The sequence below is a fragment of the Sapajus apella genome, unplaced genomic scaffold, assembly GCF_009761245.1.
Source record: "Sapajus apella isolate SASKATOON/1434 unplaced genomic scaffold, GSC_monkey_1.0 scaffold17, whole genome shotgun sequence".
Classification (NCBI taxonomy): domain Eukaryota; kingdom Metazoa; phylum Chordata; class Mammalia; order Primates; family Cebidae; genus Sapajus; species Sapajus apella.
In genome coordinates, this window is record NW_022436957.1 from 10,626,389 (window position 1) to 10,746,092 (window position 119,704).

The following is a 119,704-nucleotide window of genomic DNA, read 5'->3' on the forward strand; positions in this document are numbered from 1 at the left end:
TATATATATTTTATTGCACTTTAGGTTCTGGGGTACATGTGCAAAACATGCAGAATTATTGGACAGGTACAAACATGGCAATGTGGTTTGCTGCCTCCATCCCTCCATCACCTATATCTGGCATTTCTCCCCATGTTATCCCTCCTGAACCTCCCTCCCACCCTCTGTCCCTCCCCTATTCTCCCCCAACGGATGGCACTGTGTGATGCTCCACTCCCTGTGTCCATGTGTTCTCATTGTTGAACACTGGCCTATGAATGAGAACATGCGATGTTTGGTTTTCTGTTCTTCTGTCAGGTTGCTAAGAATGATGGTTTCCAGATTCATCCAGGTCCCTGCAAAGGACACGTACTCCTCGTTTTTTATGGCTGCATAGTATTCCATGGTATATGTGCCACATTTTCCTTGTTCAGTCTATCATTGATGGGCATTCGGGTTGGTTCCAGGACTTTGCTATTATAAACAGTGCTGCAGTGAACATACATGGGCATGTGCCTTTATAATACAATGATTTATAATCCTTTGGATAAACACCCAGTAAAGGGATTGCTGCGTCAAATGGAATTTCTGTTTCTAGGTCCTTGAGGAATCGCCACACTGTCTTCCACAATGGTTGAACTAAGAGTGTTGCTATTTCTCCACATCCTCTCCAGCATCTGTTGTCTCCATATTTTTTAATAATTGCCATTCTAACTGCTGTGAAATGGTAACTCAATGTGGTTTTGATTTGCGTTTCTTTAATGACCAGTGATGATGAGCATTTTTTCATATATTTGTTGGTCTCATAAATGTCTTCCTTTGAAAAGTGTGTGTTCATGTCCTTCGCCCACTTTGGGTTTGTTTTTTTTCTCATGAATCTGTTTCAGTTCTTTGTAGATTCTGGATATTAGCCCTTTGTCAGATGCGTAGATTGCGAAAATGTTTTCCCTTTCTCTTGGTTGCTGGTTCGCTCTAACGATTGGTTCTTTTGCTGTACAGAAGCTCTGGAGTTTAATTAGATCCCATTTGTCTATCTTGGCTTTTGTTGCCAGAGCTTTTGGTGTTTTAGTCATGAAGTCCTTGCCTATGCCTATATCCTGAATGGTTTTGCCTAGGTTTTCTTCTAGGGTTTTTAAGGTACTAGGACTTATGTTTAAGTCTTTAATCCATCTGGAGTTAATTTTACTGTAGGTGTCAGAAAGGGGTCCAGTTTCTGCTTTCTGCACATGGCTAGCCAGTTTTTCCAATGCCACTTGTTAAACAGGGAATCCTTTCCCCATTGCGTGTTTTTGTCAAGTTTGTCAAGGATCAGATGGTTGTAGATGTGTGGCGTTGCTTCCAAGGCATCTGTTCTGTTCCACTAACCTATATCTCTGTTTTGGTACCAGTATCATGCTGTTTTGATTACTGTAGCCTTGTTGTATAGTTTGAAGTCAGGTAGCGTGATGCCTCCAGCTTTGTTCTTTTTGCTTAGAATTATCTTGGCTATGTGGGCTCTCTTTTGGTTCCATGTGAATTTTAAGGTGTTTTTTTCTAGTTTGTGAAGAGGGTCATAGGTAGCTTGATGGGGATAGCATTGAATGTATAAATTACTTTGGGCAGTATGGCCATTTTCACAATACTGATTCTTCTTAACCATGAGCATGGAATGTTCTTCCATCTGTTTGTGTCCTTTCTGATTTCCTTGGGCAGTGGTTTGTAGTTCTCCTTAAAGAGGTCCTTTACATCCTTTGTTAGTTGTATTCCTAGGTATTCTATTCTCTTTGTAGCAATTGTCAATGGCAGTTCGCTCCTGATTTGGCTCTCTTTAAGTCTGTTATTGGTGTATAGGAATGCTTGTGATTTCTGCACATTGATTTTGTATCCTGAGACTTTGCTGAAGTTGCTTATCAGTTTCAGGAGATTTTGGGCAGAGACAATGGGGTCTTGTAAATATACAATCATGTCATTTGCAAACAGAGATAATTTGACTTCCTCCTTTCCTAACTGAATACCCTTTATTTCTTTTTCTTGCCTGATTGCTCTGGCTAGAACTTCCAATACTATACTGAATAGGAGTGGTGAGAGAGGGCATCCTTGTCTAGTACCAGATTTAAAAGGGAATCCTTCCAGTTTTGGCTATTCAGTATGATATTGGCTGTGGGTTTGTCGTATATAGCTTTTATTATTTTGAGATACGTACTGTCAATACCTAGTTTATTGAGAGTTTTTAGCATAAAGGGCTGTTGAATTTTGTTGAAGGTCTTCTCTGCATCTATTGATATAATCATGTGGTTTTTGTCTTTGGTTCTGTTTATGTGGTGAATTACGTTTACAGACTTGTGTATGTTGAACCAGCCTTGCATCCCCAGGATGAAGTCTACTTGATTGTGATGGATAAGCCTTTTGATGTGCTGTTGCAATCGGTTTGCCCACATTTTATTGAAGATTTTCGCATCTATGTTCATCATGGTTATTGGCCTGAAGTTTTCTTTTTTTGTTGAGTATCTGCCATGTTTTGTTATCAGGATAACGTTAGTTTCATAAAATGATTTAGGAAGGGTTCCCTCTTTTTGGGTTGTTTGCAATAGTTTCAGAAGGAGTGGTACCAACTACTCTTTGTATATCTGGCAGAATTCTGCTGTGAACCCATCCGGACCTGGGCTTTTTTTAGTTGGTAGGCTATTCATTGCTGCCTCAACTTCAGCCCTTGTTATTAATCTATTCATGGTTTCAACTTCTTCCTGGTTTAGGCTTGGGAGGGTTCAAGTGTCCAGGAATTTATCCATTTCTCCTAGGTTTAGTGATTTGTGTGCATAGTGTTGTTTGTATTGATCTCTGATGGTAGTTTATATTTGTGTGGAATCAGTGGTGACATCCCCTTTATCATTTTTTATTGCATCTATTTGATTCTTCTCTCTTTTCTTTTTTATTAATCTGGCTAGCAGTCTGTCTGTTTTGTTGATCTTTCCAAAAAACCAGCTCCTGGATTTATTGATTTTTTGAAGGGTTTTTTGTGTCTCTATCTCCTTCAGTTCTGCTCTGATCTTAGTTATTTCTTGTCTTCTGCTAGCTTTTCAGTGTTTTTGTTCTTGCTCCTCTAGCTCTTTTAATTTTGATGATAGAGTGTCGATTTTAGATCTTTCCTTCCCATGTAGGCATTAATTGCTATAAATTTTCCTCTAGACACTGCTTTAAATGTTTCCTAGAGATCCTGGTACATTTTGTCTTTGTTCTTGTTGGTTTCCAAGAACATCTTTATTTCTGCCTTCATTTCATTGTTTATCCAGTCAACATTCAATAGCCAGTTGTTCAGTTTCCATGAAGTTGTGTGGTTCTGAGTTAGTTTCCTAATCCTGAGTTCTAATTTGATTGCACTGTGATCTGACAGACTGTTTGTTATGATTTCCATTCTTTTGCATTTGTTGAGGAGTCATTTACTTCCAATTACGTGGTCAATTTTAGAGTAGGTGTGATGTGGTGCTGAGAATAATTTATATTCTGTGGATTTGGGGTGGAGAGCTCTATAGATGTCTATTAGGTTTGCTTGGTCCAGATCTGAGTTGAAGTCCTGGATATCCTTGTTAATTTTCTGTCCCGTTGATCTGTGTAGTATTGACAGTGGAGTGTTAGTCAAGTCCCCCACTATTATTGTATGGGCATCTAAGTCTCTTTGTAGGTCGTTAAGAACTTGCTTTATGTATCTGGGTGCTCCTGTATTGGGTGTGTATATATTAAGGATCCTTAGCTCTTCTTGTTGCATTGGTCCTTTTACCATTATGTAATGCCCTTCTTTGTCTCTTTTGGTCTTTGTTGGTTTAAATTCTATTTTATTGGAGACTAGGATTGCAATCCCTCCTTTTTTTTTGTTCTCCATTTGCTTGGTAAATCTTCCTTCAGCTCTATTTTGAGTCTATGTGTGTCTTTGCCTGTGAGATGGGTCTCCTGAATATAGCACACCAATGGGTCTTGACTCTTTATCCAATTTGCCAGTCTGTGTCTTTTTATTGGGGGCATTTAGCCCATTTACATTTAAGGTTAATATTATTATGTGTGAATTTGATCCTCCCATTTTGATACTAGCTAGTTATTTTGCCCATTAGTTGATGCAGTTTCTTCATTGTGTCGATGCTCTTTACCATTTGTTATGTTTTTGGAGTGGCTGGTATTGGTTGTTCCTTTCAATGTTTAGTGCTTCTTTCAGGAGCTCTTGTAAGGCAGGCCTGGTGGTGACAAAATCTCAGCAATTGCTTGTCCTTAAAGGATTTTATTTCTCCTTCACTTATGAAGCTTTGTTGGGCTACATATGAAATTCTAGGTTGAAAGTTCTTTTCTTTAAGGATGTTGAATATTGGCCCCCACTCTCTTCTGGCTTGTAGGGTTTCTGCCAAGAGATCCGCTGTGAGTCTGATGGGCTTCCTTTTTGGCTAACCTGATCTTTCTCTCTGGCTGCCCTTAGCATTTTTTCCTTCATTTCAACCCTGAATTTGATGATTATGTGAATCTGATGATTATGTGCCTTGGGGTTACTCTTCTTGAGGAATATCTTTGTGGTGTTCTCTGTATTTCCTGGACTTGAATTTTGGCCTGCCTCGCTAGGTTGGGGAAGTTCTTCTGGATGCTATCCTGAAGAGTGTTTTCCAGCTTGGATTCATTCTGCCTATAACATTCAGGTACACCTATCCAAAGTAGATTAGGTCTTTCTTTTCACATAATCCCATATTTCTTGGAGGCTTTGTTCATTTCTTTTCACTCTTTTCTCTCTAATCTTGCCTTCTCATGTTATTCCATTGACTTGATTTTCAATCTCTGATATCCTTTCTTTTGCTTGGTCAATTTAGCTATTGAAATGTGTGTATGCCTCAAGAAGTTCTCGTGTTGTGTTTTTCAGCTCCATGAAGTCATTTATATCTTCTCTAAACTGTTTATTCTCGTTACATTTCGTCTAACCTTTTTTCATGGTTCTTAGTTTCTTTGCATTGAGTTAGAACATGTTCTTTTAGCTCAGAGAAGTTTGTTATTACCCACCTTCTGAAGCCTGTTTCTCTTAATTCATCAGACTCATTCTCCATCCAGCTTTGTTCCCTTGCTGGTGAGGAATTGTGATCCATTGGAGGAGGAGAGGCATTTTGGTTTTGTGTGTTTTCATCCTTTTTGCACTGGTTTCTTCCCATCTTTGTGGATTTATCTACCTGTAGTCTTTGTAGTTGGTGACTTTTGGATGGGGTCTCTGAGTGGACGTCCTTTTTGTTGATGTCAAAGTTATTTATTTCTGTTTTTTAATTTTCCTTCTAACAGTCAGGCCCCTCTGCTGTAGGACTGCTGGAGGTCCACTCCAGACCCTGCTTGCCTGGTGATCACCTGTGGTGGCTGCAGAACAGTAAGGGTTGCTGCCAGTTTCTTCTTCTGTTATCTTCGTCCCAGAAGGATACCTGCCAGATGTCAGCCTGAGCTCTCCTGTATGAGGTGTGTCTTTGGATATATGGGGGTCAGAGAGTTGCTTGAGGAGACCGTCTATCCCTTCTAAGTGCTGAGCTGGGAGCTCATTGTTCCATTCAGAGCTGCTGGGTAGGTACATTTAAGTCTGCTGCAGCAGAACTTATAACTGCCTTTTTTCCCAGGTGCTGTGTCCTGGGAAGGTGGGGCTTTATTTATAATTTCCTGACGTGCTGCTGCCTTTTTTCAGAGATGCCCTGCCCAGTAAGGAGGTGGCCTAGTCACAGTCTACCATCAGAGGCATTGCCGAACTGCTGTGGGCTCTGCCCAGCTGCTGTGTGAACTTCTTTGTGGTTTTGTTTACAGAAGTATAGTTAGAACTACCTCGGTAATGGCAGTCTGCCTCAGTAATGGCGGATGCCCTTCCCCCCACAGAGCTGGATCATCCCGGGTCCAGCTGCACTTGCTGTGAAACTCTCAATCCAGAGTGTTTCACATTGCTGATCTTTGTGGGGGTGGGAACCACCAAGCCAAATCACCTGGCTCCCTGTTTCAGCCCCCTTTTCTTCAGTTGAATGGGCGGCTCTATCTCCCAGATGTTCCAGGTGCCAGTTGAAACAGCCGCCCAGATTTGTGTCAGTTTTTGTGCGGATACCCAGTGTGCTGGCTCAAACAGCTGTGCTGGAAACTCGTGGCACTTTTCAGCTCGAGAATCTCCTGGTCTGTGGGCCATAATAACTCGTTTGGAATTGCGGTGATCACTCACCCTCTGCGTTCTCGCTGGGAACTGCACTCCACACTCCAGAGCTGTTCCTACTCGGCCATCTTGGATGGGACCCCAGGCCACATCTTCTACCTGGACTATTGCAGTAGCTTCCTAACCCTGCCTGTTTGGTATTGCTCCACTCGAACCCATTCCCCAAATGGTAGGCAGAGTACTCTCTCCAAACACAAATCAGACCACGTCATTTCCTTGTTTAAAACCAGGCTTCCCACTGTCCCTCAAGTAAACCCATTAACATGGTTTTGCAAGACCTTCATGATGTGGCCTTTCCTTTCTTCTCCAGCCTTACATTTCACCCTCCCTGCCTTTCTCACCACTCTAACATACCCATCCCTCTTCCCTAGTCCTATCTTCCTGTTTGGTATTCTCTTCCTGAAAAACACTAATCTAACTCTCTTTCTCTTCTCCATCTCCCTGTCTCTATGTCTCTCTTCTTCCTCCTTCCTCTTCTCTCTACCTGTAACTCTTACTTCCCAACCTTTCCCCTTCTTGTTCCCCTGACTGAAATAATCTATTCTTTACTGGCATGCTTGCTACTTCCTCATGCTACAGTTGAAACGCATGTCATTGCTTTGGTGATCCCCCAAGACTGGGTTAGAGTCATGTCTTATATACTCCTACAACTACTGAACTTTACTTTTGTAATATCCATTGTATTGGTATTATAATTGTCCATGTTATTTGTTCTATTTTTGTTTTACAACTAGAAGATAAGCTCATTAATGATAAGGGCTTTGTAAGAGTTTAGCTGATAGGAGATAGAGAATAAAAATGGGTTACATAGGCCAGGCAAAGTGGCTCATGCCAGTAATCCCAGCACTTTGGGAGGTTGAGGCAGATGAATCAGGAGGTCAGGAGTTCAAGGCCAGCCTGGTCAAGAGACAAGTCTGGCCATTATGGTGAAACCCTGTCTCTACTAAAAATACAAAAATTAGCCGGGCATGGTGGTGTGCACCTATAATCCCAGCTACACAGGAGGCTGAGGCAGGAGAATTGCTTGAACCTGGGAGGGAGAGGTTGCAGTGAGCCGAAGATCATGCCATCACATTCCAGCCTGGGTGACAGAGCAAGACTCTGACTCAAAAAAGAAAAAAAAAAAAAAAAAAAAAAGAATGGGTTACATAAATAAATGTAATACATTTAATATCAAAAGTAACTCTGACTTACTAAATGCAGAGCAATGGCAATAAATAATTTTGTTAGGGTATCAATCCAATTAGACCTAAATTTTACCTTCTTAAAGCTTAAATCTAAAAAAGATAACTGAGAAAGATAGATAGCAAGTATCTCAGCTGTCCAGATCTTTACAAGAAAATGGTATTTTCATTATTAAAATGCATTTTACTATAGTTATAGATGTATTGCAATAACCATTACTTTATTGTATTGTAATATCCAATGTAAGGAGAAGCTGGGGGAACAGTATACAGGAACTCTATACTATTTTTGTAACGTGTTGAAAGCAAATCTAAAATGATCCCAAATTTAAAAGCTTTTTTAAAAATGATTTTGGATGCAGTCTCTACTTCTTAGGTATGTAATCCCCTTCAAAAAAGGAATTTCACAAAAATGTGAGGGCAAAACAATGAAAATCTGAATGTTTTCCAAAACAAATATTGATAATGGATCTCAGATACATATTCAGAATGCCTAAAATATTCTCTTCATTGCATTACTAAACATGTCATGATGAGTCTGGTCTATACAACTTACTTTTTCTTGCTATAAAGATAAAAGTAAATATAGAAAATTAAGATTTTTTTGCCATAAACTGCTTCGGTCCCCAAAAAAATGCTTTGATTCTCAAAATTCCATAAGGCCTACAATGGTTAAAATACTACTCTTAGTTAAGAAACTGCCATATCAATTTATTTGAAACACACTATAATTGTATTGCAGTTCAGTAATAGGTAATGTGTCTCAATTACAGAAAAAACCCTTAAGAGAGAGAAAAATCATATGAAAAGTGAAGCCCCATGCTGAGGGTATAAGATTCATAAAAGTCAGTTAGGCAGGGAATAGAGTCTATCTAGTTTCATGTTTTAATTATATTTTAAAATATTTGTTCAGAAAATGCCATCCTCTAACAAGTTAACCCTTATATAGCCGACAAATAATTATGACATATGACATGACATAGACCTTAACAGAGTAAGGCAAAACATTTAATGTAACTTATGACATATATAACCTAGTTATTTAAACAGACGATTATTCTGGTTCTCTTTTAGTATGCTACAAATTCACACGGGGCTTTTCTTATCATCTGGGGAGTCCTGTTAAGCCCCCAGAACTGAAGACAATGGGCATCAAGTGTGTATTCATTCTATAGGCAGGTGCTAACTTAGTGAGAGGTTGCCAGACTGGTTCAGTAACCACCACCTACCTCCAATTTATTTGGGAGAGACCCAGAGAGACAGAAATACACAGAGAGGTGATTTCTCAAAGTGAGAAGAAATGAGAGCATCTTGGCATTTTGTTTTCTTCCTCATAGGGACATTCTCTCCTCCCTCAAGCCAGGTCAAGGGGACAGCAAGAAAATCCTTTGACAAGATGGGAGAAATCCTTGTCAGAAGGGAAGAGCATCTCACTCTGCAGTTGGTGCTAGCTGAACTGCACATATTCACAGGTTTGCTCTGTCCCACCAGACTAGAGTGCAAGGGATTTCTTAGGAAAACCTGATAGCAATCATAGACCTTTAAAGAAGCACCAAAACTAGTGCCAGACTGTCCCTTGGAGAGATCTGAGAGCTGTACCAACAGCTGGAAGAGAAGGAAGCAGTGCAAGCAACTGTACTTCCAAGATTTGGGGGCACAAGGGTGACAGGTTTCTCTGTATGCCAAATAGATGCTGTGGGAGGTAGCCAACTCTGCTTGATTGCCTGATCCTCAACTGATGCTGTAGGGGAAAATGGAACAGGGTTCAGGGAGCCTTCACATGTATTATCACTGTAAGGGATTAAACACTTTGAATGCTAATTTCATTTTGGCTTGTGGTCTTAATCAGCTGCTCTGACAACTAGCAGCTCAGCTAGCTCTCTATACCTTGGCTGAGCTCCTGACAGAAAATGAGACCAATGGAGGTTAAGTAACCAGCCCAATATTCCTAACTAGTAAGTTGTGGATCCCAGATTTGAACCCTGGCCATTTTCTAAAAAGTAGTTTTTACTTTATAAGAATAATATACATGATTAGCTGAGAGTAATTAAACCCACAAGATGAGCCCTTTCAAGCAGAAGTCACAAAACAGTCAACTTTAGCAGATTTGTTACTCATTGCAAATAATACATACAAAAAGATTCTGGTATTAATTTTCAGTCTGGCCTCTCCTGAAGCCAGGTATGTGGTTGAGAGAAAGAACTTTCTTCTGGTTCTGCAAACCCTAGAAAATTACTATTAACTTTATTTCTAGATATGCTTCCCTCTAATGGTTCTGAAAAATGTTCTTTGCTCTTTTTACCTGAAAAGAATTCTCTCACTAATCTGAACCACGGTAGTTTTTTTGTTTGTTTGTTTTTGTGAACAGGGGTATCACATTATATTTGGTGTTAACTTTGTATCTGGGTATATTCAGTAGCTTCAGACACGTACCCTGAAAAACGATTCTACTCTGCAGATTAACATCGATATGCCAGCTTGCTTTGGGTTAATGTTTGCATGGTATATTTTTGCCTACCCTTTTATTTTTTACCCATCTGTATCTTACTATTTAAAATGTGTCTCTTGAATGCAGCACAGACACATGAAGAAATGCACAAATAAAACAAACAAATTGTTTATTTTACCTGGATGTTCGGTCCCTTTTCATTTAATGTAATTACTGATATAGTTGAACTAATATGGACTATTTGTTTTCTATTTGGCCTACCTTGTTTCCTCTTTACTTGCCTTCTTTTTGACTAATAATATTTTTTCTACTTTTTCCTTACATTGATATTTTGTTAATAATTATGTTAAGGTAAATTTACTGAAACAAAATGCACAGATTTTTAAGATATAGTTTAATAATTTATGACAAATGTACACATTTGGGTAACTACCACCCCAATCAAGATATAGAACATTTCTATCATTCCAGAAAGTTTCCATGACCCTTTCTAGTTAACACCTCCTTAGTCATATATTAATTTTGTTTGTTCTAAAAGTTCATATAAATGGAGGTCGTGTTGGACCCCTACAGACTCCAATAAGGATAGCACCAGGTTTGAGAGGCCAAAGAAGAAACCCAGAGCTAGCAAATGAGCCATAGAGTTTATTGAGGGAAACTTACATACAGAGTGGTTCAGTGGCAGCAGACTGCAGAACTGCCACTGCCTGCAGAAAGCATGCAGTTTACGCATTTTCACTTATCACCCTCCCCCTAACAACCTTTGCCTGACAACCTTCATTTAATTCAAAACAAAGGGTTTCAATCCCTTGTGCACCCATGTTCCACAGGACAGGGGCTGGAGGCTCAGATGTTCCTCATAGATAAGAAATGGATCTTTGGGTTGGCCACACTGGGACCTCCAAACACACATTTAGGTTTACCTGCCATACAGAGCCGTTCTTGGGGTATGCTTAAGTTATTGCTGTCAGGCGCATCTATCATACACAGATATGTCTACCATACAATGGAATCATAAAGTATTTACTCTTTTATGGTTTTTTTTACACATTATATTTATGAGATTAATCCATGTCATTGTTCTGTTTTATTTCTAACTAGTATTCCAAGGTGGAAATATAATACCACAACTTATCTATTCTGCTATTAAAGGACATTTAGGTTTTTCCTTTCAGAGGCTATTATAAATAAAACTATCACAAACATTAGTGTATCAGTGTTTCTGTGGACATACATTTTCATTTATTTTAGGTAACTACTTAGGAGTGCTAAGTCACAGAGGCTTCTGTTAACTTTTGGTGTTTGACTTAAAGATCATAAAACACATTTCTGGCTTATTACGTCATAATACAAATTAATTTTTCATTTTCCTGATAATTCTAGAACTTAGTAACTTAAAATCTATTTGCTGTCCTAAATTCTTTTTGAGTGGTTATGCATTTTAGTTCCACAAATAAAGTCAAGACATGGCAATTATTAGTTTGTACAGAAATTATTTATATTCACATATACATATTTTCATGTGTTGTTCATTGCCTGCTGCATTTCCATGTTCTGTCCAGTAACATTTTGTTCCTACCTGAAGAAACCCTTTTAATATTTCTTATAGAAAAGGACTACTGGAAAGGAATTCCCTTGGCCTTTGTCTGGAAATGTCTTTATCTTTTCCTTATTTCTGAAGCATATTTTTGCTAGACATAAAATTCTAGGCTATTTTTTATAAGTAGTTTTAAAGATATTAATCCCACTGCTTTTGGGGTTTGTTTCTGACAAAACATCAGCTGTCAGTTACACTGTCACATTTTTTAAGGCAATCTGTCTTTCTTCTCTAACCACTTTAAGATCTTCTCAATGACTTCACCTTTGTTTATTAACTGATTTTCCATGGTGTGCATTAAGTGTGGCTTCTTTTTTTTCTTACTTGTGGTTTTGTGAACTGGAGTCTCTAGGTTGGTATCGTTCATCAGTTTTAAACAAATTATCAGTTATTACCTTTTCAAATAATGCTTTAGCCTTATTCTCTTTCTCCTTTTCCTCTGGCACTTCAATAGTGTGTATGTCTCACATGTCTGCTATATGCTAATTTTGTTCCCACTTTGTTTTCTCTATGTTTCTGTTTAAGTATTTTACATTGATCTACATCTCAATTTACTAATTCTGGATTCTGCTATGCACCCTCTCCAGCTGAACTCATTCATTGTTTTTAATTTTAGATATTACATTTTTCAGTTCTAAACTTTGATTATTGTTTAAACATTACGAGTTTTCAATTTTCCATCCTTTCATCTTTTGTCCTTTTCCTCTATTTTGAACATATCATTTAACATATTACACTAAAATTATCCACTAATATTAATATCTGTCATATCTGTGGATCTGCATTTTTCTCTTATCATTGCTTTCCTCTTTACATATATAGATATTATTATATTGTGTGCCAGACACTGTATATAGAAGAACCACAGATGCTCCAGATGATTTTATCTTCCACCATAGAGGATTTCCCTTTTACTCCATTAGGCAATAAAAGTGAGTGGTTAATAACTCAATCCAATCAGAATTCGTGCTTAATCAGAAACATAAGATTCAAGCTATCTCTGGTATGTTCATCTTCCTAAATCCTGAAAGTTATACATCGCCTTATCCCTGGTAGTCAATGGAGACAGTTTTGTCCTTCAAAAGTTTTCAGCCTCTGACTTCATTCAGCCCTCCTATTTCATTCAGCTTCAAAACTTGGCAAATGTATTGAAAGGGAAGCCAGCCATGTGGTTTAAGTAGAGCTCCTCCCTGGCAGCACTGTACAATTTAAACAAATTTCAATCTGCCTTTTAGAAGTTTTGGGGCTAGCTCTCCCATTTCTTAACAGAACTACGAAAATATTCCAAGGTGAAAATTGTGCATTTAAGGCGCTTCAATATACTAATTTGTCACAACACCATACAGCTGCTAAAAGGTTGCTGACTTCTGTCCCCAAGCAGAAGCCCTTTCCTTGGACTAAGGCTGATTCACAGCCTATCCCTAGAGGAACAAAGAGTGTACAGTTATCAAGTTACTTTGGAATAATTCTCCCTTTTCTGTAATTTTAGCTCATCTAGACCTTATTTCTACAGTTCTCCGTTGCCTTTAAGGTGATTTTTGTAATGTATCCAGTTTTATCTAGTAGGAAAGTATACCTGTAGCAACCTATTTTATTTCACTGTTAAGTGAAAGTCATGTTTTTAATGTAATTTTAATTTGCATTTCACTTGAGTGAACTTGCACATGTTAAAGAGTTCACTTGCATTTCTTTTTCTGTTAACTGTTTTTAAGTTTCCTTGACCCTCTTTCTATTGACTCTTTTATCATTTTCAAGACATTTTCTCTGTATTATGGAGATTTGTTCTCTGAGATATGAGTCACAAATGTTTTTCCGGTGTGTATCTTGTCTTTCAACTTATGTTGTTGTTTTTTAACTGAAGATGTTTTGACTTTTTGTATGTGACTGAACTTCATGGCTTCTGAATTTTGTAACATTGATAAGTCTTCCCTACTCCAAGTTAATAAGAAAATTATCCCTTGCTTTCATGTAATGTTTTTCTTTCATTTGAAATTTTATACTATTTCAAATCAATCATGCTGATAGGCACATTCTTGCCATTCTCCCCCAGATGGCTACTTGGATTTCCTAAGATCATCTTTTCCTCACTAAAGCAGAATGTCATCATTATCATATATTAAATGCTCATGTGTATTTGATCCCATTTCTGAACTTTCTATTCTATTGTAGCAGGTGTCTATTTGCACACTAGAAACAAACTTTTATTGATATTTTATTATATATTTTAATATCCAGCACAGTGGATCTCTATTCCCCACATGCTTTTCTTTTTCAGAGTTTTCACAGCTTTTCTGGCTTGCAAATTTTTCCACAGAATTTTAGAATCAGTTTGATTTGTGCCTTAGAAGACTTATTGGTATTTTTATCAGGAGTGGGTTAAATCTATAAACTAATGTAGTGAGAACTGACAGGGACGTTTAGTTTTTCTATCCAAGAATATGGTATATATTACTATTTTTAAAGCCATTTTTTGAAATCTTTTAGTAGTATTTAAATGTTTTTTTTTCATTCAGATCTTACATATTTCTTGTGATGGCTATGTTTTAGTTGTTAATGTAATTATATTTGCTTTCTTATATAGTCTCATTTTGAAGACAATAGACTGGAATGAACTTTTCAATACCTTAAAATGTGATTGCTCTTTAGTACCTAAAAGTACCAAAGAAGCCATAGTGATTAACCTGAATTACTATTTGAGGGTAAAGAAAGAAGACTGCTCTCATTGAGGTCAGCCCATTTAATAAAAATTGTTTTCACAAAGTGGGATATATTTATTGAAGGAGTTCAAACTATTCTTCCAAAATCCTCTATATAATTAATCCAAAATAAAAACCTAGGAGTACTCCTTGACTACTCCTGCTCCTTCCACTGACCATCTCATGGTTTTTAACTAATGATGAGCATCAAAATCACATTTGTAGCTTTAAAAAATATATTTAGCCAGGCCTTACCCTTGATTCTGGTTCAGATATAAAGCAAGTCTAGGAATATATAGGAATACCTCGAAGACATTTTGGGTTCAGTTCCAAACCACCATAAAAAAGCAACCTATTTTAATAAAGTGAACCACACTTTTTTGTTTCCCAGTACATATGAAAGTTATGTTTAAATTATACTTTAATCTACTAAGTGTGTAATATCATTATGTCTAAAAACCATAATGAAAAAAAAACATAATGTATATACATTAATTTTAAAATACTTTATTCCTAAAAAAGGCTAACCATCACCTGGGCCTTCAGTAAGTTATAATTTTTTTGCTAGTCTAGGATCTTGCCTTGATGTTGATGGCTGTTGACTGATCAGGGTGGTGGCTGCTGAATACTGAGGTGGCTGTGGTAATTTCTTAAAATAAGACAATGAAGTTTGCCATGTTGATTGACTCTACCTTTCATAGAAGACTTCTCTGTAGCATATAATGCCATTTCATTGCATTTTACCCACAGTAGAACTTTTTTCAAAATTGGAGTCAATCCTCTCAACTGCTGCTGCTGCTTTATCAAATAAGTTTATGTACTAAGTCCTTTGTTGTCATTTCCATAATGTTTATAGTACCTTCACCAAGAGTAGATTCCATCTCAAGAAACTACTTTCTTTGCTTATCCATAAAAACCCCTCATCCATTCAAGGTTGATCATGACATTGCAGCAATTCAGTCACATCTTCAGGATTCACTTCTAGTGCTAGTTCTCTTGCTATTTCTACCACATCTGCAGTTACTTTTTCCACTCAAATCTGGAACCCCTTAAAGTCATCCATGAGAGAGGGAGTCAACTTTTCCCAGACTCCTGTTAAAGTTGATTTTTTTTTTTCAGATGGTCTCTGTCACCCAAGCTGGAATGCAATGGAGTAATCACAGCTCACTGCAACCTTGTCCTCCCAGGCTGAAGAGATCCTCCCACCTCAGCCTCCCAAGAAGCTGGGACCACAGGTGTACACCATCATACCTGCCTAATTTATTTTTATATTTTGTAGATATGGGGTCTCCCTATGTTGCCCAGGCTAGTCTCAAACTCCTGGACTGAAGGTATTCCTCCTGCCCTGGTATCTCAAACTATTAGGATTACAGGTGTGAACCACCATACCCAGCTGAATTTTGATATTTTGACCTCCTCTCATGAATCACAAATGTTCTTAATGGCATCCAGAATGTTGAATTCTTTCCAGAGGATTTTCAATTTACTTTATCCAGATCCATCAGAGGAATCACTACCTATGGCAGCTATAGCCTTACAAAATGTATTTGGGTATCCAGGAACATTGTCGATGAGCAGTAATATTTTGTCAGAAATCTTTTTGTTCTGAGCAGGTCTCAATAGTGGGCTTACAATATTCAGTAAACAATGTGGTAAGGAGATGTGCTGTCATCCAGGCTTTGTGGTTTCATTTACAGAGCACAGGAAGAATAGATTTAGCATAATTCTTAAGGTCCTAGGATTTTCAGAATGGTAAATAAGCATTGTCTTTAAGTCATCAGCTGCAGTAGCCCCTACCAAGACAGTCAGGCTGTCCTTTGAAGTTTTGAGGCCAGGCACTGACTTCTTTCTAGCTATGAAAGTCCTAGATAACATCTTCCTAGAGAAGACTGTTATGTCTACTTTAAAAATCTAATGTTTAGTATAGCTCCCTTTATTTATGGCCTTAGTTACATCTTCTGGACAACTTGCTGCAGCTTCTATATCAGTACCTGCTGCTCCACCTCACACTTTTCTGTTATGGACAGGATTTCTTTCCTTAAACTTCATGAACCAACCTTTTCTATCTTCCAGCTTTCCTTGCAATTCCTCACCTCTCTCAGCTCTCACAGAATTGAAGAGAGTTAGAGCCTGTTCTGGATTAGGCTTTGACTTAAGTAAATACTGTAATAGAAGAACATTGATCTTCTATCCAAATCACTCAAGCGTTCTCCTTATCAAAGATAAGGCCATTTTGCTTTCTTATCATTTGTGTGTTCACTGAAATAGCACTTTTAATTTCAAGAACTTTTCCCTTGCAATTATGGGTTGGCTAACTGTGGCAAGAAGCCTAGCTTTTAGCTTATCTTGGCTTTCAACATGCCTTCCTCATTAAGTTTAATCGTTTCTGGCTTCTGATTTCAAGTGAGAGACATGCAACTCTTCCTTTCACTTGAATACTCAAGAGGCCACTGTAGGCCTAACTTCAATAAGTGTTGTGTATCAGAGAATAGGGATGTCTGAGGAGTAGAAGAGAAACGGGAACGGCCAGTAGGTAGAGCAGTCAGAACACACACATTGATAAATTAAGCTTGTCATCTTATATGGTTGTGGTTTGTGGCACCCAGAACAGTTACAAAGGTAGTGTCAAAAATCACTGATCACAGATTACCATAACACACATAATAATAAAGAACAAGTTTGAAATATTGCAGGAATTGCCAAAATGTGACACAGAGACACAACATGAGCACCTTATGTCAGAAAAATGGTAGACTTGCTTAATGCAGGGTTGCGGAGCTTTCCATTTGTAAAAAAAAAAATGTAATATACATGAAGCACAACAAAACAAGGCATGCTTGTATATGCATGTCTTTGTGTACATGTAAGTACACATATATTTAACTCCAGTGATTCTGGTTCCCCACCCTTTAAGAATCATTAATAAAAGAAAAACTAGAGCCCACAGAGATGGAGAATGGAATCTTAGATAGACTCAAGAGGTAGGCTAGAGGACACCATACCTTGCATGCCACATAGGGAATTTGATCTTCATTCTAAAAGTAATGGGAAGCCATTGAATGAACACTGAAACAGTGGAAAGATGATGAATAGTTTTTCAGCAGTGGATGATCAGACTTGTGCTTTGAGAAGACAACCATGGCTGCAGTTTGTAGACCAAGACTAGAAGGAAGCAAGAGTAAAAATAAGGAAACAAGTTGGGAAGCTGCTGAAATAGTCCACATAAGAAATAATAGCAGCATGAAGTAGGGAGTAGCAATGAAGATGAGAAAAACTAAAAAAAATTAAAAAGTATTTAGGACAGACTGACCACTAACAATCATGTTTATAGTCCTCTGGAAACATCACACTGTTTTTTTGTTCACTTTAGAATAACCTACCTTCCTTCTTCCAACATACCCTTGGTTTTCTAATTTCTACAAGTAATGAATGTTGTACTAGTTCCCTAGGGATGCTGTAATAAAATACCAAAACTTGGGTGGTTTAAACAACAGAAATTTATTGTTTCTCAGTTCTGGAGGCTAAAAGTCTGAAATCAAGCTGTTGACAGGACCAGGCTCCCTCTGAAAGCTTTCTTACTTCTTCCTACCTTCGGATGATCTACATGATCAAATATTGCCAGCAATATTTGGCTGGCAGCTATATAACTTCAGTCCCTGCCTTGTCATGAGCATTTTCCTTGTGTCTCTGTATTAACATGGCCATCTTAAGAAGACACCAGTCATTGAAATGCAACCCACCCTACTCCAGTATGACCTCATCTCAACCACATCTACAACAACCCTATTTCTAAACAAGGCCACATTCTGAGGTACCAGGAGTTAGAACCTTAGCATCTCTTTTTTGGGGGGACATAGTTCAACCTATAAACAAACGCCTATATAAAAAACTGCAGTAATAGTAGACAGTAAAATGTGAAGTCTCCCTCTCTATCCTCAAGTCTAAGCCAATTAATACAGGGTATTCAACTGGCCACAGATATTAGTTCAGGATTGAATGTGTGAATGAATGTGGGGCAGTAAGACATGAGGGAAGATCTTCCTTTGGAGAAGAAGTTTCCTCACTTTTCTATAATGCTCTCTTCTAGATGGAGTGGTGTGCAGATGTGTATCCTTTAAGTGTTGCAGCCCTTCCATACATGGGGCAGGGCAACTTTAGGAGGAAGCTGACAATCTCCTTAATATCCTGCTAGCTGTTGAATCAAACTGACTCAAGCTTGAATGCTGTCCACTGGTTACAACAAAGCTTATATGTCTCTCATGTGTACATCTGTTTCGAGTTGGGTTTTCTTTCAGTGTAATTCCTAATGAATAAAGGATATTAGGCATTGTACAATCATCATCATCCCATTGCTTCAGTGTTCACAGTAATTTCTCATTTTAGGAATTAAAGAAAACATATCCTTCCACAATGATTATTTACATAAGGCATGAACAATAACCTAAATGGTAAAATGTAAAAGATTAAGTTCATGTATCTTTTCATTTTCCGTTCATCACCAAAGATGCTGGAACACAGATAATGCAGGGAAATACTTTGGTACAAAATTTCTATCAATGAAAGCACAACACAAGTAAACATGGATTACCTTGTATTTATCCATTCAGAGAACACATCAGATGGTGAAGACTTTTTGGAATGACAACAAAACTCTATTTAAATACTTCAATTTCCCCCAAAACAAAAGCCTTGACTTTGATGAGGGTTACTTATTACCTTGAGTCTCAAAGTGGGGCCCATGAACCAGCAGAATCAGCATCAACTGTGAGCTTGTTAGAAATGCAGTCTCAGGTCCCACCCTAGACTATACTGAATCACAAAATAGATTTCAACAAGATCTCCAGGTGATAGTATGTATGTTAAAGTCTGAGAAGCACTATTACATTAAGACAATGATGCTACTAAAAAAGAAAAATCCATGAAGCCCTGCACCCTGAAATGGTCAAGCTGATTGTATGGCAGTGGCTCTTAACTCTGGCTGTACAATCACCAGGGGAGGCTGGGTGTGTGGTTCATGCCTGTGTTCCCAACTAAAATCCCAACACTTTGGGAGGCAGATCGCTTGAGCCCAGGCAGACCAGCCTGGGCAGCATGGTGAAACCCTGTCTCTACAAAACAAAACAAAACAAAACACACACACACACACACACACACACACACACACACACACTAGCCGGGCATGGTGGTGTGTACCCATGGTCCCAGCTACTCAAGGGTGCTGAAGTGGGAGGATTGCTTGAACTCGGGAGGTGGAGGCTGCAGTGAGCCGAGATTGTGCCACTGCACTGCAGCCTGGGAAACAGTGAGACACTGTCTCAAAAAAACACAAACAAAACCTAGGGAGTTTTTAAACTGATGCCAAGGCTCAAGGCAAAACCTCCCTAAACCATATGGATCAAAATCTTTCTTTGAGGTGGGGCTTAAGATCAGAAAAACATTTTAAGAAGCCCTTGGGTGATTCTTATATACAACCATGGCTGAGAATTATTTAGTGTGGAGCAGCAGTTCTCAAACTTGAGTGTGTATCAGAATAACCTAGAGGGCTTGTTAAGATAGATTACCACGCCCAACTCTGTTTCTGATTTAGCAGGTTTGAGATAGGGCCCAACAATTAGCATTTCTAATAAATTCTCAGATGTCACTGATGCTATTCCTTCCAGGACCACATTTTAAGAACTACTGATGTAGAGAAAGAAAAGTGACTGAACTGGAAACTCAAAAGGCTACCCAGGGTCTCTCAAGGGCAAAATAATTCATTACCTCACAACCATTAGGACGGCTAGTATCAAAACAACAGAAAATAATAAGTGTTGGGAAGGACACAGAGAAATTGGAATCCTTGTACACTGTTGGTGGGAATGTAAAATAGTGTAGTTATTATAAAAAATAGTACAGAGGTTTCTCAAAAAATTAATAAAATTAACATATGACCTAGTAATCTCACTTCTGTGTATATATCCAAAAAAGCTGGAAATAGAATCTCAAAAAGTTATTTGCACACCCATGTTTATTGCAGTATTATTCATAATAGCCAAGAAGTGGAAGCAACCTAAATGTCTATCAACAGATGAACAGATAAACAAAATGTGATATATATACACACAATGGAATACTATGCAGCTTTAAATAGAAAGAAATACTGTCACAAGCTATGATACGAATAAACCTCAAGGACACTGTGCTAAGTAAAATAAGCCAAGTCCAAAAATATAAATACTGTATGATTCCACTCATATTAAGTATCTAAAGTAGTTAAAATCATAGAAAGTAGAAAGGTGGTTGCCAAGAGCTGGTGGAAAAGAGAGAGGTAATTAATGCTCTATAGGTATAGAGTTTCAGATTTGCAAGATGAAAAAGCTCTAGAGATCTGCTATACAATAACATGAGCATATTTAACACTATAGAACTATATGCTTAAAAATTGTTAGGACGGTAAATGTAATGTTTTTCAACTACACTAAATAAATAAATAGGGCAAAATAATTCAGGTAATCAATTTTTAAAAGTTATCTGCTTTAATGTACATGCTTATGTTATTTAAATTGTTACAACAAATTTTATTTCTAAAAAGCTTTAAATATAATTATTTTATGGTTCCCCAATATAATAAACCAATTTTTCAATCAAGAAATACTTCAAAATCATGATTTAAATATTTCAGACCCCTTTCTGCTATTCAAAGTGCTTTGATTTGAACTTCTTTCTTTGTGTAGATATTTCTTTCTGAATCATGAGGTAAAACACCATTATATTAAAATACTACTTCAAGAAGAGTCTTAAATTTATCTATCTCTGGCACCTAGATGTGCATGAGAATATATTCAATGAAACCTCTATAGACACATGATTGAATGAAAGAAAGATCTCTATATTCCCTTCTACTTTATACACTATTGATAATTTACAAGAGGTGAAATGTTTTCTTTTCTTTTTCTTTTTTTTTTTTTTGAGACAGAGTCTCGCTCTGTTGCCAGGCACCAGAGGTGAAATGTTTTCTACAGGCATATCACTTGGAATGATTAGAGTAGGCAAAGGGTACAAATAGAAAACTGAATTCTACTTCCTTTTCTTCTCAAGTGCTGTAGTACTCATAGAGAATAAAAATGTAAGTTTTCCTGGCTAGACACCCTGCATCTTTCCCTGGAATCCCAAGCCCTCAACTGCAGTGATCGCTAGCCACTGACAAACACTTCAGCTCAGGACCTAGACATGTCTCAAAGAGAAACTAACAAAAGGCTATTTAGAGAATTGACGCTTTCATTTTAAAAAACCCCAAAACATGAACCAGCAATGGTAATGCAATAATTCTGGAGACTGGTGGTTCTAACAAAGAAAACTGAGAGGAAATAGCAAACAGACACACAGGTATTTAGACATAATTGGAGGGAAGGAGTCAAGAGATAACACTTAGCTGGAGCCATCAACCAATTCTAATAACTTGCTCATTACAGGATTTTGGATGATGTGGCCCACATTTTCCCTAACAATTCAATTATATTAACAGCTTTATACTTTTATAGAATTGTGTATTATGTGCAACTTTCCCTTTTTAACAATAAATAGATTTTGGTAATATAAAACTGTCAAGACATGGCAGTGTTTTACTACAAACTGACACAGAATAGCATGGTGGTGAAAGAGCAAAGGTTCTACACCTAGACTGGATGATTAGAATCCTGGCTCTGTTCCTTAGCAGCTATATGACTTTGGATATATTATTTAACCTATCTTGGTCTCAGTCTCTTTATCAATAAATAGAGATAGTTAATAGTATACATCTTATAACAGCATTGCCTAACATAACTTTCTGTGATTCTGGAAATGTTCTACTCTGCACTGACCAAATGGTAGCCACTAGCCTCATGTGGCTACTGAGCAGCTTAAATGTGACTAGGATCAACTAAGGAACTAAACATATAACCTTATTGTATTTTAATTGATTTAAATATAAATAGTCCTATGTGACTCATAGCTACTATCCTGGGAAACAGTTTTATAAGGTTGTAAGGATCATATGGGCTACACATTCAGATCAATATCTGGCACACAATGATCAATAAATATTCACTATTGACATTACCCAGCATGCCACAGAAAATTGGTAATAAAGTATGGATTATAATTTTCTTTAACACTTTCCCTAAATCTTGTGGATAATTCTTTTTCCTACTATTTATATTTACTGGCTAATTCCCCTTCTAGCTGGCACTGGCTTCAGGAAACACCTGACTAGCCTGCATACCAAGCCCTACCCACCCTTCCTGAGCCTAACACACGTGCTGCATGCTCAGTTTTTCTTAAGATTTTGCAGACTATTAAGAACACATCTGGTCCTGGTCTCCTTCAGATTCTACCACCATCACCACCTACCCCCATCCCACTCCCAGTGTACTTACTACTTTTACCAGAATCTTTCCAGTATTAAAGCATATTGATTTCCTATTGGAATAATTTGTAAGATGATTTTATTATTGCACTTGACATAACCAAATTACTTAGTCATTCTAAATCTTACCCATCTCATCAGGCTCACAAAAAAACCTACTAAAATTATCATCACGTTGTTTTTTAATGGAGGTTAGAATGAAGTTAGAAAGGGTTATCTTTCATTCCCTAGTATATACTAAAAGGCAACCACTCATGTTTTAGCACATATATGTTATCATTGAAAAGGTTATGCTGGGCGCAGTGTCTCACGCCTGTAATCCCAGCACTTTGGGAGGCTGAGGTGGGCGGATCACCTGAGATCAGGACTTTAAGAGCAGCCTGGCCAACAAGGTGAAACCCCATCTCTACTAAAAATACAGCAGTTAGCCAGGCGTGTTGGTGGGCACCTGTAATGCCAGCTACTTGGGAGGCTGAGGCAGGAGAATGGATTGAACTCAAGAGAGTTCAATAAAATATGCTTGTAGATGCAAAAAGACAACTGAATCATGAAAGTGGCCACAATGCCATTTCTTCAACTTTGACTTTTCTAGTTTATAGTCAGTTAAAAAAAATACTGGAGTACAAAATTCACTTGTAAGTTATTTGGCATATCTGCATCTTTTGGTTGCATTGATAATTAAAAAATAAGCAATATGCTAATTTTTAGTATCTTAACTTCCCTACACATAAACTATTACAATTAAATCCTGTTTAGTTTGTTTTTTTCTAAGCAACCCTACTAACATGACTGTTTAGTTTTTTCATCACCTCTACTTTACAATTTACTTCCTATATTTTATATTTGGTTGTTCTTTCAGAACATGTCATGGGCAGTTTCAACAGACAGCACATGACACATTACTCTTTCTAGATTTCCACAATTAATCCTGAACTTATTCCATTTCCATTTGCAGAAAGTCTGAAATATTTTCCATTGACATTTCATAGGGACAGAGCTGTAGAGTTCTATCTCAATTTGCAATGGATTACTAGAAATCCATTGGAGGTCCCCTATTACACGGACAATCATAAAAACCAAGACAAGAAACTAATAGCCTATATTCTCTAAAACCATGTGCATCACAAGATCATTAGGTATAAGCATTTCTAAGGCATGAGAGAATTAGCACTTCACAGCTACAAGCACAAGATGTCACTTTCTATAATCATCTTTATTTCTTTCAACTGAGATGGAAACCTGCATCTCACTTAGGGATTATAGAGCAAAAAGGATCAGGAACATTTATTTTGGCCCATATCCTTTTGTGTCTTTTTCTTTCTTCTGATGCTCTCTTATTATTTCAGAATTCTTATTTTTCAAAGAAAAGACTAGCTTAAATTTTTATCCCTTTGAAATGTATCTCACTGGACCCGTTATAAATCACTTCTTAACTGAAGTGAATTTCCATTTATTTTTAGATTTCTCAGTCCCTAAGGAGTACCATATTCTTTACGTTACTTTAATCAGAATTTCATATTTTAACTTTGCCTAGAGTTGGAATTTCAGATAGCTTAAAAGCATTTTCATTTTTTAATTTAAACAGTAGCCTGTGAGGTATACTTAGCTTTTTGAAAGAGATATGCTTTTCAGAAAAATGTCTTACAATTTTCACATTCTTATAGAAAGCTGCCCAGAAATTGTATAATTTCTGGGCAGCTTTCTAATAACATTCAAATTGACAAGGGTTTTAAAAAACTTTAATTTTAATGGTCTCACCCAGACAATCTGCCATTTAAATTTCTGTAGGAGAAATACTGATATTTCAGAAAATTGTGGATCCTGACCACCTTGCTTAATTCATCTATCTGAAGTATATTTTTACAGGCTAGGTTTTACTAAGCAGACAGCAAGAAAGAAATGAAGTTTTTAAAAGATTTAGACCAAAATACTATTATGCCATTTCAGTCTTCTCTTAAGTAATTCTAAGACAGGATTTCTCAACCTCTGCATTACTGACGTTTTGGGCTGGATAATTCGTTGTTGTAGGGGGGCTGTCTGGTGCATAGCAGGAGGTTTAGTAGCATCTCTGGTTTCCTCTATCTACTAGACGCCCATAGCACCCCTGCCTCACCCCTTCCTGACTCCACAACTTCTGACAACCAAAAAAAAAAATATCTCCAAACATAGCCAAATGCCCCTTAAGGGTAGAGGAGAGGGACCTAAAATGGCCCTAATTGAGAACCGCCTATGTTTATTTTATGCATCATCAAAACTGAAGATTCTACTACAGTAAGCCTCAGTGTTTATTTTTACAAAGGAGGCATGTAGCAAGTAGAACCAACATCTTATGTGATGGTGAAAACATATTTTAAACTATGATCAAATTGAGATTATAATTATAAATTACTCAGTTTCTGTGCAGCAAAGTCTGATTTCAATTGAACATCAACTACTTTGAAAGTTATTTCTCTGTAAAGGGAACCACTCACTTTTAGGTTCGTTTGCAACATTTTCTTCTTTTCTCTCTGAAGTTTTTTTCTGTAGGGATGGATTTCCTCCCTTCTGTCTGATAAAGTAGCCGCGATGACACTACTCTTTCCTTTGCTCACTTCACAGCTTTGTACAAAATAGCTTTCATATTTAGCTATGGCAGAAGAAAGAGAACTAAGGGTGACTAGTTCCTTCTCCAAAGTAAATGCCATATTATCAATTAGGAAATTCTCACTTCCTGATTTTAGATTTTTGAGGGAATAGTTTATAGGAAGAATTCTGATGAGATTATGAAGGCACTGGAACATAACTGTTTGATTCCTAAAATTAAAAAAAAAAACATAATATTACAAAAGTTAGGACAGCACAAAGCAGTCATTACAATATACTGCAGTAATCAATATTCATTTATCAACACCATAATGATAAATAGAACCAATTATGCATGTGAGCATTGATAAAATTTAGACTACAGCAATCAGATATACATATCCCATATCAAGTCAATCAGATTGTTTCCAATTAAAATATTTTTTTGCTGAGTAATAAGGTCAATATATTATTTTTTTAAATTTTATTGTGGAGAAGAGGTAATGGGAAATCCAAAAATAATTACTAGGCACTAAAAAAAGCCAAAAACAAACATAAAATTAAAACAGAGATCTTCAGTTTATAAATGAAGCCAATGTGTCCATTCACACTAGGCCATGGCTCTGACATATTTCTCAATAATACTGAACCCCACATGTGGATCACAGTTGAACCATACATTGATCACACGTATACATACTAACTTCTCTGTACTGATTACAATTTAATGTGCATTACCTGGAACAGACTATTAAAATCCCTTCAAATGGTGTTGTTTGTTTCCAGGTGAAGAGTGTCCCATAGAAACTTCCTGGCCTTTTACAAAAGTATACTTCTGGAAATTCTTTGATTACTTCACATTTCATATGTTCTAAGAGCCAAACTTTCATTGAATTCAGGGCATAGCCAGGTGATGTGATTTGAAAACAAGATTTGTGGAATGCTGCGAGAAGTGCAAAAAGATCTTCCATGTGCTCTACAAAAGGAGTCACAAGCTCTATAATTAAACTCTGTCCATTATCAGATAAACAGAATTCTTAAAATTTTCTAATTCAATTAAATATATAATTTTAAAATGCCAAGAAAATTACCTATAGGTTTCTTCTTTGGAAATGTCAGTAGGTACTTCCCAGCTGAAAGATCTTCTAGACTTAAAACAACTCTGCCACACACAACATAATGATTTTTAAGGCAGTTAGCACTCTCCGTCTCCATAATTTGTAGCAGTACAGTGCAACAAAATTTGCTGAATGCTAAAAGTGGTGAAAGAGATGTTATAGCAGTAATTATCTGTACACACTCTTTCTTAGATGGGTGTTCACAAACAAAGCTTTCCTCTTTCTTGCTATCAGGGGTCAATTTGACCCTTTTTGCTTCCAATCCTATTTCACATGGCATCAAGTATGGTGCTGGGAAAGGTCTTGTACTCAACTTAATCACTCTATTTTGGCACTTAAGAAGCCGAAATCCAGAGCCATGGGCTTGATCCATTAACAGTGACAAAGTCGCATCATTCAGGGACCTGTAAAAAACCCAGATTTTGGTTTAATCTAAAAGCTCATTCTTTAAAATCAAATTGATAATTAAATGTCATATAAACAACAGTAAAAAAAAAATGCTTATTCTTTCCTTTCCTAGAAAACATTATTTCAAATGTAAAATATATCAGAAAGTTAAGATTAAAAGTCAAACACATTTTTAAAGGTCCTGTGATAACAATTCTCTTTAAAAAGGCAAGCAAAAACATTGTAAATATGCTAGGTTTTAGGAAACTAAAATTTTTAAGATAGAAGAATGGCATTAGAAATTATAGTAAGATAAAGTAAGAAAAAACTTTTTTTAAGATAAATGAATGGCAAAATAATGCCAGGATTTTATTTTTGAGGTAGGTCTTTTTTTTCTCTTCTCTCTAAACAAGAAAAAACCTACTTGCTATTTTTTAACAATTTATTTAGGTAATACCTTAGAATGCAAATAGCTCTAAACTAAAAATTGTATTTTATGTTCCTCTAAATGACTTGAATAAAATCTGCTTTTTCATTGAGAATATTGTTTATCCCTCAGGAATTCTTTCCATATCTACATTTATAATAATTTACAAATGTATGCAGGCTTGTTATAGTACATTCCAGCACTGTCAAAGTTTGTCAAGTAAAATGAGGTAAGAATGGTGACATGACCAAAGAAAGGACTTTAATGTAGGCATTTAATACAGAAAACTCCTTTAATACAGGAATTTGACTGTATGTCTAATGGGTTATACTAAAGATTTAAAAAGAACTCAAAAATCTTAATTTGCACTAATTGAACTATTTTTTTGTTTGTAGTGCGGTTTTATGAACATTACATATATACTGTAGAGTAATTATGTAGTAGGTGCGACAGAGAATTGGGATTTTCTGGGTTTTTTTTCTTTTTGAGAATTGGGATTTTCAACAGGGGAGAAAGAAGATACATCATGATGATAAGTAAAAACCTTGAAGTTTTTACATCATGATGATTAAGTAAAATCTTAAAGTCCTTAATCTGAATTGGAAGTATCAGCATGGACTTACACTATATTTTATCTCTAAACAAACCAAACCACAACAAACCAAACTAGCAAAAAACCTATTTTCTACCTCTGCTTACTAAAAAGGCCTAGAAGCAATAACCCACTCAAGATAAATAAGCACCTCTTGCACTCAAATTCTGATTTCTAAATTACAAACTACATTTGAGAGTCTAACTAAATAATTGACATGAAGGAGTTCTTCTTCATAGAAGTATTGTAGCTAATAAATAAAGCAGCAATAATAGACTTAGAATACCACCATGTTGTAAAATCTACTGAAACAATGGAGCTAAGCAATAAGCATCAACAGCTGCTAACATCACAAAATAAAAATGATCACACTTTATATAACTCCCAATGGAAGAAAGCAATACTATTAAGTACTCTGTTAACAAAAATTCAGGCATTATTCTGACCCAGTCTCTAGATCTAACCATTAATTTAGAGAAAATACAGGAGACAGAGAAACATGTTAAGCAATACCACAGGATGTAATCAGAAAAATCCAGTTTATAGAACTTCACTGGGCAAACTGCCTGGCTTCTATAAAATACAGTTTGCAAGAAAAAAGAAAAGACAGAAAAAGGATACCTACAGATAACAAGGGACTTAGAACAGTCAAGTCCAATTTATAGTTGTTATCTGGCTCATGATCTGAAAAAATATTTTAAAATTCAGACAAATGGTATATTTGACCATTTACTGGGGGAATAAATTTTTTAGGGTGTAATTAGATATATATTTTAAGTTCTTACATTTTAGATACATACACTGGAATAGCTACAGATGAAATAACATAATGCCTTTGAGTGCTTCAAAATAATCTGGGGGCTGGACGGTGAGGAATGCATGGACGTATAAATGAAACAAGATTAGCAATTAGTTGATAATTACTGGAGCAGGGTTATGGGCAGAAGGGTTCACCACACTATTCTCTTTGTACATTTGAAATTTTCTATATATAAAAACATTTTTAAGTAATTCTGCTTAGTATATGAAAAAAAGACAAGATGAAAAATATAAGAATAAAAATTACCAGGCAGATCTAAAAGAGAAAGAATAAAACTTATGACAATATAAATAATAATAAAACTTAGAAACTCAATGACTGGATTAAATAGCTGAACAGAAAGAACTGAAGATAAAATTAGTGAAAGGAATACAGATAACTCTGCTCCAAGATGGCTGAACAGAACAACTCCGGCACACAACACCCATTGAGAGAGACGCAGAAATCCAGAGATCTCCTAGCTCCAACCGAGGTACCAGGTGTATTTCAACGGGTCTGGTCCAACAGTGAGCAAAGCCCAGGCAGGGCAGACCAAGGTGGGGAGGGGTGCTGCTTCACCCAGAAAGTGCATCTGACCGGTGAGACAGAGGCTCCCCCTCTGGCACACCGGTCCAGATACAGTGCTTCCCCCAAAGCCTCAGCAATACACAGAACAGGGGATCTTTGCCAGTCAAATGCCAGGAATTACAAGTGTGGACTTGAATAATAATCCAGGATGGTGTCTCAGATTGACACACAGACCTAAAAAGATGCATAAGCCCAAAAGTCAGCCTGGAGAGCCTGTGGACCGAGCTATCACCCCCTCCCCCACCCGGAGAGAGAGGGAGCTGTAAGAGGGAGGATGGATGGATGAACCAGCTGGGCGGGCCCCTACCCCATGACCTGAGAGAGAGGAAGCTAAAAGGGGGAAGACAGCTGAGTGTGGCTGGTTGGGTCCCTACCCTCCCTGACAAACTCCAGAGGGCTGAAGCTCTAACTCTAGTGGGTTGCACAGCCAGTGCCACAGTCTGAGATGAACCCTGAACGACCCAGCCCAGTGGAGGAAAGGCACAACCCACCATTAGAGGGATGGGGCTGGGCTACATGTTTTAACAAAAAACACAGGAAGCCTACATAGCAACGGGACTGCATTCTTGACCACCCAGCAGTGCTGCTAGGTCAGTGGAAGAGGCAGGCCTAAACCCCCAGTGGAAACAAAAAAGAACAGGAAGCTTCCCTAGTAACCTGAAGGAGTCCCTAGAAGCCCAGTAGTGCCTCTACAGGCAGATAATCGACCTCATCAAGCAGCTCCCTGAGGCTGCAGCCAGGTAAATCCACAAAACTGGGAAAAAAACAGTGCAAAAAAGATGAAACCATCAAAGACCAGAACACCTCTTCTCCTTCAAGGGATCACAATTCCTCAACAACACGGAAACACAACACAACTGAGAAAGAGTGCGACGAATTGACAGAAACAGGCTTCGGAAGGTGGATAATAAACTTTTCTGAGCTAAAGGAACACATCCTAACTCAATGCAAAGAAACCAAAAACCTTGAAAAGAGGTTAGATGAAATGCTAACTAGAATAACCAGCTTAGAGAAGAACATAAACGACTTGATGGAGTTGAAAAACACAACAGGAGAACTATGTGAAGCAAACACAAGGTTTAATAGCCGAATTGATCCAGCAGAAGAAAGGATATCAGAGATTGAAGATCAACTCAGTGAAATAAAAAGAGAAGGCAAGACAAGAGAAAAAAGAGTGAAAAGAAATGAACAAAGCCTCCAAGAAATATGGGATTATGTGAAAAGATCTAATCTACACTTGATTGGTGTACCTGAATATGATGGGGAGAATGAATCCAAGCTGGAAAACATGCTCTAGGATATTATCCAAGAGAACTTCCCAAGCCTAGCAAGGCAGTCCAAATTTCAAATTCAAGAAATACAGAGAGCTCCACAGAGATATTTCTCAAGAAGAGCAACCCCAATGCACATAATCGCCAGACTCACCAGGGTTGAAATGAAGGAAAAAATGCCAAGGGCAGCCAGAGAGAAAGGTCAGGTCGCCCGCAGAGGGAAGCAAATCAGACTCACAGCAGATCTCTCTGCAGAAACCCTACAAGCCAGAAGAGAGTAGGTGCCAATATTCAACATCCTTAAAGAAAAGGACTTTCAACCCAGAATCTCATATCTAGCCAAACCAAGCTTCGTAAGTGAAGGAGATATAAAATCTATTATGGACAAGCAATTACTAAGAGATTTCATCACCACCAAACCTGCCCTACAAGAGTTCCTGAAAGAAACACTAAGCATGGAAAGGAACAAGTACCAGTCACTGCAAAAGCAAACCAGCTGGCAAAGACCAAAAACGCAATGAAGAAAATGAGTCAACTAATAGGAAAGAAAAACAGCCAGTAACAAAATGGCGGGATCAAATACCCACATAACAATATTAACCTTGAATGTAAATGGCCTAAATGCCCCAATCAAAAGACACAGACTGGTAAACTGGGTAAAAAGTCAAGACCCATCAGTGTGCTGTACTCAGGAAACCCATCCCACATACAAAGACACACATAGACTCAAAATAAAGGGATGGAAGAAGACTTACCAAACAAATGGAGAACAAAAAGCCCCAGGGGTTGCAATCCTAATCTCTGATAAAATGGACTTCAAACCAACAAAGATCAAAAGAGACAAAGAAGGACACTACATAATGGTAAAAGGATCAATCCAACAGGAAGAGCTAACTATCCTAAACATATACGCCCCCCAAGACAGGAGCACCCAGATACATAAAGCAAGTTCTTAACAACCTAAAATGAGATTTAGCCTCCCACACAATAATAATGAGAGACTTCAACACTCCACTGTCAGTATTAAGCAGATCAATGAGACAGAAAATTAACAAGGACATCCAGGACTTGAATGCAGAGCTGGACCAAGTGGACCTATATAGAACACTCCACCCCAAATCCACAGAATATACGTTTTTCTCAGCAACACATTACACTTACTCTAAAATTGACCTCATCATTGGAAGCAAATTACTCCTCAGCAAATGCAAAAGAACAGAAATCATAACAAACAGTCTATCAGACCACAGTGCAATCAGACTAGAACTCAGGATAAAGAAACACACTCAAACCCGCACAACCACTTGGAAACTGAACAACTTGTTTCTGAGTGTCAGGTGGATAAACAATGAAATGAAGGCAGAAATAAAGATGTTCTTTGAAAACAATCAGAATGAAGACACAACTCACCAGAATCTCTGGGACACCTTTAAAGCAGTGTCAAGGGGGAAATTTATAGCAATAAATGCCCACACAAGGAGCAAGGAAAGATCAAAAACAAAACCCTATCATGAAAATTGAAAGAGCTAGAGGAGGAAGATCAAAAAAACTCAAATGGATAAATTCCTGGACACTTGCCTCCTGCCAAGCCTAAACCAGGAAGAAGCCGAAACCCTGAACAGACCCATAACAAGGTCTGAAGTTGAGGCAGCAATTAAGAGCTTACCACCCCAAAAAAGCCCAGGTCCAGATGGGTTCACAGCTGAATTCTACCAGACATACAAAGAGGAGCTGGTACCATTTCTTCTGAAACTATTCCAAACAATACAAAAAGAGGGAATTCTTCCCAAATCATTTTATGACACTAACATCATCCTGATTCGACAACCCGGCAGAGACTCAACAAGAAAAGAAAACTTCAGGCCAATATCCATGATGAACATAGATGCAAAAATCTTCAATAAAATACTGACAAGCCGATTGCAACAGCACGTCAAAAAGCTTATCCACCATGATCAAGTAGGCTTCATCCCGGGGATGCAAGGATGGTTCAACATACGCAAGTCTATAAATGTAATTCACCACATAAACAGAACCAAAGACAAAAACCACATGATTATCTCAATTGATGCAGAGAAGGCCTTTGACAAAATTCAACAGCCCTTTATGCTAAAAACACTCAATAAGCTAGGTATCGATGGAACGTATCTCAAAATAATAAAAGCTATTTATGACAAACCAACAGCCAATATCATACTGAATGGGCAAAAACTGGAAGCATTTCCCTTGAAATGTGGCACCAGGCAAGGATGCCCGCTCTCACCACTGCTATTCAATATAGTATTAGAAGTTCTAGCCAGAGCAATCAGGCAAGAAAAAGAAATAAAGGGTATTCGAATAGGAAAGGAGGAAGTCAAATTGTCTCTATTTGCAGACGACATGATTGTATATCTAGAAGACCCCATCGTCTCAGCCCCAAACCTCCTGAAACTGATAAGCAAGTTCAGCAAAGTCTCAGGATACAAAATCAATGTGCAAAAATCACATGCATCCCTATACACCAATAACAGACTTAAAGAGAGCCAAATCAAGAACAAACTTCCATTCACAATTGCCACAAAGAGAATAAAATACCTAGGAATACAACTAACAAGGAATGTAAAGGACCTCTTCAAGGAGAACTACAAGCCACTGCTCAACGAAATAAGAGAGGACACAAACAGATGGAGAAACATTCCATGTTCATGGTTAGGAAGAATCAATATCGTGAAAATGGCCATACTGCCCAAAGTAATTTACAGATTCAATGCTATCCCCATCAGGCTACCAATGACCTTCTTCGCAGAACTGGAAAAAACCACCTTAAACTTCATATGGAACCAAAAGAGAGCCCGCATAGCCAAGTCAATTCTAAGCAAGAAGAACAAAGCGGGGGGCATCACACTACCAGACTTCAAACTATACTACAAGGCTACAGTAATCAAAACAGCATGGTACTGGTACCAAAACAGAGATATAGACCAATGGAACAGAACAGAGGTCTCGAAGGCAACACAACATATCTACAACCATCTGATCTTTGACAAACCAGTCAAAAACAAGCAATGGGGAAAGGATTCCCTGTTCAATAAATGGTGTTGGGAAAGCTGGCTAGCCATGTGCAGAAAGCAGAAACTGGACCCCTTCCTGACACCTTACACTAAAATTAACTCCAGATGGATTAAAGACTTAAACATAAGACCTAACACCATAAAAACCCTAGAAGAAAATCTAGGTAAAACCATTCAGGACGTAGGTGTAGGCAAGGACTTCATGACCAAAACACCAAAAGCATTGACAACAAAAGCCAAAATAGACAAATGGGACCTAATCAAACTCCACAGCTTCTGCACAGCAAAAGAAACAATCATTAGAGTGAATCGGCAACCAACAGATTGGGAAAAAATTTTTGCAGTTTACCCATCTGACAAAGGGCTGATATCCAAAATTTACAAAGAACTAAAACAGATTTACAAGAAAAAAACTAACAAGCCCATTCAAAAGTGGGCAAAGGATATGAACAGACACTTTACAAAAGAAGACATACGTGAGGCCAACAAACATATGAAAAAATGCTCATCATCACTGGTCATCAGAGAAATGCAAATCAAAACTACATTGAGATACCATCTCACGCCAGTTAGAATGGCGATCATTAAAAAATCTGGAGACAACAGATGCTGGAGAGGATGTGGAGAAATAGGAACACTTTTGCACTGTTGGTGGGAGTGTAAATTAGTTCAACCATTGTGGAAGACAGTGTGGAGATTCCTCAAGGACATAGAAATAGAAATTCCATTTGACCCAGCAATCCCATTGCTGGGTATATATCCAAAGGATTACAAATCGTTCTACTATAAGGACACGTGCACACGAATGTTCCTTGCAGCACTGTTTACAATAGCAAAGACCTGGAACCAACCCAAATGCCCATCGATGATAGACTGGATAGGGAAAATGTGGCACATATACACCATGGAATATTATGCAGCCATCAAAAACGATGAGTTTGGGTCCTTTGTAGGGACATGGATGAACCTGGAAACCATCATTCTCAGCAAACTGACAGGAGAGCAGAAGATCAAACACCGCATGTTCTCACTCATAGGCGGGTGTTGAACAATGAGAACACATGGACACAGGGAGGGGAGCACTACACACTGGGGTCAGTTGGGGGGAAATAGGGGAGGGACGGTGGGGGGTGGGAAGCTGGGGAGAGATAGCAAGGGGAGAAATGCCAGATGTAGGTGATGGGGAGGAAGGCAGCAAATCACACTGCCATGTGTGTTCCTATACAACAATTTTGCATGTTCTTCACATGTACCCCAAAACCTAAAATGCAATAAAATAAATAAAGGGGAAAAAAAAATAAAAAAAATAAATAAATAAATAAATAAAAAAAAAACTCAAAAGCTAGCAGAACACAAGAAATAACTAAGATCAGAGCAGAACTGAAGGAGATAGAGACACAAAAAAATGCTTCAAAAAAATCAATAAATCCAGGAGCTGGTTTTTTGAAAAGATCAACAAAATAGACTGCTAGCCAGATTAATCAAAAAGAAAAGTGAGAAGAATCAAATAGATGCAATAAAAATCTACTAGACGTACAAAGAGGAGCTGGTTCCATTCCTTCTGAAACTATATTAAATAATACTAAAGGAGGGAATCCTCCCTAACTCATTTTATAAGACCAATATCATCCTGATACCAAAACCAGGTAGTGACTTAACTAAAAAGGAAATCTTAGGCCAATATCCACGATGAACATATGAACAATAAAGGGGATATCACCACTGATACCACAGAAATACAAACTACCATCAGAGATTACCACAAAAACCTCTACTCACATAAACCAGTAAACCAGGAAGAAGTGGATAAATTCCTAGACACTTGTACTCTACCAAGACTAAACCAGGAGGAAGTTGGAACCCTGAATAGAAGACCAGTAACAAGGGCTGAAGTTGAGGCAGCAATCAATAGCCTACCAACGAAAAAAAGTCCAAGTCCAGAGGGGTTCACAGCCAAAATCTACTAGACGTACAAAGAGGAGCTGGTTCCATTCCTTCTGAAACTATATTAAACAATACAAAAGGAGGGAATCCTCCCTAACTCATTTTATAAGACCAATATCATCCTGATACCAAAACCAGGTAGTGACTCAACTAAAAAGGAAACCTTCAGGCCAATATCCATGATGAACATAGATGCAAAAATCTTCAGTAAAATACTGTCAAACAGATTGCAACAGCACATCAAGACGCTTATCCATCACGACCAAGTAGGCTTCATCCTGGGGATGCAAGGCTGGTTCAACATACGCAAATCCATAAATGTAATCCATCACATAAACAGAACCAAAGACAAAAAAATACATGATTATCTCAATAGAGGCAGAGAAGGCCGTCAATTCAACAGCCCTTCATGCTAAAAAAACTCTCAATAAATTAGGTATTGATGGAACATATCATAAAATGATAAAAGCTATATATGACAAACCTACAGCCAACATCATACTGAACGGGCAAAAGCTGGAAGAACTGCCTTTGAAATCAGGCACTAGACAGGGATGCCCTCTCTCACCACTCCTATTCAATATAGTATTGGACGTTCTAGCAAGAGCAATCAGGTAAGAAAAAGAAATAAAGGGTATTCAATTAGGAAAGGAGGAAGTCGAACTGTTTCTATTTGCAGGCGACATGATTGTATATCTAGAAGACCCCATCGTCTCAGCCCAAAATTTTCTCAAACTGATAAGGAACTTCAGCAAAGTCTCAGGATACAAAATCAACGTGCAAAAATCACAAGCATTCCTACATACCAATAACAGACAAACAGCCAAATCAAGAGTGAACTCCCGTTCACAATTGCTACAAAGAGAATAAAATACCTAGGAATATAACTGACAAAGGATGTAAAGGACCTCTTCAAGGAGAACTACAAACCACTGCTCAACAAAATGTGAGAGGACACAAACAGATGGAGAAACATTCCATGCTCATGGTTAGGAAGAATCAGTATTGTGAAAATGGCCACACTGCCCAAAGTAATCTATAGATTCTACACTATCTCCATCAAGCTACCAATGACCTTCTTCACAGAACTGGAAAAAAACATTTTAAACTTCATATGGAATCACAAAAGACCCCACATAGCCAAGACAATCCTAAGCAAAAAGAACAAAGCCGGAGGCATCACACTGCCAGACTTCAAACTATACTAAAAGGTTACAGTAATCAAAACAGCATGGTACTGGTATCAAAACAGAGACATAGACCTATGGAACAGAACAGAGACCCCAGAAGAAACACCACACATTTACAACCATCTGATCTTTGACAAACCCAGCAAAAACAAGCAATGGGGAAAGGACTCAAAGTTTAATAAATGGTGTTGGGAAAACTGGCTAGCAACGTGCAGAAAGCAGAAACTGGACACCTACCTGTCACCTTACACTAAAATTAACTCCAGATGGATCAAAGATTTAAACATAAAACCTAACACCATAAAAACACTAGAAGAAAACGTAGGTAAAACCATCCAGGACATAAGCATAGGAAGGACTTCATGACTAAAACACCAAAAGCAATGGCAATAAAAGCCAGGATAGGCAAATGAGATCTAATTAAACTCCAGAACTTCTGTACAGCAAAATAAACCATCATTAGAGTGAATTGGCAACCAACAGAATGGGAAAATTTTTTTGCAATCTACCGATCTGACAAAGGGCTAATATCCAGAATCTACAAAGAACTAAAAGAGATATACAAGAAAAAAGCAAACAACCCCATTCAAAAGTGGGCAAAGGATATGAACAGACATTTTACAAAAGAAGACATACATGAGGCCAACAAACATGAAAAAATGCTCATCATTCACTGGTCATTAGAGAAATGCAAATCAAAACCACACTGAGATATCATCTCATGCCCCTTAGAATGGCAACCATTAAAAAATCTGGAGACAACAGCTGCTGGAGAGGATGTGGAGAAATAGGAACACTCTTACACAGTTGGTGGGAGTGTAAATTAGTTCAACCATTGTGGAAGACGGTGTGGTGATTTCTCAAGGATCTAGAAATAGAAATTCCATTTGACCCAGCAATCTCACTACTGGGTATATACCCAAAGAACCATAAATCGTTCTACTATAAAGACACATGCACATGTATGTTCATTGCAGCCCTATGTACAATAGCAAAGACCTGGAACCAACCCAAATCCCCATCAATGATAGACTGGACAAAGAAAATGTGGTACATATACACCATGGAATACTACACAGCCATAAAAAATGATGAGTTCCTGTCCTTTATAGGGACTTGGATGAATCTGGAAACCATCATTCTCAGCAAACTGACACAAGAACAGAAAATCAAATACCACATGTTCTCACTCACAGGTGGGTGTTGAACAATGAGAACACATGGACACAGGGAGGGAAGCATCACACACTGCGGTCTGTAGGGGGAAATAGGGGAGGGACAGCAGGGGGTGGGGAGTTGGGGAGAGATAGCATGGGGAGAAATGCCAGATATAGGTGATGGGGAGGAAGGCAGCATGTGTGTACCTATGCAACAATCTTGTATGTTCTTCACATGTACCCCAAAACCTAAAATGCAATAAAAAAAAAAGTCACCTTACAAAGAAAATGCCAGATTTCTACTGCATTCCAGGCGACTAAAACCAAATATCAAAGAGCAGATAATTCCAAATTTATGCAAACTGTTCCAAAGAACAGGAAAAAAGGAAACATTCTTCAATTCACTGATAAACTAGTATAGCCTTCACACTAAAACCAGGCAAGTATTCAAGAAAATTTCAAGCCAATTTCACTCATGAATGTAGATGCAAATATTCTTGACCAAAGGAGAGCAAACCAAATCCAGTGACACACTGCTTATCACAAGAATGCAAGACTGGTTTTATAATATCAAATTGATTAATATAGAGTACCACATTAAAGAAAGGAGAAGAAAAACCCAGATGATCAACCAGCCCAAAATAGCTTAGAAATTCACTGAAACAAAAGAATAAATCCATATCTCAAATCCACTAGATAAGCAGTACTGTGTTAGGCTGCTCAAATATACTGCCATCATCTATTACAAGGCACTACCTGGTTTCTCTCTGTTTGTATATCTGTGGCTCAAATTCGGTGTAGTTACTGTAATGCCTGTATTTAGCCTGTTTTGGCTAAAAAGCTCTTTGTTAGACTGCAAATATACATGGTATGCACATTACTTCTCTATCCATAATTTTAGCAGCCCAAAAGAGAAAACTGTCTATTATCAGAGGAAGATACTTTGTTATTTAACTAAATTTTTACCTATTCACTTTGTTCAATAGTCTCTAAGTATCCCTAATACTTTTAAATGTTTTGATTAGAAAGTTCTTTATACTATTTGATTATCTCCACCCTGAGACTGCAGCATCTTAATTTCATAAACCTCATCCTCTTCATATTATTAACTCAGTGCATTTGTGTAAAAGAGATACTTCCAGAGCCGTGCTAGCCAAGAGAGTAGCTATTAGATACATGTGGCTATTAAGCACTTAGAAATGTGGCTAGTCGGAATTGTGATGTGTTATACACATAAAATACACACCAAATTTTAAAAATTTAGTATGAAAAATAAATGCAAAATATCTCATTAATAATTTTTATACTAATTACATGTTAAAATGACAATCTTTTGGACTTATTGGGTTAAATAAAACATATGGGGTTGGGCGTGGTGGCTCATGCCTGTAGTCCCAGCATTTTGAGAGGCCGAGGTCAGGAGTTTGATGGCGAGACCCCATCTCTACTCAAAATACAAAAACTAGCCGGGCATGATGGTGCGTGCCTGTAATCCCAGCTACTGGGGAGGCTGTGGCATGAGAATTGCTTGATCCCAGGAGGTGGAAGTTGCCAGTGAGCCAAGATCGCGCTACTGCACTCCATCCTGGGCAACAGAGTAAGATTCTGTTTCAACAACAACAAAAATTAATTTCTCTTGCTTCTATTTACATTTTTAAATATGGCCTCTAGGACATTTAAAATTGCACATGTGGATTACATTAATTTCTATTGGACAGTACTGTTCTGGAGCATCAAGATAATGTTTCCGTGTTGGAATTTACTTACAGCTGCAAAGATGATGTAGTTTTCACTCCAACAACCAAGCTATCATCTATTACACGATACCATATCTTCTCTACTAGCTGTTCTGAATCTTGAAAACTTTCTGATAACTTTTCATCTAAGATATGGACAGAATTTTCTTCTTCACCACAAAGAGGAACAAGACATTCCTTATTAAAAAAAAAAGTTTAAATAGCTGATTAAAAAATACGTACCATGTGTAGCAAAACTTAAATAAAAAAGTAAGTGTGCTTTTGGCCAGGCCTTATGGCCTAAACATTTAAAAATAAATCATAACATATTACAGATTACACACAATTTACTAAAATGAAATGTATAAAATATATATTATTTCCTATCTATTCATATCAAGCAGCATGGCGTGACTGGGGTATGGCAAGATAGGATATCCAACACAGAGCCAAAAAGGAGGTAAACCTGGAGTCCATTTTGAAAAAAAAGTCTGATAATATGTACCCCAGTTATACTGAAAATAATCCAGTCTGTATTTTGTCAATGACTTGCACTAAGCCTGTAACTATAAACTTTTGTGTAGATAAAACTAATTAAACTAACTTTAGACTACTTAGAGCTTATTGCTAAAATTTTACTCTTAAAGTCCAAGTCATACTCATTTCCACACACATATGGATGTATAACATTAGAAACAGTAGTATCTATTGAGTGTTTACTTTATACCAGGCGCTGTTCTAAATGCCGTTCATGTATCAATTCATTTAACTTACACAATAACCCTAGTACCCTAGGTCTGTATTGTTATCATCTACATTTTATAGATTAGAACGATTAGATTCAGGGAAGTTAAGTAAATTGCCCAGGGTCATACAGTCAGCAAGTAGCAGAGCTGGGATTTGAACTGAAGCAGACTGGTTCCACAGCCCATGCTCTTCCTTAACTATTACCCTATATTGACTCTCTATGTGGTAATTACTGAAAAAAGATAGGGGCATTCACACAATAGGAGACTAAATATGTTCCCAGGAATGTGACACTTCTGTCAGTAGCTCTGAGTTCTGAAGCAGGCTATTCATCTGAAACCTGGGGAAATTTTTACTACCTGCCAGGTTTGCTTTTAAAACTAACAATGTAAAAGGCCAAAAATGGGGCCTTGCACATGGTAGTTTCAATATATTAATTTCTAAACATTCCTTCCCCTTTCTAAAATTGGCAAAATCATTGAGGTGAGGAAAGGAAATGGGGAAACAATTTTAACAATGACTTTCATAAGGTTTCCCAGGAAATTAGAACAGTAATATAGAAATGCAACACAATGTGTTTCTGTTATGGTTTATTACATTAACAAGATCATATTTTGGACCCAAACTCTCATATGGCTAAGACTGAAATACAAATACAAAGCATAGGCCATCACAAGAATGCGTAATCCAGAAGGAAGTCAGAGCTAGGCACTACAGTGACTGGAGGGAATAAAATGCAACATTAGTCCAGCTCTTATTGATTTACTTATAATGCTGCTATGCTGTGTCTTTCTCTGTATGAAATTAATATGCATGTCTTATTTTTATGAAGTTTCAGCAGTTTTTGCTAACTTCCTACATTAATGTACTGGTGTAAGTTACCACATAAGGGACCAGAGGAGGTTCTTATGATGGTCAGCCACAAGGAAGAAGAGATTAAAATTATGAAAAGCAGATAGAAGAACTAAAAAAACCCACAGCACTGTAGGAATATTTACTCGAGGAAAAAATATCCTTAGAAAGAAACAATGCAACAGACTAAAATATCAATCATTATATTAATAATAAAATGATGTCATCACCAATACAAAGTTAAATAATACTCAGTATATTGTATTTAAGAAGTCAGGAAACCGGGTGCAATGGCTCACAACTGTAATCCCAGCATTTTGGGAGGCCAAGGTGGGCAGATCACAAGGTCAGGGGTTCTAGACCAGCCTGACCAACATGGTGAAACCTTGTCTCTACCAAAAATGCAAAAAAAAAATTAGCCAGGAGTGGTGGTGTGCACCTGTAATCCCAGCTACTTGGGAACCTGAGGCAGGGGACTTGCTTGAACCAGGGAGGTGGAGGTTGCAATGAGCCAAGATCACACCACTGCACTCCAGCCTGAGCAACAAAGCGAGACTCCATCTCAAAAATAAATAAATAAAAATAAAAATAAGTCAGGAAATACATAATTCATCTATGAGTAATTTCTATCCAAACAATACAAGTAAAAAAGTTTAACAGTTAAATTTACTGTTAACAAAATGACTTGTTCCCCAAGGTTCCTGATAACTGAAATTTTAATTTGCTACAGAATTACATATAAACCAATAAAATATTGGCTCCTTAATCAAATTTTTTCAATGTCATAGAAGTCCACCATTATAACCTCTGCTACTTTTTTTCTTGATACACTGAGCAGCATTTTCTAATGTATTCTAATATTTTAATTTATATAACTCTTCAATAGCTTACAGATTTTCAATTCATAAAATTATAAAAATGGTCATATGATTACTTTTACCTCCTTTGCACTTGATGTATTATCATCTTTTCCTTGAACCAGGTTTATTAAAGCTTTGTAAGATTTTGAAATAATTTTTTCCTTAAGCAAGAGATGCTGCCGTAATTCCCGTAAAGAAGAAAAACCAACCTGTAAAGTAGAAAGAAAAAAAAACAGTTGCAAGAAACATGATTTCAAATGAAGCCGGACATACCATTAATTCAGGAAGCACTTTCTCCAAATGTGCTTATCAATTCATTTTTCTATAGAAAGTAGAATGCTTCTCAGAGCAAAATTGTTGTGTTTATAGATTTTAAGTCTCTAAACTCAAAAAATGTACATTCTTTCAAAGGAAAATATAGAAAAGAACTGCAACATAGAGTTTATATATCAAATTGAGAGAGTGGCAATATAATAGCATGTTTCACGAGTGAGTTATTAAGTAACTTTGAATCAATGTGAATAAAACTCAAGGCCTACCAATACACCCACCTAATATAAAATAACTGTTTTCCTTGTTGAAATAATTTCTGCTTCAAAAACAAGGCATCCACATAAGCAAAGACATCGTAATGAATAGAAATTATCACTTTTAATCTGATACTGTTTGAAATTTTCTGTTCATGTAATCTTTACAGCAAAATTGTAAAATAAAATTAATAGCCCCCAAACTGTCATGTATATTTTTGTGTTAACAAACTCAGTGCTAGAGTCAACTCTACTGAAAACTACTGAAAAAAATAACAATTTGGCTCTGAACTGGGTATACAGCAAGCCATTCCTTTTATGATACCGGATAAATAGATTTCAGCACTAAGGATGAAACATTCACAAAATATATTTTGCTACTGAAAATTTAAAGAGTCATGTCAATGAACTGATAGAAGTTGTTTCATTTCAGGTAGATATCTGAGACTGTTTAAGTATTAATCTGGCTTTTAATAAAACATATTTTCCTACATTTAAAAAACAAAATGTGGCCGGGCGCGGTGGCTCAAGCCTGTAATCCCAGCACTTTGGGAGGCCGAGGCAGGTGGATCACGAGGTCAAGAGATCGAGATCATCCTGGTCAACATGGTGAAACCCTGCCTCTACTAAAAATACAAAACATTAGCTGGGCATGGTGGCGCGTGCCTGTAATCCCAGCTGCTCAGGAGGTTGAGGCAGGAGAATTGCCTCAACCCAGGAGGCGGAGGTTGTGGTGAGCCGATATCGCGCCATTGCCCTCCAGCCTGGGGAAAAAAGGGGAAACCCCGTCCCAAAAAAAAAAAAAAAAAAAAAAGCATCACTTTTTGGGATTCTTTTCTTTTAAATTACATTTCAAGGCAGATAAATTCTTTTTCTTTTAATCAATGAATAGAAATTGGAGAGTAAAGACTGAATTATTCTTATGTCTTACCTTACTGCACAAAGTATGTAAAGTGTCTAGCTAATATTTTAAAACTTTTTATGTTGACCTAGTTCTGTGGGCTGCACATAATTCTCACTCCATCACTCATTCGCTCAGTAATTTGTTATTTGCGGGGAGGCAGATGTACCCATCAAAGGTATGTAGCCACAACTGAGCTACCGGAGGGGTGAGGAGTAGAAGAAAAAACTATATGTTGGCAGGTTGAACTGCACTCTCAAAAATTATCAGTGTTCACTCTTCCTCCTTAACATGTCCCTTACTCCAGGACAATATAGTGATTTAGTAGAGCAGTTAAATAATCTTGGTTGTAAAGTTTTGCTATAAAGTTACAAAAATAAATTAGACACATGGTAAGAAATTTAAACGATGTGAATATACACCTCACCTTCTCTTCCTAGATGCTCAATGCCATTTGCACAACCAATAGATTGTGTACCCTCCGAGAACTTTTCCATGTGCATCTTAAAGAATGCTTTTTCCTCTTCACAAACAAAAATCCACCCAAAACCAAATATAGGAGCATATTATATTATACTGCATGACACTGAACCTTGCTTTTTTCTTCTTTATTGTGATCTCTATCATACATGCAGAAGAATGTAGAGTACAAAATAACATTTTACAGACTAATAATGAGGCCGACAGCCACGTAACTCCACCCAAATCAAAAAGTAGCACTCCAGGAGCTGCACAGGGGTCTTCCACAATCACAATTGCCCTTTCTCCCCTGGAGTCAATACTATCTTGGCCTTTTAAGATAATTCCTTGCCTGTCTTCATAATTTTACCACCTTTGCATGAATTCTTAAGGAGTACCATAAGTTTTTTTGTGTGTTTTGCTTCTGAAACTTTTATAAATGGAATTGTTCTGCATGTATCAGGTTTTAGAGTTGCCCATGTTGTCACTAGTAGCTGTAGTTCATTTCCTCCATTGCTCTACAGTATTCCATCATATGACTACCACTATTTACTTCTCCATTCTCCAGTTCTTGGGTATTTGGGTCATGCTCAGTTGTGCAGTGTTACAAAAAATAGCTGCTATGAACATCTGTGTACATGCGTACAAGTTTCTCTAAGGTCCTGGTCTCCTCATTTCCCCTTCCAGTAACGGACTGGAACACAAATTTCAGGGGAGAAAGAACAGTGAAATGGACTCTAGGTCTACCTCTGCAAGTCACTTAACCTTTCTGGCTATTTGTTACATCATGTGCAAAATGGTGGGAAGGTAGACTTGTTCATCTCTACAAGGCCTTCCAGCATTTATTACTTTATTATATATATTGAAAGTTACTGTGAACATGTGGATACTTGAAACAAAATGGATATTCAACTATCTCTTATCTACCACCTCCATTTCTCCTTTCCTTCCCTTAACGTTGTTTAAAGCCTTTCATATTTTCTTTGACTCTGTGCTACATTCTGGATTTTTCTCATATATTCTGGTTCACTAATTTGCTCTGTATCTCTTGCATCTTTTTGAGTTAACTGTTAAAGTCACCTATTGAGTTTTTTTTATTTCAGTGTGTTTTTGCTTGAAAGAAATGCTGTTTGGTTATTTTATGTGAATAATTACTCATGATGCCTTGTTTATGTGCTTATTCTGTGGACAGCTCATTTTCTTTGAAAAATTACTTGTGAGATTTATGAGGGCTAGAATGAATGTATGTTTCCAGAGAGGATTTTCTGTTTGTTTTTGTCAGATGCCTGGGGCACCACCAATTTAAGTTTAATACACATGCTCCCAGGGCAAAAGTAGCATCAGTGTTCTGCTTATCTCTCTGGGCTCCAGCTTTGAAAGTTTGATTTGATAATTTATCCTTATAGTGTCCGCTTTTTGAAGCTTCTAAGAAGGCCTTTAAAGGAGACTTCATCTATCATTTTCAGTTTTAATCAGGAGAGTTGATCCTGCTTCATAAATTAAACCTTTCATAACATCATGCTTTCATACTTTGGCATCATTTCTAAATCAGCATAAAAATATAAATTATTCTTTTTGACAGCTACATAGTATTCCATGGCTCAGACATATCACAATTTTCTTATCATACTCCTAATGATATTTAGATTTGTACCAATACTGTAGTTTATAAATACTACGTAAACATTCTTGAACAATCATCTCCATCCTTAGAAATTTCTAGAAGTGAAACTGCAAGAGTAAAAAGATATAAGTAATTTATATTTAAATAACTATAATAACTTTTCCTCTGAGAAGGTTGGGCCACTATACATTCACAACAATACAATACAGTATAAGAATGCACATTTATATCAAGAAAATCAATATTTTGTCAAGTATTACAATTTCTTTTTTCATAATTTGTCTTTTTATTACTTTTACTTTGTTCAGGGTACAAAAATTTTGAATAGATCAAAGTCTTCTTTCATGGTTCTATACAGGTATTGATCGACTTACGACCTATGCAACTTACGACCATTCGACTTTAAGACCACAACCGCTAGCCACGACTGCTCTGCGTCTGGCAGCGAAAACGTTGCCCAGCTGGGCGTACGACAGTGCGGACCAGCTTCCGGCAGCACTACCATCTCTGCGTGCACCATTTCAACTGTACATATAGCCTACTCAACTTACGGCCAAATCGTGTTACAACCGGTCCGCGGTCCCGACCGTCATCGTAAATCAAGCACTACCTGTATCTGTTATGATGTTTTATTTATCTACTGCTCACATTCATGTCTAATATGTGTTCAACAAGCATTTATTAAAGTGAACTCACTCTAATAATGACATAGTTGCAAAATAATTTTAAAACAACCTGCAAAGTATAAATATTTGCCACCTGGCCCTTTCCAGAAAAAGTTTTCCAACCCTAAAGAGGAAAAAAATAATACAGCAAGAAAAGAGACAAATCCGAAAGGGAGGATACAATTAGCATGGCCCCCCTCTTCAGTGCAATTTTTAAAAGTGGGGAGGGGAAATTACTCTAGATAAAAAGACCAATAAGAGATATAATCAAATGTAAGTGTAAACTTTGATTGATTGGATCCTGGAAAAAAACAGCTATAAAAACAATTTTGTGACAACTAAATACATTTGAATATAGACAAGATAGCAAACAAGATTAAGGGATCGTTAATAATTTTCTAACATTGTTAAGGGTAGTATAGTTACATAAGGGGAATATCCTTATTTTTAGAAAATTCCTGCTGAAATACCTAAGAGCGAAGTTTTATAACATTTGCAACTTTTAAATGGTTCTACAAAAATGTACATACACATACACACAAACACAATCAAATGAGGCCAATAAGATTTTTAAAAGTAACAAGAGTTGAATGTATGTGGGGATACAGAGATAATCACTGTATTCTTGGAAAATTTCTGTATATTTTTAAATATCATAAACAACAGCTTACAAAAGAACATACATCTTATAATCACATTTCTATGTAAATTTGCATATATTCATTTAAAAATCTTCAAAAATATACATGTCAAAGTGTTAAAACTGGTTATTTCGAAGTAGTGGAATCACAGACAATCATTAGGTTGTTTTGTTTTGTTTTGACATTTCTTTGCATAGCCTTAGTATTTTATAGGGAATGTGCATTACTTTGGTACATTAAGAAAAAAAAAAAAAAAAACTCCTTAAGGGAGCTTTTTATGGAAAATATGAAAGTAAACTGTTCATGTCTGGAATGTATTATGATTTATCATATTCACTGCTACTCTAAAAAAGATACTGTGGCATACTGATCCCAGAAAGAATGTGTTTTCAAAAGTGAGTTTCTTCTATTTTCCCTCATGAGACTTATCAAATCTATATAGTCTCACTATAAAAAGGTATCATTTTTAGATGATACATTGATAAGTAATATCATAATAGTTTATACAGAGGTACCAAAAAGATAAAGATCCTTTGAAATACCATTCTTCCCCAAGCACCAGGTTGCTTAAACTTTAAGGACCTTTCTTTCAATGTTCTTTCCATCATTTAGAATAGCACTAATCAAAAAGCAAAAGCAAAAAAGCAAACAGACACTAACTTTCAGTCCTGCTTCCAGAGGCGGAACCACCAAGTAACGATTATCTTGTTCATCTTCAAATATGTCATCTTCATTGCAATCTGATGGTTCACTCTAATAAATAAATAAATACACTAAAACTAAAATTTTGAAATAATTGAAAATTCATAAAATTACCAAAATACAATTAAAGTATATCAGGTCAGAACAGTTTCCCATGTTACACACTATTCTATAAAAGGTAAACTATAGGCTGGATGCAGTGGTTCACATCTGTAATCCCAGCACTTTGGGAGGCCAAGGCGGGCAGATCACCTGAGGTCAGGAGTTTAAGACCAGCCTGACCAACATGGTGAAACCCCATCTCTCCTAAAAATACAAAAAATTAGCCAGGCGTGATGGCAGGTGCCCGTAATCCCAGCTCCTTGAGAGGCTGAGGCAGGAGAACTGCTTGAACCCAGGAGGCAGAGGTTGCAGTGAGCCGACAAATCGCACCACTGCACTCCAGCCTGGGTGCGACAGAGTGAAACTCCATCAAAAAAAAAAAAAAAAAAAAAAAAAGGCAAACTATATATTTCCCCCATCATCTTCTTGTAACTAGACAAAAAGTATTATGATTCCTAATACTATCACCTAACATTTATGTACTGCTTTACACAGTATCAGCTGATTAGCTTTCATTTTAAAGAGTAAACTTTTTCTTATTTATTTAATTAAGAGACAGTGTCTTGTTCCATCACCCAGGTTGAAGTGCAACAAAATAACCATAGCTCACTGCAGCCTTGAATTCCTGGGTTCTCACTGGCTTTTTATAAAATCCTAAAATCCCATAACTGGAGAAAATAAAAATTATGCTCATTTTACAAATGAAAAACCTGAGGCTTAGAGAGATTTCATATTGATCTAAAAACTTCAAAGTCATAATTTCCCATATGTCCAAGATCTCAAGATATTGTGAGCTGTTACTTCCTTTACTAAAGCAGTTTTCCTTTATTTTATTCCTTATTTAATCCAATATTATATTTATTGGTACAAAATGTGATTTTCAGAAGCAACAATAAAGTTAATTTACAGTATAACTGTCACTTAAGTGAGCACCAGATATACTATAATTCAAATTTATACGAAAAGCATGGTCAATTTGTATAACATTTGTTGAAAAAAGATTCAATGTATATATTTAAAAGTTTCAATCTATGTATTTTTAAAGTTCAAAAATTTACTTTAAGTGTAAAATCACCAATATTTAAATGATAGGTCAAAGCTTTTGAGCACTTAAATTTTCTAAAATGGTTCTTAAAATAACATATAATAAGTAAATAGACCTTACCGAATAGTTTATGTTTCTAAGATCTGTTATTTTAAATGAAGTCAGGTAATCTGAGTTCAAGTCGTCCTTAAAAAGTAGGAGTACTTGTTCAGTTCCACTTCCAATAAAGTCATCTATCAATACCAAGCTAACTTTTTCCCACTTAGCAGCAACCTAAAAGAAATGGATCATTATAGGAGGAATAGACAAGAAAAAATCAAATGTGAAATAAACAAATTAAGTCTTTTTGTTTCATGGAGTTTTCATTTGTAAAATTCGATCTTATAAATAGGTAATGAAAATAGTAAAAACTGAAATAAAATAAAGATGTTAGGAGATGAGAAAATATAAGGAGTTATGACAACTTTATAAATAGCAAGGTACGTAGATTTAAGATTTTATTCATGTTTGTCCAGGGACTGTCATGTTCTTGATTTCTATATTTAAAATTTAATTGTCATCTATTTATAAATTCTAATACATTTCATGACTAAATCTTTTGGAAATGCTAACATTTATCATGCGTCAAACTTTAGTGAAGATTCTTTCACACAGCTAATTTAAGGATGACTCTCATTCCCATAAGTCTTACTGGATATATATTTATGATCAAATTACTCAAGGAATTCAGTTACATTAGGTAACCAGACAGTACTAAAAGACACCTTAAGAGCTCTTAATGCAAAATAACCTATAATAGAGTCCAGATGAGCTTAAAACGTTAAACCCTGGTGTGGATGTGGAGGGGAATATAGCTAATATCGGGTACACAGGTGAGGAGTCCTAAGAGTGGGACAGCCAGAACCATCCTAGCCTCATGGAATGATTTGATCAGTTTATATCAGAACCTGAGACCTCAGATTTAAAATAGAGGGCAACTTCTTAAAGGTACATATAGATTGGTTTCAAGGAAAACTAACACCATGAGGATCAAATCTCCCTTCTCCCTGAGACAAAAGAGCTAAAACCCCTACTCAGAATTCCAGGAGCAGATACATTATCCAGATGCCCAAATATCAACCTTGCCCTATAAGGCTAATTTCCAAAGCTGATTATTCGCTTGTACAGAGAAACAGCTTATTTGTAAAGCCATATCCTCCCTTCTCCCACAAGTATCATGGTATATAATGGACTATGGGAAGAGACATTAGTAATAAGAATGTGTTTGGCATGGAAACAGCACAGAGCTATGCATGCATGTGTGCACACATATATTTGCAATCTATAGCTGTAGAATAGTACCATCCAATAGAATGGTAAGTGAGCCCCAAATATAAGGCATGTAATTTTAAATTTTCTGATAGCAATGAAAAGATGAAATTTTAATATATTTAACAAAATATATCTAAAATATTGTCATTTCAATTCAATGTAATCATTTAAAAATTGAGAGATGTTACCATATCTATTAAATCTTTGAAATTTGATGCTTGACATTTACAACACGTTTTAATTCTGACTAGCCACATTTCAAATGCTGAATAACTACATCTGGATAGTGGCTACCATATAAGACAGCACAGCACCAGAACACATTAAGCTCTATCGACAACACACCAATAGCTATGTTCAGGTATACCTGATAATGACCTCAATTTTATTGACAGATGGATTTTTTGAGACAGGGTCCCATTCTGTCACCCAAGTTGGAGTGCAGTGGCATTATAACAGCTCACTACAGCCTTGAACTCCTGGGCTCTAGCAATCCTCCCACCTCAACCTCCAAAGCAGCTGGGAATACAGGCATATGCCACCATGCCCAGCTAATTTTTTTATTTTTTGTACACATGGGGGTCTCACTATGTAGCCCAGACTGGTGTCAAACTCCAGGCCTTAAGCAATTCTCCTACATTGGCCTCCCAAAGCACTGAGATTACAAACGTGGGCCACCACACCCAGCCAACGACCTCAATTTGAAATGCCTGCCACATAGATTCTTGCCGAAACTTGCAGAGAAAATTTCTGCTCAAGAGAGAAATCCTAAGAAGAAAAAAGCTAATCATGTATTCCTCTAGATTCAGCTCTGTTTCAAGTCCTATTACCACATTAAACATCACACCTTGGGCTTTGATCAAGTGTTAATCTGGGAACACACTAACCTTGCTTTTCATTATTTAATTTTTGCTTGTTTATAGTTTACCAACCTTTGTAACCTGTCTAAATTCCTTCTCAGAATGAGGTAGTAAAAGGATAGATGGATGGATAAATCCATAGCCTATCCAAAAGCAGACTGGTTCTATTGCTATTTGGGGGGAAAACTGCTATCAAAGACCCACCTTATTATTTAATAAGGTATTCATCTTATTGCTCAACATCTTTTACAAAATACCACAAACAGTAAATTCTCAGAACTTAAACGTCAGAAAAAAATTTTACCTTGTAGTATGTTCCATTCAGTTGTAAAACCTACCATATTTACTTTTTTGTCTTAACTGCTAAAACTAAATGTAATTGTTCAAATGTAATTACTTCTCTTAACCTAGGTTTTTTTGGCATAATTATTTCTACTCCCTTTTTATTTCTAGATTCTTAGCTTTTGTTTTTTAAATTTATTATTATTATTTTGAAACAGATCTTACTCTGTGGACCAAGCTGGAGTATAGTGGGGTGATCTCAGCTCACTGCAACCTCCATCTCCCAAGTTCAAGCGATTCTCATGCCTCAGCTTCCCGAGTAGCTAGGACTACAGGCGTGCACCATGTTAGTTGGCCAAGCTGGTCTTGAACTCTTGGCCTCAAGTGATCCGCCTGCCTCGGCTGCCTCAAGTGTTGGGATTACAGGTGTGAGCCATCATGCCCAGCCTTGTTTCTGTTTTAAAAGTAACTGAATACTTTACCTTAAACTATATTTCTTTTTTTTAAGAAGTTGAGTATAAATGTAACGCCAAGATAGAAGCAGGACCTGAATATGCCCAAACTGGCAAGGTTAGAGGCAACTTCAAAGCACTTACTTGTAGATATCAGGGTGTAATTCCAGAGCTTTTAAAACAGGACATTTGAGAGCAGGTTAGAAGTACAGAATTCCTCAAGAAGCAACTTAGGGAGTAAGTCAGTAGGGACTCAGGTAAGTAATGTGTGGAAAAGATAGTGGTACACTGTAGAGAGAGTGCCCTAGGACACAACTTCAGGTCAGGGAAGCAGCAGTTATAGGTCCACCTACAGGTAATAATGTAGTCTCCTGCCTTGGGTAACATGTTAGTGGCAGAGCTTTCCAGAGTCCAAGGAGGGGACCCACTTCAAGGGAGTGAGGACTACAATAAATGACATATAAAGGAATTGTTTTTACCTTATCTAGGTGAACAGGGGATCCTGAGTAGGAGAAAGTAACTGATGACAGCCCTGCCCTTTGTCTAACATAGTAATTGCTACTACTTACTGAGTTCCTCCTGTGTGCCAAGCTCTGTGCAAGATACTTTATAATGTTATCAGACTTAATTCTCCCCTCTGAGTCAGGATGATCCCAAATTTCATAAAGGAGGAAAATGGGTTCACAAGAATTACATTCCTTAAGGTAACACCAGTAAGTGGGGCTCAGTTAGGATTCAAACCCAGGTTAAATGTGTTCTTTCTATTATGTTACCTTAACCACAGTAAAAAGACTATAGGGCATACCAGATGTTTTTCCCCTACCATTTCTTTAAAGGAAAAGAGAACAGAAAGACAATTCCAAATAACTTTCAAATAAATGTATAATGTGCTTTTAAAAGACTGCTTTTCAAAATAAAATAGGATAGCTTTCAAATTATTTTCCTTTTGTGTTCTCTATGTATTATAGAGGATAAATATGTATTATAGAGATTCAAAATAATTCCTATTAATATAAAAGTACTTGGTAAGGCAAAGACAGATTCACAATTCTAACTCGACACTCCTTCTCCCGACACATAAACCATAACGATTCACATTTAAAAATGAATTTCAAACTTTCTAAAACATTTAACAATATTCCATATAAAGCTTCTAATTAAATGGACAGGGCACACAAAATAAGGCAATATCTGCTTTTTTCTCCCAAGTAGCACAAAAACTAAAAATTGCATAGTGTACTAGTTTTGGAAGAGACATTTCTAACTAGCAATGATGATTTATCTTAATTCATAAACACTTCAAATCACATAACTAAATACATTTTAAGCCAGGAGGATGTAACGTTACCAAAAAAAGCAGAATCAGAGAAATATTATTGGTAGCGACACGCAGTTACAAACCTCTAATTTCCTATTGATTTTCTGTGCCTTTTTACCTGTTATTTAACACTCAATACTAGTGAATATTTTAGAGCAATTTCCAAACCTTACATTAAAAGTGAATACTTGCTGAAAAGTCAGTTCTGCGTTTCAAAAGATAACATAATTAAAGTTCTCTGGGTAAGTTTTTAGAAAAAGTAATGCTTACCACATGTCTCTGGAGAACAAATTATTTGTCTCTCCAGAAACAGTAATAGATTTCAAGGAATTTTTCTATATTTCACTTTCAGAAATAAGCCAGAAGCAAGAAGTAAACTTAAATACATAATTATTAATGTTTAAAAAGTTGGCCAGGCATGGTGGCTCAGGCCTGTGATCCCAGCACTTTGGGAGGCCAAGGCAGGTGGATAACTTGAGGCCAGGAGTTAGAGACCAACTTGGCTAACATGGTGAAACCCCATCTCTACTAAAAATACAAAAATTAGCCAGGCGTGGTGGCACATGCCTGTAATCCCAGTTACTCGGGAGGCTGAGGCAAGGGAATCACTTGAACCTGGAAGGCAGAGGCTGCAGTGAACTGAGATCACACCACTGTTCTCCAGCCTGGGTGACAGAGTGAGATCCTGTCTCTGAATGAATGAATGAATGTTGAAAAATCGATTTGAATTTTCCAGGAAGGCTTATCTATCTAGTCAAATCATTAATAATCTTATACTAAGTAAAAATACACATCTACTATCATATTAATAAAAATTAGAAAGTTACACCATAAAACAAATAAATACTTAATTATAGTTACATATGTATTTACATATTTCCAAACAACTCAAAGGTTTTATGACTCAAAATGGCAAGACAAAAAAAACACCAGCATGTTATATCAACTTTAAGAAAAAAGAACAATGTAATATACATCAAGTACAGAACTGAAAATTGACTTAGATAATACGACTCCAGAAGGAACTCTACGAAGTATAGAAATGTTTCAAACATCTGAGACCACCAACAGAATTATTATGGCAATAAGTATTATACCTGAAAGTTCTCTTTCCATACAGCACAAGCATTATTGGACCTAAAGGATACAATGAAAAAGAGGTTTCCTCCACCCGAATCCATAAGTTGAACTGCACAAGGATCTCCAAATGGAAGCTGGCACACACTTTTAGGAGTTCCATTCTGAAATGAAATCAGCTGATTCTTTCGGGTAAGGGCGATAAGAGATATTCTTAACTGGTTGTTGATGATCTCAGTTGCACAGATATGTATACAAGTCACCACACTGCTATAAGCAGGAGGAATAATGTATGTATCACTTATTACTTCTTGACTTTCAAGAGAATATACACAAAATTTGGTATTCCAAATTGCATAATCTGATTTTGAAGGCTCCTGAGTACATTCTTCCTCAGATAAATAACATTCCTTTAGTCCCAATAAAACCATACCTAAATTTTCAATCTCCCCTGCCCACTGAATAGAGGAAAGGTTACCTAACACACTAATAACTTTGCTAGTTTGAGAAGAGATAAAGAGGAATGTTTTGACATGCCTCCACAAAATTAAAGGGCCATTAAGGACCCTTAGGCTATCCTTAATCTCATAGCCCAGGTTAAAACTCAAACACATTTCAAATTTATTGGTACTGTGAAGAATTAGTAAAAAGTATTCAAAAACATTATTCTTTTTACTGTTTTGTATCACAATGTGAGGGAGATTAATTCCAGTTCTGAAATCTGACACATAGTCACAACACATGATTTTTAAATGAGAGTTTTCTTCCTTCATGGTAAAAAGTCCAGTGGACTTCTGAACAAATACATTTGTTCCTCTGTCAAATACCATTCTTCTGACATGTAATACGGGTGTTTTTGTAGGTTCTTTATCTGCAAAATTTCCGTTAGACAACTGGAAAACAAGGACTTCCCCATTATAACACAAGAGCCTTTCTTGTTCGTTAGATGACATTGCTTGTTTGCTAGTCGTTCCACAATATCAATCTCTGTGTTGATCTAATTTTCAAATGCAAATTGATTCCAGTTGATGTTTCTAAACCTAAAAAAGAAATGAGGAAAAACTGCCATGAAGTAGGAAGAGTTGAAGAGAAAACTCATGTTTCTGTTAGAGAACTACAACATAAGTAACTATAAATTTTATTAAGTAAACATTTTAAGCTTTTTATACTATTTTGACAATATCATGCTTAACATAAAGGGGTCTCTATTTCTGTAGATCCCTTTTAAAAGTTTGCTAGGAATACAAATAACCATATGAAAAAAGATAACTGAAAGTGTTAACAGCATATATTTGAAGCATTAAATGCTCTAGTAAAAGTGACTTCAGATATTCGTTCTGGCTCAGAAAATTGCTTAAGGATTGTACTTCTCTGTTTCAAACCTAACAACTCTAATGTGGTTTCCCACTCTCTGCCTTAGCTCTTTTAGAATGACAATTCAATTAGTGGTTTACTTGTCTTGCAACTCAGTCTTTCCAAATACAGTGATTTTGAATTATGCTTCTCCCACAGCCCAGGCACTTGGGCTTCTGCTTCCTAGAGACGGGAGCCTGTATAGGCTCTATGACAAAAAAGAAACCCCAGGAATAAAAATAGGAGATGCCATAAAAAAAACTCTCCATAGGAGAAATACAAATAAATCTTACTTTACAAAGGCAATGCATTTGTATGCATTTGTATGACCCAAGAAAGTCACCATTCTTATTCAAATTAGGAAAAAAAAATTGAGGACTAACACAACTTATTATAATGAACACAATAATTAAATAATAGCTATCAATCATTCAAGCTTTTATATAGCAGGTACAATACACGCATTATTTAATTCTAACAACTATTCTCTTAAAAGAAGTACTCTTATTATTCCACCTTTTAAGCAAGAAAGCCTTATTTTAAAGAAGGTAAGAAAATTTTTCAAGGTTAGAACAGTAATCCACAGTTAATAATAATCAGCAATGGTACTAGTTTGGAAAAGGAGGCTTCTGACTCCTGAGTCTACACTTTTAACCACCACTCTGTCCTACCATGCATTCCCTTATTCTGAACAAACTCATTGTAAGAAAGGAAACTGAGACAATTAGTAAAATAAAGGACAAAAGAACATCCTCAATATTGAACACATGTATAAAAAAAGTTGTTGATCTCTCTTTATTCGGTCTATGATATACTGCATACAAGAAATCGTATCCAAAGCAATTAGGCAAGAGAAAGAAATAAAAGGCATCCAAATTGTAAAGGAGATGTAAAACTGTCCTTGTTTGCAGATGACATAATCTTATACAGAGAAAACCCTAAAGACTCCACCAAAAAACTGTTGGAACTAATAAATTCAGTAAAGTCACAGGATAAAAAATCAATACACAAAAGTCAGCAGCATTTCTATATGCTAATAAGTGAACTATCTGAAAAAGAAATCAAGAAAATAATTCCATTTACAACAGCTACAAAAAAATAAGATAACTAGAAATAAAGTTAACAAAAAAGGTAAATGATCTCTACACTGAAAACTATAATATATTGATGAAAAAAATTAAGATGACACAAACTAATGGAAAGATCCCATGCTCATGGATTGGTAGAAGTAATATTGTTAAAATGGCCATACTACCCAAAGCAATCTATAGACGTAGTGCAATGTCTAGCAAAATATATTTTTAGCAAAATACCCTACCATCCAAATTCGAATGGAGCCAAGAAAGACCCCTAATAGCCAAAACAATACTGAGCAAAAAGAACAAACCTAAAAGCATCACATCACCTGATTTTAAAACATACTACAAAGCTACAGTAACTGAGAAAGCATGGTACTGACATAAAAGACACATGGACTAATGGAACACAATGAAGAGACCATAAATAAATTCATGCACCTACAACCAACTAATTCTTGACAAAGGTGCCAAGAACCACACACTGGGGAAAAGACAGTCTGTTCAATAAATGGTGGTGCTGGGAAATTGGATATCCACTTGCAGAGACCAGACTCCTACCTCTCATCATATAAAAAAATTAACTCAAAATGGATTAAAGACTTTAATGTAAAACTGAAATTATTACACTGCCAGAACAAAACATAGACGAAACACTATGACATTGGACTGGGCAAGGATTTTTTAAATAGGATCTCAAAATCACAGCCAACAAAAGCAAAAAGAGGCAAATGAGATTACATCAAATTGAAAAGCTTTGCACAGCAAAAAAAAAAAAAAAAAGTAAAGAGACGACCTTCAAAATATAAGAAAACATTTGCAAACTATACATCTGATAGGTGCTTAATATCAGAATATATAAAGAACAGCAATATCCCAATTTTTTAAATGGACAAAATAACTTAATAGACATATTTCAAATGAAGACACACAAATGGCCAACAGGTAAACAAAAAAAAATGCTCAATATCACTAATCATCAGGGAGATACAAATCAAAACCACAATGAGATACTACCTAATTCCAGTTGGGGTGGCTATTATTAAAAAGACAAGGGATAACAAAACTTGACAAGCATGTGGAGAAAAAGGAACACTTACACACTGCTGGTAGGAATGTAAATCAGTATAGCCACTATGGAAAACAGTATGGAAATTCTTCAAAAAATTAAAAACAGAACTACCATATGATCCAGAAATCCCACTACTGGGTCTATAGCCAAAGGAATACAATCAATGTCAAAGAGATGCCTGCGCTCCCATGTTTATTCAGCACTATTTACAATAGCCAAAATATGGAATCTACCCAAATGTCCAACAATGAATCAATGGATTAAAAAATTTGCTGTATACCGCATGTTCTCACTCATAGGCGGGTATTGAACAATGAGAACACATGGACACAGGGAGGGGAGCATCACACACTGGGGTCTGTCAGGGGGAAATGGGGAGGGACAGTGGGGGTGGGGAGTTGGGGAGAGATAGCATAGGGAGAAATGCCAGATATAGGTGATGGGGAGGAAGGCAGCAAATCACACTGTCATGTGTGTACCTATGCAACATTCTTGCATGTTCTTCACATGTACCTCAAAACCTAAAATGCAATAAAAAAATAAAATAAAATAAAATAAAATAGATAAAAATTTAAAAAATAAAAATAAATTTGGTGTATATAACAATTTTTGATGCATAGTATGGAATACTATTAATACAGCCACAAAATTAAATGAAATCCTGTCATTTGCAACAACATGGACAGACTCGGAAGACATCATGTTAAGTGAAACAAGCCTGTCGCAAAAAGACAAATACTGCTTGATCTCACTAATATCTGGAATCTAATTTTTTTTTTTTTTAAAGAGTTGCTATCATAGAAGCAGAGAGTAGAACAGTGGTTATCAGAGACTAGGGAAGGGAGAGAGGATGGGAGAATCGGCGGGGGGGTTGGTAAAAGGGTATGAAGTTACAATTAGGAGGAATAAGTTCTGGTGTCCTATTGCACAGTAGGGTAAAGATAGTTAATAGTAAGGTGTAATTTATTACTTATTACAAAATAACTAGATGATTTGTAACGTTCTTACCAGGAAGAAAGGATACATTCATGAGGGAAGGATATACTAAATACCCTGACTTGACCATTATACAATGTATGTATGTATCAAAACATCAAATTTTACTCTCTAGATACATACAATTAAAATGTGTCAATAAAAAGAGGTAAAGAAGAAAAAAAAGAAGTCACTGGCTTACTGGTTTTTGTCAGGTAATTAACACAAAGATCTGGGACAAGAGTTATCACAAAGTAGTTTCAGCTTCATCAGTAAAGAAGATAGGGTAGGTAAATCAAATCTGTGGCTTTTACTTATGAAACTATAATTTAGAGAAAATAAACATATTATATTCCATCAAAATGTATGAATAATGATGAATTTCCCAAAGGTCCAGTGTCAGGTATCCTAGATTTCTGGAAAGGAAAATATTAAAAGTACACATGCTTTGGGAGGCCGAGGCGGGTGGATCACGAGGTCAAGAGATCGAGACCATCCTGGTCAACATGGTGAAACCCCGTCTTTACTAAAAATACAAAAAATTAGCTGGGCATGGTGGTGCGTGCCTGTAATCCCAGCTACTCAGGAGGCTGAGGCAGGGGAATTGCCTGAACCCAGGAGGCGGAGGTTGCGGTGAGCCGAGATCGCGCCATTGCACTCCAGCCTGGGTAGCATGAGTGAAACTCCGTCTCAAAAAAGAAATTAAAAAAAATACAAAAAATCAGCTGGGCATGGTGGCGTGTGCCTGTAATCCCAGCTACTCAGGAGGCTGAGGCAGGAGAATTGCCTGAACCCAGGAGGCGGAGGTTGCGCTGAGCCGAGATCGCGCCATTGCACTCCAGCCTGGGTAACAAGAGCGAAACTCCGTCTCAAAAAAAAAAAAAAAAGTACACATGCTGAGGTAAAGCTCTAAGAATTCACCATCTTTTACTACCTATTCAAAGTTTTTCAGATTTCTTAATATCAAAAACAAATAAAAATCACCTCTGTACAAATTTCATTATTTTAATGTTAAATATCACAACTAATGTTTAATCAGTACAATGCTCTGATTCACTTACCAATAAGTTAAATGTGATAGTAAGGAAAATCTGATTGTAAAATGGTCAGAATTTAGGAAAATTAGGCCCTTTACATTTTGCTCTTTAAATGTCATCATCAAGTTCCCTAAGTTAGAAATATCTATTTTCCAACTATAGTAGTTACCACTACTATAGTTCAGGCTGTGATCTTTCAGGCTGAGGTAAAAGCTTTATTAGTCTTCCTTATTCTCATCTCTCTTTCCGCCAATACACACTTGATCCTGTCACTGTCCATCCCCTAATCCAAAAGCCTGCATGCCCCTTGCCCTTCTCAATAGACATATGACTCAAAGTACTACCTGGAAAAATAGATGTTAAACACTGTGCACTGAAATGTTGTAGAGAAAACAAGCCTGAGAATCATTGCTATGAAGCTTAGCATGGCATTCAAAACTCTTGTATAATCCTAATTCAACCTGCTTTCAATGTGATCTCCAGGCAAAAAGCAAACTTATTCTCATGAAATTAAACAGATCTAAAAACACAAATGACTACTGAGTGAAAAGTTTTTGCAAGACTTATTGAATTTACATATATGAGCATACCCACTATATTTTATACTGATGCAACATGTTTTCAATCTCCTTTTTTTAATGTGTTTGCTATTTATTAATTAGATCTAATTAATAATCATTAAAATTAAATTCATTGCTAAAATGAATTTAATTTTAACTTTTTTCTCAGCTTTATTGAAGTGTAACTGCTAACAGAGTAGATAGGTATTGCTGCTGTAACATCTATTTTAAAAGTTCTTGGCATATGCTCATAAAACCTGCAAGCAATGAAATAACTAGCATTTTTTAAAAGACAGAAACATATCTGGAAACCAATCAAACTAAGGTTTAATTTAGAGGTTATTAATCCAATTATAAGCAAAGCCTCATTATTTAAATCCTGATTATCAGGGCACCAGGTTTACTATTCTAGCCTATAGGCTATTTGAAGTTTTACTTATTAACATTATAACCGCAGCTACAGGGCCAGGCGTGGTGGCTGACACCTGTAATCCCAGCATTTTGGGAGGCCAAGGCTGAGGGATCACGAGGTCAAGAGATTGAGACCATCCTGGCCAACATGGTGAAACCCCGTCTCTACTAAAATACAAAAAAATTAGCTGGGAGTAGTGACGGGCGCCTGTAGTCCCAGCTATTCGAGAGGCTGAGGCAGAAGAATTGCTTGAACCTGGGAGGTGAAGGTTGCAGTGAGCCGAGATTGCGCCATTGCACTCCAGCCTGGGTAACAAGAGTGAAACTCCGTCTCAAAAAAAAAAAAGTTTTTTTCTCCCTACATAAGTTATTTGTTGGGGCCTACACAAAATTGATCTCACCTTTTTCAACATTATCTAATATACCCGAAATGTGAGTAAATGTGAGAGAATGGTGATCAACTAAATTAGAGAATTTGGGAAGATTCAGTTAAAGAAGATTTTTATGTCATGTTAAGGATTTCTGAATTTCTTATATAAGTAATGATATACCACCGAAAGTTTTCAAAAACAGAAATCACAGGACTGTACTTTTGAGTTATAAAGATCCTGGTGACAGTGTTAAAGATGTGAGTGAGATCAGATTGGAAAAAGAGCTAACAATTAGAAGAAAACAATGAGTACTTAATAAAAGGGAGAGATGACCCTGAAGGTAATTTGACAGTCAACTGAAATGCATACATCCAGTAGTTTCATTCGTAGATATGAACCCAGAGATATAATTCCACATATGAATGAATACATTGCTCTAGAATGCTTACTGTGCTGATTTTTGCAATATAAAAAAAAGTAAAAACCTCAATGAACACCAATAGCGGAATGAGTAAATATAGATGGACTATCATACTAGAGTTAAAAGGAATGAATTAGATCTATCTATACGTATAAAATCATGGTTAGATTTTAAACATAAAATGAATTAAAAATTAAGTTGCAGACAAATGTACACTGCAGTATATTATTTATGTAAATTGAAACAAACAGTATTATATATTTTCTATTTACCTACAACAGCTAAATTACCTGAGTGCTTTCTCAAGAAATACTGCCATATACTATTTTTTTTTCCTGAATAAACAGTGCTAGGTACTATTCTAAGCACTTTGGATTAACTCTCTTCTTCCTGATAACATCATTATGCCATAGGCACTATTGCTATCCCATTTTATAGATGGAGAAACTGAGGCATGGAGTTTCAGGATCTTCTCAAAGGCTTGCAGATAAGAAGTGACAGAACCAGGATTCAAACCCAGGCAAGATGATCCAAAATAAAAAATGTAAAAACAGATTTCGTGCTAAATTCTGAATGACTGTTGATTCTGGACAAGGAAGTGTCCAAGATAGGTGAGTAGAGATAGAGGGAGACTTTAGTTATATCTGAAATATCTTTTAAGGCTGTAGTCAAACAACGTTTGAACAATGTGTTCATTTTTTCCTATAAAACGCAAACATATTTAAAAGTTTAGGACAAAAGATGCTAACATGCCTCTGTCATGGATGACTACGGTTGATGGAAATATGGGGAACTGTTCATTCAACTTGTTTGTAGTTTTCAGTATCTTTCAACTTTTAAAAAAGGCAATATTGAATGCGCAACGATTTTCTTTCAATTGTTTTTAACTGACGCACAAAATTTGTTCCAGTCCCTTTAAATCTAAATCTTTCTCAACCTTGACACTATTGACATTTTGCGCTGGATAACTGTTACGACTTTTCACGTAAGTGCAGGATGTTTGGCAGCGTCTCTGGTCTCTAAGCAGTAGAAGCCAGTAGCATTCTTTTGCCCCCGACCCCCAGCAGTGGCAATTGAAAATGTCTCCAGACGCTCCCAAAGTCGCTGGGTGGTAAAACCTACCCCTTCCCCCCGCGCCCTTTGAGAGCAAGTACCTTAATTAATAAGCCGAAAGACGCTTTTATCATTTAACTTTATATAACTATTTGAGATTAAAGATTTCACAGATATTTTGCTCGTTAAGCATCTCACACTCGAAGTGGGAAGGATACTGAAGGGATGAAAAAAAGTTTCAAGCAAAATAATCCCTGATTGTAGCACTTAAAATCCAATTATCATTCCACGGAATGACAGACCCCGGTCTCAGGATGCCGGCTTCCTTCTCTCTCTCCCGCACTGCAGGGACAAAGGGAGGAAATCCAGCCCCATCGCCCCCTCTGCGAAGTCCCAGGTAGGGAAGACTAGGTGTTCCATCCTACCTCAACGCAACGGCAACATTCCGGATGCCCCACGCGGATACAGTATCTATCTGCTCCAAACCTCCCGCCAGCGAGCTGCATCCTGGGAGGCCCGGCGGAGGCTGCGTCGAACGCAGAGGAGGCGGAGCCTAGAAGCCAGCACGGAGAAGGTTGCCCAGGGAGGCTGAGGAGGCGGGGCCCTAGGGATGTTGCGAAAGCGAATAGCCAGCGAGCTCTCAAGGGCGGAGCTGCGCGGGGGAAGCGCCGGCGTTCTCGCGGCTGGCGGGGGTGGGACCGCAGTGCGGGGGAAGTCGCGGGGCGAGGCCAGATGAGAACCGAATGGGACCTAGGCTGAGGGCCTGGTCCCGCCTCCAGACCCAGGCGTCCGCATTGGATTGGGCAGTGCACCGGCACTTCTGTCCGTCTTCCGGTGTCACGCGACCGCCTCCCCCTCCCACCCTTCTCTGTCTACCTCTGGGCGGGACTGGCGGGTGATGAGATACTCGGTCGGCGACGGTAGAACGGGCGACGGCGACAACTGCAATCACATCCACGACCGCGATCATGGCCGAGGTGAGGAGTCTATTGCACCGCCGCTGGGTGCCCGGACCCGGAAGCCGCCTCTGAGGCCCGGGGACCGAGCGCCCGGGTGCAGGTGGGCTGGGCTGAGGGTAAGCGGGTTGATGCAAGTAGTATCTAAGGTCCCGTCATGTCTCCCATCCAGAATCACGCCCAGAATAAAGCCAAGCTCATCTCTGAGACCCGACGCAGGTTTGAAGCTGAGTATGTGACAGGTGGGTACTCTGTTCTGGGTGTTAAGGTGTGCAGGAAGCATCCCCAACTTTGCTGGAGTGTTGTGTCTTTGTGGAAGGTGTTAGGGACCTTTTCGACCCTCCCAAGGATGATGCTGGGCACGTCTCAAACGTTGTCCTCTCCATGACAAGCCGTCTGCGCTGCTTCAAATGATCAAGTGTGTCACATGCTTCCTTTAAAGGGTTAATATAAGTTGGAAATCGGTAAGTTTCTAGCATGTCCTCATGTTTATGGAACTTGCAGGATACTTATTAGGCCCACAACAAGGGTGACATTGTCCAACAACACTAGAGAAAACGTACCTGGAAACTGCCATAATACTATTGATGTGTACTTAATTGGGTGTACAAATTCCTTTGATATTTTGCTTAATTTCGCTTTCATATAACTCAGCATGCTACCCACAGAATAGGCCCTCCAATGATGGAACAACTTCTCATCATCCCAAACTGTATCTTGCAAAGTACCTATGAGTCCAGAACTGATTTATTGGTTGAACATTCTGTGTCCAGATGTCACAGATACTTGAGTTGTCAAGTACATAACTGAATATTTAATACTTGTACAATAATTTTGTAAAACATATGGAATAACTTATTGTAAATATGGAATTGAATAATGATTTATATGTTGCCTACCTTAAGACCGATTATAATCAAGGACCTATCACTAAATAGCTTACTTGTTTATTCTGAGCCCGTTTTCATATCTGTGAAATGTAAATAATAAAGTTAGTAGGATTAAATTTAAAAAAATATATCAAACCATCTAGCATGTCTTAACATACAGTAGGTTCTCAGTGAATATTTTGCCTCAGTAGTCATTTTGGTTACTGTGAAAGGCGTTAAGCTTCTACATCTTGACTAGTACTCAGCAAAGGTTCTCTGCAACTTTAAACCATCTTAGATTATACATCAATTGATGACCTAGAACAAATATGGAAATCAGTTTCAAATACCAGTCAGTAAATCTTTTCATGCCTCCTTGCCAATTTTCTTCACACCCCAAACTTTGTACCAGAGAGTTGCAAAAGCACTTGATCCACTTTTCACCCAGAGTTCTCATTTCTAATAATATAGCTAGTTCCAATAAAGAGATGATTCTTCAATTGCTTTCTACAGAAATATAACTATTATAGCTGTTTATACATGGTTTATAATATTTTAAGAAGTAACTCAGAATTAGACTCAATGAGCCAATAACAGTATTTATGCCCAAGGGAGGAAGCAGAATTGACGCAGAAATGAGGCAATAAACAAGATCTTAAAGGTCATCTTGGGGCAACCTTCTCATTTTTAAAATGAAGAAACTGAGGTCTAGAGAGATTAAGAGATTTGCTCAAAATCCCTGATGTTATTGGCTAGGCCAGGTCTAGGTGCTCATGTCTTTTGATTTTCACTACAGTAATCTTTTGACAACACCATGATGTCAAATTAGATATGTCACTCTCCAGCTTGAAACCTTTCAGTGCCTTTCCAATTGTGTTTAGAATAAAATCCCAATTCTTTATGGTGGCCTATAATGCAAGGCCATGTGTTATCTGGCTCTTGCCAGCCTCCCACACCCCATCGTCATCTGTTATTGCTCTGCTTGCTTAGTGCAGATTTGAGCACTGTTCAAAGTAAGATACATGTTATATGTTGCAACCCAGTACAAATGTGCACACTCACATAACCACAGCAAAAATTCATTAAAGAATACTTCTGAAAACATGTGACTCTCTGATGTGTTTTTTCTATTTGAGTTCCTTTTTAAAAATGCAATTACCTACAAAATTAACATCACAATTTAAAATGTGACCCCCAGTTTGAAAAACACAACTAGCCACACTGCCTTGTCTGTATTCCTCAAACAGAATGAGGCTATTCCATCTTGGACCTTTCTACTTCTCTTTGTCTAGAAAGATTTTACCCAGGTATTGAGCATGGCTTGGTCCTTTTTCCTCTTCGGTGTTTAAATATCCAACAGGCCTTCACTAATTATTGAACGTCTCCCTGTCTTGTTTATTTTCTCTGCTTTACAGCCCTTATGGTAATCTGTAATTATCTTGTTCATTGGTTTGTGTGTTTTTCATTTCCTCCAGTAGAATGTACATGGGTTCTGTAACAGCCTATAGACATTGAGAGCAGAGACCTTGTGTGTCTTACTCACTTTTGTATGCCCAGCACATTTCTCAATACATACTCACTGAATATAGCAACATTTAAATATATACATAAGAAGATTAGTCCAATTTTAAAGATTTGCATGGAAAAACAAAATAGAAGCCTTTGAAGTCTTTCTTACCTTAAGATTTCAGTTGTTTCCTGGAATATGGTAACAGACAAAGGTAGAATTGGAAAGTGATAATAAAAGGGGTGTTTTTTTTTTTAATTTGCCCGTATTTTCCCTTTAGAATTTGCTTTTAGAAATTAACTCAGGCGTTTAGAACATCCACTTTCCTTCTTTTTCTTTCACCCTTTCTATTGTCATTAACAATATTTTGTTTCAGAAGAGGCTTAAGGCAGACTTAAGCAAAGTTGATGTTTTTCCTAAAGGAAAGTATTTATTTTCTGCAAGTGTATCACTTCAACCACAAACTGTATTCCAGAAATGCTTTTGGAGGTAGGTTCTTGGGAATTCCAAGCACATTTTTGTGTCTATAGAAATTAAGTTACCATTATAGATAGATTTTTGGCTGGCAAAAATAATAAAATATTAGTCCATAATTATGGTACTATTTTCCTTACTGTTTCTGAGAAATTCCATGCGGAGTCTCAAATGAGAAACATTTCCCATTCTTTTCTTCCTCTTTCTCATGCCCAAGAAAGGAGACTAATCTCTTGTGACAATAAGTTATTAAGTTCCTTAAGTACTCGTTATATGCCTAATTCTGGGAAGCAGTGTATCAGTATTACAGAAAGAGTGGAAGAAGGATAGAGCCTGCCCCTTCTCAAACTACTACAACCTAGGAAAGGCATTAAAACAGATATAGCTATTAAAATTAGGGCAAATTGTATTAAGAGTAATGGTGCTGAAATATTTTTTGTAAGAGTCAAAGACAGAGAAATAACATCTGGCTGGGGTAACTAGCTTAGCACAGAGTTATAAAAAAATTCATTAAAAAGGTAGTGTTTCTCATGAACTTTGGAAGACAGTAGAACTCAGCCAGGTAGAGAAGGTGATCCAGGCAGATTGAATAGTCTGAACTGAGGCATTGAGGTCAGAAGGTATGGGGCATGTTCAGAAGCAATAGGAAGTCCACTTTGATAAACCTTAAGGAAGGTAAGCACACATGGTTAAATACCGTGGGACTATAGTGTAGAGAGCCTTGGGTACCGAAGAGATGTGTTTGCACTTTAGTTGATATGGAGAGCCATTGAGAGGTTTGTGGGTTTCGTGATTAGGTTTGTTGTCTGGCTTTACAAGTATATGAATTCATTTAAATTAATTTAGTTCATACCAAAAATGTCTGAAGAAACCCCCATGAAACTGGCCATTCAGAGATAGGTATGCTAACAGTGGATACATTGTTTACAGTCTTTTTTCTATACACTTAAGAAAACAAAGTTACAAGACTATTCTGTATATAATTTTGCCTGTTACAAAATACATTTTTATTGACATGATTTTATTTCTCCATATTTATGAAGTAAGCAACATTGTATACTGTCATTTAATATTTGGTTCTATAAATAAAAGACAGTTTTCTTATCTTTTGTCTTAGGTAGTCCCTTTGTATACATTCAGATTCTTCCCAGTTTTCATTTAATACAGATTTCTTTGTGTAGTAGTTCAGATTATTTTCTTAAGATTCATGTTCAGAAATTGAATTATTGGTTTTAAGAGTGTTCATATTTTTCAGGCCTTTGATCATATGTGCTAAACTTCCTCCATGGATGTTGTACCAATATTCATTCCTGCCAGCTTATAGGGAAGTGTTAGTCTTACCACAGCCTTACTCATATTTAGTGTTATTTCTTAACTGATGATTGTTTTAGTTTGCTCTTGTTTGCTAATAAGAGTAAATTATTTTCATGCATTTACATTCATTTGTAGTTTAAACATCTTTTTATTAATATGACTTTTTTTTCAGTTTTTGAGTATATCCAAAATTACCCATTCCTTTGTTGTTTCTTGTATGGCTATTAGGTTAATAGGCTGATGCAAAAGTAATTGTGCTTTTTGCCATTAAAAGTGACTTTTTCCAGGTATGGTAGCAGACACCTGTAATCCCAGCTACTTGGGAGGCTTGGGCAGGAGAATCGCTTGAACCTGGGAGGTGGAGATTGCAGTAAGCTGAGATCATGCCACTGCACTCCAGCCTGGGCGACATGAGCAAGACTGCATCTCAATTTTTTAAAAAAAGGCAATTTTTCTAGTCTTTTAATTTTTGTTTTGTTTAGGCTTAATATTTTTGAGTTTTAGAATTCTATTTATGTGCAGAATGTATAAAACATGAATAAAACACCCATGCGCTCACTACTCAGCCAAAGAACTAGAGCCTCCCAGTATCCCGATCCCTGCTATTCAGGGAACAGTTACTTTTTCTGCATTTGGTGTTACTCATTCTCTTACTTCTCAATAGTTTTACAACTTATGATATATTCCTCACCAATACTTTATTAGGTTTTTGCCTCTTTTTGAACTTTATATTAAAGCTGAATATATTTCTTCATGATTTGCTTCTGTTGCTCAAAATTCAGTTATATTGTCAGATATGACTAATTTATTCCTTTTTATGGCTGTGTAGTAGCTCATAGAATGAATATACCAATTAATGGGTTTGGGGTTGTTTCCAGGTTTTTGTATCATGTACAGTGCAGCCATCAACATCCTTATACATGTCTGCTGCACACATGCAAGAATTTCTCTAGGGCAGTGGTTCTCAAAATTGGTTCAAGAACTGGGGTTCCTTGAGACCATTTAAAGGAGTTTGAGAGGTTAAAACATTTTCATAATACTAAACCATCATTTTCCTTTTTCATCTTCATCCTCTCACAAGCATATGGTGGCATTTTCCAGAGGCTGGGTGGCATGTGATGATGCCATTGTTCTGATGGCTATAGACTGTTTGCTTGTATTTTCTCATGTCTAATTCTTTTTCTCAGTTTTAATACCCAATACAATAACTACCAATAAATATAACCTATATCAACAAAGAAGCTTTTGGGGGGTCTGAAATTATTTTTAAGAGTGTAAAAGGTATCCTGAGACCAAAATGTTTGAGAACTGCTGCCCTAGGGTTTGTTTCCAACAGTAAAATGGGTAGGTAGTAGAATAGGCACATTGTTTCATGTTCAACTTTAGTAGATAATGCTGAACTGATTCCCAAAGGGATTGTACCAGGTTTCATTTTAACCAGCAGTATTTGAACATCTTTTGTTTTTCTACACCCTAAAAATTGGCACTGTAACTTTAAAAAAAAAAATCGCCCATGTCATGGGCATGTTGGGAGATCTCTTTATGGTTTTAATGTCTTTGAATTCCAGTGAGATTGAACATTTTTTTTTTTTTTCCGTATCTTTATGGGACCTTTGGTTTCTGCTTCTGTGAAAATTACTCCTTCAGGCTCTTCTTGGCCCCTACTTCTTCTACATAAACTTTAAAATCAGATTATCATGCTTCTGCAAAACAAAACAAAAGCCACTTTTCTTGGGATTTCAGTGGTATTGTGTTAAGTCAGAAGATAATTTCATGGAAGTTGACATTATCGTGGTTGAGTCTTTTTATCCAAGAACCTGGTATATATATCTATCTGCTAAAGTCTTCCTTATTGAAAGATTTATAATTTTCTCTATAGTGGTTCACACAATCTTTTGTTATATTTCTTCCTAAATACTGTATGTGTTTTATTTTTGTTGTTATTTAAATGGTATGTCTTAATATATATTTTCTCAATGATGGTTGCTGGTTTATGGGAAATATATATGACTTTTTTCCATCAATATTGAATTTACTCTTATAAATTCTGATAACTTACTTGGGATTTCTATGTACATAATAACCACCTTGAAATACTGACCATTTTCTTTCTAACTTTCCAACTCTTAAATATTCCAATGCTTTTTCTTTATTACATTGGCTGGAACTTTTGGAACACTGTTGAATAGAAGCAGTGACAAAAGCCTACTTGTCTTCTTCCTAATGGCAGAAAGATAGCTCTGAACACGTCACCATTAAGTATGATCTTTGTATAAACTCTTTATCAAAGTGAAGACACTTTCTTCCATTTTGGGTTTGCTAGTTTAAGTTTTTTGTTTGTTTTGTTTACTTTCCATCATGATTAATGACTGAGTTTTACTAAACGCAGTTTCTTCATCTGTTGCACACATTTATTGTATTTGATGACATTTTCATTTGATTTTTCTCCTTTACTGTGTTAATGTTAGATTACATTGATAAGATTTTTAAAATAAATTGCTAAATTCAGTTTACTAATCGTTTAAGAATTTTACATTTGTATTCTTGAATTGGCCTATAATTTTCCTTTCTAGTATTTTTCTTCTGCAATATTGACATCAAGATTATGTAAGCTTCAGAGTGTTTCCTCTTTTTTATTCCCTGTAGGATATAGTCATTGTTTAACACTAACCTGATTCCCCAAATTTACCACTCCCCCAATTTATTATTGTTGTTTTATATGTCAGTATTTGTTTACTTCTCATATATTTACTACTATTTTGATTTACCATTTCTTCTTGAGTTTCAGCACTTGTATCCTACATCATTGTTGTTTCATCTAAAGTATAACCTAACAAAGAAATTTAAGGCTTTTATGGGAAGATCAAGAGGTAACTTCAGCTTAATCTGTGACATTCTAGCCCTTTTATTTAAAAAAAAAAAACTGAAGACAATAACTTACTATTTGTTAATTTGAGGTCACAGCTACATAAGTATTTGTTAACATTATTTTCTATTCTATAATGTTTTAACTTTTCAAAAGGTAAAGAAAACAATTTATTGCTGAAGTTCTGGGTCCTCAATGAACTCAAGGTCTGCTAGGGGATAGACTTATACATGGCTAATCATTCTGTAACAAAGATTTAGCATGTACTTACCATGTGTCAGGCAGAGTTGGAGGGAGCAGGGTGTGACTTTTCAAAGTCCCTGACCTCCTGGAGTTTATTAGAGGAGACAGCATCAGTCCCACTCCCGTCATGCCATCCCCTATTTGAGGAGCTCCTCTCAAAATGACTGACTGTTACTATTATCCTATTCGTTTTGATGAAACATTTTCCCATTTGACCAAAATCAGCCAAGTGAATGATTATAGATAGCATGCTTATGCCACGACCTTGAGGCAGAGTCCATAATATACAGGAATAGAGCAAGGTCCATTATATCTAATTAACCTGGATAACTGGCTGGTGACTGATGAAGACCTGGAGAACAGCTTTGCTTGTTCAAGTGTGCTAATGAATTCAGCCCTTAAAGGATAAGAACTGAAGCAGAAAGCACCTCCTCTCTTTACAATAGACCAGAGATCAGCAACGTCCTGTTTTTGTATGACCCTTGAGCCAAGCATTTTTTTTTTTGTATTTTTAAAGGGTTGTTTTACACACACACACACACACACACACACACACACACACGACAGAGAGAAAGATCTCGAGCAAGAGAGAGAGAGAAAGAGAGAGAGAGAGAAATCAGCAACAGGGGATGTAATATGGCCGTCAGCGTCTTAGATATTTGCCATCTGGGCCTATACAGAATAAGTTTGTCAGCTCCTGCAGTAGAACAACAGTCTCAAAGTGTAGTCCCTGACCAGCAGCATCAGCGGTATGTAGGAACTGGTTACAAATGCCAGTTGTCAGTTCCCACCCAGAGTTAGACAGTCTAGGGTTGGGGCCCAGTAATCCCAGTTTTAACAAGCCCTCCTAATCATTCTGATATGTGCTGAAGCTGCAGAATCACTGTTATAGGCCAATGGCTTAATCCCCTTATAAGAGATTACCTGTCTCTCAGTCGTAACAGTTTCACAAGAAAGTGGAAATTCAGAATATGTTGTGGCCAACCAGCAGAAAATAATCTTCAATAAATATTTTGTTCTTTTGTCTTGATCACACCCATTACTGACATTTACGCAGTCCAGCCAATAGACATAGCCCATCCAAGACAGATGCTCTCTTAAGGCCCTAGAAGGACTTTCAGTGGATCTGTGCTCAGAGTCATGGAGAAATAAGAGATCCTAAAATGTTTTAAATTACTATAATGATCTAGAGTTATATGTTTGCTGCTTTAGAACATTAACTGTTCTCTAGTTTTCATTATTAGAATACTTTTGTATTTTTTCAACCTTTATCCAAAATTTAGGCACATTTATAATAACAAAATACTTCCAAGATTTTCCTTACTGGTTAACTAATGGGTAAATTTGAATTTAGTCTTCTTTTCATGGTTAGCATTCTATCATATGTTGATAGAAATTCATTTGTATAGTGTTTAAGTTTTTCAGTGTTCTTAATCAGAGACTGTAGATAGACAGACCTTATTTCCATTTTACAGAGAGGAATATAAGGCCTAGAGTGATTTGCTTAGCTTCACTATACATAGTAGCATGGATCTTCTAAGTCCATCACTCTACTCTATCCTGAATATGGCCAGAAATTTTCTTGCATTTGTTAGCCTTAAAACACAGTTTCTGACCTGTTGGTAGCATCACTGACCAACAAATGCAAGAAGGAAAAAAAAGAAAAGTTAAAAATAAAGTTTGCTATTTTACAAGTAAGAACTATAGTTTCTTTATCTTACAACACAATTTTTAAAAAATATTATTTTTTTTTATTTAAAATGTGTGTGTGAGAGAAAGTGAGTGAGAGAGAACATACACATGCATGTGTATGGAGAGATGAAAAGCTGAGACAGACAGGTCATCTTTACGCTGGAACATTTAATACTGTGTGTTCCTAGAGACATATCACCATTGCCATGTATCTTTAGTTCTTTCTCTGCCAAATTATGGACTTTACAGTTTATTTGGTGGTAATACACTTGTGTAAATATAAGAACAATTTACAGAGCAAAATTCATATAAGAACAAATAAATAGTAGAAATGGCCGATGAACCATACAGTGCTGATAGTTCATTAAGAAGGTTTCTTCATGAAGGATTGGCTGAAATTAGCTATTTTAAAGAAATACAGAGATGAGGCTTTAAAATCCACCACTTGGAATTAATTTTGTTTTTTGGTGTGGTTTTCACTAGTATTATGAGACAAGGTATCATTTGTGTATGAGGACAGGTATTAGAACATATATATATATATATATATATATATATATATATATATCTGTGTACATACACACACACACACACAAACACATACGTATCTTTGTATAAAACTGAACCCTTCTGATATGGTTTCGCTGTGTCCCCACCCAAATCTCATCTTGAATTATAACTCCCACAATTCCCATGTGTCATGGGAGGAACCCAGTGGGAGGTGATTGAATTGTAGGGTAAGGTTTTTCTTGCGTTGTTCTCATGATAGAGAGTCTCATGAGATATGGTGGTTTTAAAAATTTGTTTATGATATCCCTAGTGATGGTACTGGCAGTGGTGGTAAAAATGATAACAATAATGTTTTATTATTCTTAATATGGCTAATATCTACTGAGTTTTTACCACTTGCCAGATATTGTTCTAAGTAATTGGTTTTTAGAATATATCTGGGGACCCTAGGGGATGCCCAAGACTTTCAGAAAGCTATGAGGTCAAAACTATTTTCGTAATAATGCTAAGATACCATTTACCTTTTTCACTTTCTTTACATTTGCACTGATTACACAGAAGCAATAGTGTGTAATCAGTACTGGCTCCTTAGCCCAAATCCAGGCTGGTAGTCATTGTAGTCATCATTGTCAGCACTGTCAGTTTAAAAAAAAAAAGCCAATTTGATTTTAGAAAGTCCCTGATAAAACAGTAAATTGTATTAAATCTTGACACTTGAGTGTATGCCCTTAGTGTGACAAAATGGGGTAGTATGCATAAAACACTTCTGCATGATATGTATGTTTGAGGTGCCAGCTGAATTAGTCACCTGTTTCATAGGCCACCTTTTTTATTTGAAAAAAAAAGAAAAAAACGGTGCTTTGAATACAGATGAATTTCCAAATAGCAGTGCTAAACAATAATTTCTCAGATTATCTACCACAGAACCACTCATTTAATAGATTAGAAAAATACAACCCAGATATTAAAAGCCATATCCAAGGCAACACTCTACAAATGCATGATTTATGGCCTCATCATATATTTTATAGTGCTTTAAATTTCCAAGTACTTTCATATATGCTTTTTCATCCCATCCTCACATAGCACTGTGAGCATATAAAACAACTTAAACATAAGGAAATTGAGACTCAAGGAAGACAATGCTCTGAATGCACTTTATATTTTCCTGGTCTCTCAGCTATTATCTCTGAGGCTCTGAAATAAGACAGTGCAAATCAAGAAGAGATACAATCTATAAAACCTGGCAACTAACTAGATGCAGAAGAAAAGGAAATGAAGGAGCCAGGGAATTTCCTGAAGTTGTTTTGCTTTGTTTTGTTTTGTTTTTTGTATGAACCTTAGGGAAGAAATGACTGAGAAAAAAATGAGAAGGAATAGATTCCATCAACAGATGTTTGTGGAAGCCCTTTTCATTGGCACTACTGTAATCTGCTTTGGAGGATGCTTAGATGTATAGACTCTCTGTCTCTACTGTCTATTTGGAAAATATGGCTTGTATACCAATAACTCTGATTCAAGGTAAAAGTGGTAAGCACCTTAAGAAAAGCTTAGTTCAAGTCCCATAAAAGTAATTGGTTTTGCACCAACCTAATACTGAACTCAGGGAAAATTTTATGGAAGAGGGAGCATTGAAAGGAGACTTGCAGAATGGTAGCATCTGGATGTGCAGAGACAAGGAAAGTTCAGTTACAGAATAATTGAGCAAGGCAAGGAAGGAGGAATGTCTGCTATGCAAGTTAGTAGGAATATAGTGTGTGTGTGTGCAACTGATGAGAAATTATTTTTACTAGAAATAATTATTCCAAGAAATTATTGGAAATGTTGGCCAGAGTCTGAAAATAGTGAATACCATAATATGGCATACATGGTCAGTTTCCATACGTACTTTTTTTTTTTTTTTCACTGTTTTTGTTGTTTTTTGTTCTTTGTCCTTATTTTTTGTATTTAGTTAATTTTGCTTATTTTTACTTTTTTTGAGACAGTCTCACTCTGTCACCCAGGCTGGAGTGCAGTGGCACATCTCAGCTCACTGCAACCTCTACCTCCCGGGTTCAAGCAATTCTCTTGACTCAGCCTCCCTGGTAACAAGGACTACAGGGTGTGCCACCACACCCAGTTAATTTTTGTATTTTTAGTAGAGATGGGGTTTCACCATGTTGGCTAGGCTGGTCTAGAACTCCTAACCTCAGGTGATCTCCCCACCTCAGCCTCCAAAAGTGCTGGGATTACAGGCATGAGCCACCACACCTGGCCTAGTTAATTGTTTTTTAATGACACTTGCCAAACAAATATCTTTTTAAGTACAACTTAGCTATTTCTTTACATATGAAATTTCTTTATTTTTCATTGACTTAAGAATTTCAAAATCAGATAACATAATTGGTCTTCCCAGATGTTGGTGTATAGTTTTAGAGAGGGCTGTACCAAATATTTTACTCTGGTATAATTTTTAACATCTGTAGTGGCTTACTTAAACCTGCAGTCTTTACTTAAACCTACAGGAGAATAACTGTATTCTCCTCACACTTAGAAATTCCATCAGTCTTAGTCCATTTGTGTTGCTACAAAGGAATACCTGAAGTTAAGTGATTTATAAAGAAAAGAGGTTTATTTGGCCCATGGTTCTGCAGGCTATACAAGAAGCCTGGTGTCAGTATCTGCTTCTGGTCAGGACCTCAGGAATCTAGTATTCATGAGGTAAGGCGAAGGAAAGCAGGCATCACATGGTGAGAGAGAAAAGGCAAGAGAGAGAGAGAGAGGAGGAGGTACCAGGCTCTTTTCAACACACAGATCTAGTGGGAACTAAGAGCAAGAATTCAGTCCTTGTCATGAGAATGACACCAAACCACTCATGAGGGATCCTCCCCATGACCCAAACACCTCCCACGAGGCCCCATCGCCAACATTGGGCATTAGATTTCAAGAAGAGACTTGGCGGAACCAACAAATCATATCCAAACAATAGCACCTTCAGTCTTTTAAATAGCACTTTTATCTGAACTACATCCCTGAATTTCTCCTCAAATAGCTTAACTTTGTCTTCAGAGTCTTTCTTCTCCTTTGGCATTAGTGGTTATTTTTCACTGCAGAATTAATCTGATTTGGATGTTTACTACTGTTTTTTTCCCTAGATAAGTCAGATAAATATGATGCACGTGATGTTGAAAGACTACAACAAGATGATAACTGGGTTGAAAGTTACTTATCTTGGAGACATAATATTGTAGATGAAACACTGAAGATGCTCGATGAGAGTTTTCAGTGGAGGAAAGAAATTTCTGTCAATGGTAAGCTGTTCAATTTAACCTTGACTATAATATCTCCTGTGTAAATGGCATTGTTTTACATTTATCTAATCATATATTTGCACATATTCTTAGCAGTCATCATAAACACCAGAAAATAATTATTTATAAAGATTCAGTAATACTTTCAAAGGAACAGCTTATGAGTCTTTTAAGTAGGATCATTCATAAGGAAATCAGATCACCAGGAAGCAGACTCACACTCAGATTCTTTATTCACAGCAGAGTTTCCTAATCTGTGTTTAATTCAGCACCATTAAGCAATAGCAAGACAGCATGTTTGCTACTAGGCCTAGAAACAAGGAGATACTGTACATTTTTCTCAGTTGTTGCCTATGTCTTTATCTCCATAGTTCCTTGTGCTAATAGGTGCTCCATATAGAATTGGTAAATGAATGAGAGTCCCCAAAAAAATGCAGTCTTATCCCCAAGGAAACCTATAACACTCTTCTCTTTATTTTGTTTGCATTTTTATGGGTACATAGTAGGTATATATATTTTGGGGTACCTCTACCCTTCTTAATTTCCAAGTCTGCTGCTAGATTGAATTTTTTTTTTTTAAAAATGGGAGTTTCAAGTCTCAGAGTTTTATAATGGTCTTCAAGTATCTGAAGACCTGTTAGTTCTCTCCTCCAAAAAATTTAACAAGAAGAAACTGGCATAACTTCTGATTTCATTTAGACATAAAGCAGAATTTTCTGTCCTTAAGGATTATAACTTCTGAAGGGACTTTAGTCTGAAGACTTAATACAAAATAGTCAACAAATAAATCTAGAGCAGATACTCTCCTCACTCTTCATGCTTACAGAAGGAATCCCTGAGAAGGGAAGTAGTAAGAAATTATGATTGGAAATTTAACAACTATAGGTAATTTCAACAGTGAAGCATTTATTAACCAAATATTTATTTAATTTGGTTAATTAATAATCAATTATTAACCAAATATTTTATTTATTTGGTTAATTAATAACCCATTATTAACCAAATACTTGTTTTATATTTCTATTAAAGAAATATAAATCTGATATTTGTAAACCATTTAAATACAGAATAAATGTTTAAACTCAACAATGCTTGTTTTCTTACACAGAATTGCCCTTTTCTGGTAGAAGGTAGCAGAGATATGATAAAAGGGGATGGGGAAAGATAAATCTTTGAAAGGTCTTAAGGAATTGCTGGTGAATGAAGCAAAAGTGTTGGCATTTGCTGCCTTGCTATGTTGGTTCTTAGCCTCACCAAAAACTGGAGAGGCACTCTGTCTTTTCCTCCTGCTGAAGTTCAAGTTATCGCATTTTTTCTTTTCTTTTCTTTCTTTATTTTTTATTTTATTTATTTTATTTTGAGACAGGGTCTTGCTCTGTCAGCCAGGCTAGAATGCAGTGCTGTGATCATTGCTTACTGTAGCCTTCAACACCTAGGCTCAGATGAGCCTCCTGTCTCAGCTTCCTGAGTAGCTAGGACAAAGGGCATGTGCCACCATGCCTGGCTAATTTTTATATTTTTATTTTAATTTTTGTAGAGAGGGAGTCTCACTGTGTTGCTTAGGCTGGTCTCAAACTCCTAGCCTCAAATGATACTCCTGTGTTGGCCTCTCAAGTTGCTGGGATTATAGGCATGAGTCACCATGCCTGGCCACATTTTTCTTGAAGTATTTTCCACTTTCCTAAAGGTTTTTAAATGCATTAAAATCTACTAGATACCAAACTTCTTATTAGGTTGGTGTGAAAGTAATTGCAGAATTTGCCATTATGTTTAATGGCAAATACCACAGTTACTTTTGCACCAACCTAATAGAAAAATACCATTTTACTAAAGAAACCAAAGTAATATTTTTCTACTAATTCTGAGGCTGCAATGTGGATATTTACTGGAATGTTCTCTTGAAACTCTGATAGTGATACTCGTTTTCAAGTCATTATGTGAAACAATCAAAATGTGGAAATGTATCCACTTAAATAATGACATGTCAAAGGAAATGGAGTTTGCCCATTTTGGTCACCTGTGTCATTATTTAGTTTTGTTTCCTTGGTAGGAAACACCACTCTCTATTGCCATAGATTTTTTTTCTTGAATGTTTGAATACATTATATCATTTTTAAATATCAGAACTATTACATAACATTATCTTTATGAGTTTTATTTTTAAATCCCTAAATTACAACTACTGATCAAAGCTTACCACTTTTTAGACCTTAATGAATCCTCCATTCCCAGATGGTTATTGGAAATTGGTGTTATTTATCTCCATGGTTATGACAAAGAAGGTAACAAATTGTGTAAGTATATTTAATTTATGTACTGGTTTTTCAAGATTTTGAGATTGAGATATCTATCTCAACCGAATTAAGAACTGGCAGAACTTTCTCCATCTGTAGCACTCCTCAAGACTTCTGCAATGAGGGATTGGTAGGACCATCTTTACGGAGTGTTAAATACTTAGTAGCTGTGCATACTGTTTATGTTATAATAAAGTAGACAATAAAGGCAAATGCTGCATCCTATAGCATAAACAGATATTTAATTCAGAGTCATTATCTTCTTTCTAATCTGTCTGTGATATTAAAATTCAACTTAGTATTTTTATGGAGAATATTTTTGGCAGTCACTAAAGGTTGCTAAATAGGCCTTTTTCCAGTCTCCCATAATCTCACTCTAGCTTTTTCTGAAATGTGTATTATAATGAAAGGAACAGTAACAATCATCTCTTTTGTTCCAGTGACTCCCTTGTTACCCCTCTCTCCCACTTGCCCCAAATCCAGCCTGGTTTTATACCAAGGACGTGGCTTGGCAGGCGTGTTCAAGCCCCATACTAAACAGATGTCCTGCACTTGTCTTCACTTCTCCATAACACGTGGTCTGTCCCTGTTTTAGCAATACTCTTTTTGCATTTTCTTCTTATGGCCACCTCCTTTTCAACCTTTTTTTCTCATTTTTCTTCTTCTACCTGTCCCTTAAAGGTGTCTCCCAGGCTTTATTCTTTCTTGCTTGTTTTACTTTACAGCTGATACAGTCTCCTTGGGTGATAATCATGAGCATCTTGGCAGCTTTAGCTACCTCCCCTGACGCAGTATTGACCCCACACTGTCCCCAGGCCACATGCACATACCTAGCTACCCACCAACTGGCCCCACCTGACTGTCAGCGGCCTTCAGCACAACATACAACTGAATATCCATGTCCCTCCACTTGCTCACTTTCTGTATTGCCCACCTCAGGCTCACTCATTGGCTCTTCCTCTAATATACCTTCAATTTGGCCTTTTTTCCATCCTCACTAGCTACATCCTCAATTCAGTTTCTAACTACTACCCTTTTGCATCTAGTCCCTTCTCAGGTCATAGCTTGGTGGGTTTCCTTCTCTGCCTCCTCCACTCTACCCTCTCTGCTATTGCCTGTAAGGTGTTCTAAAATAGGAAAATCAAAACGCTCTAGAATTTCATTGAGAGTCCTTAAAGTCCAGTTCTTTCCTCTTTAGCTTTTCCTCTCACCACTCATCACATTTCGTCTTAGCTGCTACCACCTGAACAGTTTTCCATGTTCCACACACATGCATGGCATTGGCTCATGCCTCCATTATCCTGTGTCAGTATCTTTCCTCTGGATGGAACATTTTTTCCAGTCCTTGACAAAACCAATGACTTTCTTTTTTGTTAACCACAATGCAGAGCACATTTAGATTATTATCTGATACGTAGTGTTTGTTCACCTGAACTTCCTTTTCCCTCTTACTTGCAAGTGAAATTTGTTCATTTCCTAAGGGAAATAAATACAGTCTATCTCTGCTACTGTAAGTCTCCCAAGTGCAACTGTTTCTCACTGAAAATAGGAAAGATGTTTTTGATCTAAGAAACAAAATGAATTGTAAATGAAAAATGTCAAGGGAAAGGCAATATATATGTATAATAATATTATAACGCCATAAGTCTTTATTTTTATCTTCTGTTTAAAGTCTGGATCAGGGTGAAGCATCATATAAAAGACCAGAAAACCGTATTGGACAAAAAGAAGCTCATAGCATTCTGGTTGGAACGTTATGCTAAGAGGGAAAATGGGAAACCTGTAACAGTGATGTTCGACCTATCAGAAACTGGAATAAACAGCATCGTAAGCATTTTTCATTCGTTCTAAGTCACTGTTTATCATGGCTTCCTCCCTTTCTCCCATACTTGCTGCCAACCACATATGGCTGTAAAATTGAGCTAACTAACTTATATTAGGGATTTATTTTTTTGCCTTGCAATGTGAGTGTAGTCAAACATGGAATAGGGTTTGCAAAGAATTGAATGTGCTTCTGTATTTGGCATTGAAACTGTCGATTTACTAGAAATGTTCCTTGTCTGGGACACAGGATGGAGAGGTAGGATGTTGAGGCTGGCAAGGTATGAATCGATGTGTTAACTGAACTTTTATATCAAAGCTGATATCCTATAGCACCTGCTCCAATGTGTGGCCAGAGTGATATATTCAGGAAATATCAAGTAAGGTAATATACGATCTCAAATTTGTTATATTCATTCCATGTTTTACAGTTGCAAGATGGTCACATGAGTTTTGCACATATAACATTTAGTGACTTTATTGAGTGTTTTTGTTTGCTTGTTTGGATTTGTTTTCTATCTGTTTGATTTGGTTAGCTTTGGAAACCAGCTTTCATCAGGTGATTTTGCCAAGCTTGAAAAATAAGTAAAGCCTACCGGCCTTTACTTTGGGTCTTTGTGACCTTAGTGATACCTACAAACCCTTCAGCAGCAATTGAGATCACTTGGCACATTTATTCTAACTACTGTCTCTTATATTTAATCTGTAGCTGATTCTGATAGCAGTAATGTATTCGCAAACATGTTCAGGGCAGTGTTGAAATCTTTTTGGAATTCCATTTGGCAAAATATGTTAAGAACCTTAAAGTGTTTGTATTTATACTCCTTGCCTGGTAACCAACTTCTGAAAATCTGTTTTAAAAAACCAGTGCTGAGTACAGAAAAAGCACCATACATCAAAATATTTTCTCAGTGTCATTTAAAATAATGAAAAATTAGAGAAAAATGTAAATGTTCAATATGATGAAATGACAAATTATGGTATTTCTAATTGATGGAGTATATTAAGCTATGTAAAATGGTGTTTATAAGGAATTTATAGTAATATTGGCGAGCATGCTTTTTTCTGAGATGAAAAAAGCTGTATGATTATACATACTACAATATGTATGTATACTATACCATGGCAATACATAGCCCAACAAAGGAAACCGTAGACATAACAAACAAAAAACAGGCTAGAGAGAACTGCTAACAAGAGTTTGTTTGAGGTGGTGGGACCACATATTCTTTTTCATGTTTCTATTTCTCTTTTTATTTTTAAGGATCCAATGCCCTGGAGTTTTCCAACCTGGTTTCCATATCAGTGGGTTTCAAATTAGAGAGTAAATTATTTTATATCCAAAATCAAAATCAATTTGCCTAGATAAATAGTCCATAAAAATATATTATGATTCTGTTATCCTTTGGATATGATAGTTTCCTAATTATTAACCCAGAATCATGAAGAATAAATGTTAATGTTTTTTGTTGCCACATATAGGGACAGAGAATTGACCTGAACTGTTTTTTTTTTTTTCAAGCTACTTATATGATTTCTCACCATCTTCAATTTGTAAATAAGGTGTATTTGCACTACTAAGTATTTAAGTCATTATTAATATTTTAAAATATTTGAATCTTACCGAATAATTTATTTTTATAAATGACCCTTTCATGATTCACAGTGGATTTAAGTGAGCTTATAAAGATGTCTACAAAATCTCAAGGCAAAAAATAAGAAAATCATTTGTTAGAGTTTGAATACCAGTTTGGCTCTAAGCTTTCAGCTACCTGCCTAAAAGAAACGCAATCATTTATTAACATTATTCAGCGGCCATAATTTACAACCAGTGTCTTAGAAGTATATCCATTCCTAATACTTGAACTAGAAAGTTTTTCATGGGTCCTCAAAAGGACATTTTACAAAATAATGAATAACAGCCTCAAAAACATCCTTATAGAATGCTGAGCAATAGGGTTGATGGAGCTATTTCTTCTAGTCTCCATTAATAGAATGCACCAGTGCATTTTATCAGATCCAGTTGAATTAGCAGTAACTCAAGATTTTATGAAGAAGGATATTCAATTAAATAAATGATAGAAACAAGAATGTTCGACCAACACTATTTATACAAAGTCTCTGGGGGCCATAAATTATAAACTAGGTAACCAAATTTTTATATAACTGGTTCTTTTCAGCTATTTCCTTTGACTGTTACTTAACTACCAATTATGAAAACTCCATGCACGGTGGCTATAATGATTAGTTACAAAGGTATTGTTACATATTAGGATTTACCCCATAACAAATGCCTAAGATAGTTAAGGACGCCTACTTTTAGTTTACTGCAATTAAAGATGCTGCAACTAACATGCCAGGGATGAATTTACAGACTCTTATCTCTAGGACAACCCACCTTGACAGTAATTATGATGGATTTCAGTTTGCTTGGTTATATCTTTCATCCCACAGTCTTTATAAGATAGCCAATCAGAATTAGTGAATCAGTTTGTGGCCATGGAGTGAAATGACCCATGGAAGTAATAACCTTAATGACCTAATTTCCTGTTGCTGTGCAGTAGAGCCAACCAGATAGCTACGTCTGTAGTCTCCCAGAAATCAGAATAAATGAACAACACTTGAATATAAACTAAAAAACTAATTCTAGGTCTCTAAATAAAATGAAAAAAGCCAGAAATGGAGTAGATACAGCAGGCCAATATGATTTAGATTAAGTATTGTGTTAAACAAGGGTAGATAAAATGTATTGACACTATTATGAGATGTAAAAATTAGTATTAAAAAGCAAATACATGAGAATTTACATACATATGTATTATCATTCCAAGTAGTCAGATTATAAACTTTATACTTGTTTCAATAATTCTTTATTCAACAGATTTTTAGAATTTCTTTATGGATATTGGTTTTAGATCCATTTTATGCCCAATTGCCTTTAGCAGCCTGAAGTATGTAACTAGTTTGAGGTAATGTGAATAATTTTTAAAACATCACTAAGCATCTAGTTTCTTCAAGTAATTTTAGGTCTTATTATTATAAATAGCTTAATGATCTAAAATCTTAATCCTTGGGAATATAGATATTTACATATGAGCTCTTATTTTAAAGAATTTAGTAATTGTCTCATTTTTATTTAATAATTTATCACCTTTAGAAATGTGCAATTTTAAGTTCTTTAATGTGGACAGTCTTAAAGATTTAATCTTTATTTTAGGACATGGACTTTGTACGCTTTATCATCAACTGCTTTAAGGTTTATTACCCTAAATACCTCTGTAAGTAACTCACTCCTTTATAAAAATATAACATATTGAAACTGTAGACAATGTCTGAGAATTGTGGAGCCTTATGTTATTATAGACTTTCATACCTGAAACTTTGTTTTCTGATGAAGAATTTTAAATATGTTCATAGACATTATTTCAATACATACAGAGGAAAGTTTTTCATAAGTATTCATTGTCCTTCACAGTTAATTTTAGGAGTTTAAGTTCTAAACCATATATATGGCATTCTATAACACACACACCCACTCACACACATAGGTACATAAAAGCATACATTTATTTTAAGATTATCTCATTTTTACTAATATTTCAATTTAGAAATTCATTTCAAATAGTATTATAAGAAACTTCTTGCATGCAAGAACAGATAAGCAGTACTGATAAAGTAGACTGTATCATAAGCAATGTTGATATGTAAAGTACACTGGTACCAATTGCTACTTAAAAATTGTCATTAAGAAAATGCTTGACTAGAAGTTACTACAGTTGAATCTGGTGTTTGGAGTTTGATTGTTTATAATTGTGACTATTCTATTAATTACCTGAATGAAGCACTCCTAAACCTTATATACTCTGTTTTTTACTTGTTGAATTTTTATGATGGGTTCCCCCTAGGGAAGTCAAGATGCCATCTCACATAAACAGTCAAGTATATTTAACCCCAATGGTTTAAAACAGAAAACAGAAGAGAGGCAACAGGGACATCAGAAAATGGGAATTTTCAGATCTGCCTGAGCATACTCCTAGTAAACAGCAAATTAGATCTTTTGGGACTTGTGACTCAGGTGACATTAAAGCATAAAATCCCTAAATTGTCTTAATTTGGCATATTCATTTTATTGTTGTTAATGTGAAGTGAGAAATAGACAAATATCATAATGGATATCAAGAATCAGTCCCACCCCTAGCTCTATACTCTCATCTTTTCAGAGAGAGTATTCATGAATACTTTTAGGAAAAAAGAATGATCAATAGTGTCCAGTTTGGGGAACCTGTACTATCTTTGGTTCCTTATGGATTTTTCCTGTATCTGGCACGTACCCTGATTCTTTAAGGCTCCTGAACAGTGCCAGTCATTGGTCAGTAGGGAATCACTATGCCATCGTTTTAGTTTGTTGCTCTTATGGACAAAATGAAAAAAATATCCACTTAATCATTGAAATATCTAAAGGAGTTTGTGAAGAGCCACTTCTCAATAGTATAAACATTATTATTACTTTGTAAAATACATATAAGATTCTTTTGAGAGAACTATTAAAAAGTTAATAAATCTATATAAAGATGAATTGTAATACCATTCATCTTAATTAACTAGAGATTTTATGTGTATATATATATATATATATATACACACACACACACACACACACATATTCTACCTACATAATGTAGTTTTGCAGACATTGAACTTCATGGAATCTTAATTGATTATGCTTCAAAATCTGTCATGAAGAATAACTATCATATCTTAAAATCTTGAGTCCACATCATTTTAAGCATAGCCTAGATGAAGACTAGGATACTAAGCACCAGGGTGCCTCTTTACAGATGCCTTTTTCCTTAAATGTACTTTACTTGTCCTACCTTAATACAACCACTCTAGGAGGTTCTCTGCTCAGAGAACAGTGAAATTACATTTTTATTCCTCTGGAATAAAAGAATGAATTGAATCTCAAAACTTTGCGGTTTCTGGTTCTTTCTCACAGTTGTTAATAGGGCTGTTTAGTATCTTCAACTCAGTGTGTAAATAATACTTCTGAATACTTTGGAATTATTAGCTTCCTGGAGCTCATGATATAAAGTGAAAATAATTTTTGTTTCTTAAAACATAGTGATGTATTAAAAGGGGAGGGGGCAACTGTGAGACAAGTTTAACAATATATAATCTCTAGAATATTATAATTGAAACCATAAATTAGGCCTGGAAATGTTTTTAAAGCTCAGTGGCCTCAGCACTACTATGACATGCCACATCCAAAGACTCCATTTATCCACTTAACTGTTTTCTTTTGTACCTCTCTGCAAACAACAAAAGCAATGAATGACAAAAGAACAGGCTGTTTACCAGAGGACAGTGACAGTGCACTATTGATTTCTCACAAGTCCCCCTCCTAGGCTGGCACCTCACCATTGTGATATGCTAGTTCAATTCCAGCAGCACATGGAATACTATTCATGATACTATTCACTGGATTAGAGCTCAGTCAACAAGCTCAGTCTTTACTTACATTTAGGTGACCAGTTTTTCCTAGGCCAGGTTTAAGTGATACTATTATAGAGGTACAAATTCACATTCAATTAATTTTTTTTCATCTTTCAGCAAAAATAGTGATCTTTGATATGCCTTGGTTAATGAATGGTGAGTATATTATTTATGTTTTCTTAAAACAAAATGTCAGCTTTTCTTCTTTACTTTGCAATTTAGCCATATTTCTACAATTGTTTAAAAAATGTTTATATTTTTCTCTGCATGCACTCTTAAGAGACTGGAGCTAGAACACTCAAAGATTATTCCTGAGCAAACAGGGCTAATATTCTATACCCAGGATCTGGGGGCACCCATTATTCTTCTTTAAAAACAGCCTTGTCAGGCATAGTGTTGCATACCTACAGCCCTCGCTACTCAGGAGGCTGAGGCAGGAGGATCACTTGAGCCCATGAGTTTGAGGCCAGCCTAGGCAAATAATGAGACCCATCTCTTAAAAAAAATTAACAGCCTCAAAATATTCAACCGTTAAGCTAATACTGTAGTCAGAAGCCTCAATTTGTCATACACAGATAAGGTATGTCACAAACACAGGCCTTGTCTAGGTTTTCTCATGGGCTTCAGGTATTGAGAAAGAAGGTGGAATCAGTCTGAAACTCACCCCAAATCACTGTAGTAACATGACCTTTCTGATAGTCATGCTATATTTTTTGGTAACATTTTTTTGAAAAAGCCATTGATAAGCTGTTTTGAGCAACTTTATTTGTGTTTGCAAAAGTCAGTTGTTACATAGAAAGCAATAGAGAAAATCAACAAATCCAAAACTTGATTCTTTGAAAAATACAACAAAACTGACAAACCTTTAGCTAATAAAAAGAAAAGGAAAGACCCAAATTATTAAAATCTGTAATAAAAGAAGGGACCATGACTATTGACCTTATAGAAATAAAAAAGGTCTATAAGGGGATACTGTGAATAAATATATGCAAAGAAATTAGATAACCTACATGAAGTAAACGAATTCTTAGAAAGACACAAACTACTGAAACTGATTCAAGAAGAATCAGAATAGAAGTACAAAAAAGGAAGTTGAATTAGTAATCAAAAACTTCCCACACTGATTCAAGAAGAATCAGAATAGAAGTACAAAAAAGGAAGTTGAATTAGTAATCAAAAACTTCCCACAAAGAAAAGCCCAGTCCCAGATGGCTTCACTGTTAAATTATGTGAAATATTTAAAGAAGACTCAACATGAATTCTTCACAAATTCTTCCAAAAAATAGAAGAGGAGGGAATACTTTCCAACATATTTTATAAGGCAAGTATCACCATAATATATAACCATAATACCAAACATCACAGGAAAAGAAAATTACAGACGTATTCCTTATGAAAATAGATGCAACAGCCCTCAACTAAGTACTAGCAGATTGAATCCAGCAGCATATAAAAAGGATTATACACCATGACCAAGTGGAGTGTATCTCAGGAATGCAAAGTGGGCTCAACATGTGAAAATCAATTAATGTAACCCACCGTATTAATATAATGAAGGGGAAAATGACTTGATCATCTCAAGAGACACAGGAAAAGCATTTGACAAAATCTAGTACCCTCTCATGATAAAAGTACTCAACAAACTAGCAACATAAGGTGCAAACATTTCTAACAACTCTCAAGTTAGAGAGACCACAGTAGTCCACAGAAGACCACCCACATTTCTGACACAAACTGCAAGTTCAGGAGGTGTTCAAAATTGCCCTCAGGTTTGATCATTCTAGTGAAGGACTCAGAACTTACTGAAAACTATTATATTCACAATTATGGTTTATTACAGGTCTTTCTCTGTAATTTAGATTAAGATCAACCAAGGAAAGTAAACTGTAGGACAGAGTCCAGAGAATTACCAAATGTAGAGCATATTACTTCACTGGCATCAATTTGTGGCAATGTGCATGGAGTTTGTTAACCTGGGAAGCTCACCCAAGCCTCAGTGTTCAGAGTTTTTATTGGAACTCCATTATGTAAGCATGATTGATTACCCGTGTGGTTGATCTTAGTCTTCAGTCTCCCGCAAGTTCTACTGATACCATCTAACCCAAACCTCTACCCTGAATCACATTGTTGCTCCTACCCTAAGTCATATTGTTCCAGTGTCCCTCAAGGCCCCCACACAAACAAAGACAATCCTATCAGGCATGAAGATTGCCACTCAGAAGCTGAGGACAAAGGCCAGACCTCTCTTTGAATAAGGCTTATCCTTCACAGAAGAGAACTTCATGCACCTGTTTATAAAAGGCATATATGAAAAACCTGAATCTATGAAAATCCATAGCTAACAACTTACTTAGCAGGGAAAGAATGGATGCTTTCCCCCTAAGATCAGGAGCACAACAAAGCTGCCTGCTCTTGCCATTTCTATTAATAAAAGAAGTTCAAGACATAGACACTGAAAATTACAAAACATCATTTTGGTAAATTCAAGACATACATAAATAAAAAGACATCTTGTTCATGGATTGGAAGACTTAATACAGTCTCTCTTCAGTATCCATGGGAGACTGGTTCCAGAAACCCTCCCCTACCACCACCACAGACTCCAAAATCCTTGAATGCTCAAGTCCCTCATATAAAATGGTATAGTATTTGCATGTAACTGACACACATCTTCTTGTATACCTTTTTTTATTTTTTTTGAGATGGGTCTCATTCTGTCGCCTAGGCTGGAGTACATTAGCATGATCTCAGCTCACTACATCCTCTGCCTCCCAGGCTCAAATGATTCTCCTGCCTCAGCCTCCCAAGAAGCTGGGACTACAGGCACCCACCACCACACCCAGCTAGTTTTTGTACTTTTAGTAGAAACAGGGTTTCATCATGTTGGCCAGGTTGGTCTGGTCTTGAACTCCCGACATCAAGTGCTCCTCCTGCCCCGGCCTCCCAAAGTGCTGGGATTAAGGCATGAGCCATCACACCTGGCCCCTCCCATATACTTTAAATCATCTTTATATTATTTATAATACTGAACACAATGTGCTATATAATTATTCTACTCTATTGTTTCTTATTTATATTTTTGTCATGTTGGTTTTATTTTTTAATATTTTCAATTGCGGTTGGTCAATCAAAAATCCATGAATGTGAAACCTGCGGATATGGAGAGCCAACTGTATTGTTAAGATGGCAACACTTCTCTAATTGATCCACTGATTCAGTGAAGTCCCTGTCAGAAGCCCAGCTGCCGTTTTTGCAGAAATGGATATGCTTGTCCTAAAATTTATATGAAAATGCAAGAAACCCAGAGTAGTCAAATCTTGAAACACAGAATTGGAGGACTTACACTTCCTGATTTCAAAATTTACTACAAAGCTACAGCAATCAAGACATTGGGCATGTATGGGTATAAGGATAAACACATAGATCAATGAAATTGAATTGAGGGTCCAGATATAAGCCCTAATGTTTATTATGGTCAGTTGATTTTTTCCACAGTGGTACTAAAACAATTCAGTAGAGAAATATGGCTTTTTAAATAAAAGTAGCTAGGACAACTGGATATCCACCTTCAAAGGAATGAAGTTAGACCCTATCTCACATCATATATAAAAATTAAAATGGGTCAGTTATCTAAATGTAAGAGCTAAATATCTTAGAAGAAAACACAGGAGTAAATCCTTGTGCTTGGATTGGGCAATGGTTTCTTAGATATGACAACAAAAGCACAAGCAACAAAGGAAACAAACAGATAACATTGGACTGCATTAAAATTGAAAACTTGTCCCTTCAAGGACACTAACAAGTAGGTAAAAAGACAATTCTCAGAATGGAAGAAATCATTTACAAACAATATATTTGATGAGGAACTTATTCTAGAATATATAAAGAACCCTTACAACGCAACATTAAAAAGACAAGTGACTGGGCATCGTGACTCACACCTGTAATCCTAGCACTTTGGGAGGCCGAGGTGGGCAGATCACCTGAGGTCAGGAGTTCGAGACCAGCCTGGCTAACATGGTAAAACCTTGTCTCTACTAAAAATACAAAATTAGCCAGGCATGGTGGCATGCACCTGTAATCCCAGCTACTCAGCAGGCGAGGCAGGAAAATCACTTGAACCCTAGAGGCAGAGGTCGCAGTAAGTCAAGATCACACAATGGCACTCCAGCTTAGGCAACAAGAGGGAAACTCGGTCTCAAAGAAAAAAAAAAAAAAAGACAACCCAATTATAAATGAGTGAAAGATTTGAATAGGTGTTTTTCTAAAGAAGGTAAACAAATGGGCAATAAGCACATAAAGAGAAGCTGAGCATCAGTAATCAGAGAAATGTAAGTCAAAACCAAGTGAGATGTGATTTCACACCCACTAGGATGGCTAGAATCAGAAAGACACAATAACAGGTATTGGCAAGGATGTGGAGAAATTGGAAGCCTCACACTGCTGGTGAGAATGTTAAGATCATATGGCCACATTAGAAAACAGTTTGGTAGCTAAACATAGAATTACCATATGACCCAGAATTGCACTCCTTAGTCTACAGAAAAACCTGTACACGAATGTTCATAGAAGCATTAGTCATAATAACAAAAAGTGGAAACAGCCTAAATAATTGCTGAATGGACAATTATTCAGTCATAAAAGGGAATTAAGTAGTGATACATTCTACATTATGAATGAACCTTGAAAACATGCCAAGTGAAGAAAGCCAGTAGAAAAAGCCACATGTTGTATGATTGCATTTATATAAAATTCCAAAATAAGCAAATCCATGAAGACAGAAAATAGATTAGTAGTTGCTAAGGACTTGGAGCCATAAAGAGAGATTGCCATATAAAGGTTCTTTTTGGTGTGATGAAAATGTTCTAGATTAGATTGTGGTGATAGTTGCACAATTCTGTGAATATACTAAAAACCATTGACTTGTATAAAGGGGGAATTTTATGGCATGTAAATTAATACTCAATAAAGTCATGAAAAATTTAGCACATTAATTCAAGTAGCATAGCTTCAAACATGTCAACTCACAAACATTTGAAATTGAAATTTATGAAAATTTACAAAGAAAGAAAAAACAAAAGAAACGAAATTAATGAACATTTAGGTGTTATGTAAAAAAACTTATAGTTAGCCAAAATAAAAATGTGACTCTCTGAACTACTTAATGTTTATCATGCTGTTCTTATTTTCTGTTTTTTAATTGACAGTTTTGCAAATTTAATGTAGCATTTCTCTTTTAATTTCTTAAAAATGTGCTTAGAATGTCACAGTGGAAATGAGGTTTAAAACTTAAGTATAGGCCGGGCGCGGTGGCTCACGCCTGTAATCTCAGCACTTTGGGAGGCCGAGGCGGGTGGATCATGAGGTCAAGAGATCGAGACCATCCTGGTCAACATGGTGAAACCCCGTCTCTACCAAAAATACAAAAAAAAAAAATTAGCTGGGCATGGTGGCACGGGCCTGTAATCCCAGCTACTCAGGAGGCTGAGGCAGGAGAATTGCCTGAACCCAGGATGCGGAGGTTGCAGTGAGCCGAGATCGCGCCATTGCACTCCAGCTTGGGTAACATGAGTAAAACTCCGTCTCAAAAAAAAAAAAAAAAAAAAAATTAAGTATAAATAAAAAATGACATGACAGAACAAGATTGTAATTACCAAACAGCTGTGTTTGGTAACCGAACAGTGCACTTCGTGCTACTGCACTCCAGCCTGGGTGACAGAGTGAGACTCTGTCTCAAAAAAAAAAAGAAGTTTATTTTTGAGATTCTGTAAGTTCCCCACAGTTATATAAACTGCAAGGCCTGGGAGAGAGGCAGAGAAGTTTAGGGTTAGAAAGGAAGTCTGGATCCAGCTCACACTTATAATGAGAAGGGCTGTTTCTTTCTCTTCCTGACTCACTGTTGAAGAAGGTTTTTCAGATTGAGAGTTTATCAGAACCATAAGGTAAATTACTCTTTCCATACTATTATGCAGTTATTTCCTGAATTATATTGCTGTTTGATTCAGTGTCTGGAAATCTAAATAGCTGGGATCATTGATGGATTTGTTCAGAGGCCAAAACCCTGATAAGTTTATTAATGAACATCAGGGTAATTTAATCTTCCTGAAACCTCACAGAACATTTGAAACCCGTAAGGGAGAGCCACAATGTAAACACCTACAGAAATTAGAGAATGTTAATTAAGTACAACATCAGGTAAAGATAAATATTAACAGATTATAGCCCAAACTGATTTCAGAAGACCTGGGTTAGCACTTATGGTAAATTAATTGAGAAGAGGAATGAAGAGAATTTTAATGAACTGACTGGTTTTTCTTAAGCTGCTTTCAAAATTGTGAAAAGCTGGCTTGGTCCAGAAGCAGTGAGCTTGCTGAAGTTTACAAGCAAAAATGAAGTCCAGGACTATGTCAGTGTAGAATACCTGCCTCCCCACATGGGTGGAACTGTAAGTATAATATTTGAAACTTGTTTATAAAACAATACCGGATAATGGCACATTAGGCTGTATACTTTCCTCAAGGAAAAAAAGAAAAGTAGTATCACAACACACAAAGAAATATCACAAATACCCCAAAATAGTAAGTAGTGTTACATACAATTTTAAAGTTTTAAAGTTGTTAATTTTTTATTTTTTGATAGGCAATATATTTATGTTATTCTAAACTTAAGAGTATTCAGAAGAATCATCAGAAATAAGTCTTCAGTAAAAATGTCTCCTCCTACTTCCATTTCCAACCACCATATTCCCCTCCCCAGCTGAATTTCTTGTATTAATTTGCAGGGATATATGTTACCTATATAAACAAATAAATGTAGTATAAAATTCTTCCTCCCTCTCATCTCTTCTAAACAATTCATGTATTTATGTGCTAGTGTGCATCCTGCTCTTCTTTGCACAGCATGTCTTATCATTCCAAATCAATATGTAGCAGGCTTTCATACTTTTGTTTATGGCTGCATAGTATTCTACTATCTAGACATAAGTTAGTGAATTGCCTCTTGATGTGTCTTTAGTGTGCTTCTAATTGCTTGCTGTTCAACAGTTGTTTTAGTTAAAAACATACTATTAAGCATATACTACCAAGATTTTTTTAACTTATTTTTACTACTTATAAACTGTACAACTTATAGACTTGCTATACTTTGGATTAACTTGATAATATTTCACTTTTTTTATTTTTTGCAATCTATTTTGTATACTGCCTGCCTGGCAAAATTGTATTCAATCAGAACTAGCAAGAGGAATAGTTTTGGTATGTCCTTCTGTTTATTGTCTTTGATTAGAAAAGACCTAACATTTTTAATTTGAAATCTGCTTCTTTTTTATTCTGAGGCTTTATATTTCACATTTTAACCTAGAAAAACCAAATACAGTTTATATCAGGTGCTATGCTTGATTTAAAATGTGATTTTGATTTACTTTTAACAATTTGCTCATAAAATTGTTATATCTTAAATAATTATAATCATATAATTCATAACATTTTAAAAGATGTAAATTTTATGTATAGAAAAGGTTATTTTATTTCCCCTCTGTTCTTAGTGATATGTTTCTTTAGACTTACAATCAAAATTATAGTAGCACTATTTTTTTTTTTTTATTTTTTTTTTGTTTTTTTTTTTTTTTGTAGACAGAGTCTCACTCTTGTCACCCAGGCTGGAGTAAAGTGGCATGACCTCGGCCCACTACAACCTCCACCTCCCGGGTTCAAGCAATTCTTCTGCCTTAGCCTCCTGAGTAGCTGAGACTACAGGCATATACCACCACACCCAGCTAATTTTTCTAATTTTAGTAGAGACAGGGTTTCACTATATGGGTCAGGCTGGTCTCAAACTCCTGACCTCAGGTGATCCACCTGCCTCGGCCTCCCAAAGTCCTGGGATTACAGGTGTGAGCCACCACACCCAGCTACTTTTTTTTTTTTTTTTTTAAGAAAGAAAGAGAAAGAATAAAAAAAAAAAAGAAAAAAAAAGAATGAAGGAGAGGAAGAAAGAGGAAGAGAAAGAGGGAGAGAGAACAGGGGTGTTGCTTTATTGCCCGGGGTAGAATGCAGTCTAAAAATGGGTATGCCTTAATTGTGTTTAATAATAGAGACATTAAAAAAAAAAAAGTGAGGGAAGAAAATAATTAACAAGCAGCCAACCAATATTTCATTTAAACCTATAAATGGGTGTGATATGGTACTGATAAGAGTGTATATTTTGTGTATTTAAAGTGGAGAGTTCTATAAATGTTAATTAAGTCTACTTATTCTGGATTTGAGTTCAAGTCCTGGATATCGATGTTAACTTTCTGTCTCAGTGATCTGTCTAATATTGATGTTGAAGTCTCCCACTATTATTGTGTGGGAGTCCAATCTCTTGATAAGTCTTATATATCTGGGTATTCCTGTATTGGGTGCGTATATATCTAGGATCTTTAGCTCTTCTTGTTACATTGATCCTTTTATTATGTAATATCCTTCTTTGCTTCTTTTGATCTTTGTTGCTTTAACGTCTATTTTATCAGCAAAAATTGCAACTCCTGCTTTCTATTTATTTATTTATTTTTGTTCTCCATTTGGTTGGTAAATTTTTCTCCATCCCTTTGTTTTGAATCTTTGTGTATCCTTGCATGTGAGATGGATCTGGATGTAGCATACCAATGGGTCTTGGCTTTTTTTGCCTGTCTGTGTCTTTGGATTGGGGGATTTAGTCGATTTAAATTTAGAATTAATATATGTGAGTTTGATACTGCCATTTAATGTTAGCTGGCTGTTTTGCCCATTAATTGATGCAAGTCCTTAATTATGTTGATGTTCTTTATTTTTTGGTATTTTTTTAGAAAGGCTGATACTGGTTGTTCCTTTCTATTTGTAGTGGTTCTTTCAGAAGCTCTTGTAAAGCAGGCCTGGTGGTGATGAAATCTCTGAGTGCTTGCTTGTTCACAAAAGATTTTATTTTTCCTTCGCTTATGAGGCTTAGTTTGGCTGGATGTAAAATTCTGGGTTGAAAGTTCTTTTCTTTAAGGATGTTGAATATTGGCCCCCACTCTCTTCTGGCTTGTAGGGTTTCTGCAGAGAGATCTGCTGTGAGTCTGATAGGCTTCCCTTTATGGGTAACCTGACCTTTCTCTCTGGCTGCCCTCAATATTTTCTCTTTCATTTCAACCCTGGTGAATCTGGCGATTATGTGCCTTGAGGTTGTTCTTCTTGAGGAATATCTTTGTGGTGTTCTCTGTATTACCTGGAGTTGAATATTATCCTGCCTTGCTAGGTTGGGAAAGTTTTCCTGAATAATATCCTGAAGCGTATTTTCCAGCTTGGATTGATTCTCTTTGTCACATTCAGGTACACCTATCAAACGTAGATTAGGTCTTTTCACATAGTCCCATATTTCTTGGAGACTTTGGTCGTTCTTTTTTATCCTTTTTTCTCTAATCTTGTCTTTTTGTTTTATTTCATTAAGTTGGTCTTTGACCTCTGATATCTTTTCTTCTGGTTGATCAATTCGGCTGTTAAAACTTGTGCATAGTTCGCGAAGTTCTCGTGTTGTGTTTTTCAACTCCATTAATTCACTTATATTCCTCTCTAAATTGTGTGTTATTGTCAACATTTCGTCAAACCTTTTTTCATAGTTTCTTTGCATTGGGTTAGAACAAGTTCTTTTAATTTCCAGAAGTTTCTTATCATCCACTTTTTGAAGCCTGCTTCTGCTGATGGAACACAGTCTTTCTCCATCAGGCCTTGTTCTGTTGCTGATGAGGAACTGTGATCCCCCGTAGAGGGAGAAGTGTTCTGATTTTGGGTATTCTCGGCCTTTTTAGGCTGGTTTCTTCCCTTCGTTATAAATTTATCCATCTGTGGTCTTTATAATTACCGTCTTTATAGTTTGGTTTCTGAATGGACGTCCAATTTGTTGATTCCCAGCGCTAAAATCTGAACAACCCACTCACCGGCCAAAACAGCGGCTTTAAGATTGATGGTGCTTTTCTGACTGCACCGAGAACCGCCGCACCAAGGCAGTGGCAAAACCGCCTCGCCGGCCTCAAGAGTCGCACTGGCGACCTGTGGGGCCCCTCCGCTGGAAATCTTCTGGTGTGTGAGCAACAAAAATTGATCTGAAAGTGTGGCGTCCTCTCGTTCTCTGCGCTTTCAGTGGGAGCTACAATCCCGAGCTGCTAGTGATCAGCCATCTTGGATCTCTCTCTTTTTTTTTTTTCTTTAATACTTTCCGTTAAAAACAATTATACAAGACCATATTTTTTAACAATAATTTTTAAGTATTTTTTCAAAGAGTAATACATATGCATGATTTTTTTATAAAGTAAACACAGTACCAGAAATTGAAGAGTATAACAGTACCATGAAAACTACATCTCCCTTCCCAGGTCAGTGCCCACTGCCACCCCCTAGAGACGGTCACCGCTAAGTTTTCTATCCCTCTGGAGTTATCAAAGTTTTTTACACAGATGGTCACATACCATATATATTGTCCAGTTGGACTTTTTTCACATCCTTTATTTTGTAGGTTATACCATATTGATTCACAGAAGTCTATCTCATTTGTAAACCATGGCAGTATATTCCATTGTGTGGATGGATATAACATCATTTATTTAATCACTCCTCTTTTGAAGGACTGCACTGCTAGTTGTAGTCTAATCTTTTGCCATTACTAGTTTTGCTGCAGTGAATATCCTTGTAATAACTCTTAATATATGGGTGCAGAAAAAATCAGTGAGTATAGTTTTTAATTTTGATAGCTGTTGCCAAATTTTCTCTAAAGAGATTGCATCCATTTACCAATAATGTGTGAGAATTCTTGAACCATCTCCTTGCCAGCATCACACATTCTCATTTTTGTAAGCATTGCCAGTCTCAGGTAAATGTCATTTTAGTTTGCATTTCTTATAAGTGATGTTGAAAACTTTTTTATGACAATTTTCGTTCTTTTTCAATGTATTCTGTATCCATTTTTTGTATTGTTCTAAAACTATATGGTTCTTAAAAAATACACACACACACACACACACACATGCAACATATACATTTAAAGCTTTATCCATCTGAAATCCTTACACACACCCCATATGCATTTAAAGCTTTATCCATCTGAAATCCTTTCTGGTGTAGAGAGTGAGCTAGAGATCTAAGGTGATTCTGTGTAGATGGCTAGCCAATTGTCCCACACCACTTATTGCTGTTTTCCTTTCTGGTTTGAAATGCTTTCTTTATTTTAAATTTCATGATCTAATTAAGTCTGTTTTCTTGGCCAGATTAATGAATTGTAAATCTACTAAGATATTTATTTCTCTGCCTACCATTTAGTAGGCTCATGTGAAATTATTTTCTTTTAGGATCCTTTCAAATACAGCTATCCACCACTAGTAGATGATGACTTCCAGACACCATTGTGTGAGAATGGGCCTATTACAAGTGAGGATGAAACTTCAAGTAAAGAAGACATAGAAAGTGATGGCAAGGAAACATTGGAAACAGCTTCTAATGAAGAACAAACAGCTCTTCTGAAAAAGGTAATTTTACAAATAAAATAAAACTGAATCACAAAACGTCGTCCATCCCCAGTTCTGCCACTAGCCATCTATTTGATTTTGGGTAATTCACTTAACCTGCTACCCTTCCACATTTTTGTGTATAAAAAGAAAGAGGAAGAATGGGATTACCAGATAAAAAGCACCACTTTAGTGTAGTTAAGGCTGATTCCAGGCCAGCCCCTGTGTCTCATACCTGTAATTCTAGCACTTTCTGAGGCTGAGGTGGAAGGATCACTTGAGCACAGGAGTTTGAGACCAGCCTAAGCAACATAGGGAGGCCCTGTCTCTACAAAAAATAAAAAATTTGGCAGGCATGATAGTGCACACCTGTTGTTCCAGGTGGAAAGATCGCTTGAGCCCAGGAGGTCAAGATTATAGTGAGTCGTGATTGTGCCACTGCACTCTGGCCAGGGTGACAGAGTGAGACTTTGTCTCGAAATAAAATAAAGGCTGATTCCAGCTTTTGTGTAAAAAATAGCAAAACCCATCTAGAAGTAATTGTTTTATCTAACTTTTTTTGGTCTAAAAGTAATTTAAAACTTTACTTTGATTTAGTTCCTTTCTCTGATTTTTAAAAGAGCACTTTGTAGTTGTCACTCTTTTTACAAGTAATCAGGGACTTGATAGATGGATAAATTACAATGTTATAATTTAGAAAAAAATTAACGACTCTTAAGGGAAGAACCATGTTTTATTTTCTACAGTAACCTATGTATAGTAGGCACTAAAATAGATATGTTAATGGGCATGTTAATATATGCTAAATGGCTATCTTTTTCCTTTTTTGTGTGCATGTGTTTAGATTAACCCAACTGAATCTACTTCCAAAGCAGAAGAAAATGAAAAAGTTGATTCAAAAACGAAAGCTTTCAAGAAACCATTGAGCGTGTTTAAAGGCCCCTTACTGCACATCAGGTAATCATCAAAAATTTTATTAGCTATACTTTTATAACATATCTTGATCATCTTGAGGGAGCCACAAAGTTAAGAAAACTTCTGTTTGGTTTTTGAAACTGTAGAAATATAAAACCAAGAGTTATCTGAAGACTTGACCTTGGTTTCTACACACAGTGGATGTTTTTAGCTCCCTTCCTTTCTTTTACTCTGTCGAGTGTCTTTAAAGGGCTCTCATCACACATCAGATAATAAAAGTAAATATATATTAATAATAAATCTGAATGGCATGTATTTTCCTCACATAACTGGTACTATTAGACTTGCCCGAGTTCAGGAATGCCAGAAATGACACTGAAGTAAGCATTTGTTGATTTGACTTTCCAAAATCCAAGGATGAACTAGAAAAATAGATTTGTGACTAAAGCCAAATTTCAGGACATCTCTATTTTTCTGCTAGGTTATTTGATTCAAAAGATTCCAGGTTGTTTCTTTCAGCATTGTATAAAAACCTTTTTCTCTTCGGGCGTAGTGGCTCACACCTGTAATCCCAGCACTTTGGGAGGCGAAGTCAGGCAGATCCCCTGAGGTCAGGAGTTCGAGGCCAACCTCACCAATATGGTGAAACCCCGTCTCTACTAAAATTACAAAAATTAGCCAGGTGTGGTGGTGTGCACCTGTAATCCCAACTACTCGGGAGGCTGAGACAGGAGAATCGCTTGAACCCAGGAGGCAGGTTGTAGTGAGCCAAGATCACACCACTGCACTCCAGCCTGGGCGACACAGCAAGATTCTGTCTCAAAAACAAAAACAAAAAAAAAAAAAGAAAAAGAAAGAACAAAACCTTTTTCTCACCAATAATGTTTTTGGTTGGTAAACATATTTTGCCTTATGTTAGGCCGGGCGCGGTGGCTCAAGCCTGTAATCCCAGCACTGTGGGAGGCCGAGGTGGGTGGATCACGAGGTCAAGAGATCGAGACCATCCTGGTCAACATGGTGAAACCCCGTCTCTACTAAAAATACAAAAAATTAGCTGGGCATGGTGGCGCGTGCCTGTAATCCCAGCTACTCAGGAGGCTGAGGCAGGAGAATTGCCTGAACCCAGGAGGCAGAGGTTGCGGTGAGCCGAGATTGCGCCATTGCATTCCAGCCTGGGTAACAAGAGCGAAACTCTGTCCCAAAAAAAAAAAAAATTTGCCTTATGTTAAATTGCTACACCAATTTTATGATCTCATGTAGCATTTTCTGTCCCTTTAGCTATGTTTTAGGTATGTCTCTTATGAATAATACAGCCAGACTTTTAAAAAATCTAATCTGACATTCTCTAATTGATAATATTAGTTTGTTTCCATAAATTTTCATTACGGTTAGATTTGGATTTATCTCCACCATCTATATGTATGAAAGACTGCAAGAGAAAGAGGCATAGATGCACATGGATTTTCTATTTTTCATGGTTTTTATTTGCCATTTTAACCCTTTGGAGTTTATTTTGTTTGTTTGTTTACTTGTTCCCATTTTTCTCCCTACTTATTTGGAACTTACACATTCTGTTTTCACTGGAGACCTGTCACATCATAGGTCCTTGCCTGTAATTGTAGAGGTATGACAAGAAAAGCAGGCTACGGAGAAAGCCAGACAGCTTCTCAAGGGCACATTGGGCTCTACTCCTCCCTGCCTCCACTCCCAGTGAAGTCCCAGAGCTGCTCCTACACATACACAAGGACCTAACCAACCTCTGTCTTCGGAGCTGCTCACAGTTTTTGTGCTGGTTACTAAGAACAATGAGATCCATCACCTAGTGTTTTTCTATGACTTTCTTAAGATTGAGCTCTAAAAGGAAGCCAGCAACCATGCAAATTTACCACATTGTCTAAAACTAGGCAAAGCCCTACTGGGAGAGTGCATTCTTATAAACATGTGTAAGTTAGATGAATAAACACCCCCAAGGTACAGACATTCCTGATATGAAATTAACCTATTTAAAGATGGATCTCAAAATCAAGGACTAGCTGAAAATTCACTTTAAATTATTCATGTTTTTATGTAAAGCAAAAACACTATTGTTCCCATTGTTTTGAGGCACCTGATACAATTTGTCTAATGTAATTAAACTACACAAACTTTGAATGAATCTTTAAAAATTTTTTTTTAGGTCATAGGCATTACAATGGAAAGTAATAGTAAAATTTAAATTTTGAAGCTCATCAATTTTCCTATTTGATAAGTTCTTCCTAGAGCTCCCATCCCACATTTAATGTTTCTTTTTCTCCTTCCCTGTTACTTAGAAAAGCTGCTATATAGTAAGAAATTATTCTGTTAAATACATTCCTAATCATCTTTCTTTTTAAGTTATGCTCTTTTCTGTTGGTGTATAGCAATATGCCCCATTCTCATCTATTTATAATTAGGTAAAGTTGAAGCAGCAATATCTTCTTTGCTTTATTATCTATAACCTTTCAAATAGTTTAAATAAGTGCACCTTAAGATAGTGCTGATTATAGGTTTAATTCAGAGCCTTTGTAATCCTCTCTTCTATTCTTCCTGGTTTGCTTTTGATCTTGGGGAAAACCATAGGACTTTTAAAATAGTATGCATTGAATCAGTAAGATTAGAATACAAAGTTGTATTGGGTAATTGTCTTATAAGTCTTTTTTGGTGAAATGTCTTATACAAATGACCATCAGATATTAACTAAATATTTTTCTTCAAGCTAATGATTAGATTTTCATTTATTCTAAGTATTACAAATGCTTTATGTTTTTGTCACTCCCCAGCCCAGCAGAAGAACTGTATTTTGGAAGTACAGAATCTGGAGAGAAGAAAACTTTAATAGTGTTGACAAATGTAACTAAAAATATAGTGGCATTTAAGGTAAATATCTCAAAGATACAATAAATTATGTTTGAGAATTTGACATGGGAAATAATTTTAGACATATTGTAATTGAAAGATTGAAAATTTTGAACTTGTACAGTGTTTTTATTTATGACCTTTTTTAGGCATGTTGTACTGCCTTTTGGTTCTAACCAAGTGGCATAGTTTATCCAAAATTTTCCCTGAGGTCTGTATCTCAATCTTCTATGTGCAGTAATAGGTTAATGTCTAAATTAATAACAAGAGTTTAATGTCTGTTGTAAATAACAACTCAAGAAAAATTACTTTTTACTATGTGAATAACTTATAATAACAGTGAAACATAAAACTATAAAATTGATAGTGCATTTTTCTACCAGTGTGGTATATTCTGGAGTGTAGTTTATATCAGATATTAACCTGATACTGAGCATTAAGTGTAACAAGACTGAGTCCATCACTACCCCAATACGGTAGGTTTTCCTGCCTTAAATCTTGTATTTAGATATAACCACCAGGATGTTCCTAATGTGCTTTTTAATTTCTGAACACCATTGTATTAATAACATGCAATCTAATGAGCATTCCGTTATTGTGAATTTATGTCATTAAATTCAGGCAATTAACAGGATATATTTAATAGATGAATTGTTTTATTCAAGAGGCAGTCTGAATGACAATTTGATGTATATCTTAGTATCTTTTTAGATAGATTGAGATGCTGTATGCATAACCATCATTCTTACTTTGTAAACTCTTTGTTCATTGATTATTCACTGCTAATTTTTTAAAGTCATTCTTAAGCCATTTCCACGCCCCCCCAAAAAAGCATAAAGGTTGTTATATGACTACTGTGTTTATAAACAGGTGAGAACAACAGCTCCAGAAAAATACAGAGTCAAGCCAAGCAACAGCAGCTGTGACCCGGGTGCATCAGTGGATATAGTTGTGTCTCCCCATGGGGGTGAGTTGTCACTTAGTAGCTGCAGCAGGTGTTGGGTATGGTGGGGGGAATGGGACCTGGAGCTGGGCTGAGTCAGCAGAGATGTCAGGCTAGAATCTAGAAATTAGCAGAGTATCATGAGTAACCTCACCTCACTCTAGACATCTGTCCTCCCACATGTGAAATGGGATGGTCAAAGAGGTCTTCTAAAGCCCTTTGCAGCGTTAAAATGTAATTGTTTTTAACAAGTAAAATTGTTTAAACTGACACCACTTGAAATTGAATTTCACAGGAGAAATTCCTTGCTTTTAGAAATTTTTCCTTTTTAACGATATTTCCATTTTCTTCTTTTTCCTTAATGTTGAGTTCCAGAATAATGGTTAAACCACAAACATATCCAACCCCTTTGAAGGTTCCTCTTTATATGCTGAATTACTCTTTTGGAATGCAGGTTTAACGGTCTCTGCCCAAGACCGTTTTCTGATAATGGCTGCAGAAATGGAACAGTCATCTGGCACAGGTCCAGCAGAATTAACTCAGTTTTGGAAAGAAGTTCCCAGAAACAAAGTGATGGAACATCGGTAAGCTTTCTCCTCACATTCTTCTCAAATGTAGTGGAAAGAATCAGAAAGAGAAAAGTGCCTCCATGGGCCAGGTGGCCTCCCTTTCTTCTTGCATCTGCTGGGTGCCCTGCAGGGCTCTGGGAATGCCCAGATGAATGAGAGCTGGTGTTGCTCAAGGAGGTCACTAATAGCAGAAACTCACTTGCAGGCCAGTGCAAGAGTCAGGATCTGTCCAGTTCACAAACACAGATCTCTTTGTCTCAGCAGTTCCCCTTGTAGGAATGCTCACCTTACATACTAGAATGTTTTTTGCAGCATTGTTTGTAATAGTGAAAAACTGGAAAGAGATCATCTAAATAGTAAAGCAATAATGAGATACATTTGAGTACAGCTACACTGAAAAGTGCTGCAACCACTCAAAAAGGCACAGCAAGTCTATTTGTTCTAACACGGAAAGCCATCTGTGATATATTATTAGAACACAAATCTAGTTAGAAAAATTGGTTATGGGCATTATCCTATTTAGGAGGGGGGAAAACTTGCATATATAGGTATATACATGTATGTACATATATATAGATATATCAGGTTGTGACAAATTTCTTGAAAAGATATACAGAAAAGGAGAATAGAGAAGGCTGTATTATAGTTTTATTTAACTTGGAATTATGGTTTATTGAAGGGTTCCCATTTTTCCCCCCAGGGAACATTTGTCAATGTCTGGAGACACTTTTGGTTGTCACAACTGGGGGATAGGGTACAATGGACATCTAATGGGGTCAGCATAGGGATGCTGCTAAGCCACTAGCAGTGCACAGGATAGCCCCATCCCCCCAAAATTATCTGGCCCCAAATGTCTGTCATGCCAAGGTTGAGAAATCCTGCTTTATAGTGTAGTTAAGGATGGCCACTCCAATGACATTACAGTAGGCCCTGAAGGAAATGAGAGAGCAAGCCACATAGATAACTGGGCAGAGACCTTTACAGATGGAGAGAACAACAAACACAGCGAGCTTGGCCTTTGGGAAGAACAACAAGGAAGTCAGTGTCTCTTGACTCCAGTAAGGGAGGAGCATGGTGAGAGATGGGGACTGAGATAGTTGGATATCAGATTGTTGCTATGGTGAGGACTTCTAAGTGAGAGGAAAAACTGTTAGTCGGTGCTAAGCAGAGCCGTGAGGTGATCCCGGCTTATTATTTAAACGGATTCTTCTGGGGACTGTGTAGAAACTAGATAGTGGGCAGTGATACCAAGTTCACACTAAAGTGGAATTTGCTGTATGCTAGCACTGTTCTAGATGCTTTAGAAGTATTGATTCATTCAGTCATGAAGACAGTCCTGTGAGGGAGGAGGGCATTTTTCCTACTTTATAGAGGAGAAGCTGGGAAACCTGATAATGGCTATGGTTGAATGAAATCTTCAGGGCCGGGCGCAGTGGCTCACACCTGTAATCCCAAAACTTTGAGATGCTGAGGCGGGAGGATTGCTTGAGCCCAGGAGTTCAAGACCAGCCTGGGCAACGTAGGGAAAACTGCTCTCTACAAAAAATCAAAAACTTAGCTGATAGACCATGAAAATAGATTATGAACAGTGAAATTCCTGAGAAGGCTGAAAGCGTGTGGGGGACCTAAGGCAGGGGAGATTAGCCTTAATCTAGAGGAGGGAGAAGCAGATGAAGGTCAGCAGCCTGCCTTGTTTTTACATGTACTATTTAAATTTCCAAACTGTATTACAGGAGGACCTACTTTCTGTTTTTAATCAAGAGTTTCTGTGAGGGTCTTTTGTGTGTTCAAAGACATGGTTATGGGAATATTTTGAAAGGGTAAGAAATACTGGTATAAAAGGTGTTGTAGATTAATTTGAAGTTCTTATGAAACAGTCCCTCAAAATGAAGGGTTATTTTTGGTTTTGTTACATTCAAGTTGCTTTGTTTTCTTTGTTTTTTCCTTAACCAATTACTGATGGCTTACTTTTCTGTAACTGTGAGAGGAGATCACCGTTCTCTTGCAGAAAGGGGGAGGGAGGCTTGAGGGTGAGGTACAGAAGCTCAAGGAAAGTACCTTTCTCCTATCTAGAAAGGGTGATTTCCTTCAAATCGTAAGATATTTGGATGAATTCTACTGAATGTCATATAAAAAAACCTTCCATTTGAATTTTACTGAGTGGTATCTGCAATACCTTGTGTTCTTTATACATGCATTAAGAAGCTAGAAGATAAATATATACAGAGCTGCTGCCTTAGGTGAAAGAAAAGGAAGGAGGATTTTCACCTCTGTTATATAGACTTCTGTGTTTAACTGTTTTCATTTTGTATTTTACTTTTATAGGAAAATTTATTAACATTTTTAAAAGTTATGTTACCTTTGGATTTTCATAGGTTAAGATGCCACACTGTTGAAAGCAGTAAACCAAACACTCTTACATTAAAAGACAATGCTTTTAACATATCAGATAAAACTAGTGAAGATATATGTCTTCAGGTAAGTATACTTTCCTCCTAACTCAAATGAAGTTGTTCATGCTAATCAACATTAGAAATCCATTTTTTTCTCACAAACATAAGGAAAAACCTTTGGCATAGACACAACAGAAATACTCTTCTTTGTGAAGAGATGCCAAACCAGCAATGGTAAGCAGTCCAAGCATGTGCCTTTAATCCCAGCACTTTGGGAGGCTGAGGCAGGTGGATCACTTGAGCCCAGCAGTTTGAGGCCAGCATGGGCAACATAGCGAGACCTTGTCTCTACAAAAAAATTAAAAATTAGCCAGGTGTGGTGGCACACATCTGTAGTCCCAGTTACTCAGGGGTCTGAGGCAGGAGGATTGCTTGAGCCTGGGAGGTCAAGGCTTCAGTGAGCCAAGATCATGCCACTGCACTCTAGCCTGGGCAAGAGAACAAGACTGTTTCTCAATTAAAAAAAAAAAAAAAAAAAGAAATGGTAAGCAGTGAGTTATTTTTGGAGGTCTACTAACCATTTGAAAGCTCTGACCATTTTTACCTAAGCACAGGTGCTTTGGGGAGTATCAAATAATTTAATCTTGTTGAAAAATGTACCAAGTAGTGCATTTAAATTTCAAAGAAAGAGAGGAGCTCCCTTTGTGAGTAGCTGAAAGTTGCTTAAGGCTTTCTGTACCTCCAGGAACTGACTGCTCTGCTCCTGCTTCAACTAGAAATTTAGACCTCCCAAAATGAGAATAAGCAGAGACATATCTGTCCACCAAACGAATCTAATGCCTTGTTGCACTTCCACCTCCTTCCACCAGCCTTACAGAGTAGATGAACCTCATCCTTTCAGTGTTTGGATTTCTAGTATTCCTATTTGTCATGCTCATGATTAATGACTTTTATTGATATAAATCTTTCATCCCTTTTTCCTTCTTCAGCTCAGTCGTTTACTAGAAAGCAATAGGAAGCTTGAAGACCAAGTTCAGCGTTGTATCTGGTTCCAGCAGCTACTGCTTTCCTTAACAATGCTCTTGCTTGCTTTTGTCATCTCTTTCTTCTATTTATTGTACAGTTAAAGAAGCGGTGCCCAGTAGGAAACACGGTTCCTTTGTCCATTAGTTGGAAAAAGTAACAGACCTAAAACTCTACCAAGCTACTAAAAGCGTTACACATCTGTGCTTCCTAAAAGGAAATATGCAGCATGTAGAGGGGAACACATACATGTCTTGAAAATAAACTGCTAGAGTAAAGAAATGCTGGAGAAATTGATTATAAGAGACTATAGCTATTTAGTAAAGTAAGTAAAGGTATATCCATTGTGTAAATTAATAGTTTAAATATAATTTATTTTTTCCTTTTGATCTGAATACTTTTAAAGCTTAAGTTTTATCATGTAAATACATTAGCTAAACTGAAAAATATAAGTAACATGCTTTGTTGCAGCCAAAAAATGTAATCTGCTTTTTTATGACAGAATTATAGCTGAGCTGACTTACTAGGTTTTCTATACTATGTATATAGAAGAACATGTATATTGAGAAAGAAAACATACTTATGCAGACGAATTTATGTAACCATGACTTTGTAATTTTAAGAATTCCTTCCAGGTGATGGTCAATATTCTTTTGGAATGTAAACCGATTTAATGCCAAACACCTTAACCTTTGTTTCTTAGTGTTCCTTAACAGCCTGCCTTTTATTAATCTCAGGCTTTTTTATGAACACTGTCATTTCAATAGAATTTGGAAAATTAAGTGTGGTTGGAATTTCTTTGAATGTTGTTAGTAAAGTCCAAAAAGAAAGTCTCAAGCAGTCCCCCTATCCAGTCGTTTTTATGGAGCTTCATGTTGTCCACTATAGCTGGACACTAAACCTTTTGCCTCATTTATTATAAAGGCCTGATCCTCCGTTGCCCCATCTTCATCCCCATTCCAGAGCAGAGGAGTCTCTGTGGACCTTGAATTGCACTGTCTTCATCCTCATTTCTAAATGAAAGGTGTTAGATATAAATGTTTTGAAAAGTTAGTTGTTTGAGATGCTAAGCAGGATAACTAATTTACGGTTTACATTGTTCCTTGTTAAAATCAGCCCATGACAAGGAAATTTACAAAATACTACAGTATCTAGAAGAGTGAAAAGAAAAAAATAAAACAAAAAGAAACATAGATGCCCAGGTGTCAGCTCTCCATTTAAAGAATGAAAAATGTGACTCACAATGGTCTGTGAAAACTTCAAACTAGGACCAATTGACTTACTTGATATTCAATTGATATGGTAATACCCACCCAGTATTCCTAAAATCCTAAAAAGATACATCTTGCAGTAGCAGAGGCTATGAAATTAGTTTGTTCTCTCATGAATGTGACCAGTTGGGGTTTATGTTGGTTCACATGTACATCTACTTTATATGAAAGAAAAAATAGTCTGCCTATAAAGCCATGTTTGGAGATTTTATTGCTTTTCTGAAGGGTAGTGTTGTTGGCTTTCATCTTCAAGAAGTTGATTCCAAAATTGAGTCATGAAGAATGATATAACAGAGTTCCTTCAAAATTGGCCTAGGAAATAAAACCTTAAAAGGACACTGGTGTGCTACTTTGTCTTAATTTGGGCTTTTCTGTTTCAGTTTGCCACCTCCAGCTGTGAAATGGACTGCAGTCCACCCTAACTACTGTGCACAGTATCTCCCTGTGTGTGTGCACAGTGGCTTCCCCTTACGTGGTAGATTTTTGGCCTTAATATAATCTAATCCCAAAATAGTCATGTATGTTTTCTGTCCTTGGCAAATAAATGAGGAAATAATTAGCCAAGATTGAAAATGTATTGTCCTAACAGTGTCCCTTTAACGTTTCATATGAAAAATGATGTTCACCCACTAAAATATCTTTGCTGAATGTCTGGTCAGTTAAATTTAACAACATATCTTGTTAATGTTTGTGTGTCTATTAAATGTGACTAAGCAGGATTACTGAAAATTAACTATAAAATCAAAGGCATATAAACGTTTGTACTTGTCTTGATTAATCATATATTTACGCTTGATTTTATTCTGTCTTCATTTGTTTTTATTTAATCATAATTGCATGATTATTTTTGGTACTGTAATCAGTAATTTCATTTTTAATCGTGTCATTATCTGTTCATGACCAAATTACCAAGGAACCAACATTTCGATTTAGATATTTGTTTTCACTTAGGAATGGAAATTAATAGATTTTTCCATGAAAGCATTAATGAAATATCATTACCTTGATCTGCAGATAGCCTAAAAATTTGATTGCTGGTAAACCTGGCCTCAAATTTCATACTACCATAATTGTTTTTATATATTGCCACTAATTTTGACTGGATTTAATAGCACTTTATTGTACAACTACAAAAAATATATTCCTAGAATTGTTGCCAGTGTAATTTCTCTAATGTTCTGGTGCTTTTCATATATTTTCAGTATTTTTATTACTATATTGGTATTTTATTTGTATAAATTGATTAAAAGAACATGTTTTCTATTTTAATATGTTTTAGAAAAATAATTACATTTATGAAATAAATATCATCAGGAAAAAACCTCTGGTCTCTAATTGATAAAGCATCTTAAAGAAAATCACTATATCAACCTCACTCTGACCTTTTAAAGATGATAGTAATTTCTTTTGGATCGCTTTGCATTTTTATAAGGACAGCGCTGTAGGCCTCCAAAGATACAATTCAGTGTCAGGTTAGCCTGTCCTTTAGTGTGTCCTGTTTCTCCTCGTCCCTGTGTCGGGTCTGGCTGCTCTTCAGTGTAGTTCTTCGTTTTCCCCAGACACAGCATTGGACCCACTGTCATTGCTTAGAGCTCATTGTGGAGCCTGTTGCTGGAGCTGCAATGGGTCAGAATTGCCATGTAGTTTCCCCAATCCTAGTATCCATGCATAGTTCTCTCTGACAGGAGCAAGCAGGAGGCAGGCTAACAAGAAATCTGCCTGGCTGCCAGACACACAGGAAAGGTAGCAGTGTGGCACTGATCATTCTGAAATCAGGCACATACTCAGGACCTGGGACTTGGGGGCTGTTGCAGAGGGGTAGCAGGGAAGCCCAGGATGGTGATGTTAGAGGTTCTCAGGGTTGTTGATGTCTGGTCTATCACCAATAAAATATACAACCTCCGAAATGGTAGCTACCTCTCCATAAAAATAGCATGAGTTGGAAAGTCCCTCTTCTACACTGAAAAATATGTGATTAACAAAATCATGTGGGTAGAGTCCCAACCCTCTGATAAATTCAAAATAGAGCCACAAAGAATGTTAACCTGCCAACACACACCATACCCACCCGGGATGTGACAGGGTGGTCTCCATCCCTAAAGAGCACAATTTTCTAGGAGTCTTGAGCTTCTGTCAGGAAAATCTCCAGCTAGGTAGGAAAGGATTGGGTTACTTTGCAAGTCTTCAGCTCTTTCTCCCCTAAATTTTTACCATCAACTCTAGGTTTCCTGACATCAAAACAATATAGGCCCTCAAAAATATAGGGCTCCCCCTCTCTCCCTGGCCCAAGGAGACAGACTAGAAATCTTCTACTTTTTCCAACTGAAACAACGGTTGTTAGGAGTGAGGGCTCTGAGGTAAGACTACCTGTATGACTTGGGAAAGTTAACCAGTTTCAGCCTGCTTCCCTAAGTGATAATCATAGTACTACTCTACAGGTTAGGTGTGAGAATGAGAGGAAATAATGCATTTAAAGCATCCATGGAGTCTAGCTTGGCTTTGCTGATATATCACCTCCACCTCCTTGTCAATTCTCTAAACTTTTTCCTGTTTTTTTACTCACTCTTGCATTCTTGGCACCTGGATAAAATTATCAAATCAGTTCTTTCACACCTGCATTTTAATTTGTCCTTATATTGAATAAAAATTATCTCCCTGTAATGTCCAAAAAGTCTCATACCTTCCTTATTCCCCACTCATGTTGCCTGCCATGAAGAATAAGACCAATCTCTTCCACGTGTTAAAATATTTTAAGACAGCTGGTTTAACTGACAAGAATACAGAGAAATATCTCCCTGACCCATAGGGACAAGATTTACACACATTTTCATGTCTTCCTAGAGGGAAAATTTGAGTGGTCCTTGAAACCAGCAGTTTTCCTACGCTTTTTTATCTTGAGCAGTCTCAAGACCAAACATACTTTTCATAAATGCAAATATGGTTGAGCAACTTGAGTCAGATACCAAATCATTTTTCAGTCATAAGTGGAATATATCATAACATCTTACTTGTCTTTTGTAGATAAGGAAACCAAGAGTCCAGGAAGTAATTTTTTCCCAAAGTAACATGACTAATTGGTGTCAGAACAAAGAGTTTAATCTCCCAAGTCCAATGCTGTCATAACCACCCAGAGCTGCCACATTTGAGTAGTAAGTTACAATGTTGAACAGATAGGTCTCAGAGCTTTACTTTCACCAACAGTATGAGAAAAGAGAATGAAGATAAAATACTTGAGAAGCAGAAGTGACAAAGTAGAATAGCCACTCAGGACCCTGGAAGTTTCTTGGTATTCTAAGCGATGTATTAGTCCAGTCTCACATTGCTATAAAGAACTACCTAAGACTGGGTAATTTATAAAGGAAGGTTTAATTGGCTCACGGTTCTGCAAGCTGTACAGGAAGCATGGATGGGGAAGCCTCAGGAAACTTAAAATCATGGCAGAAGACAAAGGGAAGGCAGGTATGTCTTAAATGGCCAATGCAGGAGGAAGACAGAGAAGGGGGAGGTGTTACTCACTTTTAAAAAGCCAGATCTCATGGAAACTCACTATCACGAGAACAGCAAAGGTGAAATCCACCCCCATGATCCAGTCATCTCCCACCAGGCTCCTCCAACATTCCCCAATTTGACATGAGATTTGGGTGGGGATGCAAATTCAAACCATATCACCGACCTTATTTTCAAAAAGGTTTTAAACATATGGGTTAACATATATTTGTTTGTGGAGTGGTTTGATGTGCAGCATCAACCTTCAGGGAGGTTTATTCAACTCTGTAGAAGGGCATATAAGGGTGTGTTGCCACCAGTTGGCTCGGGAGCCATAGTCTAGTGGCCTGAACAGGTCTTGTACTTAATAAAATCCGAGCACATATGTTAGTTTTCTATTGCCATACAACAAATTTCCACAAGCTTAGCAGCTTAAAACAGCACAAATTTATTATCATCTCACAGTTTCTGTGGGCTGCACCGGTACAGAGTGCCTGGGTTCTCTGCTCAGGGGCTCGGTCGTCTGAAATCAAGATGTCAGCTGATTGCATCCTCCCTGGAGGCTCTACTAGGTGAAGGGTCACTTTCAAGTGTCTTCAAGTTGTTGGCACAATTCATTTCCTTGGGGCTATAGTACTGAGGCTATTAATTTGCTGGCAAAAGGGACTACTCAGCTCCTCCAGGCCCCTCCCAGGTCTTTGCAGCTCCCCACCCCTATAGGCAGTTTACAGCATGGCTGTTGCTATCTCCAGTCTTCCTTCAGAAAGGGCCCAGTTCCTTTTAAGGGCTCACCCAATTAAGTCAAGCCCACCCAGGACAATATCCCTTGGGATTAACTCTAGTGTAGTTTATTCAGAATTCAGAACCTTAATTATATCTGCAAAATCCTTCTTAATCATGGGAGTGATACCCTATCACATTTACACGCAACACCCCACCCCTGAACTCAAGGAGAGATGCTGGGTATGTGTTGCGTGGGACCTACAAACTCATTCAATTCAGTCCCCCAGGAAACAGAGGGTCGAAAAGCTGAACTCAACCTTAAGCAGTCTGATGGACGGCTTTGAATTCATAGATGTTCCACACCTGCAAGGAAATAGACTAGAACTTCCGTGGTAGGCACCAAATGGCAGGTGTGGAGACAATATAGCTCTATCTTAGCTGGCTTTCTCTAATCTCGTAGCTTCAGTTCACACAAGTATTCAAACTTTTATAAGTAAATTGTTAGGGTAAAGTATGTCACCACTATTTTAAACATTTATTCAATCATAAAAAGCACTCAAGAAGGATTCTTACAATGAGTTAATTTGAAAGGACAAAGGGTATTTCCAGTAATTGTGTTCTTTTGTAAATGAAGCTCTAGTGAAAGCAATTAGCTTTTTTAACTTTCCCTTTTCTTTCAGAATAATCCATTTGCTTCAGTTAATTTGAGTTAGTTTTCTTAGACATAAATATGCTCTGTGGATGTAACTAAATAAAAAGGTTAAAACTGTTAAAAAAAAAAAAAGAAAAAAAAAGAAACAATTCTTACAGAAGCCTGCATCATGATATCCAACATTTATACTGTCTAATTTACTTTGAATTAAATTCTAGCGCCTTGAATTCTATTATTCCAGAAAGTCCTCTGCATATTTTCAGGTTGTTCTGGAGATATGTGTACATGTATATGTGTTTAAAAATCTCACTGATCTCCTGGTTCATTTTGGAAACCATGTACATATGTGTGTATTCTTGATAAGTTTCTGAATGCAAGAAACTTCAAAAACTCCTAATACTATGCCTGAGCCTTTCCTTGCTGAATCTGAGACTATAACAAAACAAGAAGTGAATCACTTCTGTTTCTCAATCCAGTACACATTTATTTTTTTCTTTATCAAGTTTTAGCTCTAATACTATCACACAGATTCGTTCAGTAGAACTTAACGAAATTTGCCCTGAACTGCCTTCACCCACCACCATGCAAATATGGTTGAATAACTTGAGTCAAATACCAAATAACTGTTTTCAGTCGTAAACTAAATGTCAAAAATGTGTTTTGGGTATTTTTCCAATATTCTAAATTCTGTGACTCCAGCTACTTCCTTTTAGTGGAGGTGGAGAGGAAGGAAGCTATTTTTAGAAACAATAACAATAGTTTGCACAGTCTAGTGGAATTTAATTTTTTTAAATGTGACTGAACTGGTAAGTTACTAAAAAGGGTTAGTGAAAGGAAATTGACGTAAAAAGCAAAGCTTCCTGGCAAATCCAGTATTTACTGCTCTGGGATTTCTTAAACTGCTTAAGAACTTAGTCATTAAAGGCGGAGGTGCATCTTACAGCGGAGCTATATTCTAAAGTCACTGCTTAGAGTAGAATTGAGCATAGTTAGAATTGTTCTTTAAAAATCATTAGGAAGGTGCCACAACACAGATGGCCGTAATAACTCATATATTGGTGAATTAAACCTTCATTTTTAACACCAGGTAAAGAATTTGGTTTACTTTTTATTATTTTGGCAGAAGGAGGGGGTCATGTAGTCTAATAAATATATGTACTATGTCTTTAAAACTAGAATCACTATCAGCAAGATTCTCTTGCTTTAAGAAGCACAAGAGAATTGAGAATGAATGAAAGAAAAACATTCATATTTACTATTCTACATGTGTGGAGTGGAATAGACCTTCTTCATTCTAAGAGTTAAGGGTCAGATATATGAGGTTACTCACATAGTCAGGGCCAAAATCTGAGCTGAAATCTGATCTTCCTCTTAGACAAACTTCTAAAAAGGGCCCTCAGGACATTTCCGCTTGCATCCCTCTCCTTGTCGTCTCACTCCATTCTATTGTTTACGCCCATCACTCTGGCAAAACAGTACAGTGTACTTGCTGCAGCCCAGCAACGACCTCCTTGCTGCTTCTTCCAATGGACTTGCTTCGACTTGAATTTCAAGTGAGTTCTTGCACCAGCATTTGACTATATCAACCACTAGGTTTGTGAGAGAACAAACTCCTGCTTTTTCTCCCAGTGACACTCTTCAGTTTCCTTTACCAGCTCATCTTCTTTCGCCAAGTCTTTAAGATGTTAAAGTCAGAACTGGACTCTCTTTCCTCGCTCCCCTTTAGGTTAACTCCTCCATACCCATGGCTGCAATGACCATCAATAAGCCATTAACCCTTGTATATTTCTAACCCAGACTTCCTGTTTTAAGTCTAGACACATGTACCCAGTATCAGCTCAACAGTTCCAGGTATCCATCACGAAATGTCAAAATGAACATATAACTTTATCTTCCATCCCCATCTCAGTGGATGGTAGGCTAGGCTAGGCTCCACCCAGGAGCCAAGTACTGTGTTATGCTATGTGCCGGGGACTAGATGGTGAATACTTCATGGAGTTTATCGTCTAATGGGGAGTGAGGCATTAACAAAAATTGTACAAATTTTAAAATATAAGCTGTAATGAGTGTTATAAAGAAAACATGGTGGTGTCATGACAGCATCTAATAAGGGGACCTCCATCTATTTACACTAGCTAGAATCTGAACTCCATCCTTGACACTACAGAACCCATCCCTTTGCAATTCCCCCTCTTCATTGCCACCTTCACTTCAATCCACAGCTCTATCACTTGGACTCCTGCAACAATCTCAAGTGGTCTCTGGGCGTCTTCTACAATCCTTTCTCCATACTGATTCAGGAATATTAAGGGCCTGTTGAAACTGCACATCTGGTCATATCACACCCCTGATTAAAAGCTTCAAGTGGCTTTCATGGCTTTTAAACAATGATTAAACTTCCTAAATTGTCCCACAAAGCCCTGAATGATTGACCCTTGCCTGCTTTCTGGCCTCATTCCCCTTGCTCCCTCTTCATTGTTCAAGCCCATTCTTTGCTTTGAATTCTGCATCTGAGCCTTTCACTTTTACTCCTTCATGATTGCTCTCAGCTCATCATTTGCTCAGAGAATGAATCCCTCACCCCAAAAATGTAGGTAGTCATGTCCCCTTATTGGATGCTTCCATGCACCACCATGTTTTCTTCATAACAATCATTACAGCTTGGATTTAAAAACGTGTACAATTTTTATTAATGCCTTACTCCCATTAGACCATAAACTCCATGAAGTATTCACCATCTAGTCCCCAACACATGGCATAATATAGTACTTGCCATATGGACGGAGCCTAGCTGATGAAAATATTCCTAAAATTTTAAAAATAGACTTTTTTTTGAGACAGAGTCGTGTTCTGTCACCAGGCTGGAGTGCAGTGGCGCCATCTTGGCTCACTGCAACTCTGCCTCCCGGTTCAAGCATTTCTCCTGACTCAACCTCCCAAGTAGCTGGGCCTATTTTTAAGTTCTAGACTAGCCTTTTTTTCCACTCATTTCTAGCTTTTTCCCTCATGTACATCAATCAACTGACATTCACCAAGCACATTTTTAGGCAAAGCATATTATTTGGTTCTGGAGGGGGAAAAGCAAGTATAAGAGACAGTGGCTGTTCTCAAAGAAGCTAGAATAGCTGGTCTGCAGCTCTAATGGGAATTATAGGCTAGTAGAGCCATTGTCACTCCAAGACTTGCAAAAACATATTTTGTGTCATGGACTCACTACAGCAGAATAGTGTTTGGACTCATCCAAATGTTTAATGAACAGGGAGCTTCCCTTGGCTTTTCTTACCTCCTACTCACATCACAGCAGAGACAACTATGCCCCATTAATATCATGCTAGAGCAGTTTTTTGGATGCTGTTTTCTAACTCTGTAGGCCTGCATTTTCTCAAGCAGGTCCCTTAGAACACTAATTCCATCGTTTACACTGGGCCAAAAACTTTCCCTTGCCATGTAATTTTGAGAAACATTGCATTAAACAAAATTAAGGTTTTCCCCCATAGAATTTCTCAGAATCTTTAGTGTACTAATGTGCATAACAAATCTCTGAGAATATTATGTATTTCCCAAATTTATAAAACCATGGAATCCTCTTTTCAAGCACTGTGTTTTGGGACTAAATATTCTGAGAATACATTTTGGAGAACATTGTGTTGGGGGTTTTAACACAGAGTTGAAGGGTCCCTGTGTGCCTGTAAGCCCAACCTGCAACAGAAGTGTAAATCAGAGCTGAAGGTGATGGTCAAAGTTAAAATTCCACAACACTTTATAAAGGAGAGGAGATTTACTGCTAAATCCCAGGAAAGATCTTTGTATTCTCATTTTCTTAATTCCATTTGTAAAATTAATTGGATGTGACAGCATGTGTATTTTAACTAAAAGCTGCATGTAATCCTGAAGACCTTTCTGTGGATTTGCATTTCTGTGTCCTATTTTGCCTGCTACAGCAATTCATAGTTTAGTCAGAGCCATATTGCACATATTTGACTCTCTCTTCATTCTTATCCCTATATGGACTAATTTTTGTCTGTCATCTTTCTGTGGATTGGTTAAATACATGAAACATCTTTGAGAATCACTGGGATGGAAGCTCATCATGACAACCAGCCATTATTGCTCTCTGTTCACCACTCAGCAGGACTTCAGCCAACCCACACACAGCTTGGGGTGCAAGCTCCTGGCAGTTAGGCAGCTATTACCTGCAGGACACACACCAGCCTTTGGCTTTCATTGACTTAGGGGCAAATCCAAGTAGACCTCAGGGGCAATATGAGGTTTGTATGCATTTAGAGGACTTCATTATAGATCCTAAATGTAAGTATGTGGATAATACTTGCTTAAAGGTAATGGCATTTTCTGAGTATTGGCAGACTTGGATATAACTGCACATAATTCTTTCACCTCAGCCTGCCTCTCAATGTATGTTAATGGCATTTCCTTTTTGAGTCTTCTTTTCCATATTGCTGTTTTTCTGAAAACAGAAATTCTGCTGAGTTCTTCACCTTCATTCCAGTAGTATTTTCTTCTTCACTTACATCTTTGAATTTCCATTTGTAGCACTGAGTTTTGGCTAATTGTGCCCATTAACCCTTTCATTCCATGGCTTGCAATCAATATACATTTTTACGAAAGGGTCCAGAAAAAAAAAGGTAACTCTGAGCTTCCCATATACAAACATATTTTATTTACCCCAGGTGCATTTTTCTGCTACTTACTGAATCTAATGTTCTTGACTTGATTATAGATGAAATTTCCGAGTTCCTTTTCTTGCCCATGGGACTCATTAGTCAATATTGTATTTTCCTGACCTCCAGTAAACAACATGTATAAAAGTATTAGGCTGTTTGCTAGGCAGTCCCAAAGCTGACATGCTTGAATCAAAGAGACTGAAAGGTCAAAGTTCTATGGTTTCAGAAAAAGTAGGAATAGAAATCTGCCTTGTTCCCCCTTAGCAATAAGCTTGGAAAAGCCAATTGATTATAATGGAGATATAGAGCCATCAAAGAATGGTCACTTCTTAGGCAGGGCCAGGTAACCTTAGAGAAAGATCAATAAGAAGTCCGTGGACCTTTGCCAAGAGTGTTTTCGAAGGAATCGTTGAAAAAGGAGCCAGAGTCTGATTTAAGAAGGGCTAGGATAGGGCTGTAGATTCTGCCTTTCTAACAAATGCCTAGGTCACACTGATGCCGAAGTGCCTAGGCCACACTTTGAGCCTTTAAAACTTTTAGGAAAGACTTATCTCAGAACTCATCCCAGATGAACCAGAATCTGCATGTTCACAGGATCTGTATGTTCACAAGATGTGCATGTTCCCAAGTGATTCATGTGCACATAAAAGTTTGAAAAACATTCATCAAAAAGACTCCTACCTATTATTCAAAATACTTTTTTCTCTCTCTTTTTTTGAGACAGGGTCTGTCTCTGACTTCCAGGCTGGAGTGCAGTGATCTTGGCTCATTGCAATCTCTACCTTCTGGGCTCAAGCCATCCTCCCACTTAAGCCTTCCAAGTAGCTGGGACTACAGGTGTGTGATACCGTGCCCAGCTAATTTTTGTATTTTTGGTAGAGATGGGGTTTTGCCGTGTTGCCCAGGCTGGTGATAAACTCCTGGGCTCAAGTGATCCTCCCACTTCAGCCTCCAAAAATGCTAAGATTACAGGCATGAGCCATTGCATCCAACCTAAAAGTCTTTTTTTTCTAAGTGCCTTCTCATTTTATTTGTCTGTTAAACATTTTCTTGGCTGCAACAGTTGTGGTTAAAAACTGTGATTTTTTTTTTTTTTTTTTTTTTTTTTTTTGAGACGGAGGCCTCACTCTGACACCCAGGCTGGAGTGCAATCTCAGCTCACTGCAACCTCCGCCTTCTGGGTTCAAGCAATTCTCCTGCCTTAGCCTCTCGAGTAGCTGAGACTGCAGGTGCATGCCACCACGCCCAGCTATTTTTTGCATTTTTAGTAGAGATGGAGTTTTACCACATTGGCCAGGCTGGTCTCAAACTCCTGACCTCGTGATCCACCCACCTCAGCCTCCCAAAGTACTGAGATTACAGGCGTGAGCCACTATGTCCAGCAAAACTGTTATAATCTTTTGTGGGTTTTGCTAGCCAAGGAGTTTACGGGCATTTTTAAGTGGGTTATGTTATGTACACATATTCTTTAAAATGAATTAAATATTTATTGAGTCTTTTCTAGGTGCTGTGTACTGTGCTGGATATTGTTACAAAGAGGAGTAAGATGTGCTCTCTATTCTCAGGGAATCACAGCTGTAGGGTGAAATGATCCTAGCCCAGATTTAACATAGAAGATATCTGAGCGTCACAAGGTGGGGAGGGGAGAGACATTATTTCCACAAAAGACGCTATTTTTGTCATGAAACATCTTCCTTTTACACCATGTTCACTAAAAATGACATTTTCCAGCTGGCCTTGCCCCAGAAATTCACAAATTCTAGGCATGTTTATCATAAATAAGCCTACACAAACCTGGTATATCTTGACAAAAGCATTCTATAGACAAGGACTCCCGATTCGCAAATACTATCAGGAAGTCCAATTAGCAAATTCACAAGGACATGTGACCTGATTCATTTCTCTCTGGTGTGTCCCCCTGGGTGAGAAAAGCTAGATTGAAGATGAGCTGTTAACCCTTTCCTGCTCACTTGCATAGATGTGTCATGCTAGGAGGTAGCTGATGAAGTACACTATTTAGAGGGTCGGTTCTTCATGATGAGGGAAGAATAAGAGAAACAAATTTCTAAGAAATTTCTGTGGAAAATAGCTTACCGTAGTCTAACAAAACACAACCTGTAAATGTAGCATCTGAAAGAAGACAGGCATGCAATAAACATTCATCAAATACACAAAAATGCAAATCTCCTATAGGGCAAACAGCTTAGAACGCTAATTGACTCACAACACACACCTGAATCATCCTGAAGACATTAATGATTACTCCACTTTCACACTGGTAGGATTAATCTAGCACAGTAAAAAACGCAGGGTATGCCCTGACCTCTAATTGGCTGAGTCCAGTTGTTAGAACTGCTAGTGTGATAACTGGTAATAAATAGCTTTATGTTTATTCTCACTTTAAAAAGCCACTTTGATATTCAGCTGAATGAATTTGCAAAATGAATTCAGATGTTTAATGCTCCATTGAGAATTACTGAGTTTGTTTAATGTTCAAAACCCATGAACAAAAGATAACTTATTCTAGAAATCAATTATTCAACATTCTGAAGCTCTCCTGAGCACATATAAAAAAGGTACCTTGGCTAAGCATGGTGGTTCATGTCTGTAAGCCCAGCATTTCTGGAGGTTGAGGAAGGTGAATTGCTTAAGCAGTCTAGGAGTTTGAGACCAGACTGGGCAACATGGTAAAACCCTGTCTCTACAAAAAATACAAAAAAATTAACCAGGCACAATGGCACATGCCTATAGTCCCAGCTACTTGGGAGGCTGAGGTGGGAGGATCACCTGAGCTCGGGGAGGTCAAAGCTGCAGTGAGCTGTGAGTGTGCCACTGCACTCCAACCTGGGCAACAAAGTGAGACCCTGTCTCAAGGAAAAAAAAAGAGAGATACCATTTAGAACTTTTTAAGAAAATACCAATCCCATTACTGGGTATATATCCAAAGGATTACAAATCGTTCTACTATAAGGACACGTGCACACGAATGTTCATTGCAGCACTGTTTACAATAGCAAAGACCTGGAACCAACCCAAATGCCCATCAACGATAGACTGGATAGGGAAAATGTGGCACATATACACCATGGAATATTATGCAGCCATCAAAAACGATGAGTTTGGGTCCTTTGTAGGGACATGGATGAACCTGGAAACCATCATTCTCAGCAAACTGACAGAAGAGCAGAAGATCAAACACCGCATGTTCTCACTCATAGGCGGGTGTTGAACAATGAGAACACATGGACACAGGGAGGGGAGCACTACACACTGGGGTCAGTTGTGGGGAAATAGGGGAGGGAGGGTGGGGGG

At 36.9% G+C, this 119,704-nt stretch overlaps 2 protein-coding genes across 7 annotated transcripts; one reads left to right on the forward strand and one right to left on the reverse strand.

Moving 5' to 3' along the window:
* Window positions 1-20,724: 20,724 nt before the first annotated feature.
* FANCB (FA complementation group B) lies at window positions 20,725-62,733 on the reverse strand. Of its 2 annotated transcripts, none has more exons than XM_032285937.1 (9): window positions 62,464-62,733; window positions 53,730-54,749; window positions 48,530-48,682; window positions 47,221-47,313; window positions 41,824-41,952; window positions 39,316-39,482; window positions 26,117-26,547; window positions 25,775-26,001; window positions 20,725-20,839 (listed from the first exon to the last, which is right to left on the reverse strand). In XM_032285937.1, exons 2-9 carry the CDS (start codon window positions 54,660-54,662, stop codon window positions 20,837-20,839), a joined length of 2,136 nt encoding a protein of 711 aa, XP_032141828.1. In that variant the 5' UTR covers window positions 54,663-54,749; window positions 62,464-62,733; the 3' UTR covers window positions 20,725-20,836. The 2 variants fall into 2 exon arrangements, with proteins under 2 accessions (XP_032141828.1, XP_032141827.1); XM_032285936.1 differs by lacking the exon at window positions 20,725-20,839 and adding an exon at window positions 23,231-25,256 and having other exon boundaries at window positions 25,764-26,001; window positions 62,464-62,732.
* A 124-nt stretch (window positions 62,734-62,857) lies between these two features.
* On the forward strand, window positions 62,858-108,170 carry MOSPD2 (motile sperm domain containing 2). 5 transcript variants are annotated; one of them, XM_032285940.1, is made up of 15 exons: window positions 62,858-63,015; window positions 63,167-63,236; window positions 75,604-75,759; window positions 77,967-78,053; window positions 79,726-79,880; window positions 83,092-83,152; window positions 85,485-85,523; window positions 91,688-91,812; window positions 96,706-96,882; window positions 97,706-97,818; window positions 100,575-100,671; window positions 101,521-101,617; window positions 102,048-102,177; window positions 104,538-104,640; window positions 105,545-108,004. In XM_032285940.1, the coding sequence occupies exons 1-15, from the start codon at window positions 63,007-63,009 to the stop codon at window positions 105,680-105,682; spliced, it is 1,557 nt and encodes a 518-aa protein (XP_032141831.1). In that variant the 5' UTR covers window positions 62,858-63,006; the 3' UTR covers window positions 105,683-108,004. The 5 variants fall into 5 exon arrangements, with proteins under 5 accessions (XP_032141831.1, XP_032141834.1, XP_032141832.1 ...); XM_032285943.1 differs by having other exon boundaries at window positions 107,230-108,004; XM_032285939.1 differs by lacking the exon at window positions 62,858-63,015 and adding an exon at window positions 65,747-65,859 and having other exon boundaries at window positions 105,545-108,170.
* The last annotated feature ends 11,534 nt before the right edge of the window (window positions 108,171-119,704 follow it).

Coding starts and splice junctions, on each gene's coding strand:
- FANCB (XM_032285936.1), bottom strand. CDS start 54,662: ATGTCATCTAACGAACAAGAAAGGCTCTTGTGTTATAATGGGGAAGTC. Junction 39,483..41,823: donor ATACATCAAGTGCAAAGGAG/GTAAAAGTAATC, acceptor TTTTTTAATAAG/GAATGTCTTGTTCCTCTTTG. Junction 26,002..26,116: donor TCCAAAGAAGAAACCTATAG/GTAATTTTCTTG, acceptor CTCCTTTTGTAG/AGCACATGGAAGATCTTTTT.
- MOSPD2 (XM_032285939.1), top strand. CDS start 65,778: ATGTTTTTCCTAAAGGAAAGTATTTATTTTCTGCAAGTGTATCACTTC. Junction 65,860..75,603: donor TTCCAGAAATGCTTTTGGAG/GTAGGTTCTTGG, acceptor TTTTTTCCCTAG/ATAAGTCAGATAAATATGAT. Junction 101,618..102,047: donor AGTTGTGTCTCCCCATGGGG/GTGAGTTGTCAC, acceptor TTTGGAATGCAG/GTTTAACGGTCTCTGCCCAA.